A 117,161-nucleotide genomic window follows, 5' to 3' on the forward strand; every position below is an offset into this window, starting at 1 on the left:
AAAGATTCGACATTTCAAAAAAAAGTTCAAAATTTGTAAGAAAGGTTTGAAAAAAGTGGAATATAGTGTTCAAATCTTGACGCTGGACTATGTTCTGACATAATCTCCTCTTCCTAAAAAATGGTAGCAACTATGGGCTGGAGTGGTACGAGCCTGCGATGACCAGTACACATGGTTCAGAGTTTGGATTCGTAGGTGTTGCACTGTGTCTCGTGCATTTTTTTGTCGCTCCAATCGGCGGGCCGGAAGGAAAAAATACAAATAAGAAAACAACGCGAAAACAAGAAAACGACATATCTCATATTTTGGAATGGAGGAAGTAGATGTGATATAGTGAGATCCTTTTTAGAACGAAAACTGTAGCAAAAGTTTGCTGCATCTGGCAGAAGACCTAAATTAGCATGTAAAAGTTGGTATTTGATGCGGGCGGTTGCAACTGCTTCATATCGAGAGCGCTTGGTGAAGAATATCTGATCGGATTCCGACAATTCCTCCCCGGCCGTCCGAATATTGTCACCGTATTTTCTCTAAACACCAACAGGGAGGGTTCCCCGGCTCCATCCATTGCATAGAAGCCCGAAACACAAAACGGGGTCCGTTACATAATTCCACACAAAACAAACCAAAATACAGAAAGGAACAGGCTCCTGGTGGTTGTTATAAGAGGACCAGCCACAACTAAACACAGAGCTAACAGACTGAAACCTGGACTACATGCTAGGACCTAGGAATAACTAAAAGACAGGCAAACATTTTTTCAGAAAGCACAAAATACGTAGTGCATCTCGCAGCAAAGAGCAAATAGGAGAGTGCAGCATCTTTCTGCCTAGGCTTTCTTATAAGGAAACCAACTGTGGAGTTGGGTCGAGCCAGCGAACAGCAGCTATTCAGAATAGATGTAGGGCTTGCTAAGCTTCCGCCGTCGAGCTCGATTTGCGATGAGTGCTCGCTGTCAGCAACATGTTCTTTCACCCCCACTCCAGGAGCGCTGTACTTCCCAGCAGCATCTGCAGATGTAGCCACTAGTAGAAAACGGAGCTTTAAAACCGGTTCGTAAGGGTCTTTAGTGCCGGTTTCATAACCGGCACTAATTGGTGGGCACTAAAGCCCCCACTTCCCCCGCGTGGCGTGAGCTCGCGCCCTAGTATGGGGGACCTTTAGTACCGGTTGGTGTTACCAACCGGTACTAAAGGTTTTTTTTTGAAAATTTTGGAAATTTTTTTGATTATTTTTTTTCGATTTTTAATTTTTCTGAATTGTTTGGTGATTTAGTCTCTAATCACCTCTCTTAACTGCTCAAGTGTGGATCACTCATTCCAAATCATCTAACTTCCCGACCGGTCACCTATCCCTCTCACTACTCCAGCCCGAGCACGCTTAACTTTCGGGTTCTATTCTCCTTCGTTTCCAAGTCTGCACTTGTTGTTTTCCTGACAATAGTAAGATGCCAATCCTATTAACCCTCAGGAGTTTAGCTTGAGCATAAAGTCACACATTTCACTGTTTGAATTTAAAACTATTATTCTAAAAAACAGTAATTATTTAGTAACACTAATATTTCTTGAATAAGTTTGACCATAGTTTGACCACAGTTTGACCAGATTTGACCAAAATTCAAAAAATTGAAATAATTATTTAGTAACACTAATATTCTTGAATAATTATGTAGTAACATTAATACTTCTTGAATTAGTAGTTTGACCAGATTTAACAAAAAAAATTTAAAAAACTTAAATTTGATCATATCTTTTTTTTCCTTTTGGAATTTGAGGATTCTAGAAAATTGCAAACAGGCCGTAGGCGGTCTCCATCGGATGCGGATTTTCGTGCTGAATTTTTTGATATATTATACGTTTTTTTCCGACATCGTATGCAAAAGTTATAACCGTTTTACATTTTCCCTGCACTTTTTGCAAAACATGTCCAAATTTAAGTTTTCAAATTTTCTTAACTAGTAGATGTAGTAATATAACTACCTCTCGAAGGATTTTATTTTTTGAAGTTTTTATCATTTTCATTTGATTTTTTCTGAACTGAAATGGCGACACAGGGGGTGGTAGAGTTTGAAAGTTGTCCTATAGTACCAGTTTGTGTCACAAACCGGTACTATAGGCCAGACCCCTTTAGTACCGGTTCGTGACACAAACCGATACTAAAGGTTAGCCCTTTAGTACCGGTTCGTGCCATGAACCGGTACTAAAGGTGATCGTGGGGCCCCAGCCTGACGCGAGGCTGCCATCACCCCTTTAGTACCGGTTCGTGGCAACACGAACCGGCATTAATACATAGTCGTTCGAACCGGCACTAATGGTACCATTAGTGCCGGCTCAAATTCAAACCGGCACTAATGTGCTTCACGTTTGATCCTTTTTCTACTAGTGTGCCAGAACCTATCTGTCCGCTCCTGCATATGATGTTCTTTTAAAAATATGATGTTTGAAGAGCGATCGCCATCTCCTGAGCATTCCTAAGGTCAGCGACCAGATCTTGGTCAAGGAAAACCAAATAACTCAATTAAAGATCATGGCATTCCTGTGTTTCCACAAAGCCCGGAGCACAGCAGCTACAGCAGTATTCAGAGCGTCAAGTATTTTACCAGCAACCCAAAGGGAAGTAACTGACTCTACTAAAACTCCAATTTGCATAGAGAATAAGCAACTGATTTGCTTCCATACAAGTCTAGCTACCAAACAGTCACACAACAGGTGCTGTACACTCTCAGGTTCAGAAAAGAAAAACAAATCAATGGACTTGTTCAAATTTCTCTTCAGCAGGTTATCCCTAGTCATAATTTTAATATAAGAAAGAAGCCAGAGATAAAATGTGGATCCTTGGAGGAACTATTATTTTCCAAACAGAAGGAATAAAGACAGGTGATACTCCTCTCTGCCTCCCCTTAATGAAAGCGTTTTGTTGGATACTAAACAATTTATGAGCATACTTGCTGACTCTAAGGTAGCCCCAAAATAATTCTTGCATCCTCGAGAACCACTTCCATATTGCTCCAATGAAAGACGAAGGTAGCGGTTTCAGGGGCCCAACGGTCGACTAGTGCATTGATCAGACTGGGATCCTTCAAAAATCCGTCCACCATTCGAGCCAGCGATATAAGTTGACCAGCCGTCCAGCTGTTGAAGAATTGTTACAATAAGGCATCAGTCCACTGCCAAAAATAAATAAATAAATAAATATGTGTGTGTGTGTGTGTGTGTGAGAGAGAGAGAGAGAGAGGGAGAGAGAGAAATAAGCGTGCGACATTCTGTTAGAGCATACCTGTCTAGCGTATAATGGTTGATCGATAAACGGACAAGTGGCGCTGCTGATCGGAGTACCAGATGTTCCTGACAGTGCACGTCCTGCGGGTACAAGATGTATAGTTGTGATGCACAGAAGGAATACAAGTATCATGTACATAGAACGCCTAAATTTTGTTGGCAAAATGGCCATCAAAGATGCAGCCCAACAAGATCAACTACCCCGTGATACTTTTGAAATGCAGACCTTGATCTGTCTTGAGGGCTGCGGCCCATCCAAGTATGGCAATTAACCAAGCACAGTGTTTATCATATGGGTTACTCCTTTTATGATGAGACGAGCAGACCTTACGGTGTATACAAGTATTCCAGGTTAAGAAAACTGTGTTAGTAACATTGCCGAACTAAATGTGATTGTCTTTAAATTTCGCCTGCTACCAGCTGCATAAAAGTCCATTTCTCCGGTGTCTTATACTTCTGTGAAATTATTTTTTCCTTCTTTCCTGTTACACTACGAGCAAAATACAAGCTGGGGTGTGAGATAGGGAATTTCGAGGCTAAGGAACCAACCTTCCGGAACTTAGACAACTCTTGTTGAATAGTATGTCACATCATCATGCTATTTTTTGGCAGGCAGGAAATTCATGTCGATACTAGCAAGCGGTTACCTGATTCTTTTGTACACACTGGGCGTCGCGTTCACGGTCCTCTTCAGAAAATTTATTTGCAAGAACACGGTTGTTCTTTCTTTGATTAAGAAATTTCTCAAGCATGGATCACTATCAGACGTACACTCCAGAAATAATCAAGCAGGGGTCACTATTAGACGTGCACCAAGGGTACTTCCTTGGGTCCTATCACTTTTATACAATCTGGCCGGTCAATCAGATGTGCGCATCATTTTTATACCATGTAGCCGGCCACCATAATCCACGGCAACGCACAAGCCCTTTTCCATAACCACCTTCGCTCAAGCACCGTATCTCTCAGTCTCCTATTTCTAACACATACATGACACTATATATGCCACCAAGTACCATCCAACAAACCAGACCAAAGTACAGAGACTTGCCATCCTAGGTTTCATCTACCTCTTCAGTACTGTCATTGCAGTTCGGTGCCTAACCGAAGATGGCCATCCACAAGGCTTTGCTTCTTGCAATCCTTGGTTGCATCTGCCTCGGTGGTACTGTCATTTCAGCTCGTGAGCTGAACGATGACTTGTCGATGGTGGCGAAGCATGAGAATTGGATGGTTCAGTATGGCCGTGTGTTACAAGGCGCGCCGGTTCGAGGTTTTCAAAGCCAACGTCGAATTCATTGAAACACTCAATGCCCAGAATCACAAGTTCTGGCTCGGCGTCAACCAGTTCGCTGATATCACCAATGATGAGTTCAGGACAACCAACACAAACAAGGGGTTGAAATCAAACTCCATGCGAGTTCTTTCTACAGGATTCAAGTATGAGAATTTGAGTTTTGATGCTCTTCCAACAACGATGGACTGGAGGGCTAAGGGGGCTGTCACCCCTATCAAGGATCAAGGCCAGTGTGGTAAGTACACAAAAAATGTGTTGCACTGCATATATGTTTTAATATTTTAGTGGATAACACTATAACAACACAATTATTTCTAGGCTGCTGTTGGGCATTTTCTGCCGTTGCCGCGACAGAGGGCATTGTAAAAGTGAAAACCGGCAAGTTAATCTCACTGTCAGAGCAAGAGTTGGTTGACTGTGATGTTCATGGTGAAGTTCAAGGCTGCGAGGGAGGACTCATGCATGGATGATGCAGCCGACGGCAAGTGCAAGGCTGGATCCAACAGTGCTGCAACCATCACCGGCTTTGAGGATGTTCCTATCAATAACGAGGGTTCCCTTATGAAGGCGGTGGCAAACCAACCAGTGTCTATAGCTGTGGACAGAGGCGACATGACATTCCAATTCTACTCTGGCGGGGTGATGACCGGCTCCTGCGGTACTGACTTGGACCATGGAATTGCAGCCATTGGATATGGAAAGACTAGTGATGGCACAAGTTATTGGTTGATGAAGAATTCATGGGGCACAACTTGGGGCGAGAATGGGTACTTGAGAATGGAGAAGGACATTGCAGACAAGAAGGGCATGTGTGGTCTTGCCATGGAGCCTTCATACCCCACCAAATAGGAAGATCACCAAATGCCACCTAATCATACATATGCGCAATTCTCTAATAATTAATGTCCCCATGTCCTGTGTATAGTTCATATGTGTCTGTAAGTTGTGTATGATGATGTATCTTATGTCCATACATTGTTATACTTTGTAAATTAATACCGTGTGTGGTATATTATACAATATGTGAAACTTTGATTAAGAATTATGTTGATATATATTCATGAAGCTTTCAAATGTCCAAAACATTTGACTATGTTAAGAGTAAACTCTAAAGGGAATTTTCGTATATATGATTTTTATATCGGGTCTTTGGGTATTTATAGGAATGTAATGTCTTAACTGAAAATTGGAGGCATCCTACAGGTGATTTGTATTAATAGAGAATACCACATGCACTGTTTTAAAAGATTCAATCCATTGCAACAAGATTATGAGGAAATTCCAACTTCCCAAAATGGCCTAACGCATGACACCTTATGATAAGGTGATAGGCTATGACAAAGGAGACGCGATTATGTTATCATAAATATGCATACTATGATGTTTATTGAGATCATAGGTTAATCTTTTATGTGTCTTTCCATGTATCTGATCAACTGAGACATTTATGGGTTCTTGTTTTATATACATTTAGGCATTCAGTTTCAACTTTCCGCACGGAATCAAGCTTACAGAATTCCAAGTTCCGCAACAATCAAAATATGTATCCAAAGCAATTTTAGGATGAACAGAAAATCATCTTCTTGCATTAATTAATTATAGGAAAGTATTTTATCATGTGGAACAGTAAGAATATCCGTGGACATAATAAAGTGAAAATTGCTATGAAGTTTTATAGTCTCCATATGATTTGTTTGAATTGATTCTATAACATGTAAATAGTTTTTTCGCATGTTGTTAGTACACTAAAAATTGCACATCCTTCTACATGGTGATAAGATAGCACTTTACTTACAAAAGTAAAATGAAATTCTCTCTAAAAGAATTGTACCACTGGAATCACTGCCTACTTGCTTATCTTGAAGTAAGGTATGCATTGGTATGACTTCTAGTTGACATATATTCCGCAATGAAGTTGGCAATATGTTTATCTGAGCTTCCTCCTTCCTATGTTGCATCCTTGGCCTTTTGCATCCACTTTGCCGATTTTGTTTTGTACTCATCCTTCTATCCTTGTCCCCTTCTGTACTCACACGCCCATGCCCCACGCTCTCTCCGCATACTTTGCTATGGTGGGTTGGTCTGCCCAAAGTGGGATTCCCACAAGAGGAACACCACTAACAACTGCCTCCAAGGTCGAGTTCCACCCACAGTGGGCAACAAAGCGACCTACATGTATATTCGTGAATTTAAATCTGAACAGTTGTCCTTATTTTAGTACTTTGTAAAACCTTTTTATATTCTTGTACATAAAAATAAAACAAATGTATTTTGTGTTACCATATCAATAGCCTTGTGTGACAAAACCTCAAGTTGGGGGTAGCACTCAACAATTGATCCATTATTCACACATCTCACCTTGAGTTCTACAGATAACTTGTGTGACTTGTTGGATCTGACAACCCCAAAAAAGGGTTGGGCAAAATTGCATAGTCCATTGTGATTCTCATCCAACTGGGTTGCGTCATAGTTAGAGACGGTCCCATAGGATACAAGCACAATACAGGAAATGCGGTGCTTCTCTACCCAATCCATATACGTTGCATCACCACTGAACAAGTTGAAACCATAAGACTTGTTGGATGATAGGTTAGGCCTATCATCTTAGCTCTCCATGTTAACTCCATGTACTCTGCCTCCTGCTCGGTTGGCAAATTTTGAAATATCAAATTTCATCTAAAACCGACGAGAAAGAATCAAGTATAGATATGTCATACTCAGAGGAGCGTATTTGTTCGTTCCTACCCATATGAATCGATTCACATGATCAATCTGACGTGACATAGTTAATAGTGGAGGGTAGAACACATGTATGTAATGGTTGTGCAGGTACTTGTAGCACATGAGGCCCTTATGCCGCCTCAGACAGTTTAAACTGAATTGCAGTTTGCACCCTCCTTACGATTAGAAATGTGGAACAAAAGATGATAGAGTAGTTGACAATGTCCTCCTTACGCCCTGTCATGTGTCAAACCATGTGTCTACAACGCTAGTGTGGCGTATTACTCCTCTTAAATAAAGAAATAAAATATACAATGTTAATTGACAAAAAGCAATATGTGGTTTCTTGTTATGATATGTATCACTGATGAATGCAGTAAAAATTCACATTTGTAGTTCATTTGTCACGTTTTCCAGTCCGGTGATTCCTGGTTTGCTGAAACATTCCAGTGACCTCGAGTTGCACAACGCTACATATGAAGTTTGACTAAAAAGGAAAAAATACCCAATGGAACTTTGGTCTAGGCGCATCCAGGTTGAAAAAATACATTTTAAAAATAGCAAAAGAGAATACCAAATAATTCTGTGTGACGAACATGCTCTAGTGTTTTACTCATGTGTAAAGTTTCGAGAAGAAATGACGTGGTCTTCTTGTATGAAAAAAAAACAAAATCAAATTTACATAAAAGGTGTGACGAACATGCTCTAGTGTTATACTCATGTGTAAAGTTTTGAGAAGAAACGACATGGTCTTCTTGTGTGAAAAAAAACAAAATTAAATTTCCATAAAAGGTACTATTCAAGAGTACATGGAGTTCGACAACAGAAGCAATTGTCACCGGTGTACCTATTGTCGCAATATCATAATGGGCAGACAAATGTAACCGCCCGCCACAAAGTATGTGGAGAGCAGATGGGTAGTCAGCTTGCGTCCATGTCGAAATGAGAAGGACTTGGTGAGAAGGGATGGGATGAAGACGTGCATCAAGGAGGTGATAGGTGGGGAGGAGTACAAGAAGGATGTTTCTAAGTGGATGCAGGAAGGAGAGCGCTCTGATAAGAATATTGCAGATTTTGCAGTGAAGAATTTATCGAACTAAGACAATTTTTAGTCTAGAAAGATCTTCCCAAGTTCCTTAGCCTACACTGAATGTTCGAGTCCTTTGTTCTTAAATCGATCTGTATAATGAAATCAAGTGGTAGCTGAAAACTAGTACTTGTGAAATAGAGTTACTTTTGTTGTAAAATCAAGCAGTTGCTAGAAACTACTTGTTGGAGATAGGAAGGAGCAAAATGAGATCATCTGATTCAGTATAGCAATGCTGTGGGATCCAGACTTTTGAAGCCTGAATTTGGGATTTTCTCACGTGTACCTAGCAGAGCATATATGAACATAAAAAATAAGCTCATTTTGGTTTAGAGAATCATGCAGGTCATTCATATGTTGCTAGCAGACGTCAAAGGATTCATATGCAAAGTAATGGATCCTCAATACCAAAAATATTTTACATTGCACATCGGTACGCTTCTTCTTTGCTTATGTCAAGAATCAGTGCAATGTAAAATTATAAATCAAGGAAATTTTCTAACAAAATGATAAAAGGTATAAGAGTACCACAGGTAACAATATTTTTTTAATAACTGATGTAGTCTAATAATATTGATAAGCTCAATCAAACATGCAGGGAAGGCCAAAAATGAAATGGTACCGGTGTTTCAAGCTATATTGGCCAAAGATATTTAACCATGAAGTTCAAAGACATGTATAATCAAAACAATGCATGCCTAAAGACCATTGTTCTGATGATAATTGATCTGCATGATGATTAGGAGGACATGATCCACAAAATACATATAAAACATGCTGCCGCAATCAAAAAGTTTTAAGGAGCATATACTATGGGAAACTGATGACACAGGTAAAGCGGCAAGCAAGCTATCGTTAGTCCATAGTATTTCTGACTCTCACCAAACATCGGACCACGAATTTAACATAAAATCTGCAACGTAATACCACCAAAGTCAGGTGCCAAAAGAAGCAGATACCAAAAAAACTCCATTGCCCCACACAGGCCCGAGCCCATGGGGGTGCAACCTGTGCGCCGGCACAGGGCCCCCAGTTTTTAGGGGCCTCAGATTTTGTACGCACGGCTAGGCAAAGTCCAATTGGCTGGGTCTTTTATCCTTTGTACACGAGCCTCCTTCCGTCTTTCCTCTGGGTGAAACAGGCCCCGATTGGGACGTGCGCCTCATCCAGCGATCGATCTGCCTTCTCTCCAAAAAAGTGATCGATCTGCGTAAGAAAAATAAAATCCAGCGATCCATTGAGACGAACAAAGCCAATCTATTGATTTTCTCCTCCGGCGGCCGAGTTAAGCTAAATTGCAGGTTATATCCATTCTTCGCTCTCCTCCTTACATCAGGAGAGCAGGACCACGAACGGCAGCGAGGCAGGGAGGACATGAAGGAATGGAAGGTTCAAGCCATCTTCCGATCTCCAATTTCTTAAGCATCGTCGCTTTGATAACCGGCGATCACGTGAGGCCTTGATTGTGAGTTGCAATTTACGTCCGCTATTTAGTTCTGCAAAATTCTTCTAGCTATTTATTTTTTTCATCTATTAGGTGTCTCGTATTGCAAGATCCAAGTCATGTCTTTGATTAGAAAACATGAATCTGGTTACCAAAAGCGTAGAAAGAAACAAAAAAAATCAAAGATTTAGTGAGGTAAGGCCCATTTTCGAGTTTGGCACAGGGCCTCGGATTTTGCCGGCTCGGCCCTGGCCCCACAGATATTAAGCTATGTTGTGAACCTCCACCATTGTGAAAGGGTCCTCAAAGGAGTAATCAGTTCCTTTCTTGAAGCTCCAGGGCTTGCCTCCTTCAGGACATGTGCTCCCGAGAAGCAACATTTGGCAGGATCTACTGGCCATCTTGTTAGAAGCTTTCTCCAATTTAGAAGTCGCCTCATCCATCGAGAATGACGTGAAGCTCGGGTTAGCCATGGAGATGGACGCAGTCCTCAGTGCCCTCGCACTCTAGAAGGACTTGAGGAAGGCAACCTCCCCGAGCTCCCCTCAGAATTCTCTGTAAGAGAACACCTTGATGCACGACTTGATGCATTCAGTGGGCTTGGCCAGCTTCCAAAAGTTGAGGTTCAGCCTGGCACTGTCAGCTTCATAATCACATTTTTCGGACTGCAGGAAAAAAGCACTTCAATCACTCACAGTTCAGCTTCAATGAATCATGCTGAGTATATAATACCAATACATGCGATGCAAATTAATACTCCCTCCGTTGCATAATTCTTGTCATGATTGGGGGTTTAGTTCAAATTTGAACTAAAACCATGACAAAAATTATGAAACAGAGGGAGTACCACGTAGTGCTTCATGTTAATTGAAAAGCGGCAGATATTGTGCAGTGAAACAAACATCATAACATGCATACATAAATGTTGGTTCTAATATATGGGAGAGATATGACATGCCAATGCTTTCCATGCATGAAGCTAGACGGAGTACCAACAACAACTAAGGCGGGCCTCATGATTACAGTTCATGCATAACAATTACGAAGTGAGGCAACACATTCGAGCCGCAGTGTAGCTCCCCTAACACGTGCAAAATTTACCAAATACATTCTTCAAGAAGAATTTTCATGACACCTTCTTTGTAATTAGTTAATCAGACATAACTGGCTGATAAAATGCGGCATAGAAACACAGCAACAATATGATATTATGGCATGCAACACAGACCTCCAACAAACTGGTGGCAGCAATGTGCAACCCAGTTTCATACCAAATGTCACAACTTACTGAAATTAACATGCAATCCGAGCATTATCATTTGGTACTCTATTCTCCATGGCTAAGAATAAATAGAAGCCTGACCAGAACTTTGTAGTAATTAGTGAGTCGGACATGACTAATTGCAGATGTAGTCTAGTAGCAATGCATTAAGCTGGCATTATGGTAATACCACGCAATTCACCAGCAAACTGTAGGCAGAAATAGGAATGTGCAAGGTAATTATATATAAGTTTCATGAGTCTGAAACAAGCACTGCATGCCACTTGCAACATTCGCAGCAGAAATACAGGTCCTGAAGGGGGAGAATGCCTTCCTAAAGTTGGTGTAGTTGAGTAGAGAAAACCTGATTGCTGATAATAAATGGAACGCTTGGCATTTAAATTACAACTGATTAAAGATGTAACATATCATTTATGTTTGATTAAATAAACATAGGAATCACATTTCACAAGAAAAGAAACCAGAAGCACTCTGATGATCATTGACTGGATAGAGCAATGCAAATCAATGATCATTACTTTCACACATGAAATTAATTAGCAGAAAGTAACAACTACCAGTAGCCAACTACCAAGTAAGAAGTAACACGCATGAAAGATCAGAAATTGATATGATGTATGCACTATGCAGTCTCTCATGTTTGTTATTCGCATATAACAAGTTGCAGAGTATCTCCAAAGATCTCATTCAACTATGCATGTGCTTGCTACCATTGTCGATCGCAACTAAAACATGGTCCGGTCAATCAATGCTATTGCTAAAGAAATCAAACACATATTCTCCATTGATGAAAATTCTGTAAGATGGGGGCCCTGACAGGTGCATAGTTTACCAAATATAGCCATGATGGAGGTCCTAACCATGTGCATATTTTGTGAAATGTGTTCTTTAAAACAAAATTCCAGATGTGAACCATGAAAAATATCTTGCTATTAAATATTAATTAACCATAAAGAAGTACCTGATATGACACCGTTTAGAGTAATATGATAAACTACACATGCCTCCAAAAAATTGTAGGTAGCAATGTGTTGGTTTGTCATGTGTAAATTCCGTAAGTCCGAAAGGAGCACTGCATGCCACTTACAACATCAACAACATGAATATTGCCAAGTAGTATGATATATGACCACGGTGAGAGATGCTATAACAATAGATTAAGAAGGAAAGCATTGACATCAGGAGAATTGCATAGTACATTATCTACAATTAATTAATCAAAAGCTTAAACCACACCATCTGCAGTGAACAAAATCTGCTGCTACAAATGGAATTCGCTATGAATGTAAGCAAAACATGAAATGGAAAGAAAAATATAGTAATGTACAGTGCCTTCAAATTGGGAAAGCAGCCGAGGAAGGAGAGAACCATCTTTCCATCGGTGTGGTTTCCGAAACGCACATTCAGACTCAGGATCTTGACGCTGGTTGCCATGGTGCTTGGGCTCGCCTTCATCCCGCCCTGCAGGAAAGAACCCAAATTAACAAAAAACAAAAAAAATCTAATATTTAGTCATGGACCTCCATGAGCTGGACATTTTGCTAACTGAACAAAAAATGTTAGAATGCCAACAGGGGATGTATGTACCATGAAGATGCCGTCTCGGATCTCTAGGATGGTGCTCCCCGGTTCCAAGATTCCTAATGCGTGCAGCTTGGGAGCATCACCAATCCTCACCATGGTGGACAAGCCACCGGCATTGCTCCGAAAATCCTCCAGGATGAGCCACTCGAGGCGAGGAGCCTTTACCATCGCGATGTCCTCCAGGACGGAGCCGCAAATTTGGACGCACCGGAGGCTGTGGCCGACGAGGCGAAGGTGAAACCCCTTGTTGCATCCATGGATGTTGAGGGTCTCTGGGACGGGGCTCTTGGTGACGACCAAGTCGATGTCCCCGTCTTCCATGACGACGCTGCAGATGCCGAGCTCCCGGAGATGGGGGAAGGAGGTGTGGCGCAGCAACCTGGCCACGTCCGGGAACTTCTAGAGGCTGATGTAGAGGCAGGTGAGGGTGGTGACGGTGAAGAGCGCCACCGGGAGGGGCACGTCTGATAAGTCTCCGTCGTATCTATAATTTTTGATTGTTGCATGCCAATATTATATCACTTTCACATACTTTTGGCAACTTTTTATATGATTTATTGGACTAACCTATTGATCTAGTGTCCAGTGCCAGTCCTGTTTTCTGTATGTTTTTTGTATTGCAGAGTATCCATATCAAACGAGGTCCAAATGCAATAGAATTTCACAGAGAATTATTTTGAAATATATGTGATTTTTGGGAGTTGGAATCACCGGACGGAGGCCCGTGGTGGGCACAACCCACCAGGGCGCGCCAGAGGAGCCAGGCGTGCCGTGGTGGGTTGTTCTCACCTCGTACGTCAGTTGGACCTCTACTTCGGGCGCAAGGAAGCTTATATCCGGAAAAAATCGTGTTAAAAGCTCAGCGCAATCGGAGTTACAAATCTTCGGGAATATAAGAAACGGTTTTCGGCTAGATCTGGGGAACACGAAACATAAGAGAACGGAGGGGGAGATCCGATCTTGGAGGGGATCCCGCCCCTCCGCCATGCTACCTCTTGAGCATGCGTTGGTTTTCCCCGAAGAGGAAGGGATGATGCAGCAAAGTAGTGTAAGTATTTCCCTCAGTTTTTGAGAACCAAGGTATCAATCCAGTAGGAGGCTACGCGTTAGTCCCTCATACCTGCACAAAACAGATAAATCCTCGCAACCAACGCAAATAGGGGTTGTCAATCCCTACTCGGCCACTTACGAGAGTGAGATCTGATAGATATGATAAGATAATATTTTTGGTATTTTTATGGTAAAGATGCAAAGTAAAATAAAAACAAAGTAAAAGCAAAAGGAAATAACTAAGTATTGATAGATTAATATGATGAAGATAGACCCGGGGGCCATAGGTTTCACTTGTGGATTCTCTCGAGAGCATACGTATTCTATGGTGGGTAAATAAATTACTGTTGAGGAATTGACAGAATTGAGCATAGTTGTGAGAATATCTAGGTATGATCATGTATATAGGCATCATGTCCGAGACAAGTAGACCGACTCCTGCCTGCATCTACTACTATTACTCCACTCATCGACCGCTATCCAGCATGCATCTAGAGTATTAAGTTAATGAAAACAAAGTAATGCCTTAAGCAAGATGACATGACGTAGACGGATAAACTCATGCAATATGATGAAAATCCCATCTTGTTATCCTCAATGGCAAAAATACAATACGTGCCTTGCTGCCCCTACTGTCACTGGGAAAGGACACCCCAAGATTGAACCCAAAGCTAAGCACTTCTGCCATTGCAAGAAAGATCAATCTAGTAGGCCAAACCAAACTGATAATTTGAAGAGACTTACAAAGATAACCAATCATAGATAAAAGAATTCAGAGAAGATTCAAATATTGTTCATAGAGAGACTTGATCATAAACCCACAATTCATCGGTCTCAACAAACACACCGCAAAAAGAAGATTACATCGAATATATATCCACAAGAGAGGGGGAGAACTTTGTATTGAGATCCAAAAAGAGAGAAGAAGCCATCAAGCTACTAACTACGGACCCATAGGTCTGAAGTAAACTACTCACACTTCATCAGAGGGGCTATGGTGTTGATGTACAAGCCATCCGTGATCGATTCCCCCTCCAGCGGAGCTCCGGAACAGGCCCCAAGATGGGATCTCGTGGATACAAAAAGTTGCGGCGGTGGAATTATGGTTTTGGCTCCGTATCTGATTGTTTGGGCGTACATAGGTATATATAGGAGGAAGGAGTACGTCGGTGGAGGAACAAGGGGCCCACGAGGATGGAGGGTGCGCCTGGTGGGGGTGGGCGCGCCCCCCTACCTCGTGGCTCCCTCTTTTGTGTCTTGACGTAGGGTCCAAGTCTCCTGGGTTTTGTTCGTTGAGAAAATCACGTTCCCGAAGGTTTCATTCCGTTTGTACTCAGTTTGATATTCCTTTTCTTCGAAACCCTAAAACAGGCAAAAAATAGCAATTCTAGGCTGGGCCTCTGATTAATAGGTTAGTCCCAAAAATAATATAAAAGTGGATAATAAAGCCCAATAATGTCCAAAACAGTAATAATATGGCATGAAGCAATCAAAAATTATAGATACGTTGGAGACGTATCAAGCATCCCCAAGCTTAATTCCTGCTCGTCCTCGAGTAGGTAAATGATAAAAACAGAATTTTTGATGCGGAGTGCTACTTGGCATAATTTCAATGTAATTCTTCTTAATTGTGATATGAATATTTGTTGGGGAACGTAGTAATAATTCAAAATTTCCGTACATGTCACCAAGATCAATCTAGGAGATGCTAGCAACGAGAGAGAGAGGGAGTGCATCTTCATACACTTGAAGATCTCTAAGCGGAAGCGTTACAAAGAACGCGGTTGATGGAGTTGTACTCGTGGCGATTCAAATCGTGGAAGATCCGATCCAGCGCCAAACGGACGACGCCTCTGCGTTCAACACACATACAGCCCGGGGACGTCTCCTCCTTCTTGATCCAGCAAGGGGAGAGGAGAAGTTGAGGGAGAACTCCAGCAACACGACGGCATGGTGGCATTGGAGCTCGTGGTTCTCCGGCAGGGCTTCGCCAAGCACTGCGGAAGAGGAGGAGGAGTTGGAGGAGGAGAGGGCTGCGCCAGGGAAGGGGGTGCGGCTGCCCTCTCTCTCCCTCACTATATATAGGGGTAAGGGGTGGAGGAGGTGCCCTAGGGTTCCCCAGGGGAGGGGTGGCGGCCACAGGGGAAACCCTAGATGGGTTTGGGCGCCCCCACCCCTAGGAAACTTGCCCCCCAAGCCAAGAGGGGTGGCTGCCCTAGGGGAGGCGCCCCCACCTCTCCACGTTACGTGAGATGGGGTGGGAGGGGCGCACAACCCCTTAGTGGGCTGATGTGCCCCCTACCCTTGGCCCATAAGGCCCCCCAATGCTTGTCGGGGCCTCCAAAACACCTTTCGGTCACGCTGGTCGTCACCCGGTACTCCCAGAACAATTCCGGACTCCAATAACCTTCGTCCAATATATCGATCTTCACCTCCAGACCATTCCGGAGTTCCTCGTCACGTCCTGGATCTCATCCGGGACTCCGAACAACCTTCGGTAACCACATACTATTTCCCATAACAAATCTAGTGTCACCGAACCTTAAGTGTGTAGACCCTACGGGTTCGGGAACCATGCAGACATGACCGACACATCTCTCCGACCAATAACCAATAGCGGGATCTGGATACCCATATTGGCTCCCACATGTTCCACGGTGATCTCATCGGATGAACCACGATGTTAAGGATTCAATCAATCCCGTATACAATTCCCTTTGTCTATCGGTATGTTACTTGCCCAAGATTCGATTGTCGGTATACCCATACCTCGTTCAATCTCATTATCGGCAAGTCTCTTTACTCGTTCCGTAACGCATGATCCCATGGCTAACTCCTTAGCCACATAGAGCTCATTATGATGATGCATTACCGAGTGGGCCCAGAGATACCTCTCCGTCATACTGAGTGACAAATCCCAGTCTCGATTCGTGCCAACCCAACAGACACTTTCGGAGATACCTGTAGTGCACCTTTATAGCCACCCAGTTACATTGTGACATTTGGTACACCCAAAGCATTGCTATGGTATCCGGGAGTTGCACAATCTCATGGTCTAAGGAAATGATACTTGACATTAGAAAAGCTTTAGCAAACGAACTACACGATCTTGTGCTATGCTTAGGATTGGGTCTTGTCCATCACATCATTCTCCTAATGATGTGATGCCGTTATCAATGACATCCAATGTCCATGGTCAGGAAACCATGACCATCTATTGATCAACGAGCTAGTCAACTAGAGGCTTACTAGGGACATGTTGTGGTCTATGTATTCACACATGTATTAAGGTTTCCGGGTAATACAATTATAGCATGAACAATAGACAATTATCATGAACAAGGAAATGCAATAATAACCATTTTATTATTGCCTATAGGGCATATTTCCAACAGTCTCCCACTTGCACTAGAGTCAATAATCTAGTTCACATCACAATGTGATTGTAATGAATCCAACACCCATGGGGTTTGTTCATATCTCGCTTGTGAGAGAGGTTTATTAGTCAATGGGTCTGAACCTTTTAGATCCATGTGTGCTTTAGAAATCTCTCTGTCATCTTGTAGATGCAGCTACCACGCGCTACTTGGAGCTATTCCAAATAACCGCTCTACTATACGAATCCGGTTTACTCCTCAGAGTCATCCGGATTAATGTCAAAGTTTGCATCGACGTAACCCTTTACGACGAACTCTTTTACCACCTCCATAATCGAGAAAATTCCTTAGTCCACTAGTTACTAAGGATAAGTTCGACCGATGTCATGTGATCCATTCCTGGATCACTCTTGTACCCCTTGACTGACTCATGGCAAGGCACACTTCAGGTGCGGTACACAACATAGCATACTGTAGAGCCTACGTCTAAAGCATAGGGGACGACCTTCGTCCTTTCTCTCTCTTCTACCATGGTTAGGTCTTGAATCTTACTCAATGCTCACAGCTTGTAACACAGCCAAGAACTCCTTCTTTGTTGATCTATTTTGAACTCCTTCAAAATCTTGTCACGGTATGCATTCATTTGAAAGTACTATTAAGCGTTTTGATCTATCCTTATAGATCTTGATGCTCAATGTTCAAGTAGCTTAATCCAGGTTTTCCATTGAAAAACACTTTTCAAATAACCTTGTATGCTTTCCAGAAATTCTACATCATTTCTGATCAACAAGATGTTAACAACATATACTCATCAAAAATTCTATAGTGCTCCCACTCACTTCTTTGGAAATACAAGTTTCTCATAAACTTTGTATAAACCCAAAATCTTTGATCATTTGATCGAAGCATACATTCCCACTCCGAGATGCTTACTCCAGTCCTTAGAAGGATTGCTGGAGCTTTGCATACTTGTTAGCATCTTTCAGGATTGACAAAACCTTCTGGTTGTATCACATACAACCTTTCCTCAAGAAAATTGTCGAGGAAACAATGTTTTGACATCCTATCTGCAAGATTTCATAAATAATGCAGTAACTGCTAACATCATTCCAACAGGCTCTTAGCATCATTATGAGTGAGAAAGTCTCATCGTTGTCAACTCCTTGAACTTGTCGAAAAACATCTTAACGACAAGTCGAGCTTTCTTAATGTTGACACTTACCACCATTGTCCGTCTTCCTTTTAAAATCCATCTGCACCCAACAACCTTACGAGCATCAAGTAGTTCTTCCAAAGTCTATACTTTGTTTTTATACATGGATCCTCTCTCGGATTTTATGGCCTCGAGCCATTCATCGGAATCCGGGCCCACCATCGATTCTCCATTGCTCGTAGGTTCGTTGTTGTCTAGCAACATGACGTCCAAGACAGGATTACGTGCCACTCTGAAGTAGTACGCATCCTAGTAGACCATGAGGTTTGGTAGTGACTTGATCCGAAGTTTCATGATCATATCATAAGCTTCCACTTCAAGTGGTGTAGGTGCCACAGGAACAACTTCCTGCGCCCTGCTACACACTAGTTGAAGTGACGGTTCAATAACCTCATCAAGTCTCCATCATCCTCCCACTCAATTCTTTCGAGAGAAACTTCTCCTCGAGAAAGGACCCGTTTCTAGAAACAATCACTTTTGCTTTCGGATCTGAAATAGGAGGTATACCCAACTGTTTTGGGTATTCTATGAAGATGCATTTATCCGCTTTGGGTTCGAGCTTATCAGCCTGAAACTTTTTCACATAAGTGTCGCAGCCCAAACTTTTAAGAAACGACAACTTAGGTTTTTCTAAACCATAGTTCATACGGTGTCGTCTCAACGGAATTGCGTGGTGCCCTATTTAAAGTGAATGCGGTTGTCTCTAATGCCTAACCCATAAACGATAGTGGTAATTCGATAAGAGACATCATGGTATGCACCATATCCAATAGGGTGCAGTTATGATGTTCGGATACACCATCACACTATGGTGTTCCAGGCGGTATTAGTTGTGAAACAATTTCCACAATGTCTTAATTGTGTGCCAAACTCATAACTCAGATATTCATCTCTATGATCATATCATAGACATTTTATCCTCTTGTCACGACGATCTTCAACTTCACTCTGAAATTACTTAAACCTTTCAATAATTCAGACTTGTGTTTCATCAAGTAAATATACTCAGCATCTACTCAAATCATCTGTGAAGTAAGAACATAACGATATCCTCTGCGTGCCTCATCACTCATTGGACTGCACACATCAAAATGCATTACTTCCAACAAGTTGCTTTCTTGTTCCATCTTACTGAAAACGAGGTCTTTCAGTCATCTTGCCCATGTGGTATGATTTGCATGTCTCAAGTGATTCAAAATCAAGTGAGTCCAAACAATCCATCTGTATGGAGTTTCTTCATGCATATCTACCAATAGACATGGTTCGCATGTCTCAATCTTTTCAAAAACGAGTGAGTCCAAAGATCCATCAACATGGAGCTTCTTCATGCGTTTTATACCAACATGACTCAAATGGCAGTGCCACAAGTATGTGGTACTATCATTACTATTTTATATCTTTTGGCATGAACATGTGTATCACTACGATCAAGATTTAATAAACCATTCATTTTAGGTGCAAGACCATTGAAGGTATTATTCAAATAAATAGAGTAACCATTATTCTCCTTAAATGAATAACCGTATGGCGATAAACATAATCCAATCATGTATATGCTCAACGCAAACACCAAATAACAATTATTTCAGTTTAACACCAATCCCGATGGTAGAGGGAGCGTGCGATGTTTGATCACATCAACCTTGGAAACACTTCCAACACATATCGTCATCTCACCTTTAGCTAGTCTCCATAGCCTTTTATTTCGAGTTACTAACACTTAGCAACCAAACCGGTATTTATTACCCTGGTGCTACTAGGAGTACTAGTAAAGTACACAATAATATAACGTATATTCAAAATACATCTGTCGACCTTGCCAGCCTTCTCATCTACCAAGTATCTAGGGTAGTTGTGCTTCAGTGACCGTTCCACTCATTACAGAAGCACTTAGTCTCGGGTTTGGGTTCAACCTTGGGTTTCTTCACTAGAGCAGCAACTGATTTGCCATTTCATGAAGTATCCCTTCTTTCCCTTGCCCTTCTTGAAACTAGTGGCTTAACCATCAACAATTGATGCTCCTACTTGATTTCTATTTTCGCAGTGTCAAACATTGCGAGTTGCTCAAGGATCATCATGTCTATCCATGATATGTTATAGTTCATCACAAAGCTCTAATAGCTTGGTGGAAGTGACTATGGAGAACCATCACTATCTCATTTGAAAGATTAACTCGCACTCGATTCAAGCGATTGTAGTACTTTGACAATCTGAGCACATGCTCAATGATTGAGCTTTTCTCCCTTAGTTTGCAGGCTTAAGAAACTTGTCAGAGGTCTCATACCTCTTGACGTGGGCACTAGTCTGAAATCCCAATTTCAATCTTTGGAACATCTCATATGTTCTGCGACGTTTCAAAAGCGTCTTTGGTGCCACAATTCTAAACCATTAGGATTACGCACTGAACTATCACGTAGTCATCAAAACGTGTATATCAGATGTTTCCCAACATCTACAGAGACGCTCGAGGTTCAGCACACTGAGCGGTGCATTAAGGACATAATCCTTCTGTGCAGTAATGAGGACAATCCTCAGTTTACGGACGCAGTCCGCATAATTGCTACTATCAACTCTCAACTAAATTTTCTCTAGGAACATATCTAAAACAATAGAACCAAAGCGTGAGCTATGACATAATTTGCAAAGACCTTTTGACTATGTTCATGATAATTAAGTTCATCTAATCAAATTATTTAATGAACTCCCACTTAGACATCCCTCTAGTTATCTAAGTGATACATGATCCGAGTCAACTAGGACGTGTCCGATCATCACGTGAGACAGACTAGTCATCATCGGTGAACATCTTCATGTTGATCGTATCTTCTATACGACTCATGTTCGACCTTTCGGTCTTTCGTGTTCCTGTTGGGTTTCGTAGTAATTTCAAAAAATTTCCTACGCACACGCAAGATCATGTGATGCATAGCAACGAGGGGAGAGTGTGATCTACATACCTAGTAGATCGACAACGGAAGCATTTGGTTGATGTAGTCGTACGTCTTCACGATCCGACCGATCAAGCACCGAAACTACGGCACCTCCGAGTTCGAGCACACGTTCAGCTCGATGACGATCCCCGGACTCCGATCCAGCAAAGTGTCGGGGAAGAGTTCCGTCAGCACGACGGCATGGTGACGATCTTGATGTACTACAGCAGCAGGGCTTCGCCTAAACTCCGCTACAGTATTATCGAGGACTATGGTGGCTGGGGGCGCCGCACACGGCTAAGGAATAGATTACGTGGATCAACTTGTGTGTTTCTGGGGTGCCCCTGCCTCCTTATATAAAGGACTAGAGGGGGGAGGCTGGCCGGCCAAGGGTGGCGCGCCAGGAGAGTCCTACTCCCTCTGGGAGTAGGATCCCCCCCCCCCAATCCTAGTTGGAATAGGATTCGCGGAGGGGGAAAAGAGAGAGGGGGGCCGGCCACCTCTCCTTGTCCTAATAGGACTAGGGGAGGGAGGGAGGCGCGCATCCCATCTTGGGCAGCCCCTTCTCTTTTCCACTAAGGCCCACTAAGGCCCATATAACTCCCGGGGGGTTCCGGTAACCTCCCGGTACTCCGGAAAAATCCCGATTTCACCCGGAACACTTCTGATATCCAAACATAGGCTTCCAATATATCAATCTTTATGTCTCGACAATTTCGAGACTCCTCGTCATGTCCGTGATCACATCCGGGACTCCGAACAACCTTCGGTACATCAAAATGCATAAACTCATAATATAACTGTCATCGTAACCTTAAGCGTGCGGACCCTACGGGTTCGAGAACAATGTAGACATGACCGAGACACGTCTCCGGTCAATAACCAATAGCGGGACCTGGATGCCCATATTGGCTCCTACATATTCTACGAAGATCTTTATCGGTCAGACCGCATAACAACATACGTCGTTCCCTTTGTCATCGGTATGTTACTTGCCCGAGATTCAATCGTTGGTATCCCATACCTAGTTCAATCTCGTTGCCGGCAAGTCTCTTTACTCGTTCTGTAATACATCATCCGCAACTAACTCATTTAGTTGTAATGCTTGCAAGGCTTAAGTGATGTGCATTACCGAGAGGGCCCAGAGATACCTCTCCGATAATCGGAGTGACAAAACCTAATCCCGAAATACGCCAACCCAACATGTACCTTTGGAGACACCTGTAGTACTCCTTTATAATCACCCAGTTACGTTGTGACGTTTGGTAGCACCCAAAGTGTTCCTCCGGTAAACGGGAGTTGCATAATCTCATAGTTACAGGAACATGTATAAGTCATGAAGAAAGCAATAGCAACACACTAAACGATCGGGTGCTAAGCTAATGGAATGGGTCATGTCAATCAGATCATTCACTTAATGATGTGATCCCGTTAATCAAATAACAACTCATTGTTTATGGTTAGGAAACATAACCATCTTTGATTAATGAGCTAGTCAAGTAGAGGCATACTAGTGACACTTTGTTTGTCTATGTATTCACACATGTATTATGTTTCCGATTAATACAATTTTAGCATGAATAATAAACATTTATCATGATTATAAGGAAATAAATAATAACTTTATTATTGCCTCTAGGGCATATTTCCTTCAGTCTCCACTTGCACTAGAGTCAATAATCTAGATTACACAGTAATGATTCTAACACCCATGGAGCCTTGGTGCTGATCATGTTTTGCTTGTGGAAGAGGCTTAGTCAACGGGTCTGCAATATTCAGATCCGGTATCTTGCAAATCTCTATGTCTCCCACCTGGACTAGATCCCGGATGGAATTGAAGCGTCTCTTGATGTGCTTGGTTCTCTTATGAAATTTGGATTCCTTTTCCAAGGCAATTGTACCAGTATTGTCACAGAAGATTTTCATTGGACCCGATGCACTAGGTATGACACCTAGATCGGATATGAACTCCTTCATCCAGACTCCTTCATTTGCTGCTTCCGAAGCAGCTATGTACTCCACTTCACATGTAGATCCCGCTACAACGCTTTGTTTAGAACTGCACCAACTTACAGCCCCACCGTTTAATGTAAACACGTATCCGGTTTGCGATTTAGAATCGTCCGGATCAGTGTCAAAGCTTGCATCAACGTAACCTTTTACGACGAGCTCTTTGTCACCTCCATATACGAGAAGCATATCCATAGTCCTTTTCAGGTATTTCAGGATGTTCTTGACCGCTGTCCAGTGATCCACTCCTGGATTACTTTGGTACCTCCCTGCTAGACTTATAGCAAGGCACACATCAGGTCTGGTACACAACATTGCATACATGATAGATCCTATCGCTGATGCATAGGGAACATTTTTCATATTCTCTCTATCTTCTGCAGTGGTCGGGCATTGAGTCTTACTCAATTTCACACCTTGTAACACAGGCAAGAATCCTTTCTTTGCTTGATCCATTTTGAACTTCTTCAAAATTTTGTCAAGGTATGTTGTTTGTGAAAGTCCAATTAAGCGTTTTGATCTATCTCTATAGATCTTAATGCCTAATATGTAAGCAGCTTCACCGAGGTCTTTCATTGAAAAACTCTTATTCAAGTATCCCTTTATGCTATCCAGAAATTCTATATCATTACCAATTAATAATATGTCATCCGCATATAATATCAGAAATGCTACAGAGCTCCCACTCACTTTCTTGTAAATACAGGCTTCTCCAAAAGTTTGTATAAAACCAAATGCTTTGATCACACTATCAAAACGTTTATTCCAACTCCGAGAGGCTTGCACCAGTCCATAAATGGATCGCTGGAGCTTGCACACTTTGTTAGCTCCCTTTGGATTGACAAAACCTTCTGGTTGCATCATATACAACTCTTCTTCCAGAAATCCATTCAGGAATGCAGTTTTGACATCCATCTGCCAAATTTCATAATCATAAAATGCGGCAATTGCTAACATGATTCGGACAGACTTAAGCATCGCTACGGGTGAGAAGGTCTCATCGTAGTCAATCCCTTGAACTTGCCGAAAACCTTTTGCGACAAGTCGAGCTTTGTAGACGGTAATATTACCGTCAGCGTCAGTCTTCTTCTTGAAGATCCATTTATTCTCAATTGCTTGCCGATCATCGGGCAAGTCAACCAAAGTCCATACTTTGTTCTCATACATGGATCCCATCTCAGATTTCATGGCTTCAAGCCACTTTGCGGAATCTGGGCTCACCATCGCTTCTTCATAGTTCGTAGGTTCATCATGATCTAGTAGCATGACTTCCAGAACGGGATTACCGTACCACTCTGGTGCGGATCTTACTCTGGTTGATCTACGAGGTTCAGTAGTATCTTGTTCTGAAGTTTCATGATCATCATCATTAGCTTCCTCACTAACTGGTGTAGGTGTCATAGAAACAGTTTTCTGTGATGCACTACTTTCCAATAAGGGAGCAGGTACAGTTACCTCGTCAAGTTCTACTTTCCTCCCACTCACTTCTTTCGAGAGAAACTCCTTCTCCAGAAAGTTTCCGAATTTAGCAACAAAAGTCTTGCCTTCGGATCTGTGATAGAAGGTGTATCCAATAGTTTCCTTTGGATATCCTATGAAGACACATTTCTCCGATTTGGGTTCGAGCTTATCAGGTTGAAGCTTTTTCACATAAGCATCGCAGCCCCAAACTTTCAGAAACGACAACTTTGGTTTCTTGCCAAACCACAGTTCATAAGGCGTCGTCTCAACAGATTTTGATGGTGCCCTATTTAACGTGAATGCGGCTATCTCTAGAGCGTACCCCCAAAACGATAGCGGTAAATCAGTAAGAGACATCATAGATCGCACCATATCTAGTAAAGTACGATTACGACGTTTGGACACACCATTACGCTGTGGTGTTCCAGGTGGCGTGAGTTGCGAAACTATTCCACAATTTTTCAAATGTACACCAAACTCGTAACTCAAATATTCTCCTCCACGATCAGATCATAGAAACTTTATTTTCTTGTTACGATGATTTTCAACTTCACTCTGAAATTCTTTGAACTTTTCAAATGTTTCAGACTTATGTTTCATTAAGTAGATATACCCATATCTGCTCAAATCATCTGTGAAGGTGAGAAAATAACGATATCCGCCACGAGCCTCAATATTCATCGGACCACATACATCTGTATGTATGATTTCCAACAAATCTGTTGCTCTCTCCATAGTACCGGAGAACGGTGTTTTGGTCATCTTGCCCATGAGGCACGATTCCCAAGTACCAAGTGATTCATAATCAAGTGGTTCCAAAAGTCCATCAGTATGGAGTTTCTTCATGCGCTTTACACCGATATGACCTAAACGGCAATGCCACAAATAAGTTGCACTCTCATTATCAACTCTGCATCTTTTGGTTTCAACATTATGAATATGTGTGTTACTACTATCGAGATTCAACAAGAATAGACCACTCTTCAAGGGTGCATGACCATAAAAGATATTACTCATATAAATAGAACAACCATTATTCTTTGATTTAAATGAATAACCGTCTCGCATTAAACAAGATCCAGATATAATGTTCATCCTTAACACTGGCACCAAATAACAATTATTTAGGTCTAATATTAATCCCGAAGGTAGATGTAGAGGTAGCGTGCCGACTGCGATCACATCGACTTTGGAACCGTTTCCCACGCGCATCGTCACCTCGTCCTTAGCTAATCTTCGCTTAATCCGTAGTTCCTGTTTCGAGTTGCAAATATTAGCAACAGAACCAGTATCAAATACCCAGGTGCTACTGCGAGCATTAGTAAGGTACACATCAATAACATGTATATCACATATACCTTTGTTCACCTTGCCATCCTTCTTATCCGCCAAATACTTGGGGCAGTTCCGCTTTTAGTGACCAGTCTGCTTGCAATAGAAGCACTCAGTTTCAGGCTTAGGTCCAGGTTTGGGTTTCTTCTCTTGAGTAGCAACTTGCTTGCCGTTCTTTTTGAAGTTCCCCTTCTTTTTCCCTTTGCCCTTTTTCTTGAAACTAGTGGTCTTGTTGACCATCAACACTTGATGCTCCTTCTTGATTTCTACCTCCGCAGCTTTCAGCATCGCGAAGAGCTCGGGAATAGTCTTATTCATCCCTTGCATATTATAGTTCATCACGAAGCTCTTGTAGCTTGGTGGTAGTGATTGGAGAATTCTGTCAATGACGCAATCATCTGGAAGATTAACTCCCAATTGAATCAAGTGATTATTATACCTAGACATTTTGAGTATATGCTCACTAACAGAACTGTTCTCCTCCATCTTGCAGCTACAGAACTTATTGGAGACTTCATATCTCTCAATCCGGGCATTTGCTTGAAATATTAACTTCAACTCCTGGAACATCTCATATGCTCCATGACGTTCAAAACATCGTTGAAGTCCCGATTCTAAGCCGTAAAGCATGGCACACTGAACTATCGAGTAGTCATCAGCTTTGCTCTGCCAGACGTTCATAACTTAGGGCGTTGCTCCTGCAGCAGGCCTGGCACCCAGCGGTGCTTCCAGGACGTAATTCTTCTGTGCAGCAATGAGGATAATCCTCAAGTTACGGACCCAGTCCGTGTAATTGCTACCATCATCTTTCAACTTTGCTTTCTCAAGGAACGCATTAAAATTCAACGGAACAACAACATGAGCCATCTATCTACAATCAACATAAACAAGCAAGATACTATCATGGACTAAGTTCATGATAAATTTAAGTTCAATTAATCATATTACTTAAGAACTCCCACTTAGATAGACATCCCTCTAATCCTCTAAGTGATCACGTGATCCAAATCAACTAAACCATGTCCGATCATCACGTGAGATGGAGTAGCTTCATTGGTGAACATCTTTATGTTGATCATATCTACTATATGATTCACGCTCGACCTTTCGGTCTCCGTGTTCCGAGGCCATATCTGTATATGCTTGGCTCGTCAAGTATAACCTGAGTATTCCGCGTGTGCAACTATTTTGCACCCGTTGTATTTGAATGTAGAACCTATCACACCCGATCATCACATGGTGTCTCAGCACGAAGAACTTTCGCAACGGTGCATACTCAGGGAGAACACTTCTTGTTAATTTCGTGAGAGATCATCTTATAATGGTACCGTCAATCAAAGCAAGATAAGATGCATAAAAGGATAAACATCACATGCAATCAATATAAGTGATATGATATGGCCATCATCATCTTGTGCTTGTGATCTCCATCTCCGAAGCACCGTCGTGATCACCATCGTCACCGGCGTGACACCTTGATCTCCATCGTAGCATCGTTGTCGTCTCGCCAAGCTTGTGCTTCTACGACTATCGCTACCGCTCAGTGATAAAGTAAAGCATTACATCGTGATTGCATTGCATACAATAAAATGACAACCATAAGGCTCCTGCCAGTTGCCGATAACTCGGTTACAAAACATGATCATCTCATACAATAAAATTCAGCATCATGTCTTGACCATATCACATCACAACATGCCCTGCAAAAACAAGTTAGACGTCCTCTACTTTGTTGTTGCAAGGTTTACGTGGCTGCTACGGGCTTAAGCAAGAACCAATCTTACCTACGCATCAAAACCACAACGATAGTTTGTCAATTTGACTCCGTTTTAACCTTCGCAAGGACCGGGCGTAGCCACACTCGGTTCAACTAAAGTTGGAGAGACAGTCGCCCGCAAGCCACCTATGTGCAAAGCACGTCGGGGGAACCGGTCTCGCGTAAGCGTACGCGTAATGTTGGTCCGGGTCGTCTCGTCCAACAATGCCGCCGAACCAAAGTATGACATGCTGGTAGGCAGTATGACTTATATCGCCCACAACTCACTTGTGTTCTACTCGTGCATATAACATCAACATAAATAACCTAGGCTCGGATGCCACTATTGGGTTTCGTGGTAATTTCAAAAAATTTCCTACGCACACGCAAGATCATGTGATGCATAGCAATGAGGGGAGAGTGTGATCTACATACCTAGTAGATCGACAACGGAAGCGTTTGGTCGATGTTGTCGTACGTCTTCACGATCCGACCGATCAAGCACTGAAACTACGGCACCTCCGAGTTCGAGCACACGTTCAGCTCGATGACGACCCCCGGACTCCGATCCAGCAAAGTGTCGGGGAAGAGTTCTGTCAGCACCACGGCGTGGTGACGATCTTGATGTACTACAGCAGCAGGGCTTCGCCTAAACTCCGCTACAGTATTATAGAGGACTATGGTGGCTGGGGGCGCCGCACACGGCTAAGGAATAGATTACGTGTATCAACTTGTGTGTTTCTGGGGTGCCCCTGCCTCCGTATATAAAGGACTAGAGGGGGGAGGCTGGCCGACCAAGGGTGGCGCGCCAGGAGAGTCCTACTCCCTGTGGGAGTAGGATTCCCCCCCCCCCAATCCTAGTTGGAATAGGATTCACGGAGGGGGAAAAGAGAGAGGGGGGCCGGCCACCTCTCCTTGTCCTAATAGGACTAGGGGAGGGAGGGAGGCGCGCAGCCTATCTTGGGAAGCCCCTTCTCTTTTCCACTAAGGCCCACTAAGGCCCATATAGCTCCCGGGGGGTTCCAGTAACCTCCCGGTACTCCGGTAAAATCCCGATTTCACCCGGAACACTTCCGATATCCAAACATAGGCTTCCAATATATCAATCTTTATGTCTCGACCATTTCGAGACTCCTCATCATGTCCGTGATCACATCCGGGACTCCGAACAACCTTTGGTACATCAAAATGCATAAACTCATAATATAACTGTCATCGTAACCTTAAGCGTGCGGACCCTACGGGTTCGAGAACAATGTAGACATGACCGAGACAGGTCTCCGGTTAATAACCAATAGCGGGACCTGGATGCCCATATTGGCTCCTACATATTCTATGAAGATATTTATCGGTCAGACCGCATAACAACATACGTCGTTCCCTTTGTCATCGGTATGTTACTTGCCCGAGATTCGATCGTCGGTATCCCATACCTAGTTCAATCTCGTTGCCGGCAAGTCTCTTTACTCGTTCTGTAATACATCATCCGCAACTAACTCATGTAGTTGTAATGCTTGCAAGGCTTAAGTGATGTGCATTACCGAGAGGGCCCAGAGATACCTCTCCGATAATCAGAGTGACAAAACCTAATCTCGAAATACGCCAACCCAACATGTACCTTTGGAGACACCTGTAGTACTCCTTTATAATCACCCAGTTACGTTGTGACGTTTGGTAGTACCCAAAGTGTTCCTCCGGTAAACGGAAGTTGCTTAATCTCATAGTTACAGGAACATGTATAAGTCATGAAGAAAGCAATAGCAACACACTAAACGATTGGGTGTGTCGGTGTACTAGAGTAGGGGTACCCTAGTATCCCGAACTTGTGCACGGGCAGTCGCAGCGTCCCGCGGCAAGGCTTGCCGGGTGACCGCCAAGGTCCTCCGTGGTTCCTTTGGAGCCATTCAAGGACAAAATATCCAAGCCAAGGAGACAAGACCCCGGCAAGAGGAGCTTGCCGGGAAGGCCAACCAAGGCACCTCAAGACCCCGGCAAGAGGAGCTTGCCGGGAAGGCGAACCAAGGCATCTCAAGGAACTTGCCGCGACGCGCTACGCGTCCTGGCAAGGCCCGGTGAGCGACAAGCTCCTGGACGCGATAAGACGACAACCGCGGCAAAGCGCTTGCCGCGGCAAGCCACCACTCTGTGCCCGCGCTCTAGCACATCCACCAATGTGTCGCTCTAGGACCCTTCCAGGCGTACATGGCGGAAGGCTGTGTAGCCAGGGGCGCACGGTGGCAAGCGGCGCTGACAAGATTGCCATCGTGGCGAGCGGTGGCGTCCCTGACGGTCCCTTTTGCATTATTTAGGCGACGCAGACGGGCATTTAATGCCCTTGTCTCCTGCCGTCAGGGTTAGGTATGATACACTATAGCAGGTAGCTGTACCAACCGCAGCACCTTTACATTTTTACCCTTGTCTAAGTTGCCACCTGTCGGTGACCCCTTGAGCATATAAAATGAGGCCCATGCGCAACATAGAGGGGGTGTTGGGAAAAAGAGAACACTCACGCTCGGTCTCGTTAGCTGCTGGAGTGTACTGTAGCACTCCGCGCTCCCGAGCAAGAACTCAATACAAACCACAAAGCAGGAGTAGGGCTTTACGCATCCATGCGGCCCGAACCTGGGTAAACTGCTCATGTGCTTCACCTTGATCCGCTCTTCGTGCGACCTCCGCCCCCGCCGAACCGAAAGGGACTCGGCCCGCCGGTCCCATAGGTGTCCGTGGATCAGTCCCCCGGCATCTTTGGCGCACCAGGTAGGGGGCGTCGAGGTTGTGTGAACCAGATCCGGCGTTCACACGAGCTAGATCTTCATCATCTTCATCGACATGCCGCCGAAGAAGAAGGCTTCGGAGGCAGCTGCTCCATCTGCCCCACCACCGCCGGAGCAAACGCCCGATGGGGCAGAAGAACGGGCGTCGACGAGGGAGCTCACGGTGCTGCCAGGTCCAAGGACAAGGTTGCGCTGCCCATCGGCGGCGTAGCTGGCTCCCACAACGACCGGGCGCACTCCAAGACCTCGCCGTCCGTACATGCACCGTGCCCATCTCAGGAGGCGCGGGACTGGCAGCGTCATGGTACTCATAGTACCATGCGTTTGCTGGACCAAGATCGAGCTGGTGGATCTCGGAGTGCTCAAGACCAGCATGCACGCCAACATGCTGGCACGAGCGAGGCACGGTCGCCTGGACGGGATACTGCTCCTTCTAACATAGTTAGAAGTCCGAGCATATCCCGCTCCTCGCACCGTTCGCCACCGCCACCCGCCACCCCAGCAGAAGCTTTGGCGCGAGCTCAACTACTCCTGGAATACCCTCCAACGGCAGACAAGATCGACGACTAGAGGGCCACCATTCAGAGTCTCATCGGCTTCGCCAACGGCGACGCTCAACGGCAGCCGAGCACGTCACAGCCGCGGCAAGTCAGCCAGGCACGAACCACTGTGCACTCTCCGCCCCGAAGGCCAAGATCGCCGACTCGCCGGATCCACCTCGACAGCGACTCCACCGCGTCATCAGATCCACGAGCTCGTCGCGATCAGCGCCAAGTTCTTCACGAATGACAGCAAGAAGATGCTCGTACTTGCATCGAGCGCCGAAGAGAAGCGCGACGTCAATCGGACCAGCGCGCTGGGCCCTCTGTCGACATGCATGCGCCAGGGGAACCAGGAGACTTGCTGTACGTGGTAGGTTGTCCTGCGTTTACTCGTGAGCTGCGGCAAATCCAGTGGCCCAGCATGAAGAATTTCAAGCCAGACGTACCAGAGAAGTATGACGACAAGTCACATCCGTCGGAGTTCCTCAGCATCTACACCATCGTGGTGCAGGCTGCCGGGGGGCGGGACGACAAGATCCTTGCCAGCTACTTCCCGCTGGTGCTCAAGCCCAACGTCAGGTCCTGGCTCATGCATTTGCCGGACAACTCCATATCCTCCTGGGCAGACCTATGCCATCAGTTTGTCGGCGCCTTTACAGGCGGCCACAAACCTCATGGCCAAGAGAGTGACCTTCATCTGCTCGCCCAGAAGGAAGGAGAGCCCCTACGCAAGTACATTCAGAGATTCAGCCGTGTACAGCACAACATCCCAGATGTCCACCCTGCCGCGGTCATCAGCGCGTTCCATCAGAACGTGCATAACGGCAGGATGCGGGAGGAGATGGCGATGTGCAAGATCAAAGACGTCAGTGAGCTGTATGCCCTGGCCGACAAGTGTGCACGCGCTGAGGAAGGGAGGAAACTCCCCGGACAGGATACGAGAGCAGGAGGATCTGACAGTGAGGATGCTGCCCCGGCAAAGAAAAACCGGCGGCGGAACAACAGGAAGAAGAAAGGCAAAGATGTACTAGTCGTTGAGTAGTCCGGCAACGAAGGTGGCGCCAAGAAAGCCAAAGTTGGTAGCTCCGGCAAGGAGATTGCCGCATGCACCAACTGCCAGGCTGTGGCGGTCGCCGACAAGCAGGACTGCAACGACAAGCAGTACTGCAAGATCCACCGCACCAAGGGCCATGACCTCCAGAGCTGCAAGAAGGTCGAGCAGCTTGTCCAGTAGCAAAAGGCTGAGTACGAGCGATGAGACAAGGAGAGGGCCTAAGGATGCGCTGGAGAATCTGGCAAGAAGCGCGCCAGCCGGGGAGGATGCCGTGGCAAGGCCAAGTAGCAGCAAGGAGACAGACCTCCCCGCGGCCGCGACAAGGATGAAGACGACGACGACGACGAAGACATGGATGATGTCGAGACCAGTGAGCAGGAGTTCTAGAAAGCCACAGAGGTCTTGTGCGTTGACGGCGGTGCTTCTCTGCATACTTCGCACCGCCAACTCAAACAGTGGGTGCGGGAAGTCAATGCAGCAGAACCGCCTGTCGAGTCACGCAAGCTTCTGAAATGGTCCAGCACGCCTATCATCTTTGATATTGAGGACCACCCTGATTGCACAACTGCGGTCGGGTGCTTGCCGATGTTGGTTTCACCAACTATCCGCAACCTCAAAGTCACTAAGATGCTATTTGACGGCGGGGCCGGCTTGAACCTGATCTCCTCCGCTGTACTCCAGAAACTCCAGATCCCTGACAGCGAGCTTGAAGAGACCGGCACATTCCAAGGAATCAACCCGGGAAGGAGCAAGCCGAAGGGGAAGGTCATGTTGCCAGTAACATTTGGCAGCGAAGTGAACTTCAGGACTGAGAGGGTCACTTTTGACGTTGCCGATTTTCCATTGCCTTACAATGGGATACTCGGCCGTCCAGCACTCGCCAAGTTCATGGAAGCCTCTCACTACGCATACAACATGCTGAAGATGCCAGGCCCGATGAGCATCATCTCTGTCCCTGGCGACAAGAAGGATGCTCTTATCTGCGCCGACAAGATCTACCGGGAAGCGGCAGCCGCAACAGATCGCAAGTCACTTGCCATTGAAGCTCCCGGGGGGAAGAAGAAGACCAAGTCCGACAAGAGTTCTGATGCCCACTCCGGCAAGCGCACCTCTTCGGAGTGCTGCGCTGCCGTCGAGGACGCACCATCGAGCTCCACTGGCAAGTGTAAGAAGACAATGGCAGCTCCGCCAGAGACCAAGAAGGTGTCCGCCAAGGAGGACGACACTGGTGGTACCTTCACCATCAGTGCCACTCTCGACCCTAAATAGGAAAGCGCGCTCATTGCTTTCCTGCGGGCGAATGTCGACATGTTTGCGTGGTAACCGTGACATCCTCGGTGTTCCCAGGAAAGTAATTGAGCACCATCTTGCCGTTTGTCCTCATGCGCGGCCCGTCAAGCAGAAGGTCAGGAAGCAAGCAGTGGAGCGCCAAGAATTCATCGCAGAAGAGATCAAGAAGTTGGAAGCAGCAGGCCTTGTCAGAGGAGTGCTCCATCCTACGTGGTTGGCCAATCCTATAGTCGTGCGCAAGGCGAACGGGAAATGGAGACATTGTATCGACTTTACCGATGTTAACAAAGCTTGTCCCCAAAGACCCATTTCCTTTGCCGCGCATTGACCAGATTGTTGACTCCATGGCCAGATGTGATTTGCTTTCATTTCTTGACGCATACTCAGGATGCCATCAGATCTTCATGGCAGAAGAGGATGAGGAGAAGACCGCATTCATCACTCCATGTGGCACGTACTGTTTCATACGGATGCCTTTCGGTTTAAAAAATGCTGGTTCAACATTTGCAAGAGTAGTCCATGTCGCTCTTAAGCCACAAATACACAAAAATGTGGAAGCCTACATGGATGACATAGTGGTCAAGAGCAAGGACAAGGCAACTCTGATTCAAGATTTAGACGAGACCTTTGCAAATCTGCGCAAGATCAGCCTCAAGCTCAACCCTGAGAAGTGTGTGTTTGGAGTCCCCTCCGGCAAGCTTCTCGGGTTCTTCGTGTCTCAGCGGGGAATCGAAGCCAATCCCGACAAGATCAAGGCCATTGAGCAGATTGATGCACCAAAGCGCGTCAAGGATGTACAAAGACTTGCCGGTTGCGTGGCTGCTCTCAACAGGTTTATCTCTAGGTCTGCTGAGCGCGCCCTGCCGTTTTTCAAAATATTGAAAAAGGTAGGTCCAATGAAATGGACTCCGGAAGCGGAGGCTGCGCTGCAAGACTTGAAGAGATACCTGTCCTCCCCTCCGACACTTGTCGCACCTAAGCCACAAGTGAAGTTGCTGCTGTATATAGCGGCAACCAATCAAGTGGTTAGTGCTGCGTTAGTAGCGGAGAGGGAGGCAGATGACGAGCCAGCAACCACGGCAGGCGCATCCAGCGACAAGCAGGGGGCTTCCCCGGCAAGCTCTGGTCCCGACAAAGATGGATCTGCGCAGACGCGCGAGGAGATACAGAAGAAAATGGTACAACGCCCAGTTTACTTTGTCAGTTCCCTTCTGCAGGGGGCTAGGTCAAGGTACTCTAGCGTGCAGAAATTGCTTTTCGGCCTTCTCATGGCCTCGAGAAAGCTGCGCCATTACTTCCAAGCACATGAGATCACATTTGTCACTCATTTTTCGCTGAAGAGGATACTACAGAATCCAGAAGCGACAGGAAGGATTGTTGAGTGGGCACTCGAACTGTCAAGCTTTAGCCTCAAGTTTGAGAGCACTTCAACTATCCAAAGCAGAGCATTGGCAGAATTCATAGCAGAATGGACGCAAACACCAGATGAAGAAATTCCAGAAACGAGCATCCCCGTCAAGGAAGCAAGCAAAGAGTGGCTGATGTACTTTGATGGTGCCTTTTCGCTGCAAGGCGCCGGCGCTGGCGTGCTGCTTGTCGCACCCACCGGAGAGCACCTCAAGTACGTAGTCCAGATGCACTTTCCCAAGGAGCAAGCAACAAACAATACTGCAGAGTATGAAGGCTTGCTTGCCGGTCTCAGGATCGCGGCAGACCTTGGGATCAAGAAGCTCGTTGTCAGGGGTGACTCGCAGCTTGTCGTCCGCCAAGTGAACAAGAGCTATCAGAGTCCGTTGATGGAAGCCTACATTGACGAAGTGAGAAAGCTAGAAGAGCACTTTGACGGCCTACAGATGGAGCATGTTCCAAGAGCTCAGAATGCCGTTGCCGATGGCCTGTTAAAGTGCGCCGCACTTAAGTTACCTGTGGAACCAGGGATCTTTGTGCTCAAGCTGACTCAACCGTCTATAACCCCATCAACTGGACAGAGCAAGAAGAGGAAGTTGATTTCTGGTGACTATTTGCCGGCAGAGCTTCCCGAAGCCGCCGCCAAGAAGGTCCCCAATATCAACGCCAAGAGCGCTGAGGAGCAGTCCGCTCCGGCAAGCCCCAGGGTTTGTTCCGTTGAAGCAGAAGCTCCCGACAAGTTTTGCTCCGGCAAGCTTGCCGGGGAATGTCAAGCTCCGGCAGAGCAGCAGGTTCTCGCCGTAGAAGCGGACGTTCCCGCAGCAGCAGATTTGCCTTGCGCTGAGGAGCAGTCTGCTCCGGCAAGCCCTAGGGTTTGTTCCGTTGAAGCAGAAGCTCCCGGCAAGTTTTGCTCCGGCAAACTTGCCGGGGAACGTCAAGCTCCGGTAGAGCCGCCGGTTCTCGCCGTAGAAGCGGACGTTCCCGCAGTAGCAGATTTGCCTTTAGTCCTTGTTGTCGAGCCACAAGCTCCAGCATGGGCACAGCAGATTGTCCGTTTCCTTCAGACAGGAGAACTTCCCGAAGAGCAAGAAGAAGCGGAAAGAGTAGCCCGGCAGTCAACTATGTACCAGTTTGTCGACAAGACACTATACAGAAGAAGACTCAACGGTGTGAAATTGAAGTGTATTCACCGGGAAGACGGACAAAAGCTGTTGGCAGAGATACATGGAGGCATATGTGGTCACCACATTGGCGCAAGAGCACTTGTCGGCAAAGCGTTCCGGCAAGGTTTCTTTTGGCCGACAGCCCTCCAGGATGCAACTGCACAAGTAACCAAGTGTGAAGCGTGCCAGTTCCATTCCAAGCAGATACACCAACCAGCTCAAGCTCTCCAGACGATCCCTTTATCCTGGCCATTTTCGGTCTGGGGGCTCGACATCCTCGGCCCCTTTCCCCGAGCAATCGGGGGCTTTGAGTACTTGTACGTTGCAATCGACAAGTTCACAAAGTGGCCGGAAGTGGAACCAGTGAGGAAGGTGACAGCACAATCAGCAGTCAAGTTCTTCAGGTCGATTGTTGGCCGCTTCGGGATCCCTAACAGGATAATCACTGACAACGGTACGCAATTCACGAGCCGCACCTTCATGCAGTATGTCCAAGATCTTGGCGCCAAGGTCTGCTTCGCTTCTGTTGCTCACCCGAGAAGCAACGGTCAAGCGGAGAGGGCAAATGCTAAAGTGCTGCGCGGGCTCAAGACCAGAACTTTCAACAGGCTGCACAAGTGCGGAAGAAACTGGATCGAGGAGCTGCCGGTGGTTCTTTGGTCGATCAGGACGACGTCAAATCGAGCCACTGGCCAGACACCTTTCGCTCTAGTCTATGGAGCAGAGGCAGTTCTCCCCACGGAACTCGTATACGGGTCACCTCGAGTGCTCGCTTATGATGAGCTTGAGCAAGAGCAGCTGCGACAAGATGACGCGCTGCTCCTTGAGGAAGACCGTCTTCAGGCTGCTGTACGAGCTGCTTGCTACCAGCAAGCTTTGCGCCGCTACCATAGCTGCAAAGTTAACGCCAGAAGTCTCGAGGAAGGCGACCTTGTTCTTCGGCGTGTTCAGTCCGCCAAGAATTCCAACAAGTTGACGCCAAAGTGGGAAGGCCCTTACCAGGTGAAACGAGTCACTAGGCCTGGCGCTGTCCGCCTTGAGACCGAAGATAGCATTCCGATGAGCAATTCCTAGAACATTGAGCATCTTCGTAAGTTTTACCCGTAAGGCGCGGTTGCCGGAACCTGTTCCGGCAACCACCTTTTGTACAAGTCATGCCGCTGTTGCATGTAATCCTTTGTACAAAGCCGGGCGCAGACCCCGTGCATAAGTAAAGCTCATGTGCTCCGCACATCTTGTCAATTTCATGCATTCTATCTTTTGCATATGTGATCTGACACTTTGTGCAGCACCTACTCCCCGGTAAGCAATAACGAGCCGTAAGGCTCCATATCTTTATTTTCTCTTCTTTCTTTTTTCTCAAGGAAAGGAAGGTTCCCTCGCCCACAAGTTTGCCGGGGGGAAGGAGAAGATAATGGTATGGACCAGGCATCGTTCAAGAAAGTTTCGCCTTGCCGGGAAGCAAACAACAGAAAAGCTAAGTTGCCAAAGTTTGAGCAATCAGATTTTTAAATTTTTTAAGTTATCTCCCTTGAACAACCGCACTTTGTATGGAAAACCTATGCGCGGAGGAACCAACTTGTAGCTAGTTGCGCCCTTACATTGTTTCGAGTCCGGTCAACAACTTAAGTGAGATGCGACTAGTTGCGACAAGGTTTCTTGTCGGTAGCGGCACCGCCAGCAGGCTGCTGACGTTCCGCACTCAGCGCTCGCGGCTAAGGTGCCTGCACCGGCAAGTTCCCTAAAAGCGTAGGGCAAAAACATACAAAGGGAGGAATCAAGTAAAGGGAATAACATTGCAATCATTACCCGGAATAGAGTTATATTACAAGATAACTTGTCGCGGCTCTAACAGATTGTTCTCATAACATGACCAGCAGCGACAAGAAAAGAAGAAAATGGGCGGCCTAGTCTACGCGATCGCCCTTGATCCTCTTGATCCCGCTCACCTTGTCCACAATGGGTGCGACAAGGGTCTTGAGCGCCTCCAGATCAGCATCCGGCAGCAGGGTCTTGAGGACGTTGGTGAGGTTGAGGCCCGGATTGCGGAAGGCCACCTTCACCAACACTTTTTGAAGAGCTCCCGCGCAGATCTTGCGCGACTCGTCGGCCAGCTGCTTTGGGATCCTCTCCCGGAGTCGCTGGAGGGCCGTCGCCACGCCTTTGAAGAACAAGATGAACTTGGCGCCGGGTTGGAGGTTCTCGTCGGAGGGATACCCGAGATCCTCCATCCCCAGCTGCGCCAGCTCCCTGTCAATGTCTGCGGCAACATTCACGAGACCCTCCGTCCAGTGCTCCACATTCTCCCTGAAAGCATTCTGGGCGGCGGCAGCACTCTCCAGCAGCTGCGCCACCTTCGTCTCCAGCTCCTTCTTGGCGGCCTCGGCGGCTGCGGCAGCATCCTCCGCCTGCTTAAGGGCTCCGCCGAATTGTTGCAAGCGCGCGGCAAGCTCCTCCTCGTGGGCGTCAAGGTTGACCTTTCGCTGCGCCAGCTCGCCCTCCTGCGCAAACAACTTCTCAGCGGCAAGCCACCTTTCCTCTTCAACTTCGGCCTTCTCAAGGAAGAAGGCCTTCTGCTCTTCGGCGAGTTGCCCCCGCTCCTTCGCCAGGGACCGGAGAGCTTCCTGGTGGAGACCCCGGAGCTCCTCCGCGTGCTTCTCGATGTCTGCTCCCGCCTTCGCGACAAGCGCCTCGCGGGATTCCAGCTTGGCTTGCCGCGCACGGTAGAGCGACAACAACTTCCGCAGCAGCCGCTCCTCCTTAGGCTCGTTGCTGCTGCTGCTCGGCGCGTCAACCAGCGTCAGCCCAGCGGAGGCGAGCACCTCCTCGTCGAAGATCTCTCCCTCGACCGGCGCCCTGGAGCTTGACGCCCAGGGGAGGTTAAAGAAGATGCCATCGCCGGCCTTCAAGTAGACGCCTGGCTGGGGCTCTTCGGAGCCTGGCGCTGCGGCAGCGGTGGACGGGTCGGCGGTCGATGTAGCGCCTGGCGCTCCTGCGGCCTCAGGGCTGTCAATGCGATCGCCAGACCCCTCGCCAGTTGCTGCGGCGGCAGCCTTGGCGGCCTCTGCGCCGGCAGGATCGTCAGCACTGGCTGCTTCTTCGGTGGCAGCGGCGTCATCGGCGGCAACCTCGATCTCCATCGGCTCCGTAGCAGATGGGTCTGACAGCCGGAAAAGGGAGAAGAGTCAAGCAAATACCCAAGAAGATCAAAAGAAGAAAAACCCAAGTGAAGTTTTGAAGCGAGAGGAGTACCTGTACCGGGTCCTACAGTCGTGGTCTCTGCCGTCGGGGGGCCGCTGGTGCTGTCCCTTGCCGGAGAACTCTCCCTTGCCGGAGACTTCTCCCTTACCGGAAAACTCTCCCTTGCCGGAGGACTCTCCCTTGGCTCCTGGTGGGGCTGCTCTGCTCCTACACAAACCAACAGTCAGATATCAGCAAAGACAGAGTATCCATGCGCACTTCACAGTGGAAAGCGAACCATATACTTATGCTGGGGGCTGCTCTGGAGAAAGGTTGCCGGGTCCGGCAAGGTTGTCTCGGGCGCACCCCCTGCTGTCGCAGTGGGTTCGTCCTCGATGACAATCACCGGGACCTTGGCTCTCTTTGCTGCTCTCTGGGCCAGAGTCCTGAAGAGGAACAAGTTTAGAGTAAAGCGAATGAGATACAAGACAAAACAGCAAGAATTGAAGAACTACAAGTACAACAAGAGAATCTTACTCTTCTTCTTCCTCGTCGGAGCTGAACGCGGAGAAGTCGAAGTCTGGCTCACGTCCGGCGTGAGGAGGCGGAGGAGTAGGTTCCCTTGGCCGCTTGGCGGGAGCAGTGGCGGTGGGTTGAGAGGGCCCCACTCCAGTTGCCATCGCAGCGTGAGGTGCTCCCGCGGCAACAGTGCTTGCCGCGGTGGAGCGTGTCACGCGGCGCGGCGACTGTTGACTCACCTGCCGCTCAGCTACGTCACCGGCCTTGCGGAGACGCCTTCTTGGTGGGGATGGAGGCTCTGCTTGCGGTGAGCTGCCTGAAGATGAGGAGGAAGAGGAGTTGATCTCCAGCGAGCCGCTCGTATCCTTGGCGGGCTCGCTCGACTTGACGCCATGCCCGGCAAGCTCTTTCTCGCCGGCGGGCTCCCCTCGCTCGGCACGGCTTGCCGCCTCTGCTGCATCTACCTCCTCCACGGTGAATCCAAATTCGCCCGCGGCAGCGGCTGCCGCCGCCTCTTCCAGCCTAGTGGCGATGCGTGTCATCTCCGCATCGGTGGTGTCGCGGGTGAGACCATCCTTCTCGTCGGGGCGGACCGGCACTTCTACCAAGCCATCGAAGAACTCCTGCACGACGTCGTCTGCAGGCTCTTGCCAAGTTGGCACAATTCCATGCGAATCGCACAGCGGCATCATTGCGCGGATGCGGTCGAGCGAGGAGTTGTTGCACAGTGGAACGACGCCCCCCCGGCAACCTGAACACTTCGGGATGTTGAGGGTCGTACTTGAACAGCTCCTAGAGCATCGCGTTGAGCTCCAGAACAGTAAACGGCTGCGGGTTCTCCTCGACAATCCAGCATCAGTCTGCTCTCCACTCCTCCCACTTGCCGCGGAACTCTCCCTCCAGATAAGTGTCCTTCTTGCCGGCCCTTGAGATCCAGGCGATTCCGCCGGATAAAGGCTCCCCTCTCTCTACTCGGGGCATAAAGAAGTGGCGAAAAAGGGCTACATTGGGATGGACTCCGACAAAGTTTTCGCAGAGATGTGCGAAAACTGCCATGGTCAGAACGGCATTGGGGGTGAAGTCAAGGAGGTGGAACCCGTAGGTGTTCATAATATCGCAGAAGAACTCAGAGAAAGGCGGGCAGAGCCCCAGTAGAAGAACAAGGCAAAGAATGGATATCCATTTGGAGCTCCAAGCGGCGGCTGGAAGTACCTTCGTGCGCGGGTGCGCTCGCGTTTCCGTCGACCAGAAGAGGTAGTAGTTCTCCCTCAGCTCCCTCGCGGCGAGCTTGGGGGGGGGGGAAGATTGCCCGCTCCTTTCGCAACGCCGCAAGCCGCTGCGCCTCGGTCGACTTCACAACCTTCCCCTTGTCGGCTTTCGGAGCCATGGCGGAAGTGGTGGAGGAGGTCGACGGCGTTGGTGGTGCTGGTGGCGATGGGGGGCGGGGCGCTGCTCTCTTTCAGCTTTGGGAAGACGAGGGAGCGGCGGAGATTTCCGAGATTGGAGTAGCAACCGGCGAATGGGCGAACTACCCCTGTTTCCCCTGCTTATAAAGAGGGAGGGGGCGGACATTCCGCATTTCCGAATAAAGAAACCACCCACGATCTCTCCCACGATGCCGCATTCAACGCGTGCCGTTCGGGGAGGGCGTGGTGGATACGGGGAGAGATACGGCGTAAACCCAGGCCGCGCGTGCCCGTGCCCTCTTTTGGGCCTGGCCCAACAGCGCTCGACACCGTGTATGGCCCAGGCCCGGGGTCTCCTGTCGGTGTACTAGAGTAGGGGTACCCTAGTATCCCGAACTTGTGCACGGGCAGTAGCAGCATCCCGCGGCAAGGCTTGCCGGGTGACCGCCAAGGTCCTCCGTGGTTCCTTTGGAGCCATTCAAGGACAAAGTATCCAAGCCAAGGAGACAAGACCCCTGCAAGAGGAGCTTGTCGGGAAGGCCAACCAAGGCACCTCAAGACCCCGGCAAGAGGAGCTTGCCGGGAAGGCCAACCAAGGCATCTCAAGGAACTTTCCGCGACGCGCAACGCGTCCCGGCAAGGCTCGGTGAGAGACAAGCTCCCGGACGCGACAAGACGACAACCGCGGCAAAGCGCTTGCCGCGGCAAGCCACCACTCTGTGCCCGCGCTCCAGCACATCCACCAACGTGTCGCTCTGGGACCCTTCCAGGCATACGTGGCGGAAGGCTGTGCAGCCAGGGGCGCACGGTGGCAAGCGGCACTGACAAGATTGCCATCGTGGCGAGCGGTGGCGTCCCTGATGGTCCCTTTTGCACTATTTAGGCGACGCAGATGGGCATTTAATGCCCTTGTATCCTGCCGTCAGGGTTAGGTATGATACACTGAAGCAGGTAGCTGTACCAACCACAGCACCTTTACATTTTTACCCTTGTCTACGTTGCCACATGTCGGTGACCCCTTGAGCATATAAAAGGAGGCCCATGCGCAACATAGAGGGGTGTTGGGAAAAAGAGAACGCTCATGCTCGGTCTCGTTAGCTGCTGGAGTGTACTGTAGCACTCCGTGCTCCCGAGCAAGAACTCAATACAAACCACAAAGCAGGAGTAGGGTTTTACGCATCCATGCGGCCCGAACCTGGGTAAACTGCTCGTGTGCTTCGCCTTGATTCGCTCTTCGTGCGACCTCCGCCCCCGCCGAACCGAAAGGGACTCGGCCCGCCGGTCCCATAGGTGTCCGTGGATCAGTCCCCCGGCAGGGTGCTAAGCTAATGGAATGGGTCATGTCAATCAGATCATTCACTTAATGATGTGATCTTGTTAATCAAATAACAACTCATTGTTTATGGTTAGGAAACATAACCATCTTTGATTAACGAGCTAGTCAAGTAGAGGCATACTAGTGACACTTTGTTTGTCTATGTATTCACACATGTATTATGTTTCCGGTTAATACAATTTTAGCATGAATAATAAACATTTATCATGATTATAAGGAAATAAATAATAACTTTATTATTTTCTCTAGGGCATATTTCCTTCAGTACCGAGGCCATGTTTGTACATGCTAGGCTCGTCAAGTCAACCTAAGTGTGTTGCGTGTGTAAATCTGGCTTACACCCATTGTATGCAAACGTTAGAATCTATCACACCGATCATAACGTGGTGCTTCGAAACAACGAACCTTCGCAACGGTGCACAGTTAGGGGGAACACTTTCTTGAAATTTTAGTGAGGGGTCATCTTATTTATGCTACCGTCGATCTAAGCAAATAAGATGTAAACATGACAAACATCACATGCAAATCATAAAGTGACATGATATGGCCAATATCATCTTGCGCCTTTGATCTCCATCTTCGAGGCGCGGCATGAACACCATCGTCACTGGCATGACACCATGATCTCCATCATCATGATTTCCATCATCGTGTCTTCATGAAGTTGCCTCGCCAACTATTACTTCTACTACTATGGCTAACGGTTAGCAATAAAGTAAAGTAATTACATGGCGTTTTCATTGACACGTAGGTCCTAAATAAATTAAGACAACTCCTATGGCTCCTACCGGTTGTCATACTCATCGACATGCAAGTCGTGATTCCTATTACAAGAACATGATCAATCTCATACATCACATATATCATTCATCACATCCTTTTGGCCATATCACATCACATAGCACACCCTGCAAAAACAAGTTAGATGTTCTCTAATTGTTGTTGCATGTTTTACGTGGCTGCTATGGGTTTCTAGCAAGAACGTTTCTTACCTATGCAAAACCACAACGGTGATATGCCAATTGCTATTTACCATTCATAAGGACCCTTTTCATCGAATCCGAGCCGACTAAAGTGGGAGAGACAGACACCTGCCAACCACCTTACGCATCAAGTGCATGCCAGTCGGTGGAACCTGTCTCACGTAAGCATACGTGTAAGGTCGGTCCGGGCCGCTTCATCCCACAATGCCGCCGGATCAAGATAAGACTAGTAACGGTAAGCAAATTGAACAAATCATCGCCCACAACTGCTTTGTGTTCTACTCGTGCATAGAATCTATGCATAGACCTAGCTCATGATGCCACTGTTGGGGAACGTAGTAATAATTCAAAATTTTCCTACATGTCACCAAGATCAATCTAGGAGATGCTAGCAACGAGAGAGAGAGGGAGTGCCTCTTCATACCCTTGAAGATCGCTAAGCGGAAGCGTTATAAAGAACGCGATTGATGGAGTTGTACTCGCAGCGATTCAAATCGCGGAAGATTCGATCTAGCGCCGAACGGACGGCGCCTCCGCGTTCAACACACATACAGCTCGGGGACGTCTCCTCCTTCTTGATACAGCAAGGGGAGAGGATAAGTTGAGGGAGAACTCCAGCAGCACGACGACATGGCGGCGATGGAGCTCGTGGTTCTCCGGCAGGGCTTCGCCAAGCACTGCGGAAGAGGAGGAGGAGTTGGAGGAGGAGAGGGCTGCGCCAGGGAAGGGGGTGCGGCTGCCCTCTCTCTCCCTCACTATATATAGGGGGAAGGGGGGGTGGAGGAGGAGCCATAGGGTTCCCTAGGGGAGGGGTGGCGGCCACAGGGGAAACCCTAGATGGGGTTGGGTGCCCCCACCCCTAGGAAACTTGCCACCCAAGCTGGGAGGGGTGGCTGTCCTAGGGGAGGCGCCCCCACCTCTCCACGTTACGTGAGATGGGGTGGGAGGGGCGCGCATCCCCTTAGTGGGCTGATGTGCCCCCTCCCCTTGGCCCATAAGGCCCCCCAACGCTTGCCGGGGCCTCCGAAACACCTTTCGGTCACGCTGGTCGTCACCCGGTACTCCCAGAACAATTCCGGACTCCAATACCCTTCGTCCAATATATCGATCTTCACCTCCGGACTATTTCGGAGTTCCTCGTCATGTCCGGGATCTCATTCGGGACTCAGAACAACCTTTGGTAACGACATACTATTTCCCATAACAACTCTAATGTCACCGAACCTTAAGTGTGTAGACCCTACGGGTTCGGGAACCATACAGACATGACCGAGACATCTCTCTGGCCAATAACCAATAGCAGGATCTGGATACCCATATTGGCTACCACATGTTCCACGATGATCTCATCGGATGAACCATGATGTCGGGGATTCAATCAATCTCGCGTATACAATTCCCTTTTTCTATCGGTATGTTACTTGCCTGAGATTCGATCGTCGGTACCCCCATACCTTGTTCAATCTCGTTACCGGCAAGTCTCTTTACTCATTCTGTAACGCATGATCCCGTGGCTAACTCCTTAGCCACATAGAGCTCATTATGATGATGCATTACCGAGTGGGCCCAGAGATACCTCTCCGTCATACGGAGTGACAAATCCCAGTCTCGATTCGTGCCAACCTAACAGACACTTTCGGAGATACCTGTAGTGCACCTTTATAGCCACCCAGTTACGTTGTGACGTTTGGTACACCCAAAGCATTCCTACGGTATCCGGGAGTTGCACAATCTCATGGTCTAAGGAAATGATACTTAACATTAGGAAAGCTTTAGCAAACGAACTACACGATCTTGTGATACGCTTAGGATTGGGTCTTGTCCATCACATCATTCTCCTAATGATGTGATCCCGTTATCAATGACATCCAATGTCCATGGTCAGGAAACCATGACCATCTATTGATCAACGAGCTAGTCAACTAGAGGCTTACTAGGGACATGTTGTGGTCTATGTATTCACACATGTATTACGGTTTCCGGTTAATACAATTATAGCATGAACAATAGACAATTATCATGAACAAGGAAATACAATAATAACCATTTTATTATTAGCTCCAAGCCATATTTCCAACAATATTCAGATCCAAAAGATTCAAGAGAAAAGTTCATATTGACATAAAAATAATAATACTTCAAGCATACTAACAAAGCAATTAGGTCTTCTCAAAATAACATGGCCAAAGAAAGTTCATCCCTACAAAATCATATAGTTTAGTCATGCTTCATTTTCGTCACACAAGAATGCTCTCATCATGCACAACCCCGATGACAAGCCAAGCAATTGTTTCGTACTTTAGTAATCTCAAACCTATAAACTTCCATGCAATATATGAGCGCGAGCCATGGACATAGCACTATGGGTGGAATAGAATATAATGATGGGGGTTATGTGGAGAAGACAAAAAAGGATAAAGTCTCACATCAACGAGGCTAATCAATGGGCTATGGATATGCCCATCGATTGATGTTAATGTAAGGAGTAGGGTTTTCCATGCAACGGATGCACTATAGCTATAAATGATGAAAGCTCAACAAAACAAACTAGTGGGTGTGTATCCAACTTGCTTGCTCACAAAGACCTAGGGCACTTGAGGAGGCCCATTGTTGGAATATACAAGACAAGTTCTATAATGAAAATTCCCACTAGTATATGAAAGTGACAAAACAAGAGACTCTCTATCATGAAGATTACGGTGCTAATTTGGAGCACAAGTGTGGCAAAGGATAGTAACATTGTCCCTTCTCTCTTTTTCTCTCATTTTTTTCTTTGGGCCTTCTCTTTTTTATGGCCTTTCTCTCTTTTTTTGGGCCTTCTCTTTTTTATGGCCTTGATACTAGAACAAAAGATGACTCTATATGAATGCCTCCGGCGGTGTACCGGGATATGCAATGGACCAAGAGTGACATGTATGAAAGAATTATGAACGGTGGCTTTGCCACATATACTATGCCAATTACATGATCATGCTAAGCAATATGACAATAATGAATGTGTCATGATGAACGGAATGGTGGAAAGTTGCGTGGCAATATATCTCGGAATGGCTCTGCAAATGCTATAATAGGTAGGTATGGTGGCTGTTTTGAGGAAGATATAAGGAGGTTTATGTGTGAAAGAGCGTATCATATCACGGAGTTTGGATGCACCGGCGAAGTTTGCGCCAACTCTCAATGTGAGAAAGGGCAATGCACGGTACCGAAGAGGCTAGCAAGGATGGAAGGGTAAGAGCGCGTATAATCCATGGACTCAACATTAGTCATAAAGAACTCACATACTTATTGCAAAAATCTACAGGTCATCAAAAACCTCGGCACTATGCGCATGCTCCTAGGGGGATAGATTGGTAGGAAAAGACCATCGCTCGTCCCCGACCGCCACTCATAAGGAGGACAATCAAATAACACCTCATGTTTCAAATTTGCTACATAACATTTACCATACGTGCATGCTACGGGACTTGCAAACTTCAACACAAGCATTTCTCAATTTCACAACTACTCAACTAGCACAACTTTGATATTATTACCTCCATATCTCAAACCAATCATCAAGCATCAAACTTCTCTTAGTATTCAAAACACTCATAAGAAAATTTTACTAAACTTGAATACCTAGCATATTAAGATTTTAAGCAAATTACCATGCTATTAAGACTCTCAAAATAATCTAAGTGAAGCATGAGAGATCAATAGTTTCTATAAAACAAATCCACCACCGTGCTCTAAAAGATATAAGTGAAGTACTAGAGCAAAACTATATAACTCAAAGCATATAAGTGAAGCACATAGAGTATTCTAACAAATTCCAAATCATGTATGGCTCTCTCAAAAGGTTTGTACTGCAAGGATGATTGTGGTAAACTAAAAATCAAAGACTCAAATCATACAAGACGCTCCAAGCAAAACACATATCATGTGGTGAATAAAAATATAGCTCCAAGTAAAGTTACCGATAGAAGTAGACGAAAGAGGGGATGCCTTCCGGGGCATCCCCAAGCTTTGGATTTTAGGTGTCCTTAGATTATTTTGGGGGTACCATGGGCATCCCCAATCTTAGGCTCTTGCCACTCCTTGTTCCATAATCCATCAAATCTTTACCCAAAACTTGAAAACTTCACAACACAAAACTTAAAGTAGAAAATCTCGTGAGCTCCATTAGCGAAAGAAAACAAAAGACCACTTCAAGGTACTGTAATGAACTCATTATTTATTTATATTGGTGTTAAACCTACTATATTCCAACTTCTCTATGGTTTATAAACTATCCATAGATTCATCAAAATAAGCAAACAACACACGAACAACAGAATCTGTCAAAAATAGAACACTGTGTAGTAATATGTAGCTAGCACAAGATATGGAACCCCAAAAATTCTAAAATAAATTGCTGGACGTGAGGAATTTATCTATTAATCATCTTAAAAAATAATTAACTAAATATCACTTTCCAAATAAAAATTACAGCAGTTCTCGTGAGTGCTAAAGTTTCTGTTTTTTACAGCAAGTTCAACAAGACATTCCCCAAGTCTTCCCAACGGTTCTACTTGGCACAAACACTAATTGAACACAAAGGCACAACCAAAACAGAGGCTATATAAATTATTTATTACTAAACAGGAGGAAAAAGCAAGGAATAAAAATAAAATTGGGTTGCCTCCCAACAAGCGCTATCGTTTAACGCCCCTAGATAGGCATAACAAGCAAGGATAGATCTAGGTATTTCCATCTTTGGTAGGCAATACATAATTGGCTCTCATAATAGATTCATAAGGTAATTTAATTTTATTTCCAGGGAAGTGTTCCATGCCTTTCCTTAACGGAAATTGGAATCTAATATTTCCTTCCTTCATATCAATAATTGCACCAATCGTTCAAAGGAAAGGTCTACCAAGAATAATAGGACATGAAGGATTTCAATCTATGTCAAGATCAATAAAATCTATGGGCACATAATTCCTATTTGCAACAATAAGAACATCATTAACTCTTCCCATAGGTTTCTTAATAGTGGAATCCGCAAGGTGCAAGTTTAGAGAGCAATCATCAAAATCATGGAAACCTAACAAATCACACAAAGTCTTCGGAATCGTGGAAACACTAGCACCCAAATCACATAAAGCATAGCATTTGTGATCTTTAATTTTAATTTTAATAGATGGTTCCCACTCATCATAAAGTTTTCTAGGGATGGAAACTTCCAATTTCAAGTTTTTCTTCATAAGATTGCATCAAGGCATCAACGATATGTTTAGTAAACACTTTATTTTGACTATAAGCGTGAGGAGAATTTAGCACGGATTGCAACAAGGAAATACAATCAATCAAAGAGAAATTTTCATATTTAAATTCCTTGAAATCCATAATAGTGGGTTTAGCAACATCTAGGGTTTTAATTTCTTCAATCCCACTTTTATCAATTTTAGCATCAAGATCAAAAAATTCCGAATTCTTGGAACGCCTTCTAGGTAAAGGTGGATCATATTCAGTCCCATCATTATCAAGATTCATATTACAAAACAAAGATTTAATAGGGGACAAATGAATAACTTTTAGATCTTCATCTTTATTTTCATAGGAACTAGAAGAACACGCTTTTATAAAGGCATCTTTCTTAGCACGCATCCTAGCGGTTCTTTCTTGGCACACATCAATAGAAATTCTCATGGCTTTGAGAGACTCATTGATATCATGCTTAGGTGCAATAGATCTAAGTTTCAAAAATTAACATCAAGAGCAATTCTATCAACGTTCCTAGCCAACTCATCAATCTTAAACAATTTTTCTTCAATCAAAGCATTGCACTTATTTTGCGAAGTAATAAATTCTTTAATATTAGATTAAAAATCAGAGGGCATCTTATTATAATTTCCGTAAGAATTATTGTAGGAATTACCATAATTATTAAAGGGATTACTGGGATAAGGCATAGGATTCAAATTTCCTCTATACGCGTTGTTACCAAAATTGTTCCTACCAACAAAATTCACATCCATAGATTCATTATTATTCTCAATCGAAGTAGACAAGGGCATATCATTAGGATCAGAAGAAACACTTTTACTAGCAAATAATTTCATAAGTTCATCCATCTTTCCACTCAAAACATTAATTTCTTCTATCGCATGCACCGTTTTATTAGTAGATCTTTCAGTATGCCATTGAGAATACTTAACCATAATATTATCTAGGAGTTTCGTAGCTTCTCCTAAAGTGATTTCCATAAAAGTGCCTCCCGCGGCCGAATCTAAAAGATTTCTAGAAGCAAAATTCAATTCGGCATAAATTTTTTGTATAATCATCCACAAATTTAAACCATGAGTAGGGCAATTACGTATCATTAGTTTCATTCTCTCCCAAGGTTGTGCAACATGTTCATGATCAAGTTGCTTAAAATTCATAATATCGTTTCTAAGAGAGATAATCTTAGCGGGAGGAAAATACTTAGAGATAAAAGCATCTTTGCATTTATTCCATGAATCAATACTATTCTTAGGCAAAGACGAAAACCAAGCTTTAGCACGATCTCTCAGCAAAAAAGGAAATAGCTTCAATTTAACAATATCATTATCCACATATTTCTTCTTTTGCATATCACACAAATCAACGAAGCTATTAAGATGGGTAGCGGCATCTTCACTAGGAAGGTCGAAAAATGGATCTTTCATAACAAGATTCAACAAAGCATCATTAATTTCACAAGATTCAACATCGGTAAGAGGAGCAATCGGAGTGCTAATAAAATCATTGTTTTTGGTATTGGTGAAGTCAGACAATTTAGTGTTATCTGGAGCCATCGTGACAAGCAAGAAAACTAACACACAAGCAAACAAAAAGCAAGGGGGAAAAGAGGCAAATAGAGAAAGAGAGGGAGGATAGAGAGAGAGGGCGACTAAAACGGCAAGGGTGAAGTGGGGGAGAGGAAAACGAGAGGCAAATGGAAAATAATTTAATGCGGGAGATAAGGGTATGTGATGGGTACTTGGTATGTTGACTTTTGCGCAGACCTCCCCGGCAACAGCGCCAGAAATCCTTCTTGCTACCTCTTGAGCATGCGTTGGTTTTCCCTGAAGAGGAAGGGATGATGCAGCAAAGTAGCGTAAGTATTTCCCTCAGTTTTTGAGAACCAAGGTATCAATCCAGTAGGAGGCTACGCGCTAGTCCCTCGTACCTGCACAAAACAAATAAATCCTTGCAGCTAACGCAAATAGGGGTTGTCAATCCCTACTCGGCCACTTACAAGAGTGAGATCTGATAGATATGATAAGATAATATTTTTGGTAATTTTGTGATAAAGATGCAAAGTAAAATAAAAGCAAAGGAAAAGCAAAAGGAAATAACTAAGTATTCATAGATTAATATGATGACGATAGACCCGGGGGCCATAGGTTTCACTTGTGGCTTCTCTCGAGAGCATAAGTATTCTATGGTGGGTGAACAAATTACTGTTGAGCAATTGACAGAAATGAGCATAGTTATGAGAATATCTAGGTATGATCATGTATATCGGCATCACGTTCGAGACAAGTAGACCGACTCCTGCCTGCATCTACTACTGTTACCCCACTCATCGACCGCTATCCAGCATGCATCTAGAGTATTTAGTTAATGAAAACAGAGTAATGCCTTAAGCAAGATGACATGATGTAGAGGGATAAACTCATGCAATATGATGAAAACCCCATCTTGTTATCCTTGATGGGAACAATACAATACCTGCCTTGCTGCCCCTATTGTCACTGGGAAAGGACACCGCAAGATTGAACCCAAAGCTAAGCACTTCCCCCATTGCAAGAAAGATCAGTCTAGTAGGCCAAACCAAATTGATAATTCGAAGAGACTTGCAAAGATAACCAATCATACATAAAAGAATTCAGAGAAGATTCAAATATTGTTCATAGATAGACTTGATCATAAACCCACAATTCATCGGTCTCAACAAACACACCGTAAAAACAAGATTACATCAAATAGATCTCCACAAGAGAGGGGGGGAACTTTGTATTGAGATCCAAAAAGAGAGAAGAAGCCATCAAGCTACTAACTATGGACCCGTAGGTCTGAAGTAAACTACTCACACTTCATCGGAGGGGCTATGGTGTTGATGTAGAAGCCCTCCATGATGGATGCCCCCTCCGGCGGAGCTCCAGAGCAGGCCCCAAGATGGGATCTCGTGGATACAGAGAGTTGCGGGGGTGGAATTAGGGTTTTGGCTCCGTATCTGATCGTTTGGGGGTACGTAGGTATATGTAGGAGGAAGGAGTACGTCGGTGGAGCAACAGGGGGCCCACGAGGGTGGAGGGCGCGCCTGGTGGGGGTGGGCGTGCCCCCCTACATCATGGCTTCCTCTTTTGTGTCTTGACGTAGGGTCCAAGTCTCCTGGGTCTTGTTCGTTGAGACTCCGTTTGGGTACATAGGTTTCATTCCGTTTGGACTCCGTTTGATATTACTTTTCTTCGAAACCCTAAAACAGGCAAAAAACAACAATTCTGGGCTGGGCCTCCGGTTAATAGGTTAGTCCCAAAAATAGTATAAAAGTGGATAATAAAGCCCAATAATGTCAAAAACAGTAGATAATATAGCATGGATCAATCAAAAATTATAGATACGTTGGAGACGTATCATGCCGGCATGGAGATCATGGACCAGAGGGGGAACTCTCCTCCCATCTAGGGGGAGGCCAAGGAAGAAGAAGAAGGAGGGGGTGACGGTTTTATGGACTAGGGGGTACTCACCACGTCGTCTCCCGGTCAGTTAGATTGGGCCGAGGACCCCCATGGCCGTATACTCATGGGCCAGTTCGGACAGCTGCCTGATAACCCACAAGTATATGGGATGGCAACAGCTTTCGATAAGTAAGAGTGTCCAACCCAACGAGGAGCTAAAGGTAGAACAAATATTCCATCAAGTTCTATCGACCACCGATACAACTCTACGCACGCTTGACGTTCGCTTTACCTAGAACAAGTATGAAACTAGAAGTACTTTGTAGGTGTTGTTGCATAGGTTTGCAAGATAATAAAGAGTACGTAAATAAAAAGTAGGGGTTGTTTAGATAAAGAAACAATAAAGTAAATATAGCAAGTGTGGAAAAGTGGTGGTAGGAGTTGCGAAATTGCCCCTAAGCAATTGACTACTTTACTAGACCGATAGCAAGTATTATTTGGGAGAGGCTACCGCTAGCATGTCATCCCTGACTTGGAATTCTATGCACTAATGATTGGAACTGTTAGCAAGCATCCGTAACTACTAATGTTCATTAAGGTAACACCCAACCATAGCATTAAGATATATTGGTCCCCCTTCAATCCCGTATGCATCAATTTTTATGCTAGGTTGAAGCTTCTGTCACTCTTGCCCTCCAATACATAGTCCTATCAACACACAACTAACCCTAGGGTGTGATCCACACGCGCAATCATATGATGGGCACCAAAGGACAGCAACATAACCACAAGTAAATTAAATCAATCATAGCAATTCATCAACCACCGATAGGACAACGAAAATCTACTCAGACATCATAGGATGGCAACACATCATTGGATAATAATATGAAGCATAAAGCACCATGTTCAAGTAGAGGGTACAACGGGTTGCGGGAGAGTGGACCGCTGTAGATAGAGGGGGTAAAGTGATGGAGATGTTGGTGAAGATGGCGGAGGTGTTGGTGTAGATCGCGGTGATGATGATGATGGCCACGGCAGCGTTCCGGCGCCACCGGAAGAGAAGGGGAGAAGGGGCCCCTTCGTCTTCTTCTTCCTTAACCTCCTCCCTAGATGGGAGAAGGGTTTCCCCTCTGGTCCTTGGCCTCCATGGCATGGGAGGGGCGAGAGCCCCTCCGATATTGGATCTGTCTCTCTGTCTCTCTCTGTTTCTACGTTCTCAGATTCTTCCCTTTCACCGTTTCTTATATTCCCGGAGATCCGTAACTCCGATTTGGCTAAAATTTAGCACGATCTCTATCCAGAAATTAGCTTTCTTGCGGCGAAAGAAGGGTACCAACCGCCTTATGGGGTGGCCACGAGGGTCAGGGGCGCGCCTGACACCCAGGGGGGGCGCCCCCTACCTCGTGGGCCCCTCGAGCATCGTCTCGCGTGGATTCTTCTTCCCAAAATCATATATATTCCAAAAAAATCTCCGCCAGTTTTTATTCCGTTTGGACTCCGTTTGATATGGATATTCTGTGAAACAAAAAACATGCAACAAACAGGTACTGGCACTGGGCACTGGATCAATGTGTTAGTCCCAAAAATAGTATAAAAAGTTGCCAAAAGCATATGAAAGTTGTAGAATATTGGCATGGAACAATCAAAACTTATAGATACGACGAAGACGTATCAGCATCCCCAAGCTTAATTCCTTCTCGTCCTCGAGTAGGTAAATGATAAAAAGGATAATTTTTGATGTGGAATGCTACCTAGCATAATCTTGATCATATGTCTAATCATGGCATGAATATTAAGACATGAGTGATTCAAAGCAATAGTCTATCATTTGACATAAAAACAATAATACTTCAAGCCTACTAATAAAGCAATCATGTCTTTTCAAAATAACATGGCCAAAGAAAGTTATCCCTACAAAATCATATAGTCTGGCTATGCTCTACCTTCACCACACAAAATATTCACATCATGCACAACCCCGATGACAAGCCAAGAAATTGTTTCATACCTTTGAAGTTCTCAAACCTTTTCAACTTTCACGCAATACATGAGCGTGAGCCATGGACATAGCACTATAGGTGGAATAGAATGGTGGTTATGGAGAAGACAAAAAGGAGAAGATAGTCTCACATCAACTAGGCGTATCAATGGGCTATGGGGATTCCCATCAATAGATATCAATGTGAGTGAGTAGGGATTGCCATGCAATGGATGCACTAGAGCTATAAGTGTATGAAAGTTCCAACTGAAACTAAGTGGGTGTGCATCCAACTTGCTTGCTCATGAAGACCTCGGGCATTTGAGGAAGCCCATCATCGGAATATACAAGCCAAGTTCTATAATGAAAATTCCCACTAGTATATGAAAGTGATAACTCAAGAGACTCTCTATATGAAGAACATGGTGCTACTTTGAAGCACAAGTGTGGAAAAAGGATAATAGCACTGCCCCTTCTCTCTTTTTCTCTCATATTTTTTTTATTTTCTCTTTATATATATATATATATATTTATTTATTTTTTGGTGGGCTTCTTTGCCTCTTTTTTTATTTGGGCTTCTTTGGCCTCTTTTATTTTTTTGTAAAGTCCGGAGTCTCATCCCGACTTACGGGGGAATCATAGTCTCCATCATCCTTTCCTCACTGGGGCAATGCTCTAATAATGATGATCACCACACTTTTATTTACTTACAACTCAATACTAGAACAAAGATATGACTCTATATGGATGCCTCCGGCGGTGTACCGGGATGTGCAATGATCTAGCGTAGCAATGGTATCAAACATCATGCTAGCTATCTTACGATCATGCAAAGCAATATGAGAATGAATGCTCAAGTCATGTATATGATGATGATGGAAGTTGCATGGCAATATATCTTGGAATGGCTATGGAAATGCCATGATAGGTAGGTATGGTGGCTGTTTTCAGGAAGGTATATGGCGGGTTTATGGTACCGGCGAATGTTGCGCGGTACTAGAGAGGCTAGCAATGGTGGAAGGGTGAGAGTGCGTATAATCCATAGACTCACCATTAGTCATAAAGAACTCACATACTTATTGCAAAAAATCTATTAGTCATCAAAACAAAGTACTACGCGCATGCTCCTAGGGGGATATATTGGTAGGAAAAGACCATCGCTCGTCCCCGACCGCCACTCATAAGGAAGACAATCAATAAATAAATCATGCTCCGACTTCGTTACATAACGGTTCACCATACGTGCATGCTACGTGAATCACAACCCTCAACACAAGTATTTCTACAATCCACAATTACCCACTAGCATGACCCTAATATTACCATCTCTATATCGCAAAACTATTGCAAGGAATCAAACATATCATATTCAGTGATCTACAAGTTTTATGTAGGATTTTATGACTAACCATGTGAATGACCAGTTCCTGTCATCTCTCTAAATAGATATAAGTGAAGCAAGAGAGTTTAATTCTTTCTACAAAAGATATGCCCGTGCTCTAACAAATATAAGTGAAGCAAAAGAGCATTCTACAAATGGCGGTTGTATATGTAAAGAGAAACATGCAGTCCAAGCTTCAAATGATATAAGTGAAGCACATGAAGCATTCTATAAAGCCATACTCAAAAGATATAAGTGAAGTTCAAAGAGCATTCTATAAATCAACCAAGGACTATCTCATACCAGCATGGTGCATAAAAGAAGAATGAAAACTAAATGCAAAAGACGCTCGAAGATTGCACATATCGCATGAACGAAACGAATCCGAAAACATACCAATACTTGTTGAAGAAAGAGGGATGCCTCCCCAGCATCCCCAAGCTTAGATGCTTGAGTATCCTTGAATATTTACTTGGGGTGCCTCGGGTATCCCCAAGCTTGAGCTCTTGCCTCTCTTCCTTCTTCTCACATCAAGACCTTCTCGATCATCGGACACTTCATCCACACAAAACTTCAACAGAAAACTCGGTAAGATCCGTTAGTATAATAAAGCAAATCACTACTATAAGTACTGTTGCAAACCAATTCATATTTTTTTCATTGTGTCTACTCTAATATAACTTTTTCATGGCTTAATCCACTGATATAAATTGATAGTTTCATAAAAACAAGCAAACTATGCATCAAAAACAGAATCTATCTAAAACAGAACAGTCTGTAATAATCTGAACATTCACCATACTTTTGATACATGAAATATCCTGCCAAAATTAGGAAACATAAACAATTTGTACAGCAAGACAGTGCAAAAAGAATCAGAACCATTTGACGTTCCCGTAAACAATTAAAATTCATGCACTACAACCAAAGTTTCTGTCCTGCACCGCACAAACCAACAAGCATCGTAAACACCCTAAAGGCAAACCTTGGCACATTATTTTTATAATACAATGGAATTGTACAAGCGGATAATTATTTTTGTTGAAAAGTTTCTGTAATCAAGATTCACAAAGTTGCCGTGAGCATGAACAAAGTTCAAGGAGCTCTCCCACTTCAACAGTGTTTGTCTTTCTCACTTTCACTTTCCTTTTTGAAAAGTTTCGGGTTCCCCTCTTTATTTTTGTTGTTTTTAAACCCTATAAAAGCACTCAACAGAAATAAATGACTCTCTAAAACTTCTGCGTTGTCTCCCTGGCAGCGCTTTCTTTAAAGCCATTAAGCTAGGCATATAGTGCTCAAGTAGTGAATCCACCCAGATCCCAAGGTATATCAAAGCCAATTTTAATTAGCAACGATTTGTAATTTAGTAGTGGGCACAAGGTAACATATGTCATGTAATGACTAAGTCTAACTCTCTTCCTATGCATCGGCATGTCATAAAAGAACAATTCATGCACACCTAGTAAAGGCCAATGCATAGTATAAACAGTTTCTTGCAATTTTATCATGTGGGAAGCATAGAGAGGTGGAGATATAGTTCCTCTCTCATAATAATTGCAAGTAGGAGCAGCAAGCACATGCATATTATATTCATTAAAATCATCATGTGTAACATTAAAAGGCAACCCATCAATATAATCCTTAATATGGGCAAACTTCTCCGATATAGTGTAGTTTGGAGAATTCAAAAAGATAATAGGACTATCATGTGTGGGTGCAATAGCAACAATTTCATGTTTAACATAAGGAACTATAGCAAGTTCATCTTCATAAGCATAATTCATATTGGCATCTTGGCCACAAGCATAGCAAGCATCATCAAAAAGGGATATTTCAAAAGAATCGAAGGGATCATAACAGTCATCATAGCAATCATCCTTCGGTAAGCACGAAGGGGAATTAAACAATGTATGAGTTGAAGAGCTACTCTCATTAGAAGGTGGGCACGGGTGATGAATCCGCTCTTCCTCCTTTTGTTCTTCGCTCTCCTCATCATCTTTTTCATCCAATGAGCTCATAGTTTTATCAATTTCTTCGTCCATTGAGTCCTGCAAAATATTAGTCTCTTCATGGGCAGCGGAGTATTCCTCAATATATTGTTTAACATAGGTATTAGAAGCATAATTATCATAGCAATATTTAAGTATAGCAAATTTTTCAGATTTGTGAAAAGTAGCATCATACTTTTCTATCAAAGAAGCAATTTCATAAGCACCTCCAAAAGCAAAAAATTCTTCAATTTGTTGAACATCATAGTAACTATAAACACCTTTAGCATAAGAAGATAAGATTCCATTATCAATAAACTCACATTGGTAGGGAAGGTGTTTCTTAGGGTTTTCAGAACAACAAGTAAAATCATATAATTCACATAAATTCCAAGCATAGCATTGCAAAAGTTTAATTTGACACCATAATAATTTCCCTTTTTCAGATATACGGTGTCGCACATAACAAGCATGTTCATCTAAAGATTTGCCCTCAACTAAGCTAGTTGGGGTTTTGGCACGAGCACAAAGGGATCGAAGATGATCTAAGTAAAAAGCTTCAGCAGTGTGATAGATTTTGAGTGGTTCTTCAACCATTGGTTCAGTAGGTACAACTAATTTTTTGGTATTTTGCGTTTCCTACACATAACTAAAGATAGAAAACAACTAAGATCAGCAAATAAAAATTACTTAGTGATAAAGGAAACAAGCTCACACGAAAATATTCACCCCACGCTATTGCTCCCCGGCAATGGTGCCAGAAAAAGGTATTTATAACCCACAAGTATAGGGGATCGCAACAGTTTTCGATAAGTAAGAGAGTCGAACCCAGCGAGGAGCTAAAGGTAGAACAAATATTCCCTCAAGTTCTATCGACCACCGATACAACTCTACGCATGCTTGACGTTCGCTTTACCTAGAACAAGTATGAAACTAGAAGTACTTTGTAGGTGTTGTTGGATAGGTTTGCAAGATAATAAAGAGTATGTAAATAAAAAGTAGGGGCTATTTAGATAAAGAAACAATAAAGTAAATAGAGCGAGTGTGGAAAAGTGGTGGTAGGAGTTGCAAAATTGCCCCTAAGCAATTGACTACTTTACTAGACCGATAGCAAGTATTATGTGGGAGAGGCCACCGCTAGCATGTCATCCCTGACTTGGAATTCTATGCACTTATGATTGGAAATATTAGCAAGCATCCGCAACTACTAATGTTCATTAAGGTAAAACCCAACCATAGCATTAAGATATATTGGTCCCCCTTCAATCCCGTATGCATCAATTTCTATGCTAGGTTGAAGCTTTTGTCACTCTTGCCCTCCAATACATTGTCCTATCAACATACAACTAACCCTAGGGTGTGATCCACGTGCGCAATCTTACGATGGGATCCAAAGGACAGCAACATAACCACAAGCAAATTAAATCAATCATAGCAATTCATCAACCACCAATAGGACAATGAAAATCTACTCAGACATCATAGGATGGCAACACATCATTGGATAATAATATGAAGCATAAAGCACCATGTTCAAGTAGAGGGTACAGCGGGTTGCGGGAGAGTGGACCGCTGTAGATAGAGGGGGGAAGGTGACGGAGATGTTGGTGAAGATGGCGGAGGTGTTGGTGTAAATCGCTGTGCTGATGATGATGGCCACGGCAGCGTTCCGGCGCCACCGGAAGAGAAGGGGAGAGGGGGCACCTTCGTCTTCTTCTTCCTTGACCTCCTCCCTATATGGGAGAAGGGTTTCCCCTCTGGTCCTTGTCCTCCATGGCATGGTAGCGGCGAGAGCCCGTCCGAGATTGGATCTGTCTCTCTGTCTCTCTCTGTTTCTACGTTCTCAGATTCTTACCTTTCACCGTTTCTTATATTCCTGGAGATCCGTAACTCCGATTGGGCTGAAATTTTAACACGATCTCTATCCAGAAATTAGCTTTCTTGCAGCGAAGGAAGGGCACCAACCGCCTTACGGGGTGGCCACAAGGGTCAGGGGCGCGCCCCCTACCTCATGGGCCCCTCGAGCATCGTCTCACGTGGATTCTTCTTCCCAAAAATCATATATATTCCAAAAACAATCTCCGTCAGTTTTTATTCCGTTTGGACTCCGTTTGATATGGATATTCTGCAAAACAAAAAACATGCAACAAACAGGAACTGGCACTGGGCACTGGATCAATATTTAGTCCCAAAAATAGTATAAAAATTTGCCAAAAGTGTATGAAAGTTGTAGAATATTGGCATGGAATAATCAAAAATTATAGATACGACGGAGACGTATCAGCCTCCCCAAACTTAATTCCTGCTCGTCCCCGAGTAGGTAAATGATAAAAAAGATAATTTTTGATGTGGAATGCTACCTAGCATAATCTTGATCATATGTCTAATCATGTCATGAATATTAAGACACGAGTGATTCAAAGCAATAGTCTATCATTTGACATAAAAACAATAATACTTCAAGCCTACTAATAAAGCAATCATGTCTTTTCAAAATAACATGGCAAAAGAAAGTTATCCCTACAAAATTATATAGTCTGGCTATGCTCCATCTTCACCACACAAAATATTCATATCATGCACAATCCCGATGACAAGCCAAGAAATTGTTTCCTACCTTTGACGTTCTCAAACCTTTTCAACTTTCACGCAATACATGAGCGTGAGCCATGGACATATCACTATAGGTGAAATAGAATGGTGGTTGTGGAGAAGACAAAAAGGAGAAGATATTCTCACATCAACTAGGCGTATCAATTTGCTATGGAGATGCCCATCAATAGATATAAATGTGAGTGAGTAAGGATTGCCATGCAACAGATGCACTAGAGCTATAAGTGTATGAAAGCTCCAACTGAAACTAAGTGGGTATGATCCAACTTGCTTGCTCATGAAGACCTCGTGCATTTGAGGAAGCCCATCATCGGAATATGCAAGCCAAGTTCTATAATGAAAATTCCCACTAGTATATGAAAGTGATAACTCAAGAGACTCTCTATATGAAGAACATGGTGCTACTTTGAAGCACAAGTGTGGAAAAAGGATAGTAGCACTGCCCCTTCTCTCTTTTTCTCTCATATTTTTTTATTTTATCTTTTTTAATATATTTTTTATTTTTTTGGTGGGCTTCTTTGGCCTCTTTTTTTATTTGGGCTTCTTTGGCCTCTTTTAGTTTTTTGTAAAGTGCGGAGTCTCATCCCGACTTATGGGGGAATCAGAGTCTCCATCATCCTTTCCTCACTAGGGCAATGCTCTAATAATGATGATCATCACACTTTTATTTACTTACAACTCGATATTACAACTGGATACTAGAACAAAGATATGACTCTATATGGATGCCTCCGGCAGTGTACCGGGATGTGCAATAATATAGCGTAGCAATGATATCAAACATCATGCTAGCTATTTACGATCATGCAAAGAAATATGACAATGAATGCTCAAGTCATGTATACGATGATGATGGAAGTTGCATGGAAATATATCTCGGAATGGCTATGGAAATGCCATGATAGGTAGGTATGGTGGTTGTTTTGAGGAAGGTATATGGTGGGTTTATGGTACCGGCGAAAGTCGCGCGGTACTAGAGAGGCTAGCAATGGTGGAAGGGTGAGAGTGCGTATAATCCATGGACTCAACATTAGTCATAAAGAACTCACATACTTATTGCAAAAGTCTATTAGTAATCGAAACAAAGTACTACGCGCATGCTCCTAGGGGGATATATTGGTAGGAAAAGACCATCGCTCGTCCACGACCGCCACTCATAAGGAAGACAATCAATAAATAAATCATGCTCCGACTTCGTTACATAACGGTTCACCATACGTGCATGCTATGGGAATCACAACCCTTAACACAAGTATTTATACAATCCAGAATTACCCACTAGCATGACTCTAATATTACCACTCTATATCGCAAAACTATTGCAAGGAATCAAACATATCATATTCAGTGATCTACAAGTTTTATATAGGATTTTATGACTAACCATGTGAATGTTGGGGAACATAGTAATTTCAAAAAAATTCCTACGCACACGCAAGATCATGGTGATGCATAGCAACGAGAGGGGAGAGTGTGATCTATGTACCCTTGTAGATCGACAACGGAAGCATTTGGTTGATGTAGTCGTACGTCTCCACGGCCCGACCGATCAAGCACCGAAACTACGGCACCTTCGAGTTCTAGCACACGTTCAGCTCGATGACGATCCCCGGACTCCGATCCAGCAAAGTGTCGGGGAAGAGTTCCGTCAGCACGATGGCGTGGTGACGATCTTGGTGTACTACTGTCGCAGGGCTTCGCCTAAGCACCGCTACAATATTATCGAGGACTGTGGTGGCAGGGGACGCCGCACACGGCTAAGAATATGATCATGTGGATCAACTTGTGTTCCTCTGAGGTGCCCCTGCCTCCGTATATAAAGGCTCAAGGGGTGGGGGTGCGGCTGGCCTAGGAGAGGCGCGCCAGGAGGAGTCCTACTCCCTCCGGGAGTAGGATCCCCCCCAATCCTAGTTGGAATAGGATTCGCGGAGGGGGAAAAGAGGAAGGGGGGCCGGCCCCCTCTCCTTGTCCTATTTGGACCAAGGGAGGGGAGGGGTGCACGGCCCATCTCTGGCCGCCTCTTCTCTTTTCCACTAAGGCCCACTAAGGCCCATATATCTCTCGGGGGTTCCGGTAACCTCCCGGTACTCCGGTAAAATCCCGATTTCACCCGGAACACTTCCGATATCCAAACATAGGCTTCCAATATATCAATCTTCATGTCTCGACCATTTCGAGACTCCTCGTCATGTCCATGATCACATCCGGGACTCCGAACAACCTTCGGTACATCAAAACGTATAAACTCATAATATAACCGTCATCAAAATGGTAAGCGTGCGGACCCTATGGGTTCGAGAACAATGTAGACATGACCGAGACACGTCACCGGTCAATAACCAATAGAGGAACCTGGATGCTCATATTGGCTCCCACATATTCTACGAAGATCTTTATCGGTCAGACCGCATAACAACATACGTTGTTCCTTTTGTCATCGGTATGTTACTTGCCCGAGATTCGATCGTCGGTATCTCAATACCTAGTTCAGTCTCATTACCGGCAAGTCTCTTTACTCGTTCCGTAATACATCATCTCGCAACTAACTCATTAGTTGCAATGCTTGCAAGGCTTATGTGATGTGCATTACCGAGAGGGCCCAGAGATACCTCTCCGACAATCGGAGTGACAAATCCTAATCTCGAAATACGCCAACCCAACATGTACCTTTGGAGACACCTATAGAGCACCTTTATAATCACCCAGTTACGTTGTGATGTTTGGTAGCACACAAAGTGTTCCTCCGGCAAACGGGAGTTGCATAATCTCATAGTCATAGGAACATGTATAAGTCATGAAGAAAGCAATAGCAACATACTAAACGATCGGGTGCTAAGCTAATGGAATGGGTCATGTCAATAAGATCATTCACCTAATGATGTGATCCCGTTAATCAAATAACAACTCTTTGTCCATGGTTAGGAAACATAACCATCTTTGATTAACGAGCTAGTCAAGTAGAGGCATACTAGTGACACTCTGTTTGTCTATGTATTCACACATGTATTACGTTTCCAGTTAATACAATTCTAGCATGAATAATAAAAATTTATCATGAAGTAAGGAAATAATAATAACTTTATTATTGCCTCTAGGGCATATTTCCTTCAGTCTCCCACTTGCACTAGAGTCAATAATCTAGATCACATCACCATGTGATTAACATCGATAGTTCACATCATCATGTGATTAACACCCATAGTTCACATCGCCATGTGACCAACATCCAAAGGGTTTACTAGATTTAGTAATCTAGTTTACATCGCTTATGTGATTAACACCCAAAGAATACTAAGGTGTGATCATGTTTTGCTTGTGAGAGAAGTTTAGTCAAAGGGTCTGCCATATTCAGATCCGTATGTATTTTGCAAATTTCTATGTCAACAATGCTCTACACGGAGCTACTCTTAGCTAATTGCTCCCACTTTCAATATGTATCCAGATTGAGACTTAGAATCATCTAGATCAGTGTCAAAATTTGCATCGACGTAACCCTTTACGACGAACCCTTTTTTGTCACGTCCATAATTGAGAAACATATCCTTATTCCACTAAGGATAATTTTGACCGCTGTCCAGTGATCTACTCCTAGATCACTATTGTACTCCCTTGCCAAAATCAGTGTAGGGTATACAATAGATCTGGTACACAGCATGGCATACTTTATAGAACCTATGGCCAAGGCATAAGGAATGACTTTCATTCTCTTTCTATCTTCTATCATGGTCGTGTTTTGAGTCTTACTCAATTTCACACCTTGTAACACAGGCAAGAACTCTTTCTTTGACTGTTCCATTTTGAACTACTTCAAAATCTTGTCAAGGTATGTACTCATTGAAAAAACTTATCAAGCGTTTTGATCTATCTCTATAGATCTTGATGCTCAATATGTAAGCAGCTTCACCGAGGTCTTTCTTTGAAAAACTCCTTTCAAATACTCCTTTATGCTTTGCAGAATAATTCTACATTATTTCCGATCGACAATATGTCATTCACATATACTTATTAGAAATGATGTAGTGCTCCCACTCACTTTCTTGTAAATATAGGCTTCACCGCAAGTCTGTATAAAACTATATGCTTTGATCAACTTATCAAAGCGTGTGTTCCAACTCTGAGATGCTTGCACCAGTCCATAGATGGATTGCTGGAGCTTGCATATTTTGTTAACACCTTTAGGATTGACAAAACCTTCTGGTTGCATCATATACAACTCTTCTTTAATAAATCCATGAAGGAATGCAGTTTTGTTTATCCATTTGCCAGATTTCATAAAATGCGGCAATTGCTAACATGATTCGGACAGACTTAAGCATAGATACAAGTGAGAAACTCTCATTGTAGTCAACACCTTGAATTTGTCGAAAAACCTTTTGCGACAATTCTAGCTTTGTAGATAGTAACACTACTATCAACGTCTGTCTTCCTCTTGAAGATCCATTTAATCTCAATGGCTTGCCGATCATCGGGCAAGTCAATCAAAGTCTACACTTTATTCTCATACATGGATCCCATCTCAGATTTCATGGCCTCAAGCCATTTTGCGGAATCTGGGCTCATCATCGCTTCCTCATAGTTCGCAAGTTCGTCATGGTCTAGTAACATGACTTCCAGAACAGGATTACCGTACCACTCTGGTGCGGATCTCACTCTGGTTTACCTACGAGATTCGGTAGTAACTTGATCTGAAGTTACAAGATCATCATCATTAGCTTCCTCACTAATTGGTGTAGTAGTCACAAGAACAGATTTCTGTGATGAACTACTTTCCAATAAGGGAGATGGTACAATTACCTTATCAAGTTTTCTACTTTCCTCCCACTCACTTCTTTCGAGAGAAACTCCTTCTCTAGAAAGGATCCATTCTTAGCAACGAATGTCTTGCCTTCGGATCTGTGATAGAAGGTGTACCCAATAGTCTCCTTTGGGTATCCTATGAAGACATATTTCTCCGATTTGGGTTCGAGCTTATCAGGTTGAAGTTTTTTCACATAAGCATCGCAGTCCTAAACTTTAAGAAACGATAGCTTAGGTTTCTCGCCAAACCATAGTTCATACGGTGTCGTCTCAATGGATTTAGATGGTGCCCTATTTAACGTGAATGCAGCTGTCTCTAATGCATGATCCCAAAACGATACTGGTAAATCGGTAAGAAACATCATAGATTGTACTATATCCAATAAAGTACGGTTATGACGTTCAGACACACCATTATGTTGTGGTGTTCCAGGTGGCATGAGTTTGTGAAACTATTCCACATTGTTTTAATTGAAGACCAAACTCGTAACTCAAATATTCGTCTCTGCGATCAGATCGTAGAAACTTTATTTTCTTGTCACGATGATTTTCCACTTCACTCTGAAATACTTTGAACTTTTCAGACTTATGTTTCATCAAGTAGATATACTCATATCTGCTTAAATCATCTGTGAAGGTCAGAAAATAATGATACTTGTCGCGAGCTTTAATATTCATCGGACCACATACATTAGTATGTATGATTTCCAACCAATCTGTTGCTCGCTCCATTGTTCCAGAGAACGGAGTCTTTAGTCATCTTGCCCATAAGGCATGGTTCGCAAGCACCAAGTGATTCATAATCAAGTGATTCCAAAATCCCATCAGCATGGAGTTTCTTCATGTGCTTTACACCAATATGACCTAAACGGCAGTGCCACAAATAAGTTGCACTATCATTATTAACTTTGCATCTTTTGGTTTCAATATTATGAATATGTGTATCACTACGATCGAGATCCAATAAACCATTTTCATTGGATGTGTAACCATATAAGGTTTTATTCATGTAAACAGAACAACAATTTATTCTCTTACTTAAATGAATAACCGTATTACAAAAAACATGATCAAATCATATTCATGCTCAACGCAAACACCAAATAACACTTATTTAGGTTCAACACTAATCCCGAAAGTATAGGGAGTGTGCGATGATGATCATATCAATCTTGGAACCACTTCCAACACACATCGTCACTTCACCCTAAACTAGTCTCTGTTTATTCTGCAACTCCCGTTTCGAGTTACTAATCTTAGCAACTGAACTAGTATCTAATACTGAGGGGTTGCTATAAACACTAGTAAAGTACACATCAATAACATGTATATCAAATATACTTATGTTCACTTTGCCATCCTTCTTATCCGCCAATCACTTGGGGTAGTTCCGCTTCCAGTGACCAGTCCCTTTGCAGTAGAAGCACTTAGTCTCAGGCTTAGGACCAGACTTGGGCTTCTTTACTTGAGCAGCAACTTGCTTGCTGTTTTTTTTGAAGTTCCCCTTTTTCCCTCTGCCCTTTTCTTGAAACCAGTGATCTTGTCAACTATCAACACTTGATGCTCTTTCTTGATTTCTACCTTCATTGATTTCATCATCATGAAAAGCTTGGGAGTCGTTTTTGTCATCCCTTGCATACTATAGTTCACCACGAAGTTCTACTAACTTGGTGATGGTGACTAGAGAATTCTATCAATCACTATCTTATCTGGAAGATTAACTCCCACTTGATTCAAGCGATTGTAGTACCCAGACAATCTGAGCACATGCTCACTAGTTGAGCGATTCTCCTCCATCTTTTAGCTACAGAACTTGTTGGAGACTTCATATCTCTCAACTCGGGTATTTGCTTGAAATATTAACTTCAACTCCTGGAACATCTCATATGGTCCATGACATTCAAAACGTCTTTGAAGTCCTGATTCTAAGCTGTTAAGCATGGTGCACTAAACTATCAAGTAGTCATCATATTGAGCTAGCCAAACATTCATAACGTCTGCATCTGCTCCTACAATAGGACTGTCACCTAGCGGTGCATCAAGGACATAATTCTTCTGTGCAGCAATGAGGATAAACCTCAGATCACGGATCCAATCCGCATCATTGCTACTAACATCTTTCAACACAATTTTCTCTAGGAACATATCAAAATAAACACAGGGAAGCAAAAACGCGAGCTATTGATCTACAACATGATTTGCAAAATACTACCAGGACTAAGTTCATGATAAATTTAAGTTCAATTAATCATATTACTTAAGAACTCCCACTTAGACAGACATCTCTCTAGTCATCTAAGTGATCACGTGATCCAAATCAACTAAACCATGTCCGATCATCACGTGAGATGGAGTAGTTTTCAATGGTGAACATCGCTATGTTGATCATATCTACTATATGATTCACGCTCGACCTTTCGGTCTCTGTGTTCCAAGGCCATATCTTCATATGCTAGGCTCGTCAAGTTTAACCTGACTATTCCGCGTGTGCAAAACTGTCTTGCACCCGTTGTAGATGGACGTAGAGCTTATCACACCCGATCATCATGTGGTGTCTGGGCACGACGAACTTTGGCAACGGTGCATACTCAGGGAGAACACTTTTATCTTGATAATTTAGTGAGAGATCATCTTATAATGCTACCGTCAATCAAAGCAAGATAAGATGCATAAAAGATAAACATCACATGCAATCAATATAAGTGATATGATATGGCCATCATCATCTTGTGCTTGTGATCTCCATCTCCGAAGCACCGTCATGATCACCATCGTCACCGGCGCGACACCTTGATCTCCATCGTAGCATCGTTGTCGTCTCGCCAATTTTATGCTTCCACGACTATTGCTACCGCTTAGTGATAAAGTAAAGCATTACAGCGCGATTGCATTGCATACAATAAAGTGACAACCATATGGCTCCTGCCAGTTGCCGATAACTCGGTTACGAAACATGATCATCTCATACAATAAAATTTAGCATCATGTCTTGACCATATCACATCACAACATGCCCTGCAAAAACAAGTTAGACGTCCTCTACTTTGTTGTTGCAAGTTTTACATGGATGCTATGGGCTTATGCAAGAACCAATCTTACCTACGCATCAAAACCACAATGATAGTTTGTCAAGTTGGTGTTGTTTTAACCTTCGCAAGGACCGGGCGTAGCCACACTCGTTCAACTAAAGTTGGAGAAACTGTCACCCGCAAGCCACCTATGTGCAAAGCACGTCGGGAGAACCGGTCTCGCGTAAGCGTACGCGTAATGTCGGTCCGGGCCGCTTCATCCAACAATACCGCCGAACCAAAGTATGACATGCTGGTAAGCAGTATGACTTATATCGCCCACAACTCACTTGAGTTCTACTCGTGCATATAACATCAACACATAAAACCTACGCTCTGATACCACTGTTGGGGAACGTAGTAATTTCAAAAAAAATTCTACGCACACGCAAGATCATGGTGATGCATAGCAATGAGAGGGGAGAGTGTGATCTATGTACCCTTGTAGATCGATAACGGAAGCATTTGGTTGATGTAATCGTACGTCTCCACGGCCCGACCGATCAAGCACCGAAACTACGGCACCTCCGAGTTCTAGCACACATTCAGCTCGATGACGATCCCCGGACTCCGATCCAGCAAAGTGTCGGGGAAGAGTTCCGTCAGCACGACGGCGTGGTGACGATCTTGATGTACTACTGTCGCAGGGCTTCGCCTATGCACCGCTACAATATTACCGAGGACTGTGGTGGCAGGGGACACGGCTAAGAATATGATCACGTGGATCAACTTGTGTTCCTCTAGGGTGCCCCTGCCTCCGTATATAAAGGCTCAAGAGGGGGGGTGCGGCCGACCTAGGAGAGGCGCGCCAGGAGGAGTCCTACTCCCTCCGGGAGTAGGATTCCCCCCCCCCCCAATCCTAGTTGGAATAGGATTCGCGGAGGGGGAAAGGAGGAAGGGGGGCCGGTCCCCTCTCCTTGTCCAATTCGGACCAAGGGAGGGGAGGGGCGCACGGCCCATCTCTGGCCGCCTCTTCTCTTTTCCACTAAGGCCCACTAAGGCCCATATATCTCTCGGGGGTTCCGGTAACCTCCCGGTACTCCGGTAAAATCCCAATTTCACCTGGAACACTTCCGATATCCAAACATAGGCTTCCAATATATCAATCTTCATGTCTCGACCATTTTGAGACTCCTCGTCATGTCCGTGATCACATCCGGGACTCCGAACAACCTTCGGTACATCAAAACGTATAAACTCATAATATAACCGTCATCAAAACGGTAAGCGTGCGGACCCTACGGGTTCGAGAACAATGTAGACATGACCGAGACACGTCTCCGGTCAATAACCAATAGCGGAACCTGGATGCTCATATTGGCTCCCACATATTCTACGAAGATCTTTATCGGTCAGACCGCATAACAGCATACGTTGTTCCCTTTGTCATCGGTATGTTACTTGCCCGAGATTCGGTCGTCGGTATCTCAATACCTAGTTCAATCTCGTTACCGGCAAGTCTCTTTACTCGTTCCGTAATACATCATCTCGCAACTAACTCATTAGTTGCAATGCTTGCAAGGCTTATGTGATGTGCATTACCGGGAGGGCCCAGAGATACCTCTCCGACAATCGGAGTGACAAATCCTAATCTTGAAATACGCCAACCCAACATGTACCTTTGGAGACACCTGTAGAGCACCTTTATAATCACCCAGTTACATTGTGACGTTTGGTAGCACACAAAGTGTTCCTCCGGCAAACGGGAGTTGCATAATCTCATAGTCATAGGAACATGTATAAGTCATGAAGAAAGCAATAGCAACATACTAAACGATCGGGTGCTAAGCTAATGGAATGGGTCATGTCAATCAGATCATTCACCTAATGATGTGATCCCGTTAATCAAATAACAACTCTTTGTCCATGGTTAGGAAACATAACCATCTTTGATTAACGAGCTAGTCAAGTAGAGGCATACTAGTGACACTCTGTTTGTCTATGTATTCACACATGTATTTTGTTTCCGGTTAATACAATTCTAGCATGAATAATAAACATTTATCATGAAATAAGGAAATAAATAATAACTTTATTATTACCTCTAGGGCATATTTCCTTCAGTGAATGACCAGTTCCTGTCATCTCTCTAAATAGATATAAGTGAAGCAAGAGAGTTTAATTCTTTCTACAAAAGATATTCCCGTGCTCTAACAAATATAAGTGAAGCAAAAGAGCATTCTACAAATGGCGGTTGTATATGTAAAGAGAAACAGACAATCCAAGCTTCAAATGATATAAGTGAAGCACATGAAGCATTCTATAAAGCCATACTCAAAAGATATATGTGAAGTGCAAAGAGCATTCTATAAATCAACCAAGGACTATCTCATACCAGCATGGTGCATAAAAGAAGAATGAAAAGTAAATGCAAAAGACGCTCCAAGATTGCACATATCACATGAACGAAACGAATCCGAAAACATACCGATTCTTGTTGAAGAAAGAAGGGATGCCTCCCCAGCATCCCCAAGCTTAGACGCTTGAGTCTCCTTGAATACTTACTTGGGGTGCCTTGGGAATCCCCAAGCTTGAGCTCTTGCCTCTCTTCCTTCTTCTCACATCCAGACCTTCTCGATCATCGAACACTTCATCCACACAAAACTTCAACAGAAAACTCGGTAAGATCCGTTAGTATAATAAAGCAAATCACTACTATAAGTACTGTTGAAAACCAATTCATATTCTGTTTTTGCATTGTGTCTACTGTAATATAACTTTTTCATGGCTTAATCCACTGATATAAATTGATAGTTTCATCAAAACATGCAAACTATGCATCAAAAATAGAATCTGTCTAAAACAGAACAATCTGTAATAATCTGAACATTCACCATACTTCTGATACTTGAAAAATTCTTCCAAAATTAGGAAACATAAACAATTTGTACAGAAAGACAGTGCAAAAAGAACCAGAACCATTTGATGTTCCAGTAAAAAATAAAATTCATGCACTACAGCCAAAGTTTCTATCCTGCACCGCACAATGCAACAAGCATCATAAACACCCTAAAGGCAAACCTTGGCACATTATTTTTATAATACAATGGAATTGTACAAGGGGATAATTATTTTTGTTGAAAAGTTTCTGTAATCAAGATTCACAAAGTTGAAGTGAGCATGAACAAAGTTCAAGGAGCTCTCCCACTTCAACAGTGCTTGTCTTTCTCACTTTCACTTTCCTTTTTGAAAAGTTCTGGGTTCCCCTCTTTTTTTGTTGCTTTTAAACTATATAAAAGCACTCAACAGAAATAAATTACTCTCTAAAACTTCCGGGTTGTCTCCCTGGCAGCGCTTTCTTTAAAGCCATTAAGCTAGGCATATAGTGCTCAAGTACTGAATCCACCCAGATCCCAAGGTATATCAAAGCCAATTTTAATTAGCAACGATTTGTAATTTAGTAGTGGGAACAAGGTAACATATATCATGTAATGACAAAGTCTAACTCTCTTCCTATGCATCGGCATGTCATAAAAGAACAATTCATGCACACCTAGTAAAGGCCAATGCATAGTATAAACAGTTTCTTGCAATGTTATCATGTGGGAAGCATAGAGAGGTGGAGATATAGTTCCTCTCTCATAATAATTGCAAGTAGGAGAAGCAAGCACATGCATATTATATTCATTAAAATCATCATGTGTAACATTAAAAGGCAACCCATCAATATAATCCTTAATAAGGGCAAACTTCTCCGATATAGTGTAGTTTGGAGAATTCAAAAAGATAATAGGACTATCATGTGTGGGTGCAATAGCAACAATTTCATGTTTAACATAAGGAACAATAGCAAGTTCATCTTCATAAGCATAATTCATATTGGCATCTTGGCCACAAGCATAGCAAGCATCACCAAAAAGGGATATTTCAAAAGAATCGAAGGGATCATAACAGTCATCATAGCAATCATCCTTCGGTAAGCACGAAGGGGAATTAAACAATGTATGAGTTGAAGAGTTACTCTCATTAGAAGGTGGGCACGGGTGATCAATCCGCTCTTCCTCCTTTTGTTCTTCGCTCTCCTCATCATCTTTTTCATCCAATGAGCTCACAGTTTCATCAATTTCTTCTTCCATTGAGTCCTGCAAAATATTAGTCTCTTCTTGGGCAGCGGAGTATTCCTCAATATATTGTTTAACATAGGTATTAGAAGCATAATTATCATAGCAATATTTAAGTATAGCAAAATTTTCAGATTTGTGAAAAGTAGCATCATACTTTTCTATCAAAGAAGCAATTTCATAAGCACCCTCAAAAGCAACAAATTCTTCAATTTGTTGAACATCATAGTAACTATAAACACCTTTAGCATAATAAGATAAGATTCCATTATCAATAAACTCACATTGGTAGGGAAGGTGTTTCTTAGGGTTTTCAGAACAACAAGTAAAATCATATAATTCACATAAATTCCAAGCATAGCATTGCAAACGTTGAATTTGACTCCATAATAATTTCCTTTTTTCAGATATACGGTGTCGCACATAACAAGCATGCTCATCTAAAGATTTGCCCTTAACTAAGCTAGTTGGGGTTTCGGCACGAGCACAAAGGGATCGAAGATGATCCAAGTAAAAAGCTTCAGCAGTGTGATAGATTTTGAGTGGTTCTTCAACCATTGGTTCAGTAGGTACAACTAATTTTTTTGGTATTTTGTGTTTCCTACCCATAACTACAGATAGAAAACAACTAAGAACAGCAAATAAAAATTACTTAGTGATAAAGCAAACAAGCACACACGAGAATATTCACCCCACGCTATTGCTCCCCGGCAACGGTGCCAGAAAAAGGTCTTGATAACCCATAAGTATAAGGGATCGCAACAGTTTTTGATAAGTAAGAGTGTCGAACCCAACGAGGAGCTAAAGGTAGAACAAATATTCCCTCAAGTTCTATGGACCAACGATACAACTCTACGCACGCCTGACGTTCGCTTTACCTAGAACAAGTATGAAACTAGAAGTACTTTGTAGGTGTTGTTGGATAGGTTTGCAAGATAATAAAGAGTACGTAAATAAAAAGTAGGGGCTATTTAGATAAAGAAACAATAAAGTAAATATAGCGAGTGTGGAAAAGTGGTGGTAGGAGTTGCGAAATTGCCCCTAAGCAATTGACTACTTTACTAGACCGATAGCAAGTATTATGTGGGAGAGGCCACCGCTAGCATGTCATCCCTGACTTGGAATTCTATGCACTTATGATTGGAACTATTAGCAAGCATCCGCAACTACTAATGTTCATTAAGGTAAAACCCAACCGTAGCATTAAGATATATTGGTCCCCCTTCAATCCCGTGTGCATCAATTTCTATGCTAGGTTGAAGCTTCTGTCACTCTTGCCCTCCAATACATAGTCCTATCAACATACAACTAACCCTAGGGTGTTATCCACGCGCGCAATCATATGATGGGCACCAAAGGACAGCAACATAACCACAAGCAAATTAAATCAATCATAGCAATTCATCAACCACCGATAGGACAACGAAAATCTACTCAGACATCATAGGATGGCAACACATCATTGGATAATAATATGAAGCATAAAGCACCATGTTCAAGTAGAGGGTACAGCGGGTTGCAGGAGAGTGGACATATGTAGATAGAGGGGGGAAGGTGATGGAGATGTTGGTGAAGATGGCAGAGGTGTTGGTGTAGATTGCGGTGATGATGGTGATGGCCACGGGATCGTTCTGGCGCCACCGGAAGAGAAGGGGAGAGGGGGGCCCTTCGTCTTCTTCTTCCTTGACCTCCTCCCTAGATGGGAGAAGGGTTTCCCCTCTGGTCCTTGGCCTCCATGGCATGGGAGGGGCGAGAGCCCCTCCGAGATTGGATCTGTCTCTCTGTCTCTCTCTGTGTCTGCGTTCTCAGATTCTTCCCTTTCACCGTTTCTTATATTCCCGGAGATCCATAACTCCGATTAGTCTGAATTTTAACACGATCTCTATCCGGAAATTAGCTTTCTTGCGGCGAAAGAAGGGCACCAACCGCCTTATGGGTTGGCCACAAGGGTCAAGGGCGCGCCCCCTACCTCGTGGGCCCCTCGAGCATCGTCTCGTGTGGATTCTTCTTCCCAAAAATCATATATATTCCAAAAAAAATCTCCGTCAGTTTTTATTCCATTTGGACTCCATTTGATATGGATATTCTGCGAAACAAAAAACATGCAACAAACAGGAACTGACACTGGGCACTGGATCGGTATGTTAGTCCCAAAAATAGTATAAAAAGTTGCCAAAAGTATATGAAAGTTGTAGAATATTGGCATCGAACAATCAAAAATTATAGATACGACGGAGACGTATCACTGCCACATACAAGAAAGGTTCCACAAGACTTGGTGGTCAAGACAAGGACTCCTCCCCCACCGGCGTATTCGGCTAGGACTCTTGTTATCCTAGGCCTCTGGTGCATTATATAAACCAGGGCCAGGCTAGTCGATAGATATACAAACAATCATAATCATAGGCTAGCCTCTAGGATTTATCCTCTACGATCTCGTGGTAGATCAACTCTTGTAATACTCATATCATCAAGATCAATCAAGTAGGAAGTAGGGTATTACCTCCATCGAGAGGTTCCAAACCTGGGTAAACATCGTGTCCCCTATCTCCTGTTACCATCGACCTTAGACGCACAGTTCGGGACCCTCTACCCGAGATCCACCGGTTTTGACACCGATAATGGTGCTTTCATTGAGAGTTCCGCTGTGTGATCGGCAAAAGGATCGATGGCTCGTCTGCAGATTAACTGCGACGTCGACATATCTTCGTCACCGGCTCGACTGGTCACCTTGGCTTGACCGAGGACTGTGCCCTGCCTCCGACCGTCATGTTCGGACGAGGGCCTTCATCAACACCAACTCCGATCTCTATCAAGATCATGGAGGAATCGTCCATGGAGCTTGATCGGGGGCTCAACTTCAACATTGCCCTCGGGCGACCGTGCTGTTTTTCTAGACAGCGAACACGTATCAGCCGCCACCGCCCCCTCTAGTGTCGTTTTAACGATCGCTTCGGTGGAATTGTGCGGAATCGAGTCTACAACAACCCTGGAAAATTTCATCGAGTTCCGATGGAGGAATCTCTGACAATCTACGATATACCGGAGCCCTGTCAAATCCAGACGGGAATCTGGACGAGTTTAGGGCGTGGTCTCCAGAGCCCAGCTCGGAAGTCCTTTGGAAGATCCAACCATTCATCTGCTGCGGAATTCCCATATCTACCATCCCTCAATATTTCAGCTCGATCCGACCGTCCAAACTCCGGGAACCTTCTGATTAGTGCATCGCTTTTCAGATCTGTTTCCTGCGCGAATACGGATCCTACCCGAATTCATGTTTCTTTATGAACGTGATATTTGACAACCTTTTTAAAAGGAATTTTCTTATAAGATATTGTGTGTTGTTTTTAACACGCGCCCATAAAATTTTAATCCTCCTCTGAGGTAATCTTCGCTATCACGCTGGTGTCAAACCACCCCGGCAATATAGCTCCACGACTGCCGACCTGCGCTAGACATGTCGCCAATTTTTAAGCCGAGCTCAACTTCTTCGCATCCTCACCTCGGCGAGCCAAATAAGAGTTTGGAATCGCTAAGGATAAATCATCACCAATATCGTCGCCCCATGGATTACACGGAGCAGGCACACCGGCATCGCTGCATGGTCACTTCATCAAACCAGCATTGGCCGCGTCACAAGTTACGACCTGGGTCGGCATGGCCGCACTGTTACTTTTTCGAGCCAATGTCCATCACGCCAAACTACTTCAACACCTCGGCTAACATGGCAGCTACAACAACTCCTCACCGGCCTGCTCCGTCACCTCGGCTAGACTGGGGACTTGGTTATTTCTTCATCAACATACTCCAGTGACTTCGGCGTTACCAGCCGACCAGCTTCGTCATGTTAGCTGGACCGAGGGATTCGCCTCGGCAAGCCAACCTTTGCCAGCATCACCAGGCCATCGCTTTATCGCCCATCAGGCAATGGGTGTGCGGATCGATTCCCGATTTTGGGAGTCGCTTTTCTTCGGAATGCTACAACAAATAAACCAGGTGCTATTAATCCTAACAATTTTTGCTTGCTGGGTTTATTTTTCTTAAGAAATCATTACTCTGGTTTGTTTCATCATCTGTACACAGGTCTATCAAATAGCGGCCATATTAAAAACGGTCGCATGGTGGTTCGGTCAGTTTTCGTACATAGTTCGTCGAACGCCGCATTCGGAGCCCGGACCGTCCTGCAAATTCAGGCTTTGTCACGCCTTCACTGCGTCACGCTAACAGCCTGCATCGACATTGGCTTCAGCGCCAGGCCACATTTCTTTAATTAAATTATTTTTGCGTAAAGAAATTATGCAAGGATTATATATATATTATTATTATTATTTCTTGGACCGCACTGTTTTATGTGTGCAGGTAATCAATTTTGACTGTGTTAGGTGGTCACTACTCCGGAGTGCCGAACTCCTTGCTCGGACACCTCGGGCCTGGGGGCTGGGACCTCGGCCATGCCGAGGACTGCAAACCTTGTCGGATCTGTCATGGATCAATGGGCGTCTTCGTCCCGCCACAAGCCCGAATCGCGTCATCAACACCGAGCATATTAACCAGCTAAGTTGCTTTCATGCTCAAGAACTTTCAGTTTTAAATTTTGCTCGGTTTGACCAAGCATTATACTTTTTGGCACAAAGTTGTTTGTGACAAAGTTCCTTGTCAGAACTTTGTTTGTGATGCGCATATTCCAATACCCCGTTTATTTGGGGGCTCCCTTGATGGAGCTTTTCCACTTGCATATGATTATACTTGTACGGCTTCGTTCCTTGTTCGTGTATTACGCCACAATATGCACCATATTGACCTAAGAGATTTGCATGCTGGGTTGCCTTGCTCCTGTGTTTACCCCTATGTCCCCGATTGTTCGGCTAGGGAGTAAAGGGAGCACCTCTGCGATTGTTACTACTGGGTCATCTGAGTTAGTACCTCAGACTGGGTGAAGCCAAAAGCTAGCGCCATTATAGTTTTCAATTATGGTCGGCACACAACGGAACTCATGAGTACAAAAAAATCTATTGCACAAGTCTCATAGTAACAACGAGCAACCGAAGAAAGGTATTGGTGGAGGTACTATTTTCTTGGAAAATGCTTCTTACACTTCGTTAGTAATATAGCATAAGTTTCCTGAGCGCGCTTTGTCTGTTATAGCCTTATGGCCTGATTGCCTGGTCATCGGAAACACCGTCGATACTCTCGACAGGTGGAGTACATGACACTTTTCGGTCCTTGACCGAAGAGGGAGAAGCCGACGGTCGGTTAAGACGCGTTTAAAGTTCGGGTGAACACAGATATGATATAAGTACATCGGTACATACAATCATTATACATAAAATTCTTTTACCCAAGTCACTTGGGGGCTCTTAAAATTTATATGAGTTGTTTAATAGTAAATGTGTTTTCTTCTTAGTCGTTGCAAAGTCTTTTTCTACCGCTCCTTTTTCGACTTGAGTGTATGGTCAATAGCCAGATAGCCCGTCTTCTCTCTAAAAGCTGCTCGAGTTTAGTTTGTTAAACTGACCTCAGAAAAGTACTCCGCCTTTGTGATAAGGAGCTTGAAGCCGTAGGCTGACCCGCGTGAAGTCTTGAGAACGGATGTGTCATGTTAAAGCGCGACAGAAGCACAATTCTTTTTTCCAATTTACGGGTTGGTACTGAACACTTCATCTTGCTTGGACGTCATGTTTTTACTCACGTTTTTTTGGTTTTCCAAGCTTTTGGCACTTTTAAACTATTTGTGTGTTTCAAGCATAAGTCTCGCAGTGCAGCGCCGGACATCTTTGGAGATTCGGCAAAACATTCTAGGGTATTGCTTTATATGCATTGGTTTCGAATTGTGCCTTTAGTCAATAGTTGGGTTGCCCGGCTCCTGTGCTTGCCTCCTACGTTCTGCTTTGTTCGGCTAGGTGTGCAAAGGGAGAACCACTGCGGTTGTGCTTCCAGCTCACATGGTTAAGCACCTCCATGGAGAATGCCGAAAACTGTTGTCACAATAAGCGTAAACTGGTCAATGATCCAATAACTATGTTAAATGACGGGCCATTCATAACATTGGCCTAAGTGTTTACGGCTTGACCTCGACTGTCGCCAAACACTACCGGGGGCTAGTAGCTGGCCTCCCAAACTAAATCCTCAATATTTTGCTCTTACATTAGAGCTGAGGTTTCATGATCATGCTTAGCATGACAACCCAAAGAAAGGAACCGATAGCGGGACTATTTTCTTTGGAAGGCATTTCTTATGTTAAACAGTAATATAACATATCTCTCTGCGTTTATAAAACCATATGGCCAGATTGCCTTGTTTGTCGTAAATCTTTGCCCTCATAAAGGCTTTATAAAGTAGGATAAACACTCCTCGGCTACTGGCCGAGGAGGTGGAAGCCGATGGTCTATCACCAAAGTTTTGTACAATGCGGATCCGAGCATTAATGACATAAAGTACTTGGATACATAGAGTCATTACACATAATTTGTGATTTTATTACAGATATCGATCCTTAATTCGGCCACCCGTGCCCACGTTAAGGCTCGGGGCTACTGGGCTTCGTGCTTATCATTTACAAATATTAAAGAGGTACATCGATCCCCTGATCTAGTGTTGCCACCCGACCAGTGGCTCGGGGGCTACCGCATTGCCTGTCCAATGCAGAAAATTTTAAGTGCAATACAGTTTCCGAGGAGATTATGATCCTCAAGTTTGTCGGCCACACCCAACCTGAGTCTCGAGGACTGAGCACGCCGCTTTTTATGTCCCGAAGTATTCTGCCGAGCTAGGACTTGATCCTCGGGCCGATTTTGCAAATCAACCTGAGTCTCAGCGGCTACTGGGATTAGTGGTCTTACGTCATCCTTCAAGTGCATCTCGGGTTTTAAACCGATACACACCTTGAGGGCTACTTGCTATATATCTCGGCAGAGAATAAATTGCACCAATAAAAAATATTGACAAAAAATCGGCCCACAGTCGGGGTGGTGCACCACCTCGGAAGTAGTCCGGCATAAAGCTCGGGCGCCAGTGGCTGGCTCCATAGCGGGCATTTCCAATATTAAGCTCGGCTGAGCTCCTTCAAACTTTTTTGGAGCCAAGGTGATCTATGACACCTCGGATATAGTCCGGCGTTGAAGCTCGGATACATTCCAGCGTTGGAGCCAGGATGCAATTTGGCATTGGAGCTCGGCTGTAACAATACTCTTATGCAATCCGACGTTGGATCTCGGATACATTCCGGTGTTGGAGCTCGGAAGCAGCCCGACGTTGGAGCTCGGCTGCGAAAGATAAACCGTATGTAGTCCGGCGTTGGAGCTCGGACGCAAGAGGACATTGCCGCCCGGGAACAACTTCAAACCCGAGGTGTGGCATAAAAATAACAATGCATTGATAAAGGCCGGAAACTTAAAGGGGTTCCTCGGATACCCGACGTATAAACTCTTCGTATGCACGTTGGTGATCCTCAAGATCAAACAAGATTTGTTGAACTAGTTTTCAAGACCGACGACCGAAGATGAAGAACAGTTCAGAAGAATCGAGGAGCGTCCCCAACTTGAAGACCGGTTCAGGGGGCTACAGACGGTGTCCTGGACTAGGGGGTACTCACCACGTCGTCTCCCGGTCAGTTAGATTGGGCCGAGGACCCCCATGGCCGTATACTCATGGGCCAGTTCAGACAGCTGCCGCATACAAGGAAGATATTCCACAAGACTTGGTAGTCAAGACAAGGACTCCTCCCTCCACCGGCGTATTCGACTAGGACTCTTGTTATCCTAGACCTCTGGTTCATTATATAAACCAGGGCCAGGCTAGTCGATAGATATACAAACAATCATAATCATAGGCTAGGCTCTAGGGTTTAGCCTCTACGATCTCGTGGTAGATCAACTCTTGTAATACTCATGTCATCAAGATCAATCAAGCAGGAAGTAGGGTATTACCTCCATCGAGAGGGCCCGAACCTGGGTAAACATCGTGTCCCCTGTCTCATGTTACCATTGACCTTAGACGCACAGTTCGGGACCCCCTACTTGAGATCCGCCGGTTTTGACACCGACATTGGTGCTTTCATTGAGAGTTCCGCTGTGTGATCGGCAAAAGGATCGATGGCTCGTCTGCAGATTAACTACGACGTCGACATCTAGACCCACCGGTTTTAACACCGGCAGGGGGGCTCTCTCCCCCGCGCTTCCTGTGGAGCCGGGGTGCCATAGGGGGCAACGACCGGGACGGCGATCTACATCAACAATCTTGCTACCGTCAACATCAACTTTCTCCCCCTCTATGCAGCGGTGTAACACCTCTTCCCCTGCTGTAATCTCTACTTAAACATGGTGCTCAACTACATATATTATTTTCCAATGATCTATGGTTATCCTACGATGTTTGAGTAGATCTGTTTTGTCCTATGGGTTAATCATGATCTTGGTTGGTATGATTGAATATTTTATTTATGGTGATGTCCTACGGTGCCCACCATCTCGCGCAAACGTGAGGGTCCCTCGCTGTAGGGTGTTGCAATATGTTCATGGTTCTCTTACGGTGGGTTGCGGGAGTGACAGAAACATAAACCCGAGTAACTGGGGTATCACGTATGGGAGTAAAGAGGACTTGATACTTAATGCTATGGTTGGGTTTCACGACCTTAATGATCTTTACTAGTTGCGGATGCTTGCTAGAGTTCCAATCATAAGTGCATATGATCCAAGTAGAGAAAGTATGTTAGCTCATGCATCTCCCTCCTATAAAATTACAAGAATGATTACCGGTACTTGTTATTGATTGCCCAGGGACAAATAACTTTCTTGTTGACAAAAGCTATCCACTTTTATTACCTTGCAATTTATTCATAGTTTTATTCTCGCAAAGTACTCGTAGTATTATCCTTGCAAAATAGTTTCATACTTGTTTCCGGTAAAGCAAACGTCAAGCGTGCGTAGAGTTGTATCGGTGGTCGATAGAACTTGAGGGAATATTTGTTCTACCTTTAGCTCCTCGTTGGGTTCGACACTCTTACTTATCGAAAGAGGCTACAATTGATCCCCTATACTTGTGGGTTATCAACGTCGAGCAGCCACGGACGGTTCATGAGGACCAGCTCCTGGACGCCCTTGGCGGCGAGGAGCTAGAGCCAGCGCGTGAGCTGGGGCTGGTGCGCGCTCATGTGGCTGCTGGTGAGATGGGCATAGGGGATGGGTCCTGAGTGTGCTTCTAGGATGTTGGATATGGCGGTGACGATGGCCGGTGAGTCGGCGGGCATGGGGGGAAAGCTGTGGCCTTTGGGGCGATGGTGGGCGTCGGTGAGGATGGTGGGCGCATCGGCAGCGTCGGAGGCGGGCAGGGCGGGGATGAGCTTGATGTCTACTACACAACCTTCTTCTTGTAGACGTTGTTGGGCCTCCAAGTGCAGAGGTTTGTAGGACAGTAGCAAATTTCCCTCAAGTGGATGACCTAAGGTTTATCAATCCGTGGGAGGCGTAGGATGAAGATGGTCTCTCTCAAGCAACCCTGCAACCAAATAACAAAGAGTCTCTTGTGTCCCCAACACACCCAATACAATGGTAAATTGTATAGGTGCACTAGTTCGGCGAAGAGATGGTGAAACAAGTGGTATATGGATAGTAGATAAAGGTATTTGTAGTCTGAAATAATAAAAACAGCAAGGTAGCAAGTGATAAAAGTGAACGTAAACGATATTGCAATGTGTGGAAATAGGGCCTAGGGTTCATACTCTCGCTAGTGTAAGTTCCCTCAACAATACTAACATAATTGGATCACATAACTATCCCTCAACATGCAACAAAGAGTCACTCCAAAGTCACTAATAGCGGAGAACGAACGAAGAGATTATGGTAGGATATGAAACCACCTCAAAGTTATTCTTTCCAATCAATCCGTTGGGCTATTCGTATAAGTGTCACAAACAGCCCTAGAGTTCGTACTAGAATAACACCTTAAGACACAAATCAACCAAAACCCTAATGTCACCTAGATACTCCAATGTCACCTCAAGTATCCGTGGGTATGATTATACGATATGCGTCACACAATCTCAGATTCATCTATTCAACCAACACAAAGGACCTCAAAGAGTGCCCCAAAGTTCCTACTGGAGAATCACGACGAAAACATGTGCCAACCCCTATGCATAGGTTCATGGGCGGAACCCGCAAGTTGATCACCAAAACATACATCAAGTGGATCAATAGAATACCCCATTGTCACCACGGGTATCCCATGCAAGACATACATCAAGTGTTCTCAAATCTTTAAAGACTCAATACGATAAGATTACTTCAAAGGGGAAACTCAATTCATTACAAGAGAGAAGAGGGGGAGGAGAAACATAAGATCCAACTATAATAGCAAAGCTCGCGACACATCAAGATCGTGCCAAATCAAGAACATGAGAGAGAGAGAGAGAGAGAGAAAGAGATCAAACACATAGCTACTGGTACATACCCTCAGCCCTGAGGAAGAACTACTCCCTCCTCGTCATGGAGAGCACCGGGATGATGAAGATGGCCACCGGAGAGGGATTGCCCCCTCCGGCAGGGTGCCGAAATGGGTCTAGATTGGTTTTTGGTGGCTACGGAGGCTTCTGGAGGCGGAACTCCCGATCTATTGTGCTCACGGATGTTTTTAGGGTATATGGAGATATATAGGCGGAAGAAGTACGTCAGGGGGGCCACGAGGGGCTCACGAGGGTGGAGGGCGCGCCCAGGGGGGTGGGCTCCCCCCTGCCTCGTGGCCTCCTCGTAGGTCCCCCGACGTCCACTCCAAGTCTTCTGGGCTTCTTTCCTTACAAAAATGAGTTCCGTGAAGTTTCAGGTCAATTGGACTCCGTTTGATTTTCCTTTTCTTCGAAACCCTAAAATAGGGTAAAAACAGAAACTGGCACTGGGCTCTGGGTTAATAGGTTAGTCCCAAAAATGATATAAAAGTGTATAATAAAGCCCATAAACATTCAAAACAGTAGATAATATAGAATAGAGCAATCAAAAATTATAGATACGTTGGAGACGTATCAGATCTCGGCGCAGATGTACGTGGGTAGCTGCTGCGTCGACCTGTCCACCTCATGCAGGTCGCGGGCCCTGCTCCACAGATCGGCCTCCGTCATGGGGTTGACGTTGGTGAACGGCGCCATTTCTGGCGGCGGCGGGCGTGCCGGCAAGGGTTGGGGATTTGAGGCTTATAACTCCTATGCGACACATTTCATGTGAATTATAAGGAGTGCGACGTAGTTGCCATAAATAGCTCCTATGCACTATCTTACATGGCAGTAATAGCCCCAATGCGACCAGGTGGTTAAAGCACGGGTTCGGTCGTCAACGGGACTGCAGTTAAGGTAAAAATAGAGGGTCAAACTAATCAGTGCGTCTGGTGGTGGGTCCCACTTGGCAATGCATCAATTCCCCGCCTGACTGAACGCGTGCTTCTCCCCTACTTCTGGTTGCTTCTCTCTTCTTCGTTCTCGGCGGCGGCAGTGGTGGAGCTTTCATCTACGGCTGTGGCTGCACATATGGTGAGTTTATTCGGCACCATTCCCCTCCGTCTTGAGTGATTTGACCAAGTGAGCCTATGTTTGCCCCTGTTTTCCACGAGATCCAGATTGTGGAGGTGGGTGGGACTGGTGAGCGGCCGCTGGGCGGCGTTGGGCTGAACAAGATGGAGCCAAGAGAGACTACATCGACCAGGTAATCACCCTGTCCAACCTCTTCAACCCTGCGATGTGTGCCTCATCTACTTTCGCTGCCTCACAGAGCCCGCCATTGATAAACAGAGGCAATGTTTCTCGGACCTTCGAATTCAGTGTTAAATTCTTACCATCTAAAGCAAATCTAGTTGATGGTAGCGTGCGAGACATATAGAGAGATACAATTGTGAAATGTGAGGTTGAATTTGAAGAGATTGATCCACATGAAATACAGAACATGGAAGAGAGGGCCGTGAGGAATGTTGTGGAGAAAATTGGGGAAAACATTTTTTGGGGTCCAGAGCAAGAGGTAGCATGTTTACGGTTTGATAATTGGAAGGGTGTGTATGTGAGAATTGAGAATGGTGAAGAGATGGTTGATGAAATCAATCAGCAAGACGGTTGGGCAAGCAAACAGACTACCTTTCATGTAGAGCTCGTTGATCTGAAATCAGATTCTAAGGTTGGATATGTGCCCTCAAAGTCGGCTTCGTAGATGGTAGATGATGATTGGGCTTCACAGAGACAGATAATGCCCATGTTTATGGGTGAAGTGACAGTAATAGAGGGGGCTTAGTAAGATGCAGAAGATGGTCGTGATGGTGCTACAAGGGTTGTTTGTGTTGATTGGAATTCAGTACAATTAGAAGACACTACTGGTTTGGTCATTGCACCAATGGCTGACACTGAGATGGCCAATTTTTTTGGCATTCCAGTAGATCCAGTAGATGATCAATATGAGGAAGAGAGGGATGAATCGAGTTTGCCTAATGTTGCTAACATAGATGCTTGTGAAGATGTGGATGGACATGTGATGAAAGATGTTGCAGATGATGTAGATGATGCACATGATGATGAGATTGTAAGTGTGTATGACAAAGAAAAACATGTTATTGAAGTAGGCAAATTGTTACCAAGCATGAAGGAGTTTAGGATGTGTTTCAAGACTTATGCAGTCAAACATGAGTTTGATGCCAAGACTATTTGGACTGACAAAAAGAAATTTTATGCAAGGTGCAGAGGTTTCGACGGAAGCGTCAGGCCTTGCAAGTGGTACATATCTGCTAGAATTCAACCTGATGGAAGTACCATTAGGGTTAATCAAATCCTAAATCCACATACTTGTATTACAAGTTCACAGAGAGTATCAACCATGACATCACAGCTTTGGATTGCATAAAAGATCCCTCCAATTTTAGCCAAGGAACCAAACACTACAACAAAGAAACTTAAAGTGGACTTGGAAAAGCAGTACCCCATTAAGGTGAAGTATACCACAGTGTGGAAAGCAAAACAGAGGGCAATGAAAGAATTATATGGTGATTGTGCAAATACCTTTAGGATGTTTTAGAACTTCAAAGCACAGGTGGAAAAGAGGTCACCTAGCAGTGTTGTGGAGATAGATACTGAGGTAACAGAGGATGGTAGAGTTCTTTTCTCCAAGTTCTTTATGGCTTTAAAGCCTTGCATAGATGGCTTCAAAGCACGGTGCTGTCCATATTTGAGCATAGACTCATCTTTTTTGACAGGCAAATGGAATGGTCAATTGGCAGCATGCAATGCTTTAGATGAACACAACTAGATGTTCCTTGTTGCTATTGGTTTGTTTCAGTCAGAGACATAGGTTTCATGGACATGGTTCATGATGTTGTTGAAAAGATGCATAGGGCCAGTGTCACCTCTGGCAGTACACACAGATGTATGCAAAGGGCTAGAAAATGTAGTGAAGAATGTTTTTACTCATTGTGAGCAGAGTGAGTGCTTCGGTTATATGTGGATGAATTTGATAAAAGAAATTCAGAGGGGAAGAATTTGGGAGAATGTGTCCAGCAGCAAGATCTTACACAAAACAAACACATTCATATCATCTTGATAAGATAAAAGCAGCATGCAGTGAGTTTGGTCCATGGTTGAACACCTATCATTCTCTATTGTGGTACAGGTAAGGGTTTAACACTGCCATCAAGTGTGATCATATCAACAATAACTAGGCCAAAAGTTTTAACAACAAGATAAAGCAGTTAAAGGACTTGCTTGTGCATGACATGGTTAACCAAATCAGGATCGTCATCATGCCCATGTGGGAATTGAGAAGAAGGATTGGTGATTGTCTGCAAGGGGATAAGCTTCCTGCAGTGGTACAACAGGAGCAAAAATCTTACACATTTGTCTGTGGAAAAATCTTCATTGTGCGGTGCTGAAGTTAGAGATACCAAGACTGGAAGGAGGTATGTTGTTAATAGTGAGTTGCATGACTGCACTTGCCTTGTGTGGCAACAGACCGAGAAACCGTGTGACCATGCCATTCTATTCTTGGCCTCCCAACCCAAGATAAACATGCACCCATATTTACATGAATATTACTCAGTGGCAAGATTCAAGGTTGCATATGCAGCTCCAATTCCAGCACTTATAGATTAGTATCAGTAGCATAAGTGGAAATTGAATTTTCCATGTGTCCTCCCCTAACTAAAAGAAAGGCTGGCAGGCCTAAAGAGAGTAGATTCAAGGCATGGTTTGAGAAAGGTGGGAGTAGTAAAAAGGGGAAGGGGAAGAAGGATGCAAAGCCAAAAAGGTAACAAAAATATATGCAAGTTGTGCCAGGAACTTGGGCACCAAAATGGATCTCCAAAATGTCGTTGACGAGTGAAATAAAATAAGCCCATTTTACACACTCCGATCATAGACCTAGTATTACACATCAACTTTCAGTTACTCTGAGTGCTAGTTCCAAACTGATCAAAGAAGCAAATAAATGGAAAACTCGTCGTTGAAACAAACAAATGGAATATGATATAAACTTCACAATGCAGTTATTGTGCTTCACTCCAAGGATGTTGAGAATCATACAAGATATGGTCTTGGTTTATATATATTAGCTAGGCCACAAAAGATCCATAGCTTGAGAGTGCCACAAAAGTCCAAAACAATTGTTCTCAGTGGGCTCTCCATGTGGTGAATTAATTTGTTTCCGTCTGCACTATGCAGTAAATTAAAATTGCACAAAAGTTTTTTTAATGGCACAAAAGTTTTAGTAGTATCCTCCTAAAACTATTTTTTGTACTATAATGTTTGTTACTAAAGACAAGTTAAGAAGATATTATGCAGTAATAATCTATGCAAGCAAGTCGCCTATACAACTAAATGCCATTAAAAGAAATTCATTGGCCTAGTTTCCTTCCTTGTAAAGATATAGGGTGCCGAAGGCTTCATAGATAAGAACATAGTGATGCAATACAAAGAGAAGGAAAAAAAAACAGTTGACTCACATATATCAAATTGTTGTAATAGCCTTTGAGATACCCCGGGAGCACTCCGGGAGGCAATGTGTAATGTCTTACCAAAAAAATGATGCATAATATCTGAACTTTTCTGGTTTTTGTATTGTTGCATGATGTGATAAAAACTTCCACGTATCATAAACTTTAGCACACACTCAAAGGATGAAAGAATATTAAACTTCTATTTCTAGATGCAGGTAAATACAGTTGAAAACCACATAAAATTATATGGGCTTAAAATGGACTATGAACACAACCAGGCAAACAAAAAACAGGCAATAGTTTTGTCCTTACCTTCATTCCTCAGCAGCAAAATTTCTATTCCATTGCCAAACACAACTTACAGAACAAATCAGTACATTACTGATATAGTTGGTGAGATGTTGTCAAGCTTAGTGACAGAAGAAAAACATCACAATGTACCATCCCTTCAGCTAGTGACCTCTTGGAATTAAGCATAGATGCTTTCCAAAACAAGAAGTGAGATGTTGTCAAGCCTAGTGATAGAAGAAAAACATCACAATGTACCGTCCCTTCAGATAGTCAGGCCCGAGCCCATGGGGGTGCAACCTGTGCGCCGGCACAGGGCCCCCAGTTTTTAGGGGCCTCAGATTTTGTACGCACGGCGAGGCAAAGTCCAATTGGCTGGGTCTTTTATCCTTTGTACACGGGCCTCCTTCCATCTTTCCTATGGGTGAAACAGGCCCCGATTGGGACGTGCGCCTCATCCAGCGATCGATCTGCCTTCTCTCCAAAAAAGCGATCGATCTGTCTAAGAAAAATAAAATCCAGCGATCCATTGAGACGAACAAAGCCAATCTATTGATTTTCTCCTCCGGCGGCCGAGTTAAGCTAAATTGCAGGTTATATCCATTCTTCGGTCTCCTCCTTACATCAGGAGAGCAAGACCGCGAACGGCAGCGCGGCAGGGAGGACATGAAGGAATGGAAGGTGCAAGCCATCTTCCGATCTCCAATTTCTTAAGCATCGTCGCTTTGATAACCGGCGATCACGTGAGGCCTTGATTGTGAGTTGCAATTTACGTCCGCTATTTAGTTCTGCAAAATTCTTCTAGCTATTTTTTTTTTTCATCTATTAGGCGTCTCGTATTGCAAGATCCAAGTCATGTCTTTGATTAGAAAACATGAATCTAGTTACCAAAAGCGTAGAAAGAAACAAAAAAAATCAAAGATTTAGTGAGGTAAGGCCCATTTTCGAGTTTGGCACAGGGCCTCGGATTTTGCCGGCTTGGTCCTGCAGATAGTGACCTCTTGGAGTTAAGCATAGATGATTTCCAAAGCAAGAAGTGAGATGTTTTATTTGGGACTCACCCAAACACACTTCTGCTCATTCTCGTGCTTAAACTATATATCTTCAATAATCTGCAATAGAAAATGGTGTCAAGAAAGACCAACTTAATAAAATGGGTCGCAGCATATAGTCAATAACCATCCAGGTGTGTGCCATATTTGTTTTATGAAAACCAGAACAAAGTTATTTATGTGCATCTCTAGTTATAAACCAACTGAAATTAGTAAAATGTCTGAGGTGAAAACACATAAAAAATAATGGACTAAAAAATAGCAGGATTGAGCACCACATCCCAAGTGTTGCATGTTGAAAAGGGTAATCGTTAAGACTTGGAACAAGTGGATGGAGGGCAGAGGCAGACCAAGGCTCAATGGCGAGAAAGTGAGAGGGCGGGAGGGCGGGCCGTTAGCCCGTTACCCCTCGTCTGAACTAAAACCAAATGTGTCAGAACTCAGAACCACAGAGTTGAAGAATCCAGCTTCAAAGGATGTACACTTTTGAAGGAATCTCACCGTGTAAGAAGGCGGAGAGGCTGCCCTTCGGAATGTAATGGAGAATGTGATGGAAGACGAGCAGCTTCTTCCCCTTGAGGCCGAGGTAGTAGGCTCTGACCGAGAGCAGGTTGGGATGCCAGACGTTACCGAGCGCCACCGCCGCAGTCCCGAACTCCTCCTGGCCTCCCACAGCCGCTCAGGTCCACCATGTTGCCGTCCTCCAGCATCGCCTTGTACACCGTGTCGTATGTGCTCTTCCCCATGATCTCTGCCGTGGCGCACAGCAGGTCATCGGCCGTGAACGCCAGCGGCCCGTCGAAGTGCATCATCTTGCCACCCACGTCGCCGCCGGACTCCGCCTCGGACGCCCCCGGCTTCTTGCCTCGCCCGCCAACTGCAGCGACGCCGGACTCCGCCTCGGACGCCCCCCGACTTCTTGCCTCGCCCGCCACCTGCAGCGGCGCCAGACTCCGCTTCGGACGCCCCCGGCTTCTCGCCTCGCCGAGCAGCTGCAGCGGCGCCGGCGTCGGCGTCCTTGCTTGACGACTGCTTCCCGCTCCGTGCTCCAGTGGATGAAGGGCAGAGGCGGAGCAGGGCTCAACGGCGAGCCATCACCCCACGTCGCCGCGGCCCAGTTCAATGAAGTTTCTCAGGAGATATGAGATTGGAATCGAGGGGGTGGACCAGGTGGGGCGGGTCCAACCAACGAAGAAAGAAAAGAAGGGGGCTGGAAGGAGGTTTTTTTTTTCGAGGGTAAGGCTGGAGGGAGTTGAGACGTGCGTCGTGGCCTCGTGAGTGGGTGGGTCGCAGCTATTTTTTTCAATGTGTGCGTGCCAAGAAGGGTAGCGAGCGAGGTTGAACCATGGAGCGAGGTTGAATCATCACAACGTTCGATTCTACTTTAATACTCTCTCTGTCTAGGTGTATAAGAAAATTAAATAATCCCAAAACCCTTAGACGCGGGGCATTAACTTCTACCTCGTTTCTTCTTTTTTGACATATCAACCAATAATAGATGCTGGTTTGGATGTTTTTAATGACTTGAGACTACCAGACACAACATGTAGTGATTAGTTCATTGCATGCAATGCTATTAATTAGCAAATAAAAATTAAGTTCTTTTGTTTTTCCCTTTTTCTTGATCACGATGCATAACCTAAGATGAATTATTCGCCTAGACCGAGAGAGTAGTAGAGATAGAATAGATATAAAAATAGATAGTAGATGCTAATGACTTTTCACGAGTATATATAGATCGAACATTTGTTAGACGTGTTCCCAGTTATGTTGCTTAACTTCCTAGTTATAATTTCAAATAGTTCACTTAACTGTGTTAAAAAAAGGGTATCAATAAGTGCCGAACGTGCTGTTTTCAGTCTCCTGGCTCCGAACGCGCTCAGCGTCCTTCAATATTTTCGCCCAAATCTTAAAGCAGCAAGGGCGCCACGTCACTTTTTTATCAGTTCGGGAAATATTGCGTCGTCCCGAACGCCCGGCACGCACCTCTCCCCTTATCCATTTCTTCCGTTCCCCATCGACACTCACTTCGTGGCGAGGAGCTTGGCAGCGAGGCGCTCGACGGCAGAGACAACGAGCGGGAGGAGGTGTGCGGCGGCGGAGACGAGGAGCTGGAGGAGCCGTGTGGCGACGCGGTGTTTCCAAACCCTCGATAGTGGAGGCAGTACTCGGCGGCGATGCAGGTGCGTGGCGTCGTGTTGACGGCGGCGATGCCGGTGCGCGGCATCCGTGCGTGGGCACGTCGTTGCGGGGAACGACTCCCTGACGGGATCACGGGGAACGGCGGCCTGACGAGGAGATCCGGTGTCCTCGTCGCCGCCGTATGTCGGAGCGCCGCGGCCGCTCGCCGGTGAGTCCCCACGGTGCCCTTTCTATTTCCTTCTCCCCCTCCTTGCTCATATCCATGCGTCGGTGGCCAGGGATGGCTCGCGCCGGTGCTATCCACGCCCGGCGGCAGCCACACGATGCCAGCGTCGGCAAGCTGGAACGTCTCGCCGACCTGGGCGCCTCCTTCAGCGGCGCTAGGATCTCCTGCAATCGGGCGGTGCTGGAGCTCCACTACGGCAGCGGTCATTGCCCCTACAAACGCTAGGTGCTGGCACAGCACCAGGAGATGGGCCGCCTATGCAAGGACGTTGCAGGCCACAGGTTCAGACTTCAGACATTTCAGCTTTCTACCATCAGTCGGGTGCTTACCTTTTGTCATGCTTCTACGTAGGAATGCAACAAATTGGTAAATTTACCATGCGCCCAGTACAAATTATTCAACTTTTTGCCATGATCGTTATAGCATTTGTACTAAAATTGCAACGCCACTAATTTTCAATTTTTGTACTAAAATTGCCATGCCACCATTTGTTCAATGCGATTTTGTTCAATTGGCATTGTCTTATATCACATAATTGTTAGGTTGATCTCTCTCCGTTCAAACCCAACGGGTCGAACGGGCCCCTGACTCGCGCCCTGATCGAGGGTGCCCAAGCAAATCATGGTTGGTGGCCCCCTGTGACCCGTGCTATATAAACAGAGGTGAGGGTCCGGGCATGACTTACGACGTTAATCGCTGCCACAATCCCCACCTACAATCTCTACCGATCTAGGATTAGCGCGGTGCTCACGGGAAGCATACCACCGTCGCCATCTCTCTGCCATCACGAGCCCCTACTTCACCATGGCCGGCGCTGGATCGAGTTCATCTGGACAAGCAGAAGGTAGGTTCACCGGAATGATCTAACTTATCCGATACAAAGCAATCTATCAATGGTATTAGCCAGATCGGCTTAGACTTTTTTAGTTGAAAAGAAATCACAGAAAAAATCCCTTTCCCCAAAGAACCCTAGAAGGGCAACGAAATCTCAAAGAAAAGTTGTGCCTCCGTCATGGCCGCACCCGTTCCTCTTGATCCTCACACGCATCGGCAAGCCGAGGTGCGGGGAAGAAGCACACAGCCTCTCCAAGGGGGCAAAAGGGCACCACCACCGCACCGCTTGACGGCAGCGCGCTCTCCTTCGGGATCTCGCGCGCACCGGCAAGGGTGGCGGGGGAGGCGCCGCTGTATCACACAGACAGAAGAGCAGAGCAGGGCTCTGTTGGCGTCACTGATCCCTCTCTCCCACTAACTTCGGTGTAAGAAGAAGGAAACAGAAAGGGGGAAGGGAAAGGAGGCACGGGCGTGGCGCGGTGGAACCGCTATCGTCGCCGGTGGCTGGCCCGAGCGGCCGGGGAGCAGCTTCTGCCTCCGCCGTTTTCGGGTGTAGAAGGGGATCGAGAAGAGAGTGGGGGCGCTAGGGTTGGAGACTGGGGTCGGACTCCCTGTTTTGTTCCAGCGAAACCAGCGGACAGCCGTCCGATCGTGTTGAACGGTCTAGATGAAAACCCTAGCCTCCCACTAGCCTTTTGGGCCGGAAGTGATCGCGGGCTAGGCCGAGGCAGGCCGGCTCGCACTGGGCGTGGCGCGGGGAGCAGGCCATGGGCCGCTTCGTACGTTGCGGGCCTTCTCGCGCACTAGGCACAAGCTCTAGCCGCTGGCGGGCGCTGGGCCGGGCTGTTTTCGGCCAGGCGCGATGCGCTGATACGCAGAGCGCGCACGAACAGGCCACGGCGGTCCAGCTGCAAATTTTTTTATATAGTTTTCTATCCAGTTTTTTTGGGCAGATTTACAGTAGCTTTTATATACAATTTTTTCCAATGAAAATTCTGTTTAGAAAATAGAAAAGAACAAAGTAAACAGAAGAAGTTCTGAAAATGAAAATAGAAAATTTTCTGAAAAGAAATTTTTATGAATTTTTTGTAAAGAAAATAATAAAGTTCATGGTTTTTTATTCATGTTTCTACGCTGCGTAAATAATTCATAGTGCTCTTTTACAAAGAAAATAAAAGTTTAAATAGAATTATTTTTTAAGAGCATGTTAAAGTGATTATTAAAATGAATATGATTATGTTATTTTTATGACCAACATTCTTAATAACATGATCATGTTTTATTATTGAAATTTAAAGGTGCATTTGTTTCTAATATTTTGCCCAACGGTAATATAGATTTAATTGTATAGACAATTGTATGTTTAATTTGACCAACGTTAGATTAATGCATATGATTGTTATACTGATGTCACTTAAATTGTGATTTCAGGAGGCTTTCACTTGATGAGTTTACTAAAAGATGTTCCGACACTCAGAGGTGACAATCACACTGAGTGGAGGAAGAAAGTTGAACTGGCATTTGTCTGTGCTGATCTGGACTGGGTCTTGGAAGAACCACAGCCGGTCACACCTATAGAGCCAGTAAGAGAGGTCACTGATGATGATGCTGCATGGGCTAAAAAGAGGGGGGATTATGCTCCCTTGGAGATGTCATACATCATAGAAAACCAAAAGTGGGTCCATGCAAACAAAAAGTGCATGGCATTTATAAAGAATATAATTGAGAGCACCATTGTGGGCTTCATTGCAAAGTGCACTTCCGCAGGGGAGTTGCTTACAAAGATAAATAGTCTGTTCACTTGCTCTTCAATGATATATGCCATCCAGGTGTTAGAGCAACTGGTGACAGAATGCTACATGGGTGGTAGTCATAGAATAAGAGAGCACATCCTCAGGATGAGCAATATGGCAGCAAAGCTAAAGCCCATGGATGAGGATCTGGAGATCAAACCAAAGCTCCTGGTCCATCTGGTCATGGTCTCACTGCCAAAGGAGTTTGAAACTTTTGTTGTAAACTACAATATGTCACCTGGAACATGGGACATTGAAAAGACAATAGCAATGTGTGTCCAAGAAGAGGACAGACTCAAAGCCTCACATGGTGGTACACTCAACTATGTGAAGGGTCACAAGAAAAAGAATTACAATCAAAACAACAAAAGTTCTCCTTCAAAGCCACAAGGAAAAGCTCCCTATCAGCATCAGCGTCAGCAACAACCTTTTCCAGTGGACAAAGACACTTGTCTGCACTGTAAGAAGACCGGGCATTACAAGAAAGACTGCCCTGTTTGGCTGAAGTCCTTAATGGCAAAGCAAGGTAACAACATTGTTTCCTTAGTTAATGAATCCTTGTACACACAGTTTTTGAAATCTACTTGGTGGATTGATTCAGGAGAAACTGTTCATGTTGCAAATTGTTTACAGGGATTCCAATCGACCTGGACTACGCTAAGAAGATAAAGAGGCATTGAGGTAGCAAATGGAGTTCAAGCGGAAGTTGAAGCTGTCGGCGACATCTCCTTGGAGTAAGCTGATGGATTCAATCTTCTACCAAGAGATGTTCTTTATGTTCCCTCATGTAATAGAAACTTAATTAGCGTTTCATGTTTGGACAAAGAAAATTATGAGTGTTATTTTGGACATGGCAAGTGTGCCATATGGTATAATAATGCTTATGTGGGTGATTCTTTATTACACGATGAGCTTTATTCGTTATCACTTCGTGAAAAAGTGCATTCTGAATGCAATGTGAATGAACATGTTTCCGCGTCGAATAAAGAACAAAAGAAAAGAAAGAGAACATTCTACTCATCGAAATTATGGCACTGTCGCTTGGGCCAATATTTTGAAGGGGAGAATAGAAAGATTAGTCAAAAGTGAAATTCTCCCTCCGTTAGAATTCTCAGACATAGAACAATGCATAGATTGCATTAAAGGAAAGTACGTAAAACAAATCAAAAAAGGTGCAATCCATAGCACAGGCACACTAGAAATCATTCACGTTGATATTTGGGGACCATTTCCGGTGAAAAGTGTGGATGGATATGATTCGTTCATAACATTCACAGATGACTACTCTCGCTATGGATATATTTATCCAATCAAAGAAAGATCTGAAGCATTAGATAAATTTAAAATATTCAAAGTGGAAGTTGAAAATCAACATGATAAAAGAATAAAATATTCACAGATGAGTACTACGGTCGGCACACTCCATATGGCCAAGTCCCTAGACCTTTTGCGAAGTTCTTGCAGGAGACTGGCATAGTAGCCCAGTATTCAATGCGGGCAAGCCTCAGCAAAATGGAGTAGCTGAAAGGCACAACCGTACACTTATGGATATGGTGCGCAACATGATGAGTTATTCCAACTTGCCATTGGGATTATGGATGGAGGCGCTTAAAACCTCTATTCACATTCACAATAGAGTACCAAGAAAGTTGGTGCCCAAAACACCGTACGAGCTATGGACAGGAAGGGTGCCCCCCCTAAAACACTCCAGGGTGTGGGGGTGCCCTGCTGAGGACAAAATGTTTAATCCAAACATTGCAAAGTTAGATCCCAAAACAGTGAGTTGTCACTTCATTGGCTATCCAGACAGATCAAAGGGTTTTCGTTTCTACTGCCCAGGCATATATACAAAGTTTGTAGGAACGAGACACGCAGTCTTCTTAGAGGATGAAATGATGAGGGGGAGCTTGGTGGCTTGGAAAATTATCCTTGAGGAGAAGAGGGTGCATGCACCTAATCCGTTGACTCGGGAGCCATTTTTCTCACTACTAGTTGCAACTCCACCCATGACAACTATGGGAGTAGACCCGGAACCTGTCCGCCAGGAGCCGACTGAACCCGTTGTTGAGCATGAAAGGGCGGTGCAACAGCAAATTTTAGAAGAAGTGCCAGAAGTTGAGGCACAGAGTGTGCCAGAAACTGAGGCCCTTAGAAGGTCTACAAGACCAAGAAAGTCAGCTATTTCTTCTGACTTTAAAGTTTATAACACAGAAATGGTTCATATGGAAAAAGATCCCACCTCATATGAAGAAGCCATGAGAAGCCCTCCTTCATCGAAGTTGATGAAGGCAATGGAAGACGAGATGAAATCGATGAGTTCCAAAGATGTTTGGGACTTAGAGGAAATTCCTAAAGGAGCCAAAACAGTAGGTTGTAAATGGGTGTACAAAATTAAGTATGACTCTAAAGGGCATATAGAAAATTATAAAGCACGATTGGTGGCAAAAGGATTTACACAAAGAGAAGGGATAGATTACAATGAGACATTTTCTCCAGTCTCATGTAAGGATTCCTTCAGAATCATAATGGCATTAGTTGCTTATTTTGACTTAGAGTTACATCAAATGGATGTAAAGACGGCATTTCTCAACGGGGATTTAAAAAAAATGTCTACATGAAACAACCCAAGGGTTTTATCATGGAAGGCAAGGAAATTATGGGATGCCGCATGTGAAGAAATCCATTTATGGATTAAAGCAAGCCTCTAGATAGTGGTATTTAAAGTTTAAACAAACGATTAGAAGTTTTGGATGTAAAGAAAATATTGAGGATAAATGCATTTATGAAAAGTTTAAGAATGGGAAATAAATTTTCCTAATCTTGTATGTGGATGATATCCTGCTTGCTAGCAGTGATGTTAGTCTACTACAAGAAACAAAGAAGTTCTTATCCTCAAATTTTGACATAATAGATCTGTTGTAAATATGCCCTAGAGGCAATAATAAAAGGATTATTATTATTATATTTCCTTGTTCATGATGATTGTCTTTTATTCATGCTATAATTGTGTTATCCGGAAATCGTAATACATGTGTGAATACATAGACACCAACATGTCCCTAGTAAGCCTCTAGTTGACTAGCTCGTTGATCAACAGATAGTCATGGTTTCCTGACTATGGACATTGGATGTCATTGATAACGAGATCACATCATTAGGAGAATGATGTGATGGACAAGACCCAATCCTAAACATAGCACAAGATCGTATAGTTCGTTTGGTAGAGTTGTTCCAATGTCAAGTATCTTTTCCTTAGACCATGAGATCGTGTAACTCCCGGATACCGTAGGAGTGCTTTGGGTGTACCAAACATCACAACGTAACTGGGTTACTACAAAGGTATATTACAGGTGTCTCCGAAAGTGTCTGTTGGGTTGGCATGAATCGAGACTGGGATTTGTCACTCCGTATGACGGAGAGGTATCTCTGGGCCCACTCGGTAATGCATCATCATAATGAGCTCAAAGTGACCAAGTGTCTGGTCATGGGATCATGCATTATGGTATGAGTAAAGTGACTTGCCGGTAACGAGATTGAACGAGGTATTGGGATACCGACGATCGAATCTCGGGCAAGTAACGTACCGATTGACAAAGGGAATTGTATACGGGGTTGCTTGAATCCTCGACATCGTGGTTCATCCGATGAGATCATCGAGGAGCATGTGGGAGTCAACATGGGTATCCATATCCCGCTGTTGGTTATTGACCGGAGAGTCGTCTCGGTCATGTCTACATGTCTCCCGAACCCGTAGGGTCTACACACTGAAGGTTCGGTGACGCTAGGGTTGTAGAGATATGAGTATGCAGTAACCTGAAAGTTGTTCGGAGTCCCGGATGAGATCCCGGACGTCACGAGGAGTTCCGGAATGGTCCGGAGGTGAAGAATTATATATATGAAGTGCAGTTTCGACCATCGGGAGAGTTTCGGGGGTCACCGGTATTGTACCGGGACCACCGGAAGGGTCCCGGGGGTCCACCGGGTGGGGCCACCCATCCCGAAGGGCCCCATGGGCTGAAGTGGGGAGGGGAACCAGCCCACTATGGGCTGGTGCACCCCCCTTGGCCCACCCCCTGCGCCTAGGGTTGGAAACCCTAGGGTGGGGGGCGCCCCACTTGCCTTGGGGGGTACTCCACCCCCCTGGCCGCGGCCCCCCTTGGGAGATTCAATCTCCAGGGCCAGCGCCCCCCAGGGGGTCTATATAAAGGGGGGAGGGAGGGGCAGCCACACCCTGAAGCCTTGGCGCCTCCCTCTCCCCTGCTACACCTCTCCCTCTCGCAGAAGCTCGGCGAAGCCCTGCTGCGGTGACTGCTGCATCCACCACCATGCCGTCATGCTGCTGGATCTTGATCAACCTCTCCTTCCCCCTTGCTGGATCAAGAAGGAGGAGACGTCACGCTGACCGCACGTGTGTTGAACGCGGAGGTGCCGTCCGTTCGGCGCTAGGATCTCCGGTGATTTGGATCCCCGTTCTTTGAACGCTTCCGCTCGCGATCTACAAAGGTATGTATATGCATCCGATCACTCGTTTCTAGATGAACTCATAGATGGATCTTGGTGAAAATGTAGGAAATTTTTTTGTTTTCTGCAACGTTCCCCATCAGTGGTATCAGAGCTAGGTCTATGCGTAGTTCTCTTTGCACGAGTAGAACACAATTTGTTGTGGGCGTAGATGTTGTCAACTTTCTTGCCGCTACTAGTCTTATTTTGCTTCAGCTGTATTGTGGGATGAAGCGGCCCGGACCAACCTTACACGTACGCTTACGTGATACCGGTTCCACCGACTGACATGCACTAGTTGCATAAGGTGGCTGGCGGGTGTCTGTCTCTCCCACTTTAGTTGAAGCGGATTTGATGAAAAGGGTCCTTATGAAGGGTAAATAGAAGTTGACAAATCACGTTGTGGCTTTAACGTAGGTAAGAAAACGTTCTTGCTAGAACCCTCTTGTAGCCACGTAAAACTTGCAACAACAATTAGAGGACGTCTAACTTGTTTTTGCAGCAAGTGTTTTGTGATGTGATATGGCCAAAGTTGTGATGAATGATGAATGATATATGTGATGTATGAGATCATGTTCTTTTAATAGGAATCACGACTTGCATGTCGATGATATGACAACCGGCAGGAGCCATAGGAGTTGTCTTTATTTTTTGTATGACTTGCGTGTCATTGAGAAACGCCATGTAAATTACTTTACTTTATTGCTAAACATGTTAGCCATAGTAGTAGAAGTAATAGTTGGCGAGCAACTTCATGGAGACACGATGATGGAGATCATGATGATGGAGATCATGGTGTCATGCCGGTGACAAGAAGATCATGGAGCCCCAAGATGGAGATCACAGGAGCTATATGATATTGGCCATATCATGTCACTATTATTTGATTGCATGAGATGTTTATCATATTTTTGCATCTTGTTTACTTAGAACAACGGTAGTAAATAAGATGATCCCTCATAATAATTTCAAGAAAGTGTTTCCCCTAACTGTGCACCATTGCGAAAGTTTGTTGTTTCGAAGCACCACGTGATGATCGGGTGTGATAGATTCCAACGTTCACATACAACGGGTGTAAGACGGATTTACACATGCAAACACTTAGGTTGACTTGACGAGCCTAGCATGTACAGACATGGCCTCGGAACATAGAAGACCGAAAGGTCGAGCATGAGTCGTATAGAAGATACGATCAACATGAAGATGTTCACCGATGTTGACTAGTCTGTCTCACATGATGATCGGACATGGCCTAGTTAACTCGGATCATGTTATACTTAGATGACTGGAGGGATGTCTATCTGAGTGGGAGTTCATTGAATAATTTGATTAGATGAACTTAATTATCATGAACTTAGTCTAAAATCTTTACAACATGTCTTGTAGATCAAATGGCCAACGTTGTCCTCAACTTCAACGCGTTCCTAGAGAAAACCAAGCTGAAAGACGATGGCAGCAACTATACGGACTAGGTCCGGAACCTGAGGATCACCCTCATTGCTGCCAAGAAAGATTATGTCCTACAAGCACCGCTAGGTGAAGCACCTGCTCTCCCTGCAGAACAAGACGTTATGAATGCTTGGCAGACACGTGCTGATGATTACTCCCTCGCTCAGTGCGGCATGCTTTACAGCTTAGAACCGGGGCTCCAAAAACGTTTTGAGAAACACGGAGCATATGAGATGTTCGAAGAGCTGAAAATGGTTTTTCAAGCTCATGCCCGGGTCGAGAGATATGAAGTCTCCGACTAGTTCTTCAGCTGTAAGCTGGAGGAAAACAGTTCTGTCAGTGAGCACATACTCACTATGTCTGGGTTACATAACCGCTTGACTCAGCTGGGAGTTAATCTCCCGGATGACGCGGTCATTGACAGAATCCTTCAGTCGCTTCCACCAAGCTACAAGAGCTTTGTGATGAACTTCAATATGCAGGGGATTGAAAAGACCATTCCTGAAGTATTTGCAATGCTGGAATCAGCAGAGGTAGAAGTCAAAAAGGAACATCAAGTGTTGATGGTGAATAAAACCACTAAGTTCAAGAAAGGCAAGGGTAAGAAGAACATCAAGAAGGACGGCAAGGGAGTTGCCGCGCCCGGTAAGCAAGCTGCCGGGAAGAAGCCAAAGAATGGACCCAAGCCCGAGACTGAGGGCTTTTACTGCAAGGGAAGTGGTCACTGGAAGCGAAACTGTCCCAAATACTTAGCGGACAAGAAGGCCGGCATCACGAAAGGTATATGTGATATACATGTAATTGATGTGTACCTTACCAGTACTCGTAGTAGCTCCTGGGTATTTGATACCGGTGCAGTTGCTCACATTTGTAACTCAAAGCAGGAGCTGCGGAATAAGCGGAGACTGGCGAAGGACGAGGTGACGATGCGCGTCGGGAATGGTTCCAAGGTCGATGTGATCGCCGTCGGCACGCTACCTCTACATTTACCTACGGGATTAGTTTTAAACCTCAATAATTGTTATTTAGTGCCAGCTTTGAGCATGAACATTGTATCAGGATCTCGTTTAATTCGAGATGGCTACTCATTTAAATCCGAGAATAATGGTTGTTCTATTTATATGAGAGATATGTTTTATGGTCATGCTCCGATGGTGAATGGTTTATTCTTAATGAATCTCGAGCGTAATGCTACACATATTCATAGTGTGAATACCAAAAGATGTAAGGTTGATAATGATAGTCCCACATACTTGTGGCACTGCCGCCTTGGTCACATAGGTGTCAAACGCATGAAGAAGCTCTATGCAGATGGCCTTTTAGAGTCTCTTGATTATGAATCATTTGACACGTGCGAACCATGCCTCATGGGTAAAATGACCAAGACTCCGTTCTCAGGAACAATGGAGCGAGCAACCAACTTATTGGAAATCATACATACTGATGTGTGCGGTCCAATAAGTGTTGAGGCTCATGGTGGCTATCGTTATGTTCTCACCCTCACTGATGACTTGAGTAGATATGGGTATGTCTATTTAATGAAACACAAGTCTGAGACCTTTGAAAAGTTCAAGGAATTTCAGAGTGAGGTTGAGAATCAACATGACAGGAAAATCAAGTTCTTGCGATCAGATTGTGGGGGAGAATACTTGAGTCACGAATTTGGCACACACTTAAGAAAATGTGGAATAGTTTCACAACTCACGCCGCCTGGAACACCTCAGCGTAATGGTGTGTCCGAACGTCGTAATCGCACTCTATTAGATATGGTGCGATCTATGATGTCTCTTACCGATTTACCGCTATCATTTCGGGGCTATGCTTTAGAGACTACCGCATTCACTTTAAATAGGGCTCCGTCGAAATCCGTTAAGACGACACCGTATGAATTATGGTTTGGGAAGAAACCTAAGCTGTCGTTTCTAAAAGTTTGGGGATGCGGTGCTTATGTCAAGAAACTTCAACCTGAAAAGCTCGAACCCAAGTCGGAAAAATGCGTCTTCATAGGATACCCTAAAGAAACTATTGGGTATACCTTCTACCTCAGATCCGAAGGCAAGATCTTTGTTTCCAAGAATGGATCCTTTCTAGAGAAAGAGTTTCTCTCGAAAGAAGTAAGTGGGAGGAAAGTAGAACTTGATGAAGTATTACCTCTTGAACCGGAAAGTGGCACAACTCAAGAAAATGTTCCTGAGGTGCCTGCACCGACTAGAGAGGAAGTTAATGATGATGATCATGAAACTTTAGATCAAGTTGCTACTAAACTTCGTAGGTCCACAAGGACACGTTCCGCACCAGAGTGGTACGGCAACCCTGTCTTGGAAATCATGTTGTTAGACAACGGTGAACCTTCGAACTATGAAGAAGCAATGGCAGGCCCGGATTCCGACAAATGGCTGGAAGCCATGAAATCCGAGATAGGATCCATGTATGAAAACGAAGTATGGACTTTGACTGACTTGCCCGATGATCGGCGAGCCATAGAAAATAAATGGATCTTTAAGAAGAAGACAGACGCGGATGGTAATGTGACCATCTATAAAGCTAGGCTTATCGCTAAGGGTTATCGACAAGTTCAAGGGGTTGACTACGATGAGACTTTCTCACCCATAGCGAAGCTGAAGTCCGTCCGAATCATGTTAGCAATTGCTGCATTCTATGATTATGAGATATGGCAAATGGACGTTAAAACAGCATTCCTTAATGGTTTCCTTAAGGAGGAATTGTATATGATGCAGCCGGAAGGTTTTGTCGATCCTAAGAATGCTGACAAGGTGTGCAAGCTCCAACGCTCGATTTATGGGCTGGTGCAAGCATCTCGGAGTTGGAACATTCGCTTTGATGAGATGATCAAAGCGTTTGGGTTTATGCAGACTTATGGAGAAGCCTGCGTTTACAAGAAAGTGAGTGCGAGCTCTGTAGGATTTCTCATATTATATGTAGATGACATACTTTTGATGGGAAATGATATAGAACTTTTGGACAGCATTAAGGCCTACTTGAATAAGAGTTTTTCAATGAAGGACCTTGGAGAAGCTGCTTATATATTAGGCATCAAGATCTATAGAGATAGATCAAGATGCCTCATAGGTCTTTCACAAAGCACATACCTTGATAAGATATTGAAGAAGTTCAATATGGATCAGTCTAAGAAGGGGTTCTTGCCTATGTTGCAAGGTGTGAAATTGAGCTCAGCTCAATGTCCGACCACGGCAGAAGATATAGAAGAGATGAGTGTCATCCCCTATGCCTCAGCCATAGGGTCTATTATGTATGCCATGTTGTGTACCAGACCTGATGTAAACCTTGCCGTAAGTTTGGTAGAAAGGTACCAAAGTAATCCCGGCAAGGAACACTAGACATCGGTCAAGAATATCCTGAAGTACCTGAAAAGGACTAAGGACATGTTTCTCGTTTATGGAGGTGACGAAGAGCTCGTCGTAAAGGGTTACGTCGACGCTAGCTTCGATACAGATCTAGATGACTCTAAGTCACAAACTGGATACGTGTATATGTTGAATGGTGGAGCAGTAAGCTGGTGCAGCTGCAAGCAGAGCGTCATGGCGTGATCTACATGTGAAGCGGAGTACATGGCAGCCTCGGAGGCAGCGCATGAAGCAATTTGGGTGAAGGAGTTCATCACCGACCTAGGAGTCATACCCAATGCGTCGGGGCCGATCAAACTCTTCTGTGACAACACTGGAGCTATTGCACTTGCCAAGGAGCCCAGGTTTCACAAGAAGACCAGGCACATCAAGCGTCGCTTCAACTCCATTCGTGAAAATGTTCAAGATGGAGACATAGATATTTGTAAAGTACATATGGATCTGAATGTTGCAAATCCGTTGACTAAACATCTCTCTAGGGCAAAACATGATCAACACCAGAACTCTATGGGTCTTCGATACATCACAATGTAACTAGATTATTGACTCTAGTGCAAGTGGGAGACTGTTGGAAATATGCCCTAGAGGCAATAATAAAAGGATTATTATTATTATATTTCCTTGTTCATGATGATTGTCTTTTATTCATGCTATAATTGTGTTATCCGGAAATCGTAATACATGTGTGAATACATAGACACCAACATGTCCCTAGTAAGCCTCTAGTTGACTAGCTCGTTGATCAACAGATAGTCATGGTTTCCTGACTATGGACATTTTATGTCATTGATAACGAGATCACATCATTAGGAGAATGATGTGATGGATAAGACCCAATCCTAAACATAGCACAAGATCGTATAGTTTGTTTGCTAGAGTTTTTCCAATGTCAAGTATCTTTTCCTTAGACCATGAGATCGTGTAACTCCCGGATACCGTAGGAGTGCTTTGGGTGTACCAAACGTCACAACGTAACTGGGTGACTATAAAGGTACATTACAGGTGTCTCCGAAAGTGTCTATTGGGTTGGCACGAATCGAGACTAGGATTTGTCACTCCGTATGACGGAGAGGTATCTCTGGGCCCACTCGGTAATGCATCGTTATAATGAGCTCAAAGTGACCAAGTGTCTGGTCATGGGATCATGCATTACGGTACGAGTAAAGTGACATGCCGGTAATGAGATTGAACGAGGTATTGGGATACCGACGATTGAACCTTGGGCAAGTAACGTACCAATTGACAAAGGGAATTGTATACGGGGTTGCTTGAATCCTCAACATCGTGGTTCATCTGATGAGATCATCGAGGAGCATGTGGGAGTCAAAATGGGTATCCAGATCCCGCTGTTGGTTATTGACCGGAGAGTCGTCTCAGTCATGTCTACATGTCTGCCGAACCCGTAGGGTCTACACACTTAAGGTTCGGTGACGCTAGGGTTGTAGAGATATGAGTATGCAGTAACCCGAAAGTTGTTCGGAGTCCCGGATGAGATCCCGGGCGTCACGAGGAGTTCCGGAATGGTCTGGAGGTGAAGAATTATATATAGGAAGTGCAGTTTCGGCCATCGGGAGAGTTTCGGGGGTCACCGGTATTGTACCGGGACCACCGGAAGGGTCCCGGGGGTCCATCGGGTGGGGCCACCCATCCCGGAGGGCCCCATGGGCTGAAGTGGGGAGGGGAACCAGCCCATAGTGGGCTGGTGCGCCCCCCTTGGCCCACCCCCTGCGCCTAGGGTTGGAAACCCTAGGGTGGGGGGGCGCCCCACTTGCCTTGGGGAGTACTCCACCCCCCTGCCGCCGCCCCCCTTGGGAGATTCAATCTCCAGGGCCGGCGCCCCCCCCCCAGGGGGCCTATATAAAGGGGGGAGGGAGGGGCAGCCACACCCTGAAGCCTTGGCGCCTCCCTCTCCCCTGCTACACCTCTCCCTCTCGTAGAAGCTCGGCGAAGCCCTACTGCGGTGACTACTGCATCCACCACCATGCCGTCGTGCTGCTGGATCTTCATCAACCTCTCCTTCCCCCTTGCTAGATCAAGAAGGAGGAGACATCACGCTGACCGTACGTGTGTTGAACGCGGAGGTGCCGTCCGTTCGGCGCTAGGATCTTCGGTGATGTGGATCACGACGAGTACGACTCCTTCATCCCCGTTCTTTGAACGCTTCCGCTCGCGATCTACAAAGGTATGTAGATGCATCCGATCACTCGTTGCTAGATGAACTCATAGATGGATCTTGGTGAAAACGTAGGAAATTTTTTTGTTTTCTGCAACGTTCCCCATCAAGATCTTGGTGAAGCATCATATGTTTTGGGCATAGAAATTCACCGAGATAGGAACAATGGAGTCTTAGGACTATCGCATGAAGCATATTTAGAAAAAGATTCTTAAAAAGTATAATATGCATGCGAGTAAAGCCACACCTGCTCCTATAGTCAAGGGCGGTAGTTTTGGGAAATTCCAATGTCCCAAGAACCAGTACGAGATCGATCAAATGAAAGTAGTATGATACGTATCCGTTGTATCTACTTTTCCAAACACTTCTGCCCTTGTTTTGGACTCTAACTTGCATGATTTGAATGGAACTAATCCGGACTGACGCTATTTTCAGCAGAATTGCCATGGTGTTATTTTTGTGCAGAAATAAGGTTCTCGGAACGACCTGAAAATCAACGGAGAATTATTTTGGAATATATAAAAAATACTAGAAGGAAGATCCAGGTCAGGGGGGCCTCCACCTGTCCACGAGGGTGGGGGGCACACCCCCTGCCTCGTGGGCCCCCTGGCGCTCCACCGACCTCAACCCTGACTCCATATATTCACTTTCGAGGAGAAAAAAACCAGGGAGAAAGATTCATCATGTTTTACGATACGGAGCCGCCGCAAAGCCCTAAACTCTCTTGGGAGGGTTGATCTGGAGTCCGTTCGGGGCTCCGGAGAGGGGAATCCGTCGCCATCGTCATCATCAACCATCCTCCATGACCAATTTCATGATGTTCACCACCGTGCGTGAGTAATTCCATCGTAGGCTTGCTGGACGGTGATGGGTTGGATGAGATTTATCATGTAATCGAGTTAGTTTTGTTAGGGTTTGATCACTAGTATCCACTATGTTCTGAGATTGATGTTGCTATGACTTTGCTATGCTTAATGCTTGTCACTAGGGCCAGAGTGCCATGATTTCAGATCTGAACATATATGTTTTCATCAATATATGAGAGTTCTTGATCCTATCTTGCAAGTCTATAGTCACATATTATGTGTTATGATCCGTTAACCCCGAAGTGACAATAATCGAGACCACTACCGGTGATGACCGTAGTTTGAGGAGTTCATGTATTCACTATGTGTTAATGCTTTGGTCCTGTACTCTATTAAAAGAAGGCCTTAATATCCCTTAGTTTCCACTAGGACCCCGCTGCCATCGGAGGATAAGACAAATGGTGGCATGCAAGTTCTTTTCCATAATCACGTATGACTATATTCGGAATACATGCCTACATTACATTGATGAACTAGAGATAGTTCTGTGTCACCCTAGGTTATGACTGTTACATGATCGATCGCATCCGGCATAATTCTCCATCACCGATCCATTGCCTACGAGCTTTCCATATATTGTTCTTCACTTATTTACTTTTCGTTGCTATTTTCACCATCATTACAAAACACCACAAATATTACTTTTGCTACCATTACCTTTTGCTACCGTTACCACTACTGTCATATTACTTTGCTACTAAACACTTTGCTGCAGATATTAAGTTATCCAGGTGTGGTTGAATTGACAACTCAGCTGCTAATAATTGAGAATATTCTTTGGCTCCCCTTGTGTCGAATCAATGAATTTGGGTTGAATACTCTACCCTCAAAAACTGTTGCGATCCCCTATACTTGTGGGTTATCACAGTACCATATGCTTTGGCAGTTGGCAGCTTACAATATGCACAAGTGTGCACTTTCCCTAACTTAGCTTTTATCAACGGGGTACTCGGTAGATATCAAGTGAATCCAGGCATGGAGCACAGGAAGATGGTAAAGAAAGCATTGCGTTATGCGCAACGCACGAATGACTACATGCTAATATACAGGAGAAGTGATTCCCTAGAGATAAAAGGGTATTCAGACACAGATTTTGCGGGGGACAGAGATGATAGAAAATCCACGTCAGGATGTGTCTTCACTCTCGTTGGGGGAGGTATTTCGTGGAAAAGCTCCAAGCAGTCGATAATTGCATCATCCACGATGTATGCAGAATTTATAGCATGCTTCGAGGCCACGGGGCAGGCGATATGGCTAAAGAAATTTGTACCCAACTTGAAAGTGGTAGATTGTATTCACAAACCACTAAAGATGTACTGTGACAACCAGCCCGCAGTATTTTACGCTCACAACAACAAGTCGAGTAATGCTGCCAAAACAATAGAGATAAGGTATTATGTTGTGAAAGATAAAATCCAGGATCAAACTATAAGTCTCCAGCATATAAGGACAAAGGATATGCTTGCGGATCCGCTAACGAAAGGCTTACCACCCAATGTGTTCAAGGAACACTTAGCCGGCATGGGTTTAAGGGAAAGCCTTGTGATTTCTGGATAGGCCCAGAAGGAACAAAATTTGTTTCTGAACATAATGTAAGGTTTAGATGTATGATTCTAATGGCAATTAAGCTGTGACAATGAAACATGCTCTATGTACCAATATGTGGTGAAACGAATAAACTAGAAAGTTAAAGTTAAAAGTAAAGTTGAGATCAAGGGGAGAATGTTAGGTTGATCTCTCTCCCGTTCGAACCCAACGGGACAAACGGGCCCCTAACTCGCGCCCTGATCGGGGGAGCCCAACCAAACCATGGTTGGTGGGCCCCTGTGACCCGCGCTATATAAACAAAGGTGGGGGCCAGGGCACGACTTACGAGGTTAATCGCTGCCACAATCCCCACCTACAATCCCTACTGATCTAGGGTTAGCGTGGTGCTCACGGGAAGCACACCACCGCCGCCATCTCTCTGCCATCACCGCCCCCTACTTCATCATGGCCGGCGCTGGATCGAGTTCATCTGGACAAGCAGAAGGTAGGTTCACCGGAATGATCTAACCTATCCGATCCAAAGCTATCTATCAATAATTGGCTCTGATGCATGTTTTTGCCATGGCAACTTTATGCTTTTTTGCAATAGGGGAAACAACCCATGGGAGATACTGAACTTAGCTCACAGCACGACTATTTTTCCCAAGGCAATTTTTTAGAGCATCGGGGAGCCACAAGGCTTCCCCGATTCCATTGCAATGGATGAAACCAGAGTTGATACAGAGAACGTTTAGAAAAGAAAAACAGAAATAGTAAAGACAAGCTACCAGCTGTGAAGGCACCCAGACTACAACTAAGGAGCTAAAGAAACTAAAAACCCTTACACAAGGCTAGTCTAAATGGAGTGTCGGAGACTTTTATTGTTACATTCCAGGAGAGTTAACACTCTAGATGCTTTAGGGACAAACTCATAAGAAGGCACTAGGCTGAAATAGCAGAAATGCCACCCACACAGGAGACCGGTGTGCACTGACTTCTCTTTGTTTCCTTCAGTGGTGTCTGAGTTGCAGACCATGTTTCCAAGGTAGACACCGGACTGATCACAGAGCTCTTGGTCATCGAGGTCCGCGACAGGGGGCTGCACGGAGGCGATGGAGTTTTCATCTTCCCAGACAGAGACAGCTTCGACCATAGGCCGTGGCCCAGTGCTAATTCTGGGGAGACGTTCACACCACTAGAAAGCAGTATGGCTTCTTGATTTGTTCTGAGAGCATTTTCAAGAAAGTGTCCACCCTCTCCTCTTGATGCTTGAACATGATTCTCCATTTCATCAGGGTTGTAAGAATCAACCCCCAGACCTGCTTTGTGTCAGACCAGATAGCGTTGTTAAAAACATGTGCATTCCAAGTTTTCCATAGACACCATAGAACACAAGCAAAAATAGAGTTCAAAGCAGAATGATTTTTTCTAGCTGGCTAGTATTTGGCAATATAAAGGTAGTCTGTCCCGAGAGGAAGTTTGAAAAAGTTCTTAACATGGATCCTTGTTGCCTTAGCAACTACACTTTCAAAGAAAAGGTGATGGACACTTTCCTCTTCAGAACAAAACAAACAACTTGGTGGTTTGTCAATTCCCCTTTTTCTAAGGTTGTCTTTAGTCATAATTTTGTTATTAGCCAACAACCAAAGGAAGACTTGCACCCTAGGGGCGACAATGGACCACACAGTGGGAATGTAGATAGGGTTCACCCCTCTGAAATTAATAATGTTGTACAGGGAACTAGTAGAGAAGACCCCTTTGGAGTCATGCTGCCAAATAAGGGCATCATCTTCCTCATTAAGCTTTGTACTTTGCAGAATTTGCTCCAAACAGAACCAAGATTCCATCATCTGAGGGGCGAACACCCTTCTAAAGGAGAGTTTAATATTAACGCCATCCCAGACCTCAGAGAGTGTCACACATTGTTGGTGAAAAATTCTATATAGAGGCCAAAATTGGATGGAGGGGGGAGGTACCAAACTAGGTATCCTCCCAAAATCAAATTTTTCTCCCGTCACCAGGGTCCCACCTATACCCATGCTTAGCAGCTTTTGCATTCCACATTACACCTTGCCAAAACTTGGAGGTTCTCTGAGCGCTACAAGCAAAGATGTTGGGGGGAGTCCTTTAGGTATTTCTGGTCTACTATAGTTCTCCAAATCTTACCCTCATCACAGTTGTACCTTTTAATCCAGTTGGCTAGTAGACATAGGTTGACATCTCTAATATTTGGTAATCCTAGGATGATGACACACAAGTATAGGGGATCTATCGTAGTCCTTTCGATAAGTAAGAGTGTCGAACCCAACGAGGAGCAGAAGGAAATGATAAGCGGTTTTCAGCAAGGTATCCTCTCCAAGCACTGAAATTATAGGTAGCGGATAGTTTTGTGATAAGATAATTTGTAATGGGCAACAAGTAACAAAAGTAAATAAAGTGCAGCAAGATGGCCCAATCCTTTTTGTAGCAAAGGACAAGCCTGGACAAACTCTTATAGGGAGAAAAGCGCTCCAGAGGACACATGGGAATTATCGTGAAGCTAGTTTTCATCACGTTCATATGATTCGCGTTCGGTACTTTGATAATTTGATATGTGGGTGGACCGGTGCTTGGGTGCTGTCCTTACTTGGAAAAGCATCCCACTTATGATTAACCCCTACTGCAAGCATCCGCAACTACAAAAGAAGTATTAAGGTTAACCTAACCATAGCATGAAACATATGGATCCAAATCAGCCCCTTACGAAGCAACGCATAAACTAGGGTTGAAGCTTCTGTCACTCTAGCAACCCATCATCTACTTATTACTTCCCAATGCCTTCCTCTAGGCCCAAACAACGGTGAAGTGTCGTGTAGTCGACGTTCACATAACACCACTAGAGGAGAGACAACATACATCTCATCAAAATATCAAACGAATACCAAATCCTCATGACTACTAATAGCAAGACTTCTTCCATGTCCTTAGGAACAAACGTAACTACTCACAAAGCATATTCATGTTCATTAATCAGAGGAGTATTAATATGCATAAAGGATCTGAACATATGATCTCCCACCAAATAAACCAACTAGCATCAACTACAAGGAGTAATCAACACTACTAGGAACACACAGGTACCAATCCAGGACTTAGAGACAAGAATTGGATACAAGAGATGAACTAGGGTTTGAGAGGAGATGGTGCTGGTGAAGATGTTGATGGAGATTTCCCTCTCCCGATGAGAGGAGCGTTGGTGATGACGATGGCGATGATTTCCCCCTCCCGGAGGGAAGTGTCCTGGGCAGAACAGCTCCGCCAGAGCCCTAGATTGGTTCCGCCTCGTGGCGGCGGAGTATCGTCCCGAAAGCTGACTTATGATTTTTTTCTCATCGAAGGACTCCATATAGCATAAGATGGGCATCGGGGGGCCACCAGGGGCCCATGAGGCAGGGGGCGCGCCCCCACCCTCGTGAGCAGGGTGTGGCCCCCCTCTGGAACTTCTTGCGCTCAGTATTTTTATATATTCTGAAAATAACTTCCATGAAGTTTCAGGACTTTTGGAGCTGTGCAGAATTGGTCTCAAATATTTGCTCCTTTTCCAGCCCAGCATCCCAGCTGCCAGCGTTCTCCCTCTTTGTGTAAACCTTGTAAAATAAGAGAGAATAGGCATAGGTATTGTGACATAATGTGTAATAACAGACCATAATGCAATAAATATCGATATAAAAGCATGATGCAAAATGCACGTATCAACTCCCCCAAGCTTAGACCTCGCTTGTCCTCAAGCAAAAGCCGAAATCGAAAAATATGTCCACATGTTTAGAGATAGAGGTGTCGATAAAAATAAAATACAGACATGAGGGCATCATGATCATTCTTGTAACAACAACTTATATGATTCTTGTCATATCATCTCTTATGCTAGAGTAACAATTCAATCACAATTTCAAGTATGAATCATAAACTTCATTGAAAACTAACAAACTATAACCTCAGGCAATTGCAATTTATCATGACATAGGAAAGAGTCAATATAAGAGCTTTTCAGCAAGTCCACATACTCAACTATCATATAGTCTTTCACAATTGGTAACACTCACGCAATACTTATGGGTATGAAGTTTTAATCGGACACAGAGAAAGATAGGGGCTTATAGTTTTGCCTCCCAACGTTTTACCTCAAAGGTAATGTCAACAATAATAGTTCATGAAAACCCACATCCAATTAGCCATATATACCAGGATCTTTCCAACATGTTGTGCTTGCCAAAAGATAAAATGTAAAAAGGAAAGGTGAAGATCACCATGACTCTTATGTAAGGTAGGAGATAAAAGTAAAAGATAGGACCTTCGCAAAGGGAAGCAGAGGTTGTCATGCACTTTTATGGTTGGATGCACAAAATCTTAATGCGAAAAAACATCACTTTATATTGCCACTTGTGATATGGACCTTTATTATGCAGTTCGTCGCTTTTATTTCTTCCATATCACATGATCGTATAAAGCTTATTTTCTCCCACACTAATAAGTCATACATATTTAGAGGGAAATTTTTATTGCTTGCACAGATGACAACTTACTTGAGGGATCTTACTCAATCCATAGGTAGGTATGGTGGACTCTCATGGCAAAACTAGTTTAAGGGTGTTTGGAAGCACAAGTAGTATCTCTACTTGGTGCAAATAATTTGGCTAGCATGAGGGGGAAAGGTAAGCTCAATCATGTTGGATGATCCATGACAATATAATTTAGCTCAGATGTAAGAAAACATAATCCATTACACCGTCTTCCTTGTCCAACGTCAACTCTTTAGCATGTCATATTTTAATGAGTGCTCACTATCATAAAAGATGTCCAAGATAGTGTATTTATATGTGAAGACCTCTCTTTATTTATTACATCCTATTGATTGCAACGATGACCAAAACTATGTTTTACAACTCTCAACAACTTGTATTCATCATACTTTTTATATGTGAGCTCATTAATCTCCATAAGATCCATATGATCTCTTTTATTTCTTTCTCTTTTCTTTTATTCACTCAAGATTATGGAAAAATAATCAAGCCCTTGACTCAACACTAATATTTATTATATAGCTCACGGACTCGATTACATAGAGGGATCATAAAGCAAAACTCAAAACTAGATCATGCCAAAAACTTTATTCTACTAGATCAAGATGATACTAAAATGATCGAACTAAGAAAAACGGTAAAGATAGGAGTGTGATGGTGATACGATATCGGGGCACCTCCCCCAATCTTGGCAGTTGCCAAGGGGAGTGCCAATAGCCATGGGATTATGTCTCCTTTGTTGGCGAGGAAGGCAGTGGAGTTGTTGGTGATGGGTAGTCGCACATCGAGCGTAAGAGATCCTCCAACTTGCGGATAATGCCCTTAAGTGCGACGATATGCTCCTTCAACAAAATATTTTCACATGTGAGATACTTGTTTTGTATACGAGCTAACTCAATCATCTTGAAAGCTTCGATCTCAGTTGGGGAAAGAAGATTGTGATCAAGTTTAAGGGTGTCTTCTACTGCCGGAGCTTGGTCCTCCGTGGCCTTCTTGATCCCTTCATCCTTGTTGATCTCTGATACGTCACCAACGTATCTATAATTTTTGATTGCTCCATGCTATATTATCTTCTGTTTTGGACATTATTGGGCTTTATTATACACTTTTATATTACTTTTAGGACTAACCTATTGACCCAGAGCCCAGTGCCAGTTCCTGTTTTTTCCCTTGTTTCAGTGTTTCGAAGAAAAGGAATATCAAACGGAGTCGAAACAGAATGAAACCTTTTGGACAAGTTATTTTTGGAAGGAAAGCAACCTGATGGACTTGGAGTGCACGTTGGGAAAGAAACGAGGGAGCCACGAGGTAGAGGGGCACGCCCACCCCGCTAGGGTGCGCCCTCCACCCTCATGGGCCCCTCGTGGCTCCCCTGACGTATTTCTTCCGCCTATATATATCAATATACCCTAAAATGATTGGGGAGCACAATAGATCGCGAGTTGCGTCGCCAGAAGCCTCCGTAGCCACCGAAAACCAATCTAGACCCATTCCGGCACCCTGCCAAAGGGGGAATCCCTCTCCGGTCCCATAATACTCGGTACCTCCTTCGCCGATAGCAGATACACAACAATTTGTAGACTTTCGGTCGGCCATACATAGCTCTTTGCCATAGGTACGAAAGCGATACTTGTTGATGTCGTACTTGTCAAATGAACGGACCTTATAGTCAAAACCATTAGCGACTTGTCTCAATTCGGCGTCCATAGACTCTGAATTAGCCTACAAGTTTAATATGAAAGGATTGTTGCATTACGCACAAATTAGCGAATGAAATGAAATTGTCTAATAGAAATTACCGTTTGTTTGAACCAAGAGATGAAACCGGGATAGCCGCCTCCTTGCTTTGCGAGAAGCTCATACTCTTCGACGGAATCCTTTTGGATCACCGCTCCATACGAGAATATGGCGACGTATCGACTGTATGACATATCCAGGAATAAGAGCAGTTCAAAGGAAATAGAAGTTGCGAAACAATGTACCGAGAACTTACTAGATGTACGGCCGCACTTCTACCAGGTTGTTGAAGATATACAACGAAATGGTCCGTCATTCTTCGTTATCCAAAGATACTGGATGTGAAACACTGGCTGGTGTGAGATTCCCTTTGAATAGGCCGAGGTTGGATCCACCCTTTTTAGGGTCGTCAGCATTGTACCGAGGCTTCGGATTATGCAAATGACGATTTTTGGCTTCATAGTGTGCTATTACGAAGTTTGCCGCCTCCTCGGTGATGAATGCCTCATCCAACGATGCTTCAATTCTACGTTTATTTTTACATTTTTCTCGAAGCGTCTTCTGCATCCTCTCAGTTGGGTTGCACCAACGATTTTGCACGCCCCCCCCCAATCTTGCCTCAGTCGGGAGATGCAAAATCAAATGCTGCATTGGATTAAAGAAGCCCGGTGGAAAGATCTTCTCTAACTTGCAGATCAACTCCGGCACCAACTCTTCCATTTCTTCTAGCACGCCAGGCGATAGTTCCTTCGCAAAAAGAACACGGAAGAAATAGCTGAGTTCTGCCAGTACTAGCCATTCATCCTCAGGATGAAGCCACGCAACATCACCGGCATTACCCGCTCAATCCATATGTGCCAGTCATGACTCCTGAGACCAAATATCTTCAATTTATCAAGATTCGCTCCCCTCTTTAGATTCGCTGCATACCCATCGAGGAACATCAACTGCTGTTGCACCCACAAGATAATTTCCCTCATAGTTGGCCTTCCAAGATTGAACCATGCCTTTGGCTTCGTCCAGTTCTGCTTTCCTTTCGGTTCTTTCATGTTTTGTAACGGCCTATCACATAGCGCCTCCAGATCGACTCTAGCCTTAGTATTATCCTTTAACTTCCCATCTATGCCGAACAATGTACCAAAAAGTGCCTCAGCGACATTCTTCTCAGTGTGCATCACGTCGATTTTCTGTGGGCAAAGGAGGTCTTTGAAGTAAGGCAGATCCCATAAGCATGTTTTGTGAGTCCAGGTGTGCTTAGAATTATACCCCTTGAAGTACCCTGGACGCTGTGGATCTGGCTCGAGAGCGTTTAATTGATCCACGGTCTGTTGGCCTGTCAATGCAGGTGGTGCAGAGTTTTTGACAACTCTACCTCTGATGAAGTTCTTCTTGTCTTTCCTGAACTTATGGCGAGGATCCAGGAACTGTCTATGCATGTCGAAGCAAGAAAACTTGCGACCGGCCTGAAGCCAATGAAACTCAAGAGCTCCGTTGCATGTGGGGCACGGGAACCTTCCATGCACACACCAGCCAATGAATAGCGCATACGCTGGCAAGTCATGCGTCGAGTACATGTACCAGACACGCATTATGAAGTTCCGTTTGCTATAGGCGTCGCATGTCTTGAACCCATTATCCCAGGCTTCTTGCAATTCGTCCTTAAGCGGCTGCATGTACACATTCATATTTTCCCTGGATAGTTGGGCCCTCGAATTATCAACATCAGGAAATTGTTCTTTCTTTGCATAATCTGTCCGGGGGGATTGAGTGGAAAGGCACATACGGGCCAACAACTGTATTGGGCTGCCGTCATACCAAACACACTAAACCCATCCGTGCTGATGCCGACTCGAGGATGCCTTGGATCTGCCGCTTTTTCAGCATGTAATTCATCAAACTTTTTCACGCAACACCATCAGATTCCCATCTGCATCTAGTTCGGTTCTTTTGCCTGTTTTGTGCCATGTCATCTGTTTGGCCGTCTCTTCGACCATGAAAAGACATTGAAGTCTTGGTACGATTGGCATATACCGAAGAACACTAATTGGGATTTTGGTCTGTGTCTTCTCACCCATACCGTTGTCTACCACAATATACCTGGAAAACTTGCAAATGGGACAATAGTTCAAGTCCGCATAGTCAAGCCTAAATAAGGCACATCCTTTCTCACAGGCATGTATCTTCTCATAGGGCATCTTCAGTGCACGGAGGATTTTGTCCGACTGGTACAGGTTTGCACGCATTACATGGCCTTTGGGTAGAAAGCGTCCAAATACTATCATAGTTGCATCATAGCATTCTCTGCCCAAGCTGAACTGAGCCTTCAGAGCCATTACTTGTGAGATGGCATCCAACTAACAAAGCTCAGTGTGCTCGTGGAGCGGACGTTTTGAAGACTCCAACATTTCATTGAAGGCCTTTGTAGATTCCTCCATCTCCTCGTCCGAATCCCGAGCATCATCTAGTATTGCACCATGTTTTCCATCCCGGTACCATGCTCGTCGGTGCGACGACGATCCACCTCAGCTCGGTCACGTTGGGCAGACTCACCATGAAATGTCCACACCGTATAATCGGGCGTAAAACCACTCTTCTGCATGTGTTTGCCCATTTCAGCCTCTGTCCTCTTTTCCCAATTCCCGCGCCGGAAACAGGGGCACCAGGTTTTCCTCTGGCCATTTGCAAATGTGGCTGGCACAAACCCCTTGGTTTTTGTGAACCATTCAGCGCTCCATTTGTTCTGACCAGTGTGACCGGTATACATCCACGCACGATCACTCATCTTGACTTTCAGAGCTACTGGACACACAACAATTATATATGTAATTCACCATGTATATATTCATCAGTTGATCTACTTTGTAAATTTTATTATGTCCATGCAACCTACACTCTAATAGGTAATGATAGGTCCTAATCCCACCCGAGTATGTGTAGATTGGGTTTGTTTTCCCATGCTATGCTCCGGATCCGACGCAAAATTTCGGCAGCACCTCCCCGCTGTTCTCCTGATACACGTCTCTGCAATAAACAGAGAGGATGTGTACCCGGAGAACAACAGTGGAGGCACTGACGAAATTTATGCGTCGGATCCGGAGCAAAGCATATGGGAAAACGAATCCAATCTACACATACTCGGGTTGTCTATAGATAGCGTTGGACAATTCGAAAGAATCAAGGTTATAAATATGCAAATGCATGCATATTTATAACTATGACGCTTTCGAATGGGAGACACATATTGGTTACGCATACTGATGATTCAAGACACATATATAGCTAGCTATCAAGTTTCATCAGAATAGAGCAAATAATTAATGGGGGAGGAGGACATGTCATTTGTGCTCACCCATGAACGAAGGGGCAGAGCTCGTCAAACGCACGGCGAGGTCGTCGAACACCAAACCTCACAGCGATGAAACAACTGCACATTTAAAACTACTCGATCAACACAATTATATATGATCTTTTTCATAACAAAATCGAAAAATATATGACCTAACTAATAATTCACAAATATATGACCCCGTCGGCCTTTGGAAGGCCAAAGAACACCTTTTCGGGAGGTGTCGGGGGTCGGGGTGTCGTGTCGGTGTCGGGGTGCCCTGTCGGGGTCGGGGTGCTGTTTCGGGGTCGGGGTGTCGGGGTCAAG

General features: G+C 44.6%; 1 protein-coding gene and 2 pseudogenes across 1 annotated transcript; 2 read left to right on the top strand and 1 right to left on the bottom strand.

Moving 5' to 3' along the window:
• Positions 1–4,481: 4,481 nt before the first annotated feature.
• Positions 4,482–5,421, top strand: LOC123184436 (senescence-specific cysteine protease SAG39-like; annotated as a pseudogene).
• A 4,666-nt stretch (positions 5,422–10,087) lies between these two features.
• Positions 10,088–83,165, bottom strand: LOC123191410 (uncharacterized; annotated as a pseudogene).
• A 7,108-nt stretch (positions 83,166–90,273) lies between these two features.
• Positions 90,274–94,204, top strand: LOC123184437 (uncharacterized). The gene is made up of 4 exons (XM_044596554.1): positions 90,274–90,667; positions 90,738–90,966; positions 92,951–93,838; positions 93,946–94,204. Exons 1-4 carry the CDS (start codon positions 90,641–90,643, stop codon positions 93,990–93,992), a joined length of 1,191 nt encoding a protein of 396 aa, XP_044452489.1. The 5' UTR covers positions 90,274–90,640; the 3' UTR covers positions 93,993–94,204.
• Positions 94,205–117,161: the final 22,957 nt, after the last annotated feature.

The sequence above is a fragment of the Triticum aestivum genome, chromosome 2A (assembly GCF_018294505.1).
Source record: "Triticum aestivum cultivar Chinese Spring chromosome 2A, IWGSC CS RefSeq v2.1, whole genome shotgun sequence".
NCBI classification, from domain to species: Eukaryota; Viridiplantae; Streptophyta; class Magnoliopsida; order Poales; family Poaceae; genus Triticum; species Triticum aestivum.

What these genes read in the sequence shown, in the direction of transcription:
- LOC123184437 (XM_044596554.1), top strand. Translation starts at nt 90,641, where the DNA reads ATGTCGGAGCGCCGCGGCCGCTCGCCG. An exon ending in AAGGACGTTGCAGGCCACAG is followed by an intron (nt 90,967 to 92,950) that starts GTTCAGACTTCA and finishes TTGTGATTTCAG; the next exon opens with GAGGCTTTCACTTGATGAGT. An exon ending in GTCCTTAATGGCAAAGCAAG is followed by an intron (nt 93,839 to 93,945) that starts GTAACAACATTG and finishes AATTGTTTACAG; the next exon opens with GGATTCCAATCGACCTGGAC.